This window comes from Calliphora vicina, chromosome 5, assembly GCF_958450345.1.
Source record: "Calliphora vicina chromosome 5, idCalVici1.1, whole genome shotgun sequence".
In the NCBI taxonomy this organism is placed as follows: Eukaryota; Metazoa; Arthropoda; class Insecta; order Diptera; family Calliphoridae; genus Calliphora; species Calliphora vicina.
The window spans coordinates 47,026,116-47,170,294 of NC_088784.1; the positions used below are offsets into that span (position 1 = coordinate 47,026,116).

Below are 144,179 nucleotides of genomic sequence, written 5' to 3' on the forward strand. Positions count from 1 at the left end.
TACCATGGTTAAAAATAAGTTAGTGAATCACAAAGTGGTTAGTGCAAACATCTGAATGTGTGGTTAAAGTTAACACCTGCTAAAGTGTTAAAAGTTAGTGAATCGCACTACTGGACACGACTAAGTTGCCTCAGCCAACGACAAAACCACGTGAAATAAATGTGGACTTTTTTTCAACAATTTTTTTTTGATTTGATGATACTCGACTTTCTTCTTATGGAAAACAAAACTTTCTATATGCATACATTTATACAAATCCTCTTCTATAGAAAATACGTTTAATACACAATTTTCTAATGAAAATACGGTTATATACAAAATCTTAAATGGAAAATACTTTTCTTCAAATAGTATTGCAAAATTAAATATACTGAAATTATACACCATCTTTGAACAATCAATGGGTTCAGATTTTTTGCAATGAGTAGTTCAGCGTTTGCATTACTCATTAGTCCACAAATTTTGAAGTATTTGGTATTTTGAATTTTAAAACAAATATACACGTGGCTGTTATGTTAATGGGTGAGGAATATAAAAATTACCATAATTATTATTCATTCTGACCCATAAAACTTTCCTTTCGTCTGATGACATTATTTTCTTATTTTTCTGAACTTAATATTTTAAGTTTATTTGACTAATACATATGTGAGTATAGTATAGTTTCATCTAAGTCTGATTTTAATAAATCTATCATTAGCTATATACTTCACGGGTTAGTTAGGAATATAGGAAAAGATAATATTTCTTAACACATATGGTACTGTTTGTTTGTGAATTAGGAATTTACATAAAAGTGAATGTACTTTCTGTAACATTCACCTAATCTTCAAATATGTTCATTAACCCGAATCGTCGCAGTGTGCCCATATGGATACATAAATAAAAAGTTTTTAAAAGTGCACATCAAATGCAAACAATTGTATTTAAAATATCGGTACATATGGTCACACCACTTTTTCCCTTATTTTGTATATCTGTATGTAATGTAAATAAGGTTTTTTTTACAATAAATTTAACTTAATTATTCTATTTTTGTCACACAAATCATAACAGTTCTGGAACAATTCGGGATAGTAAATTCAATATGAATGTTCTTACTTGCTTTAAACTTTGGTTGAATTGCTCCGCTAACGAACACAAAGTATACAGAGGCGTCACGAGACAGAAAATAATATAGTTTTATATTTGTTTCATTTTTAGTAACTGCCCTTTTCATTTTGTTTTAGTCTTATTTTTCTGCCGCAATAATTCAATTTCTTTGCGATTTAGTTGGATGCAATCATTTATTTTTGTAATATTTCACTTTTAATTGCCATTGTACATGTGGAGTTTTATTTTGCAAATGTAGAAAACAAATTTTGTTTCATTTAAATTTACACGTAAACAATACACACATTTTTATAATTTTCCATTTTCAAAAATTTTGTGCCACAAACTACGAAAAATTTGTCTTACAAATGTATTTGTTTGTTTTGTTCACATTTCTTTGTCTACCAAATTCTTGTTGTATATAGCGTTTTGCTTTAACACATCACTGATATTGTAGTACAAAATATATTGCTATCTCTTTTTATGAGAACTGTCCTAACATCTGATTTGGCGTTTTTTAAATGTCAAATTTGACACTTCTATATATTCTGTGCTAACGAAGTAGCGGGTTATAAGCTAGTTCCATATAAATATATAAATGTCTTTGTAAGTTTGTTCGTTGGTTTGTTTGAGCATCACGCCTAAATGGCTGAACCGATTTTATTGTAATTTGGAACGTAAATAGATCGTTACTTAGAAGCGCTATTTCACTTTTCAATACTTGGACCAGAAAGGGATAAACAGGGGGAAAACCGGTAAAATTGGTACTTTAGTTCTTAAACAATAAATACTAAACGGCTGAACCGATTTTATTGAAACTTCGATCATAGATAGATTGTTACATGGAAGCATCAATGGGCCATACTCTTTTTCCCAACTTGGACCATAAAGGGATACAAATTAGAAAAACGGGAAAAATAGGTACCTTTAGTTTTTAAATATTGAATAATTGTTTAAAAGGAAAACATGTTTAATTTAGCTCATATAGTCACAAAATATGTATTTATAAAGTACCTTTTCAAAAGTCTACCTGCAGGGGGGGGGGGTAAAAATGGTACCTTATAGGAGCCTAAACCACTGGTCCAACCTTCTTGACATTTTTACCCTATATTCCTATATATTTGAAACGATCAATAGACTATTTTTTATTTTGAAATTTTAAGTGGGCGTGGCACCTCCCATACAAAGTTAATAGTTATTATGGAATATCTGCTGCACTAACATTGTGAAAGTCACAAAACTTCGCGGGATTTACTTTGATACCATTGTGCATGGCTTTCCTTAAAATGGGCGGGATTGTGTAAATGGGCGTGGCACAACCCATATATAGCAAATAGTTATTTTCAAATATCTGCATAACTATAATTGTGACAATATTCAAACTTTATAGAAATCGATTTCTTATCACTGCATGAAGTTTAACCGAAAACGGGACGGATCGGAACAGGGGGTGTGACACCACCCATACAAATTAAATAATTATTTTCATATATCTGGAGAGCTATAATTGTGGAAGTCTTCAAACTTTGTCCGAAGAGCACCTTTAGCGTTTTACGTGGCTGTATTGAATTAGTGGGCGTGGCACCTCCCATACAATGTAAATTGTTTATTACCAACATCTGAAGAACTATAATTGCAAAAGTATTTAAACTTTGAACACATTAATTTCTTATCACTATACGGAATTTGGCTGATTGTATTAGTGGTCACAATCAAACAATTTAAATATGTAGTTATTTTCGAATATCTGGAGTACTATAATTGGGAATGTCTTCAAATTTCATACGAATCAATTTCTTATCACTGCATGAAGTTCAAAGAAAATTAGGATGGATCGGAACTGGGGGTAAGTCTCCTTCCATAAAAAGTAAATAGTTGTTTCTAAATATTTTGAGAACTACAATTACGATATACTTCAAACATTGTCCGAATATCTCACTTATAGTTTTACATAGTCTGGCTGAAAATTATTTTAGTGGCCTAGGCCCCTCCCATGCAAAGTATTTTCGAATATCTGCAGAACTATATTTGTGAGTCTTCAAACTATATACGAATATATTTCATATCAATGCATACGGTTTAACCAAACCAGGTAGGGATCGGAACTGGGGATGAGTGCTCTACAAAACAAAGTAAATAGTTATTTCTAAACAGCTTGAAAACCACAATTACAATATTCATCAAACTTTACATAAATTGTCTGAAAATGGACGGAATTCGACGATTTGAAAGTAACAGATTAATTTATTATATTTAGAGAACTGTAACCGTAAAAGTATTTAAACTTTGTGTGAATTAATTTCTCATCACTGTAAGGAGTTTAGTTAAATATGGCTGGGATAGGAACAGTGGGTATGGATACTTCCATACAAGATACTTAGTCAATTTTGAATATCTGAGTAACTAAAAATGCATGATTCTTCAAACTTTCTCCGAAACATTTTTTTTATAATTTTACGTAATGTGTCTGAAAACGAAAAAAAAACAAGAAATGAGAAATAGTTGTACTCTCATCTTCACTACAAAACAGGCATGGAAAACTGAACATGTTAACTAACCTATTTGTCTAGCAATTATTGTGTATTAAAAAATAATAATTTACAAGAAACTTCTAAAAACCCATTTAAGCATCTAAAGGTGAGAGAAAAAACAATAGTGTATATGTTATAGAGCAGGCATGTTGAATGGGGTTTTCAATTTTGTACCACCCTCCCAAAAAAATTGTATTTTTTGAATTTATTGAAACATCAATAAAAAATACATAAAAATTCAATTGTGCACAAAAAAACAAATATTAACATTCATTATATCGCACTGGTTCCTCTAAAGAGAGTAACTAAAAATTTTTCACTTTTTGCAAGAAATCTATGTACAGTGGTCATATCTGCCCGCTGTAAAAATCTTTACCCTTTCGCCAAAAAATACAGTTGTATTCATTTTCAAATTTAATTGTAATGTATTAAAAAAAATTCTGTTTGCCTCAACTCTCTTTAGAAGAACCAGTGCGATATGTATGAATAAAATAAGGCACAGTGCCGGACTTAAATATTCACACAGCATACAGATTTATCTTTAATCGTCCATATTTTTTAAACGAAGGCCCCAACATTCGTACGGATTTCAACAAAAATATTTATTTATGTACATACATATAACTTATGGAAATATATGGAAAAACTAAAAATAAGGTGGCACATTTCAGAAAAATTATTATCTAATGTTTCGAAGTTCGATTTTAAGGGGGACAAAAATAATCACACAGTTTCTAATTTTTAATAGGAAAATAGTTTTTTTTTAATAGTTTAATATTTTGTGGAGTAGCCTATCTTTTTAATGACTTCTTTTAATCGTCTTGGCATTGAATCGACCAATTTTTGGTGACGTCAGCTCCAATATTTTGTCATTTTTGTAACAGGACTTCTTTAAGTTGAGTCTTACTAATAATATGGTGCTTTCCTACACGTTCGGCCAATTTATCCTACAAATGTCCTATGGAATTCATGTCAGGTGATTGCGGAGGAGTCGAGAGAATGTGGGGAACATGATGCACTACCCATATTCAGATGTCATGGGCAGTGTGTTTGAGGTCATTGTACTGTTGATAACAGAAATATTCCCAAGCTTTAACTTTAGAGCACATTGTAGTAGGTTTTCTTTTAAAATATTAAGGTACACTGTTTTGTCCATTGAACCGACGATGAAAACTAAGTTTCCTACACCAGATGCAGCCATACAACCCCACAACATGATCCCTTATCCACCATGTTTGACAGTGTTTACTACTCAGCTGTCCGATAATTTTGTGCATATAAAACTTATTTGGAGCGGAATTTGTGGAGATACATGTATAAATTATACATTCATGACCGATAAAGTCCAATTTCGGGAGGACATTTGTATGGTGGCTAGGTGAAATAATGGACCGATTTCAGCCAGTTTCAATAGGCTTGGTCCTTGAACCGAAAAAAATAATATGTACCAAATTTCATCGAAATATCTTCAAAATTGCGACCTGAACTCTGCACACAAGGTTTACATGGCCAGCCGACCAGACGGACGGACATCGTTTAATCGACTCAGAAAGTGATTCTAATTCGATCGGTATACTTTAAGGTAGACTAATATTTTTGGACGTTACAAACATCTGCACAAACGCATAATACCCTCTCCACTATGGTGGTGTAGGGTATAAATACACACAAAAACCTATACAATTTTGCAATGATGCAAGACCATTCACACTTAATAGTGTATTCCGCTAATAATTTGTTTGGTATACTAAAAATTTAAAGAGGGGAAAACATTTTTAAATTGTACCAAATGAGTCGCGGTAGTACCACGGTACTTTTGTCGGTCAAAATGTACCAAAAAAAGTACAATTGTACCAACATTAACATCCCTGTTATAGAGTACAATCGTAGAGAAACATAGAGCGGAAACTAGGTAAAAACCAAGGCGAATTTATACAAGGTGGAGTCAGTCAAACAGCTGATAATTTTTTTTTTCGCTTTTTGGTTCTAACAGTTGTCAAAGCTTGTTTTTATATTTAAATATCTACATATTCCAATCGTATTAACAAAATATTTATTGTTTACATAAATAAGTAAAGCCCTCACTATTCAATTATCTACACTATATTAAGTTTAAATACTTATTTGTTTAATTTTTCATTTTGGTTTTTTGACATTTGTTAAGACCAATCGTTGTTTTTGTAGAACTGACACCACCTTGTATGAATTCGCCTTGGTAAAAACCAAGGCGTATTTAACAAGGTGACAGCAGTGGCGAATTGAAATAAATACAGGCGAATTCACTTATTTTTTATATATAGAGTTTGACATACGGACGTACGGGCGAATATTTTTTATATATGTAGTTTGACATTTGTGCGTGCTATTTCTATAATCAGCTGTGCTGCCGATGGCACCTTATTTTGTTTTCACATAGTTTTTTCTACTAATACATTCTCACCACTTAGGTTTCTGACAACTGAATTAGGTCTTTGACAGGAGAGTTTCCGCTCTATGTATATTCTCTATGTTATACAGTATTGTCCAAGGCGAATTCATACAAGGTGGTGTCAGTTCTACAAAAACAACGAATGGTCTTAACAAATGTCAAAAAACCAAAATGAAAAATTAAACAAATAAGTATTTAAACTTAATATAGTGTAGATAATTGAATAGTGAGGGCTCTACTTATTTATGTAAACAATAAATATTTTGTTAATAAGCTTAGAATATGTAGATATTTAAATATAAAAACAAGCTTTAACAGTTGTTAGAACCAAAAAGCGAAAAAAAAATTATCAGCTGTTTGACTGACTCCAACTTGTATAAATTCGCCTTGGTATTGTCGATAAGTGAACAGTGTTGCCAAAACGGCGGTTTTTCAGCTAGATCTGGAGGTATTTTTCTGAAAAAAACCGCTAACAAAATATTTTCAGTTGGTGGTTTTTAGCTCTTTTTTATATATTGTATTTACTTAAGCGAAACTAAAATAATACAATTTTTCAAACATTTTTTAAGTGTATACCGATTTTTCTTTGTAATGTTTTTATGGTTTATCGATAAATGGAGTTTTGCACATATCTAAAAAAAATCTAAGCGCCTTAATGACAACAGAAAGACAGTTCCAAATTCAATGTTTTGAAAATTACATTAATTACATTAATAGTTATTTAGGTTATCAGTTTGAAACTGCAAATATGTAATTTTTGTATGTATGTATATCGTTGTGAAGCAATTTATTCTAAGATATTTTTTTTTACTTTTTGCTTCTAAAAACCGAGACATTTTGTAAAAAAATAGGTAGTTTTTCAATAAATAATGTATTTCAATAAAAAAAGATGTTATTCCATATTTGGAATAATTTGGATGTTGTCCAGACAATTTTCAGTAACAATTATTAAGTGGACAAATCTTTCAAATACTACATCGTTTTAGTTTAAGCTTTTGCAGTACATGTCAGGATTCCGCAGAAAATAATATTTTCAAAGAACTAGCTGATTTTACTTTGGAAATTATTTGTATTCCATAGTGGAGCGAGTTTTTAGTCAGCTTAATATTGTAAAATCAAACTTAGGAACTTGTTGGCAATCTCAGATGGTTAATCGAATTTTGACAGTAAAGTATACATATGTATTTTAATTTAAGAAAATTAATTTTTATTAAAAATTGTCTTCATCGCCATGAAATGTGCTGCTACGATTATGAAGTCTCATGAAAGTTTTTAGATTTGGTTGGTACCTCAGAAATATACTCAAAATGATAATTTCTAATGGATTGATCTTAATTAATTTTAGTATATAACGTTTTTGGCACACATTTTAATTTAAAATTTAATTATTTTTGTTTTTAAAAAAGTTTAGCTTGATAACTCGTTAAATAAAAATTTAGCGGTTTTAATCAGTGGTTTTATTTAACGATTTAATGGTTTCTGGCGTTCTTTTAAGTGCAATCTGGTGGGATATGGTCTTAAAGTTTTGGCAACACTGGAAGTGAAGCAGGTCATTCATTGAAGACCAAAGTAAATTAATAAAGTGGACTCAGTAGAACAGCTGACTATTTTTTTTACTTTGGTCTGAACTGTCAATTCACTTGTGGTTGTTGTGGCGAAAAATACAACAAGCCCAAAAACAAAAACAACAACAGGCAACTTTGACAGCTCAGACCTTAAACCAAAAACAAAATTGCTTGTGGTTTTTGTAAATGTTGTATTTGTTGTAGTACTGTCGCTACTTTATTAATTTACTTTGTTGAAGACGACAAAATGAATGTGCTTGTGCAGCCCCAAGGCGAATTTATACAAGGTGCTATCAGTTCTACAAATACAACAATTGGTCTTAACAAATGTCAAAAAACAAAAATTAAAAAATAAACAAATATGTATTAAAACTTAATGTAGTGTAGATAATTGTATAGTGAGGGCTTTACTTATTTATGTAAAAAATAAATATTTTGTTAATACGATTAGCTTTGAGAACTGTTAAAACCAAAAAGCGAAAAAAAAAATTACCAGCTGTTTGACTGACTCCACCTTGTATAAATTCGCCTTGTGCAGCCCTCTACTTATTCAAATAACCAAAAATTTTTTCTTCTGTAAGTTGAATGTAATCATCAAAGTATAACAACCCTACAAGAACAGTAACAGTCATTTGATGTATCATCTGATGGGTATTGCTGATGGGTTTATACATCAGTAGTTCCCATCATTTTATTAAGGGCATCTCTTTCGAACTATTGGTTTCTCTTTTCAACTTGTGCCGTATTATGCATGTGTTGGTAAATAAATTGCTAGTGTGTTAGTTTCCATCAGCCATTTCTTGTAGGGAAGTAGTCCGACTCTCTATTTTTTAAAATTACTCTCTCACATATACGGATAACGTGTGAGCTCAACACCCTTGTGAGAGAATTAAATACATCAAAATACATGAAATTTTAACTACGATTTTAAATTCTCGTTTCTTTTTATTTTTTGTGATAATTGATGAAAAAGGACAAACCACGTCCTGTTCAGAGTATCGCCGGGACAGGGGACATTCGACTCTAAAACTGGTCTGTCCCGACGAAAAGTGCACGGTTGCAAGTCTAATTTGGAAGGACCAATAGGTTACTTTTTGTTTTGAAATTTGGGCGTGGTACCTCCCATACAAAGTAAATATTTATTATGGAATATCTGGTGAATTTTCATTGTGACAGCAACAAATCTTCGCGGAATTTACTTCGGTAACATTGTGTGCTGCTTCTCTAAAAATGGGTGTGACATACAAAGTAAATAGTTATTTTCGAATATATCGAGCCCTTAGCGAAATATCGTAAGCGACAAAACACAAATTTTACAGGAGAAGGTTTTTTTTGATTATTTTGAAATTTATACATAGAATTAAAAATGTTTTGATGAGATATATTATAATTTCGTTCAAGCTATTTATTGGCAGCAAAAAAATTATAGTTTGTTCACATTGTGCATTAATTATTACGTTTACGATATATTTTTTTATATTAGGCTACTTTTATGGAAAAAACTTGTCGCTTACGATTTTTATATTTTTCTTGTTTATTTTGATTTAAAGCGATAATAAGTTTAATTCTATATATATGTATTTATGTTTTGAATTTATTTAAATTAAATATTAATGAATTCAAAAAAATATAAATTATTAAGTTAAAAATAGTAACATGTAGTAAGTAGATACATTAGAAGAGTTAAAATACATTTATCAAATTTCAGTGTCTATCAGCATCTTTGTAGCTTTCTGCAAGCGTGTCCTCAATTTTATCATCACTTTTCATATTAATATGCTCCTGATAATATCTTTGAGGGATTACTTCTGTTTCACACAAATTCCTTAAGTCTCTAAATTTTTGAATATGAATGAAAATATCAGTGTAAATTCTCTGCGAGATATTAAGTTTTCCCTAATTAAATTGCCACGTAAAAACATAGGATAGACATGTTATTTATCAGTGGGTAGGGAATTTTTTCTATTTTTCAAAAATGTTTTTAGCTTTTGAAATTGAAAAATGCATGGAATACTTTTTTGAATAATATGACAAAAAACAACAAAGATACAAAATTTTAAAATTGAAATTAAATTAATTTTCTAACACTGCAGCCACACGATCAAGTTTTTCTTGATAGTCTTTTACATATACTGTTTGTTAAAATTTATAAAAATTGAAAGCTGTGACGTAGGCAGCACGCAACTTGAAAACAATTTTAGTACAAATTGGGCAAAAACCTGTAATCAGCTGTTTTCTTGAAAGAAAAATTGAAAACCAACTTGAATGAGAAATTGAATGCAAGTTCGTTTCAATTCTTAAAAGTGTGAGTGTATTAGTAAAAAAGTGTGAGTGTATTAAAACTTGAAAGGCAAAACTTGATCGTGTAACCCCCAAGTAAGCTATAATAAGTAATTGATAGGTACGACGAGGTTTTTTGTATTGATTGACGAGGAGATTCTACATGTGTAATTTTTTAGAAATCAGAACACAAACGAAGAAATGCGATCGTTTTAAAAATTTAACATACCCGAAGTGTGCTACTTTGGGGACCCCTGTCCGCGCCCCTGGTTGGCCTATGTGGACCTTATTCAAAATTTAAACTTGAATACACTTCCTCTTTGCGCATGTGAAATTTCATTCAAACCGGACTAACCATATAGAAGTTACAGATTTATTTCTCACTTTTTTTTATATACCACTGTGTGTCGCTTACGATAAAATTCGTTTACTGTAAAATGTAAATATTGACTTACGATAAAATCCTACCCCCTATATTTTTGAAGTTATTATCAATTTTGATATTCTGAGAACACTAAAACATCAGTCGGTCCATAAAATTTTAATTTCTGGAATAAAAAAAAATATTTAGAAAATGTCGCTTACGATAATTTGGCGCTAAGGGCTCTATGTGGAGAACTATAATAGTGGAAACTATAAACATTGTCCGAATATCATTTATATCATACCCTTATCATTTAACATAGTTTGGCTAAAAATGGACGGTATTGAATTAGTGGGCGTGGCACCTCCAATGCAATGTAAATATTTATTATCGAATATCTGGAAAACTATAATATTGCAATTTTCAATACTTTGCATGTGTTTTTTTGGGTGGTATCATAACATATAAAGTAAATAGTTATTTTTGAATATCTAAAAAACTGTTATAGCTAGAGTCTTTTAACTTTTTATGAGTAATTTGTCTATCATTATAAAGCAACGTATACATGGTTGTCAGGAACATGCTCAGAAAATGGTTAACACAACCATGAGAACTTATTGAAACCAGGGATGGTAAATGATTTTTCTTTCGGTATGAAAATATTTTACTGAGAGAACTGTTTGATCCCCAGGGTACTAAAACAATTTTTTTTAATATATATTAACAAAAAAAAAACAAGAAAAACGTATAACAATTCATTTAAAGCATAGAAATAATAATAACTTAAAATTTAATTCAGTTCTGTTTAATTATAATTATAACATTTTTGTTTATGAAATATTCTTTTATAATTCATATATACATATTTTATGAAAACAAAAATTATATAAGTAATATAAAACAAATTGAGATCATAAGTAGTTGTAAATGTTAAATACAAATATAAAATTTGTATGTATTTTTGGATAATAATTTGTTGCATACATTTAAATTGAAACAGCAAGTATTTGAAGATTTAAGTAGATCTTTGGTATGAATAAGATTAGACAATGTTTAGCAATGAAGTTTGTTTCTTTCTTTTGTTTTTATAATGTTTTGAATTGAAAATACTCTTTCGACATTAGCCGATGAATGAGGTATAGACAAAATTCCAGTCACAATTCTAGAAATGTCAGGAAACATTAATTTTAACCTTTTAACGATAAATTTGGAAGCGCCCGTGCATCAAGACTAAACTGGCAAGTCGCTTTATTTTGATTTTCTTGCGAATACAATAAAGCAAGTTGTTTTTGTTTTTTCTTTACTCACTTACCTGGCGTTTACACATGATTGCACTAACACAATCACTATGCATGTGTAAATTTACACAATGTGTTAGTGCAAAAGTATGAATGTGTTGAGTTTTTACAACTGTTACTTGCATGTGTAAACGCTAGGTTACACACTACAGTTTGTGTCGACAAGAAACCTACCAATTGTAGTAAGGAAATGTAAGAAAAGATAAAATCACTGTTTATTTTTGGTATATATATATATATATATTTGGTATTTTTGGATATTTTTACAAATAAAGCTTGAGTGTCAGTAATTCTCAATCACTCAATCACTCTATGATTTTATGTGTATAATATATTTAGTTTTTCTAAGCAACCAGTGAAATGCGCATAGGAATAAAATTGGGAATTTAGCATAAAAACAATTTTACTAAAGTATTAATTCATTTAATTTTTTTAGTTGGGATACCTTTAACCAAAAATTACATACATATATTTTCATTAGCTTAATGTTTAATTTCAATTATATCAGCCAATGCTCTATATTGAGTGTTAATTGTGTTTTTTTTTCGTTTGGAAACATTTTTATTAAAAACGGAATAATACTATTAGTTTTTCCACTCAAAACATTTTCTGGAGAAAATTTGTTAAACCAGACCAAAATATCTTCATCGAAATCTAAACGTTCTCTTAAATTTTGACAAAACTTTTTATATTTTTTTTTGCAATTTTCTCTGAAATTATTAACAATGTCGGTATCAATATGATTTGTGCGTATCAAATGAGTCTCGGGAGTACCACGGTACTTTTGAACATCAAATAGTATCAAAAAAGTAAGATGGTATCAATTTTGCCAACCCTGGTTGAAACATATGGGTCAAGGCGAATTTATATACAAGGTGGTGTCGGTGGCGAATTCAGGAAAATACAAGCGGATTCATTAATTTTTTATATATGTAGTTTGACATTCAAAACCACTCTCTCCAAAGTAAATTAATAAAGTAGACTTCAAGGCGTATTAACTAGGTGAGTGCATAAAATCAGCTGTTTCTTAATTCGCTGTGGTTTTATGTACACTATATGTCAAACATTGTTTATGTTTACATTTGTTATTGTAAATAACATAGTAATATTTTAATTCGCCTTGATTTTGACATTTAACGTACATTTTAACAAAAACAAATTGCCTGTTGTTTTTGCATTGTTGTATTTGTTGCCGGGACGCACTCACCTTGTTAATACGCCTTGGTAGACTTAGTAGAACAGCTGACTATTTTTTTATTCAGTCTGAACTGTCAATTCACTTGTGGTTGTTGTGGCGAAAAATACAACAAGCCCAAAAGCAAAAACAACAACAGGCAACTTTGACAGCTCAGACCTTAAACCAAAAACAAAATTGCTTGTGGTTTTTGTAAATGTTGTATTTGTTGTAGTACTGTCGCCAGTGCTGCCAACTTTTTTTTGGAGAAATCGTCAATTTACAACAAAAAAAATCGTCAAAATCGTCAAGTTACACTGCAGCCACACGATCAAGTTTTTCTTGATAGTCTTTTACATATACTGTTTGTCAAAATTTATAAAAATTGAAAGCTGTGACGTAGGCAGCACGCAACTTGAAAACAATTTTAGTACAAATTGGGCAAAAAACTGTAATCAGCTGTTTTCTTGAAAGAAAAATTGAACACCAACTTGAATGAGAAATTGAATGCAAGTTCGTTTCAATTCTTAAAAGTGTGAGTGTATTAGTAAAAAAGTGTGAGTGTATTAAAACTTGAAAGGCAAAACTTGATCGTGTAACCCCCAAGTTAAAAAGAAAAAATCGTCAAGAAATCGTCAAGACAAAAATATTAACTTTTTAAATATTTTTATTTTATTTACATGTAAATAAAGTTATTATTTAATAACAAAAAAATAATTAATTTAATTTTGGTATGATGTGACTTTACTCTGGTACATTTCTGTGTGACATTTTTTTAATAAGTAATTTTTAATTGCTATATTAAAACACTGAGAATTATTTAACTTAAGATAATCTTTTAAAAACAATATTCCTTGTAATGTTGAAGAATCCAAAGCATTTCTGATTTTTGTTTTATTTAAATTTACAATATTAAAAAGTCTTTCAGCATTGTCCGACGAATGTGGTAGTGCCATTAAACTCGAAACAAATTGTGTTAAAATTGGGAAGGCCTTTGCATTATAGGCTCTCTTTAAATTAGAAACATTTTTCCAATGTTTCGAGTTCGGTGAATTTCATATTACGTAATTCTCGAACTTCATTATCAAGTTCTTGATATTCTTTTCCATTTAATAAATTTGGAATAAGTTTGGCCAATTGTAAAATTTAACAATTTAGTTTGTTCAATGGATCCTTCTAAAAAAGTTTATCGCCAAAATCAAAATGTTTTAAAATTTGTGAAACCAATTCAATATAAAATTGGACGCTGTCTGCCTTTCAATTTGTACAAAAAATCGTCATTTTGTTCGCGGGAAAAATGAAAAATCGTCAATCGTCATTTTAATAAATTTGACTTAAAAAATCGTCAAAATGACGATAAATCGTCAAAGTTGGCAGCGCTGACCGTCGCTACTTTATTAATTTACTTTGACTCTCTCATTGTTTCGAATGTCAAACTCCATATATTTGTTTGTTTTAACGCACTGTCTGTATTAAACCGCAAATTTGTTTTCTCTTTCTATCGAAATTTCAAAAAAAGCTGATTTTAGTGTTTTTGAACTGTCAAATTTGACTAACTATATTTTCGGTTGAAAAGCTTGAGTGTAACATTTTTCTATAGGAAATAAAATATTTTTCTGTAGAAAATCTTGTCTATAACTATATTTTTTGGACATGTTGTGTATAACAGTATTTTCTATAGAAAATCGTATGAAAAACAGCATTTTCTTTAAAAATCTTTTCTATTATAACAGCATTTTCTATAGAAAATCTCGTATTCAACAGCACTTTGTATAGACAATTTTGTGATAACAGACGACTGTTTACAACATAAAGTTACTGTAATATGAAAATATTAAAATTTTAAGTACTCTGGTGATGAAGAAAGTAATTTTTTAATACTATTTTAATACGGAACAAAAATATAATTTTCCATCCCTGTATATAAGATTTAAAGAAAAGAAAATCTTAAAATAGGAGAACACATATGTAACCGTAACAGCAAATCCAATATAGAATCCAAGGCGTATTTAACAAGGTGACAGCAGTGGCGAATTGAAATAAATACAGGCGAATTCACTTATTTTTTATATATAGAGTTTGACATACGGGCGTACGGGCGAATATTTTTTATATATGTAGTTTGACATTTGTACGTGCTATTTCTATAATCAGCTGTGCTGCCGATGGCACCTTATTAAATGCACCTTGATAGAATCGTTTACATCAAGGCGTATTTAACAAGGTGACAGCAGTGGCGAATTGAAATAAATACAGGCGAATTCACTTATTTTTTATATATAGAGTTTGACATACGGACGTACGGGCGAAAATTTTTTATATATGTAGTTTGACATTTGTGCGTACTATTTCTATAATCAGCTGTGCTGCCGATGACACCTTATTAAATGCACCTTCGTTTACATAATCTGTTGAAATTTCATAAAATTTTATAGAAATTGCAAACGGAATGACAAACTTACATATACAGTGGTGGCCAGGAATTTAAGACAATAATTGTTTGCTAAATTCCACGTGATTGTCAATTATTTTTTCAAATATTTCCACAAATATGTATGCATGAGGACTGTTTTAACACACAAGTGTGTTTTATTCGACTGTGTCAATTCATACATATTCACCACAAACACATACAATTTTTCTACAACTTGACCAAAAAAAATTTTTTTTAAATAAACATATTTTCTCACATTTATATGATTATATTTTTATTATTATAAAATATTCGGACCAAATTTCGTATTTTTAGTTCCATTAGGTCAACGTATTTCCACATAGAGAATTATACATAGAGACGAGACACTCCGATTTGTCAAACAAAAATACAACAAATAATATTTCTGATACAACAACAAAATACATTGACTAGCATGTATTTTGTTGTTGCAAGAGATAGGTTTTTGACAACACACTTTGACAATTCCGTCTCGTCTCTATGTTACCCTATGTATTTCCACATATCTTTGTCCATATATGTTTTACCGATTTTTCCAAACATTTTTTATTAACTTTTTAAACATTTTTATTTTATTTACATGTACATAAAGTTATTATTTAATAAAAAAAATAATTAATTTAATTTTGGTATTTACTCTGGTACATTTCTGTTTGACATTATTTAATAAGTCATTTTTAATTGCTATATTAAAACTAGAGATGCTAATCGTGACTAGTTTTTGAAAATCCCGGGGTTCGGGATTTGATAAAGAATCCCGAAATCCCGACCCGAAACAAAGAAACGTACATAAACGTACGTCTTTACAATTGAATGTAAATTTTTTATTTAGCAATTAATTTTTTTAGGCACTAAAAAGCATAGAATACTTGCATAAGTACATTATATAAGAAGAAATAACAATAAAGTATGTACATTAGAGTTAATTTCAAAAATTTGATTTGCGGGTATCATCATTTTTCTGAAGGTTTTTGCGTAAATAAAAATAATGGCGCCTTTTTTTGTGTGCACCTAAAGACACACATTTTGAGCACATTTTTCTGTAAAGCAAAAACAGTTGAATATATTGCAAATATGATTTCAACAGTCGATTCTGCATGAAAAAATTAATAGAACTGATGTTTTTCGAATCCTTAAAAATATTTCCAAAAACACACACATCTTATAAAAAAAAATTTAGTTTTTTTAAACATGCACGATGAAAAGGCATTTTAAGCTCAAAATCTGCGTCTTTAGGTGCGTTTAACCACCACAATTTATTTTTATTTACGCAAAAACCTTCAAAATTATGATACCCGAAAAACAAATGAAGTGACCTGGTCACAAACGAACGCTAATGTACATACTGGTAAAAAACAGCACCTTATCTTTTAGCCTTTTAGCAATTGAAATATTTTCATTTTGTTCGAGCTCCTCATCTGAGATAAAATCAGTTTCATTTGAAGAGGATTTAAATTGAGTTTTGTTAGACAACTTACAAGAAAAGGTGAATAATTGATTTTCTAGAGCCCCACTCAAGGAAATCCAAAAATACCATTAACTATATTGTAGAAGAATTTGAGCTTAACAACTTTGCTGAACATCACTTTGCAATATTCGCGCATGTAGAATGTCAAAATACATGAAAAAGGTACACAAAAATCACAATTTCCCCTATTTATTTATGAAAAACGGGATTTGAAAAATTCCGAAAAGCCCGGGTTTTCGGGAACGGGATTCCCCGTTTAGCATCTCTAGTCACACCCATTTTTAGAGAAGCAGCACACAATGTTACCGAAGTATTTGTTGCTGTCACAATGAAAATTCACCAGATATTCCATAATAAATATTTACTTTGTATGGGAGGTACCACGCCCAAATTTCAAAACAAAAAGTAACCTATTGGTCCTTCCAAATTAGACTTGCAACCGTGCACTTTTCGTCGGGACAGACCAGTTTTAGAGTCGAATGTCCCCTGTCCCGGCGATACTCTGAACAGGACGTGATTTGTCCTTTTTCATCAATTATCACAAAAAATAAAAAGAAACGAGAATTTAAAATCGTAGTTAAAATTTCATGTATTTTGATGTATTTAATTCTCTCACAAGGGTGTTGAGCTCACACGTTATCCGTATATGTGAGAGAGTAATTTTAAAAAATAGAGAGTCGGACTACTTCCCTACAAGAAATGGCTGATGGAAACTAACACACTAGCAATTTATTTACCAACACATGCATAATACGGCACAAGTTGAAAAGAGAAACCAATAGTTCGAAAGAGATGCCCTTAATAAAATGATGGGAACTACTGATGTATAAACCCATCAGCAATACCCATCAGATGATACATCAAATGACTGTTACTGTTCTTGTTATACTTTGATGCAAGGCGTATTTAACAAGGTGACAGCAGTGGCGAATTGAAATAAATACAGGCGAATTCACTTATTTTTTATATATAGAGTTTGACATACGGACGTACGGGCGAATATTTTTTATATATGTAGTTTGACATTTGTGCGTGCTATTTCTATAATCAGCTGTGCTGCCGATGGCACCTTATTAAATGCACCTTGCTTTGATGATTACATTCAACTTACAGAAGAAAAATTCTTGATTATTTGAATAAGTAGAGGGCTGCACAAGGCGAATTTATACAAGGTGGAGTCTGTTTGACTGACTGGTATTTTTTTTTCGCTTTTTGGTTTTAACAGTTCTCAAAGCTTGTTTTTATATTTAAATATCTACATATTCTAATCGTATTAACAAAATATTTATTTTTTACATAAATAAGTAAAGCCCTCACTATACAATTATCTACACTACATTAAGTTTTAATACATATTTGTTTATTTTTTAATTTTTGTTTTTTGACATTTGTTAAGACCAATTGTTGTATTTGTAGAACTGATAGCACCTTGTATAAATTCGCCTTGGGGCTGCACAAGCACATTCATTTTGTCGTCTTCAATGAATGACCTGCTTCACTTCCAGTGTTGCCAAAACTTTAAGACCATATCCCACCAGATTGCACTTAAAAGAACGCCAGAAACCACTAAATCGTTAAATAAAACCACTGATTAAAACCGCTAAATTTTTATTTAACGAGTTATCAAGCTAAACTTTTTTAAAAACAAAAATAATTAAATTTTAAATTAAAATGTGTGCCAAAAACGTTATATACTAAAATTAATTAAGATCAATCCATTAGAAATTATCATTTTGAGTATATTTCTGAGGTACCAACCAAATCTAAAAACTTTCATGAGACTTCATAATCGTAGTTCTTTGAAAATATTATTTTCTGCGGAATCCTGACATGTACTGCAAAAGCTTAAACCAAAACGATGTAGTATTTGAAAGATTTGTCCACTTAATAATGTAGATGTTACTGAAAATTGTCTGGACAACATCCAAATTATTCCAAATATGGAATAACATCTTTTTTATTATTTTTTTACAAAATGTCTCGGTTTTTAGAAGCAAAAAGTAAAAAAAAATATCTTAGAATAAATTGCTTCACAACGATATACATACATACAAAAATTACATATTTGCAGTTTCAAACTGATAACCTAAATAACTATTAATGTAATTAATGTAATTTTCAAAACATTGAATTTGGAACTGTCTTTCTGTTGTCATTAAGGCGCTTAGATTTTTTTTAGATATGTGCAAAACTCCATTTATCGATAAACCATAAAAACATTACAAAGAAAAATCGGTATACACTTAAAAAATGTTTGAAAAATTGTATTATTTTAGTTTCGCTTAAGTAAATACAATATATAAAAAAGAGTTAAAAACCACCAACTGAAAATATTTTGTTAGCGGTTTTTTTCAGAAAAATACCCGCGAAAAAATACATCCAGATCTAGCTGAAAAACCGCCGTTTTGGCAACACTGTTCACTTATCGACAATACCAAGACGAATTTATACAAGGTGGAGTCAGTCAAACAGCTGATAATTTTTTTTTCGCTTTTTGGTTCTAACAACTGTCAAAGCTTGTTTTTATATTTAATTATCTACATATTCTAAGCTTATTAACAAAATATTTATTGTTTACATAAATAAGTAGAGCCCTCACTATTCAATTATCTACACTATATTAAGTTTAAATACTTATTTGTTTAATTTTTCATTTTGGTTTTTTGACATTTGTTAAGACCAATCGTTGTTTTTGTAGAAGTGACACCACCTTGTATGAATTCGCCTTGGACAATACTGTATAACATAGAGAATAGACATAGAGCGGAAACTCTCCTGTCAAAGACCTAATTCAGTTGTCAGAAACCTAAGTGGTGAGAATGTATTAGTAGAAAAAACTATGTGTGACAAAAACACGAGTATGTGTGATTATTTTGAGTAATTTTTTTGTTTAAGTTTTTTCCTAGTTTCCGCTCTATGTTTCTCTACGCTTGTACTCTATAACAGGGATGTTAATGTTGGTACAATTGTCCTTTTTTTGGTACATTTTGACCGACAATAGTACCGTGGTACTACCGCGACTCATTTGGTACAATTTAAAAATGTTTTCCCCTCTTTAAATTTTTAGTATACCAAACAAATTATTAGCGGAATACACTATTAAGTGTGAATGGTCGACTTAGAATCACTTTCTGAGTCGATTAAACGATGTCCGTCCGTCTGGTCGGCTGGCCATGTAAACCTTGTGTGCAGAGTTCAGGTCGCAATTTTGAAGATATTTCGATGAAATTTGGTACATATTATTTTTTTCGGTTCAAGGACCAAGCCTATTGAAACTGGCTGAAATCGGTCCATTATTTCACCTAGCCACCATACAAATGTCCTCCCGAAATTGGACTTTATCGGTCATGAATGTATAATTTATACATGTATCTCCACAAATTCCGCTACAAATAAGTTTTATATGCACAAAATTATCGGACAGCTGAGTAGTAAACACTGTCAAACATGGTGGATAAGGGATCATGTTGTGGGGTTGTATGGCTGCATCTGGTGTAGGAAACTTAGTTTTCATCGACGGTTCAATGGACAAAACAGTGTACCTTAATATTTTAAAAGAAAACCTACTACAATGTGCTCTAAAGTTAAAGCTTGGGAATACTTTTAATCAGTCTAGCTTGAGAACAGTGTAGCCAGATGTGGGGATTTGTCCCCAATTTGGGGATTTCAAGATTTTTTTGGGGACAGAATTTCGTGGGGAGGGATTTGGGGATTTTAACAAAATTTGGGGATTTACATCCATTTTTGGGGATTTTACATTTTTAGACATTAACGGTATTCACAATGTAGAGTACTTGGCCTAGTAATAAAGCAGAAGAGCTATTTATTGACAAACATTTCAATTTCTAATCTATTTGGTTTTATATTTTGTTTAAATAATCATATTTTATTTCTTTCATTTCTTCAGAATTTGATGAAAAACACAAAAATTTTAGATTTTTCGTTTCCAGGACACTATTTTGATAATAAAAAAATTAAAAAAGGATTTCATCAAAAGTTCACAGATATTAAATTGTTTTAAATTCTTGCTAAACACAGAAAGCTGAATCATTCTCTAGGAGCCAATTTTTGACTTCGTATTTAAATGTTAATTACACTGTGCGAAAGTGAAAAAAAATGTCAAAAAATTTCAAAAAACATCCTCAAATTCAGAATTTATTCAAAAAAAAAAGTTTTCAATGATGTTCTTCAACTTATCGTCGACCTGTAACTTAAGCTGTTCACACACGGTTGATTTGTGATTATGATTTGGTCGTGTTCGACATCTTGTTACTTGTTAATGGGGATGTGCGCGATAAAAATCACAAGTAATTGAAAATTTTCAATCACAAATCAGGCGAACAAATCATTCCGTGTGGGCCAGCTTTAGTCAGTTTTTGTCCGACTTTATATTTTTAAACGGGTTTGGAAAGAAAACTGATTACGTTTTAAAATACCGTGCATCTTTTGATACATTTGTAAGTTATAAGTATTGTTTTTGTTAAGAATATCTAAAAAAAAACAAAATTTGATTTTAATAGCATTTCAATACTTATTTTGATATGAAAGCTTATACCAATGCATTGATATACATTTTTATTGCAATGTATAAAGAAAATTTAGTTCTTAACATGTCTTCTGTATATGAAAACTATTTGTGTTGAATTTTATTTGAGTTTGAAATATTTTTAAGAAATCTATACTCATTAAAATAATTTTCGGATGTGGGCATTATATGGTAAATTTGGTGAGGCAGGTTCGGCATATATAAAACTTATTTTTGCTGAATTTGTTTTTTATATCTATATAACTAAGATATTTATGACAGCTTAACTATTTTCAGATAGGGCAATCGTATGGGGGCTATGAGAAATGATCTACCCATTCTAATCAAATTCAATAGGCTTCGTCCTTGGGGAAATACAAGAGCTTGTACCAAATTATCTTTGAAATTACGACCTGTAGTTTGATTACAAGGTTTACATGGACGGACGGACATTGCAAAATCGACTCAGAAAGTGATCCAGAACATATTGGTATACTTTAAGGTGGGTATTGGGACAATATTTTTGCATGTTGCAAACATCAGCTCTAACTCAATATACCCTTCTTTGGAACTTTTTTCGAAAAAGTTTAATAACTTTTGCAAATATAAACCGATTTCGACAAGTAATGTTTATTTCTATATATTCTATTGTCTTTAAAACACTGTGTAAAAAAATAGGTTTTCATAGAAAAAAATTAAAATAACTTTGTTGAATTTGAAAAACGACGAAAAAAATATGCAAAATGTGTGAGTTAGAGGTACTAAGTACTACTTAAAACAGTTTTTTTCAAAATAACTCAAAATTTTGAGGAAGTTTCAAAATCTTTGAAAACGGTTTTAGTATTCCCTCACCTAGGTCTACAACCACCATTGGGTCGCTTTTCAAGTTCTGACAAAAAGTTTTATTTTGCAGCAGAGTTTCTGCTTTAAGTTCTATTTTAATACGACAATGAGTTTTTCAATGCTTTTTTTAAATTATATTTAAATGGATTCCACTTCCGATGCGGTGAAATTATGGCTTATTTTGTCCATTTTTTACAAAATATACTTTCTTTTTCTGGAATAAAAAATCGAATATTATAAAGCTCTTGATTTCTCAATGAGTTATAAAAACTAATTCATACAAAAATCGGATAAGCATCAAGAATTCTTTGGCAGGTTTCAAAGTAAAATGACATCTTCCAAACAACTTGTTCCAAAATCGATGAATCAACATTTTGAAAACTGACAATGAGGTAAATAGATGTAAAAATGCTTGTCGTATGTTATTATGCCAGATTGCAACTTTAGTTTGTTAAACTCAACATAGTAAAATTTAGTATTAACAATATAATTTAATTTTTTTTATGGTGACAAAATTGGGGATTTCAAATGGGGATTTTTTGGGGACATCGACTTTCAGATTGGGGACATAAGGTAAACTTTGTCTGGCAACACTGCTTGAGAACTCAAGCAAGCAGGTTGTGTATCGTTTTTTATAGCACAATTTAAGAATCAGCGTTGCCAGTGAAAAAAAATATGTCCCAACATTTAAAGATGTATGATGAACAATATGAGATTTTACATTTTTAATTGGGGAAAAGCGACGAAAGTTTACTGGCAACACCGATTTGTGGTGAGAGCGGAGAGAGTGTATAACTAATACAATCGTAAAATGCAATAGTATAGGTTGCCTTTCCCTGCTTTAGACTCTAAAGCAGTGATGTTCAAAAATAAAAATGAAGATGTATTGGTGAGAGAGCTACCCAGCAAACATAATGTCAAACATTTAAAATAAGAACAAAATAATGAAAGTTTAGATTTAGAATTTTTGTCACATATAACCAATTTATTTAATGAATGTAATTTAAATTTTAAGGAAAAGAAAAAATATGCATTATACGGCCTAAATTCTATTTAATTTTGTATTTATTTTTGACTTTGTTATTATGTGTTCAATTGCAATTGAAACGCTTGTGTTTGCTATGCTTCGTCCAAAAACAACCAACAACAATGCTTAGTAAATGTCTGAAAAAAATGACGATAGTCCGTCACATGTGTTTTCATCGAGAGCTAAACGATGAATGAACAAAAGTTTTTAAAAGAGCGTAACAAATGTGTGTAAATTTTTCAAACAATTGTTGTATGGCGTGAACATTACTGCTCTAAAGCAGGGAAAGGCAACAGTGATGTTCATCCCATACAACAATTGTTTAAAAAATTTAAACACATTTGTTACGCTCTTTTAAAGAGCGTAATAAATGTCTCATTTTTTCAGAAATTCAATAAGCATTGTTGTTGGTTGGTTTTTGGATGAAGCATAGCAAACACACGCGTTTCAATTACAATTGAACACAAAAAAACAAAGTTAAAAATAAATAAAAAATTTGAGAGTATTTCGGCCGTATAATGTATATTCTTTCATTTCCTTAAAATTTAAATTATATTCATTTAATAAATTGGTTTTATTTGACAAAAATTCTAAATTTAAACTTTCTTCATTTTGTTATTATTTTAAGTGTTTGACATTATGTTTGCTGGGTAGCTCTCTCACCAAATATCTTCATTTTTATTTTTGAACATCACTGCTTTAGAGCAGCGAGCTGCAGTGAGCTCTCAAATGAGCTCTCTTGATTTTGTTTTCACATGTACGCAAGCACACACATTGTATAAAACAGTCAGTCTCGCATGAGCATTGATAGAAGCAGGTTGTGTTACGCGTTTATGCTTGTTTATTTCATTATTTCAGCTTTTTGTTTTTGTCGGAGAATAATACTCAACTCATACAACTACAATATCTAAAAACTGTAGTGGTGTGAGTTTGCATTTCGCTGCTTTAGAGCAGGGAAAGGCAACCTATACTATTGCATTTTACGACTGTATTAGTTATACACTCTCTCCGCTCTCACCTCGAATCGGTGTTGCCAGTAAACTTTCGTCTCTTTTCCCCAATTAAAAATGTAAAATCTCATATTGTTCATCATACATCTTCAAAAGTTGGGACATTTTTTTTTCACTGGCAACGCTGATTCTTAAATTGTGCGATAAAAAAACGATACACAACCTGCTTGTTTGAGTTCTCAAGCTAGACTGATTAAAAGTTGTTTATTTCTCTACAATGCGTGTGTACACGTACGTAAGAGAAGAGTAAATGAAAAACGCGGCGACCATGTTTTGCCTTTCCCTGCTTTAGAGCCATGGTAGGCGTCAAAGTAAATTAATAAAGTAGACTCAGTAGAACAGCTGACTATTTTTTGTACTTTGGTCTGAACTGTCAATTCACTTGTGGTTGTTGTGGCGAAAAATACAACAAGCCCAAAAGCAAAAACAACAACAGGCAACTTTGACAGCTCAGACCTTAAACCAAAAACAAAATTGCTTGTGGTTTTTGTAAATGTTGTATTTGTTGTAGTACTGTCGCTACTTTATTAATTTACTTTGTTAGGCGTTCATATTGTTGAGGTTACGATGATTTTCGTCAAACAACCCGAACAAGGCGAATTTATACAAGGTGGAGTCAGTCAATCAGCTGATTACTCTTTTTTCGCTTGTTTGGTTCTAACAACTGTCAAAGCTTGTTTTTATACTTCAATATCTATATATTCTAAGCTAATTAACAAAATATTTATATTTTGCATAAATAAGTAAAGCCCTCACTATTCAATTATCTACACTATATTTAGTTTTAATACATATTTGTTTAATTTTTAGTTTCTGTTTTTTGACATTTGTTAAGACCATTTGTTGTTTTTGTAGAACTACCACCACCTTGTATAAATTCGCCTTGAACCCGAATGTGAACAAAAGAGCGTAATAGAGCGTAAAAATACACACAATTCATTCAGTTTCTTGATGTTGTTGTGGATATTTTATTTTTTACCCAAAAGAGCACACAAATTAAATGCCTCTTTTTGCGTACCACTGCTTTAGAGGAACCAGTGCGATATAATGAATGCTAATATTTGTTTTTTTGTGCACAATTGAATTTTTATTGATGTTTCAATAAATTAAAAAAAATGGTACCGCGAAGGTCCAAAAAATACAATTTTTTTGGGAGGGTGGTACAAAATTGAAAACCCCATTTTCTCTCACCTTTAGATGCTTAAATGGATTTTTAGAAGTTTCTTGTAAATTATTATTTTTTAATACACAATAATTGTTAGAGAAATAGGTTAGTTAACATGTTCAGTTTTCCATGCCTGTTTTGTAGTGAAGATGAGAGTACAACTATTTCTCATTTTTTGTTTTTTCGCTCTTACACTTATACAAGTGCAAAATGTAGTAGTATATGTCTGCCGATCGCGGCACTAGAGTGTCCCTTAGATTTAATTTTTTTGAAATGTTGAAACGGTACCCGCTGAAAACTTTCGTAATGACCTAAAATACCACCAAATTTTTAACTAAAGAAATATTAAAACAAAAGTTTATTCTTACTTAAAATATATCCATATTTACTTGTTTATTATTATTATTTTATCTTCATAGGATACAGTTAACCTATTCGCTGGTATAACCAAAAAAAATATTTTTTTAACGGCCGTTTAAAACTCAAATTTCAGATTTTTAAAAATTTTGTTAAACAAATTTCAGAATTTTTTGATCATCGCATGGAGATTTATTGACACAGTCATTTTGACCCCATGTGCTCTTAAGGATTAATTTCCATTTTTGTGCTGTTATTGTAAATACTAGACTTCATTTTATATTTTTCTTAAGTTTCATAAAAATCGGCCCAAATATATATAATCACCAGGGAAACCGAAAATATGCTCTAAAAAAAGTGTTTTAAGCGCTTTAAATATGCAGTAAAAACTTTAAAATATGCTCTTAAAATTTAAAAAAATATGCTTTTAAAAAAACAAACTTTTACATAATTTTTAACCAAAAAATATACTTTTCATTAAAAAATAAACAAAATTAACATGAACTAAAACAAGTCTAACAAAAAATTTAATAACACATACATCAAGTAAATGAGTAAAAATATTTTTCTTTTAAAATATCAATAATTTATATTCGTGAGTGATTTTCGGAAGTGTTCCTTATATGGGAGCTATGACCAATTATGGACCGATCACCATGAAATTAGGTCGTGTGATTTATGTCTATATGTAAGTTATTTATGTTGAATTTTGTGTATATACCAACATTTTTAAGAGATTTATGCATGTTAAAGTGATTTTCGGAAGCGGGTCTATATGGGAGCTATGACTAATTATGGACCGATCGTAACAAAATTTGGTGACATGAATTTTGTACATATAAAACTTATTTGGAGCGAAATTTGTGTAGAAACATAGATAAATTAAACATTTATGACCGATAAAGTCCAATTTCGAGAGGACATTTGTATGAGAGCTAGGTGAAATAATGGACCGATTTTAGCCAGTTTCAATGGGCTTGGTCCTTGGGCCGAAAAAGTAATTGTACCAAACATGATCGAAATATCTTAAAATTGCGACCTATACTCTGCGCACAAGGTTTACATGGACAGCCAACCAGACGGACATCTTTTAATCGTCTCAGAAAGTGATTCTAAGTCGCTCGGTATACTTTAAGGTGGGTATTAGACTAATATTTTTGGGCGTTACAAACATCTGCACAAATGCATAATACCCTCCCCACTATGGTGGTGTAGGGTATAACAATAGGAACTTAAGCTATGAAAAGGCCTCGAAAGGTATTTTTTGATGATATTTTATATAAATATAAAGTCACATCTTCAATTAAGGTTACTATTGCAATAAATTACAAAATATTGACTTAAATTTTCAAATAAAAATCGCTGTCTATTGGATCTGAAAACATTTTTATACATAGAAAATGTTCTTTCGTCATCAACTGATGTTACAGGAGGAAATTTAAAAGACAATATTTCTTTAACACTTAGAACGGTTAAGTTTGAATTAGAACTAAAATTTGATATTTAGATGGCGCTATTATGAAAATAGTGCTTATTTTATATTAAAAAAAGCCATCTATTTTTCAATTTTGAATTTTAAACAAAGGAAGTAAAAACCTGTAACAGAACAGCGAAAAATAAGTAAGACAAAATTTGTTTTTAATAAAGTCAAAATATGCTATTAAACAGTAAAATATGCTCTAAAAACGCAAAATATGACATAAATATGCTCTTAAAACAAATATATGCAAAAATATGCATTTAAGGGTAAAATATGCAAAAATATGCACTAACAAATCGATGCCAAAATTCTTAAATATTTCTGAAACGTGTAAATATATTATCCATGTGCTCATTAGACTCACCAGAAAAGACATGCATTTGCATATTTTGGTTTCCCTGATAATCACCCTTATCGTGGTTGGCGTAAATGTCATACGCCTACGACAGTTTCGTACTAGATTAAAGAAACAGTTTGCATTTTATCTTTAATCTAGTACGAAACAGTCGTAGGCGTAAGACGTTTACGCCAACCACGATAAGGGTGAATATTTCGGTATCTCTCCATGAAAAATTCCAAATATTGAAAAATTTTACCTTTGACTAGGGGTGCTAGACGTACAGTTTTTAACAGCACATGTACTGATTTTTTCAATTGTACTGTTTTATTAATAACACCCAAATCATTACGAAAATGTACTGTTTTTCACACTTTGTACTGTATTTTTTTGTGAAATGGATACAAAAAAAATGCTTTTGTTGAGCTTAATCATTGTGTCATATCATTAATAAAGACTTCAAATCTAAAAGAAATGTTCGAGTTGTGTGAACTAGAATGTAGCAAAATGCTTCGTCAAGTGCCGCTTCGTCAACTCCATCAGTTGAACGATTTCTCAAGATTTATCTAGCCATCAAAACGTATTTGATTTCTCAAGATAATTGTTCAGCAGTTTTAAAACAATTTTTTGAACTGAAGCTTACTTGGGATTTGTCCACAATACAGGTATTGCATTATTGTCACCAATTAAGAAAATAAAACAGGACAATTTAATTATAACACTGTGCTACGATGGAAAAAAACTTTGAAAACGGCCTAGCGCGCTAGACCTATAACCCACGCTATAGCGTCTAAACATTTCAGAAACACCCTTGAATTCAGAAGTTATTCTGAAAAAACCGTTTTCAGTGATGTTCGTCGACTTATCGACCTGTAGCTTAGTCAGTTTTTGTCCGACTTTCAATTTTTTAACGGGTTTGGAAAGAAAACTGACTACGCTTTCAAAAGACGTGCATTTTTTGATACATTTTTAAGTTATATTGTTTTTGTTAAAAATATCTAAAAGAAAAACTAAATTTATCAACTTTTTTGATTTTAGTCGCTTTTCATTGCTTATTTTAATATATAAAAATAAACAAAAAACTGTAGAAATAAATATATTTGTAAAATTTTGAATTTACAAAGTAAATTTTTTCGAACTTTTTTCAAAAAAGTTTAATAACTTTTGCAAATATAAACCGATTTTAACAAGTAATATCTAATTTTTTTCACATATAAAGTTGTCTTTAAAACACTGTGCAAAAAAGAATAAGTTTTCATAGAAAAAAATTAAATTAACTATTGTTGAATATGAAAAATTACCAAAAAAATAAAAAATAAAGCGAAACTTTTTATAAAAACTTACGAAATTTTTTTTATATACATTTTGTGCATACATTTTATGAAAGCTTAATTCTTTGTCTATCCACAATTGTTTAAATGGGTCTAAAATGTGTGAGTTAGAGGTACTAAAGTACTACGACCTACTCTAAAACAGTTTTTTCAAAATATCTCAAATTTTTGAGGGTGTTTCAAAATTTTTGAAAACGGTTTTAGTATGTCCTAGGCCTCCAACCCCATTAGGACGCTGTTCAAGTTCTGACAAAAAGTGTCATTTTGTAGCAGAGTGTAATCGACGTTTACAAAAAATTAAATTATATACATATATGTAACAAAATACATTTAAGATTGATTTGATTTAAAAAACAAGTAAGAGTGCTGTATTCGGCTATGCCGAATCTTATATACCCTTCACCTTTGTTGTGGGTTCATAATTAATTTTTGTAATAATTAGTATATGTATATATATTGCCCACTTTCAGCGTACAGCATCCTAAATATATCAAGAACACTTTTAAAAATTGTAGAAGTTACAAACGAAACAAAACACCAAAAAACAAAATACACAAAGCAATAAAACCAACACACATCCAAACATACGTTTTGTTATATAAAAAACAACAACAACGCCAAACGAAACAAAACACCAAAAGAAAAAACAAAATACGCAAAGCAATGAAACTAACACACATCCAAACATACGTTTTGTTGTATAAAAACAACAACAACGCCAAACAAAACACCAAAAAAAAATAACAAAATACGCAAAGCAATGAAACCAACACACATCCAAACATACGTATTGTTGCTTTTTTTGTCAAAAAAAAACAAAAACAAAACACGCAAAACAATGAAATCAACACACATCCAAACATATGTAGGGTAAACGCTCCTATAGTCGGCATGACCCAGTAGTCGGCATTTTTGACTTAAAAGCTTAATAAATAAGAATAACGATAATTTTATACAAAAGTAAGATTTAACTTTAATTAAACATACACTCATTTATCTTTATGTAATGTTTAAATTTGGGTGAGATGAGTATTTTCATCTATTTTTGTCCTCATTAAGTGACCATCTTTCAACTGGTGCGGAAGTGCCTGTTTTTTAAGAAATTTTTTAGTGGCAAGGCCAACTAAAACAAGTTAGTAACCATATCAATTTAAGTAATATTTTTACCAGAGTGGTGTTAACAGATAAAACTTTGTTTAAATATTACCTACAATGTGAAAGTTTTCACAAAAAATATTTTTTTTGGTTATTTTAATTGATGCCGTCATTAGGAACAAAAATTTCTATGATTTTCAATAGTCGGCATAGTGATGCCGACTTCAGGAAAATTGCAAATTTTTTGTATTAAGCTCAAATTCTACAAATTTGTTTATTACTCATCTCTCTTGACAATAGATTTGAAGAAAATGAGTTTGAAATGAGTTTACCCAATAGTCGGCACAGTTTTAATTGAGCATTTTAAGAACTGCCGAGTATAGGAGACCAAGCATCCTGAACTCGGCAGCAGCTTTTTATTTGACTGGAGATCGTTAAACAGAGTAATATTTAGAGATTCAGTAGGTATTATTAATTCTAACATCTTAGAATTCCAAATATGGACACTCCAGAAAGAAAACCCATGCACCAATATCCTGAAAAAGCCTTAAAATATTTTCTATGCGAGAGAAGGCCCGATTTCTGTATTAGGTGCCAGTAAACAATATGGAGTTCCGCGTTCAAAAATATAGGACAAATTATACGGTTCCGAAGGTCCTATAAGAATGGGGCCGCAGTGTTATCTAATTCCAAAGAATGTGAGGATTAACTTAACACGGTTCAATCAATCGTGAAGGAAGAGCAGCAAACCACACCATTTGTATATGATCTACCCGGAAAGAAATGGTATAAAGGGGTTTTTAAACTGTTTTCTCTAAAATAATCATGTAAGGTACCTTAATAAACAGGCTCTTTACTAAATCAGTTGGAGTTATTAGTAGGTGATCGGCCTGAAAATGAGAAAAGAAACGGATTTGGATCTAGCTTTTGAAATAGTCAACCGACTAGCTCCTAATATGAGCGTATAATTGATTCCGATGACATTATCGAAGAGAACAATAACTTAAAAATAAATTATCAAACTATTGAAATTGTGAGTAATCTTACCATAGAGGCAGGCACGTTCATAATTAACAAGGAAAAGTTGAAAATATGGTAGTATCGCCAACTTTAGCTGCAGAAAATCACAATGAAACGTTGAAACCTGTTCACTACTCATCTCCAACTTTATCAAATAATTATTCAAATACTTAGTTTCAGCCTTTTAACTGTTCAAGTCCAATCCCAACAAGTTGTAGTTGTACATTTAAAATTTTTTAAGTTTTTTAATAATATTATGGTCACTGGGATATTGGATATGATTGCGGTAACCATAATATGTTTACGTTACCATTAACATGATTGTAAATAAATATATATTTATGGCAAACATTTTCATGATAATGATTTATCATAATATGTTGATCTCAGAATATGATAACCATAATCCTAGAACAACACAATATGTTGAAGTATTACATCATAAACATGGTTGCCACAAACACATAAATATTTACTACAATCATATGTATATATGATTGCTACAATGATGTGAATGGTAACTTGAACATAAAATAAACATAAATGGTTACCGCAAACATATACATAATTACAGTGGCCATAATAGAAAAATAAAATAAACCAAAACAAATTAAAAAAGGAAGATAAAACGAGTTAGGGGCACATGTGAAGAGGATTTGGACACAGATCCTGAGGATGATGGTCTAAAAACGTAGGATATGATATTTGCCCACAGTGGTTTCACCTCAAATGCACTAATTTATGTTTTTTATTAGTATTTATTTAAATGGCTGATATTTTAAATAAAAAATAACTTGAATTCTTTTAAGATTTTATTCTTTTCTTAATAAAAAATGCTATGCCGACTATTGGGTCACAAATTGCCGACATTAGGATCAAGGGTGCCAACTTCGGGCACAAATCGTGTTTTTTCAAAAAAACGTAAATTGCTCAAATTTAATAAAAACTGCTTGAAAAGAATTAATTGAGTCTAAAACTATACAAATTACTAAACAACAATAACCCATTTCCATCCCAATACCATGTTCGCACTCATAATGGTATCACTTTAAAAACTGAAAAAAAGTTAAACTGCCGACTACTGGTGCATTCACCCTATGTACGTTTTGTTGCTTTTTTGTCAAAGCATGCAATAAATTGTCTTTTTAGGATGAAATTTTTGGTCTCGGATTTTTGCTGATATCTCCGTTATTTATGGACGGATTTTGCTGATTTTAAATAGCAAACTTCTCGAAAGCATGTCTGACAGAATTATTGAAGATTTGGATCCCGAAGATATCTGTGGTCTTCAGAAAATTGATTTCAACAGACAGACGGACATAGCTTAATCGACTCCGCTATCTATAAGGATCCAGCTTATATATACTTTATAGGGTCGGAAAATTATATTGTGGAAATTACAAACGGAATGACAAACTTATATATGTATACCCTTCTCACGAAGGTGAAGGGCCATGGTAGGCGTTCATATTGTTCAGGTTACGATGATTTTCGTCAAACAACCCGAATGTGAACAAAAGAGCGTAAAAATACACACAATTCATTCAGTTTCTTGATGTTGTTGTGGATATTTTATTTTTTACCCAAAAGAGCACACAAATTAAATGCCTCTTTTTGCTTACCACACAGAAAAAAGAAATTCATAATTGGAATGAATTTTGTAATAAATATTATTAATCGAACTTGACTTTTTTTTCCCAAACTATTTTCATTCAGAATAACAACATGTTCATAAATATTATACAATTGTACATGACGGATTTTTTTTGCTTTTTTTACGTAAATTGTATGGTATTTTATAATAAATTGCATTATAATTGTATTATCTAATGAATTATTTTAAAAATGTTTGCATAATACCGTATATGGGCCAATATATTGAGATGAATTATAAATATCTGAAATTAAAAAAATATCATTAATCATAATAAAACATTAATAAACATTAAAGCATTTCATCCTTTTAACAAAATTTAGTGAATTTCGCGCATTTTTTCTCATTTTGTAGCTGTAAATCAGGGGTGCCCACAAGTTCCTTATGGAAGAGTAAACACCAATACAGTTAAAGAAAAGCTACTTTTTATTCAATATTTGTTGTTGCTAAAACCAATTCATACAAAGAAAAAAGAAAAAAAAAACTCACTTTCAACACACACATTTTTAAAATATCATACGATAAACAAAAACAAAATCTATATGGATGATCGCAGTCGTCAATGTTTACCAGCAAGCATACGAAAGTGTTGTTGCTTTCAACATGCGTGTATTCAGTGAAGAAAGACAAAAAAAATAATAAGACAAAGTTGTTTGTGTATTTTGTATTGCTAATGCTGAGTGCTCTAGTGAGTATACAAAACACACAGCCTATAGCTAAGAGCAATTACAATAACAAAAGAGTACCAAGAGTATAGGGCTTGGGCATGACTGCTGTAAATCATAAAAAAATAAAAAATTTCCAAAGGAAAATTTCTAACATTTTTGAACAACATAAATATATAAATGAAATTGAAATAATATTTTTCAAGCCTTCTAGATTTTTTTTTTTGAAAACATAAAATATGAACAAAATCATACTATTTAAGAAATTATTTATAAATGTTATGAATTGAAATCAATGAATTCGAATCATAATATTTATGTTAAAACTTTTTTCTGTGCAATGGTGAAGGGTATAACAAGTAAGAGAGCTATATTTGGCTGTGCCGAATCTTATTTACCCTTCACCAAATTATACTTCAAAATATGTACAAATTTTAAATATTTTTAGGTAAACAAAATTAATTTTTTTAGCGGAGCTAAAATCAAAAGGTTATTAGAAATGTTTGAAAAATTCGGTAATTCTTTTGAAAAAGCAATGGCAGAAGACAAAAAGTGCACGGAAGAACTGGTGGCTTTGGAAAAAGAAAAATTAAAATTATTTAAAGATATGAGACACAGACAGATTAACTAGTGTGATTTTGGATTTTTTAAAAAATAGTGATAAACAAAAACCATAAAAGATATTCCTAAAATAATGTAATAATAAAATAAATATAAAAACAAGTAAGAGTGCTATATTCGGCTATGCCGAATCTTATATACCCTTCACCTTTGTTGTGGATGCATTATTATTTTTTATAATTAGTATATAGGTATGTAATACATACCTACTATGTATGTGCATTGCCCACTTTCAGCGTACAGCATCCTAAATTTATCAAGAACACAAAAAAAACAACAACGCCAAACGAAACAGAACACCAAAAGAAAAAACAAAAACAAAATTCGCAAGGCAATGAAACCAACACACATCCAAACATACGTTTAATTGTATAAAAAACAACAACAACGCCAAAAGAAACAAAACACAAAAGAAAAGAAAAACAAAATACGCAAAGCAACACACAACCAAACAAACGTTTAGTTGTATAAAAAACAACAACAACACCAACACCACGCAAACCAACACACAACCAAACAAACGTTTAGTTGTATAAAAAACAACAACAACACCAAAAGAAACAAAACACAAAAAAAAACAAAATACGCAAAGCTTGCACATCCAACCATACGTTTTGTTGTTTTTTTGTCAAAGCATGCAATACATTGTGTTTTTTGATGAAATTTTCAGAGGTTGTCTCGGATTTTTGCTCATATCTCCGTTATTTATGGACGGATTTTGCTGATTTTAAATAGCAAAATTCTCGAAAGTATGTCTGACAGAATTGTTGAAGATTTGGATCCCGGAGATATCTGGGGCCTTCAGAAAATTGATTTCAACAGACAGACAGACAGACAGACAGACGGACAGACAGACAGACAGACAGACAGACAGACAGACAGACAGACAGACAGACAGACAGACAGACAGACAGACAGACAGACAGACAGACAGACAGACAGACAGACAGACAGACAGACAGACGGACATGGCTTAATCGACTCCGCTATCTATAAGGATCCAGAATATATATACTTTATAGGGTCGGAAATGAAAAATGTAGAAATTACAAACGGAATGACAAACTTATATATACCCTTCTCACGAAGCTGAAGGGTATAATAAAGTAACAACTCCAGCTTCAAATAATTTAAATTAAACTGTATATTGTAAGTTACAAAAGTGTAAGCAGAATGCTTTTCTTATGTCTTCACCTTCTGTATTGTTGTCATGAATGGGAAAATGTCTCCATTCTTGAAGATGAAATATCAATAATCCAATTATGATCTATTTCATCGTTTTCTTGTATTAGAAAATTATGCAGTATGCAACACGACTTAACAATTTTGTTGACATTTGTATTGTAGTTGTCAACGCCTTTTCCAATGCGTCGGAATCTATAAAATATTTTTTAAGGGCCATTATTACAACTTGCCTTTAAGTTCCTAATAGTAAAAGTTAACTTTAAGCAATAGAAAAAGGTACCCTTAAAGTTAACTTTTACTATTACGAACTTAAAGGCAAGTTGTAATAATGGCCCTTAAAAATGTTAAATACAATACCTGTCCTTTAAATGAGATTTCGATAAAGCATAATTAAATTGATTTTGACTTTCCGTTTTATCGGTACGAAAAGGATAAGGTTTGAATACTGAAGTCGACAATCGAAAAGCTGAGTCTGCCAAAATGACAACAGGAGCATTTACTGAGCCCATTGGTGACCTAAATTCTTTTAAAAGTGCTGTACTCTGCAGTTGTTGCTTTAAGGTCGAATTTTCGTAAATGTACATAAAATTATAACTAGAAAACACAAACTAATATTTTTATAAAGATACTCAAGTACATGCATGTATATAAATATAATAAACGGTAACATACTTTGCATCTACTAGTGCGAAAAGTACAAAGGAATACCAGCCTTTATAATTAAAATAAGCTGTGGCATCCATCTGTCGATAAAAATAAAGTTTAGTTCATAATAAATTATAATATTACCAATTGCTCCTAAGCAAGAAATCATTTACAGAACGTATAATCGTATTCCTGTCAAGAGGAAAATAATTCATATAAAGTGGACGAAGTACTCTCCAAGCCTCTTCACAAAACTCAAGCAAAATTTCACAAACTGTAGATATTCCAACACCAAAAATTGTTGCGATAGTACGATATTCGGCAGATGAGGCTAACGCAAACATGGCGTAAAGCGACTTTGGATGAAAAACTGGCACAAGAAAAGAAATGAATTTACTCACGAAAATTTACTTAATGAGCTTAAATTGAGTTCTCCAAGCGATTTTCGAAATTTTTTGCGCATGAGTGAAGAACGTATGAAGAACTTTTAACTTTGGTTGGCCCGAAAATTAAAAAACAGGATACTGCAATGCGTGAATACATTTCTCCGAATCAACACCTTTCCACAACCTTGCGTTTTCTGGCTACGAGTAATTCATTTGCTGATTTAAAATTTACCATTTAAATTGTTATGGAAACTTGTATAGAAATAAATAAGGCATTAAAAAATTACATAAAGGTGAATAAAATGCAATTTTTGATTTATTTATTAATTCATTTATTTAAATACTAAAAAAGAAAAAAGTATAACAGAAGTGACTCATTGAAAAGACGAAAAATATCGTGTCAGTGACCCTTCCGACGTTTCATCTTGTAAGGTACAGTTATTTTCCGGGTTTATTTGTGGCGATACGAGTGGTACTGGAACTTTCATAATAGGTGTGCTACTTCGAGTTAAAGTGCCATCGCTGTAATTGGAAGCTGGAGTTTGGGACGAATTGCATCCACTGAAATAAGTGGGTGGAGAAGGGGTTGCAATGTTTATATGCACAGCATTTCTATGCAATGTGCCCATTTGGCCTTCAAAAAGAATTTCGTTTATAAATTTTTCAGCGTATGCTCTTTGTGTGGCAGTCATTTTTTTAGCTTCAATGCCCAACCCTCAGCAACTTTGTCGCATTCGTCCGGAGCCTGGTTGAGGCGTTTAGCTGCCAAAATCATTAACTCTTCCGCCGCATCTGACTTTTTACGCTTCTTTTCGCATTTCTGCAAACAAAAATTAATATATTGATTGATATATGTATATATATATATGTGTTTCTATTTACAGATTCCTTCAAACTAAGATGAGTGGAAAAAAAATGCAACAGACTTCTATCGCCGTTGGAATTTTCCTAACTGCTTAGGAGCCATCGATGGCAAACACATTGCAATAAAAAAGCCACCAAACTCTGGGTCGTTCTACTATAATTACAAAAATTTTTTTAGCATTGTTTTATTGGCAGTAGTAGATGCGAACTACGAGTTTATTATGGTGGATGGTGGCACAAACGGAAGAGTATCGTATGGCGGAGTACTAAGCAACACCAAATTTGGAGAAGCATTTTGTGAAGGTGCATTGAAACTGCACAAACCATGCACATTGCCATCAACAAATACTAAATTGCCTTTTGTTTTTGTGGGAGATGATGCGTTTCAGCTGTCACCTAATTTAATGAAACCGTATTCCCAAACAGGAGCAACGCATTTTTAATTATCGCATTTCCCGATTTAGAGTGTTGCAAGGAGCAATTGGGCTTTCGCCAGAAAAAGTTCAAACAATTGTATTGACGTGCTGCTATTTGCACAATTTTTTGAGGAAAAAAAGACGAATGAGTACATATCTGAAGGCTCAGTTGATAGTGAGAATTTGCTGGTTGGAAAAATAGTTGATGATTTATGGAGGGAAGATTCCCATTCAACACCATTACAAAGCAGTCACTCAAGAAATTCGTCAAACACTGCTAAATTAATTAGGGACCAATTTTGTAATTATTTTAATAACGAAGGTCAAGTTTCTTGGCAAAAAAACAAAAGCACCAAACAAAATAAATAAATATAAATTATATCTAAAAAGCACTTACCATTTTATCATTTTCATCTATCATGGACGTTTGCGATGCACACGGCTTCTCATTGTCCCTGAGAAAATCAATAGCATCAAAATAGTACAAATTAGGTTCGCACTCCTCTTCTACACCGGCGCCACTTTTCTCGAGCTTCTCTATTCTCCTTAATTCTTTTCTGTAAGCGGTTCTTAATATATTACATTTTTGCGTTAAATCTTTTTTTTCCGCGTTTGGATACTTTTCTCTGTATTTTTGAAGAAGGACTTCATACTGAGAATTTTTCTCGTCCTTGTTGCTATATTCCTTGGATTTAACCTGCCATAAAGCAGGCAAACCTGGTATACTTCAATTAATTCTAAAATAAAAATTTTCCCATGGCCATAGAGGAGGTGTTGATAAGGTGATTTTTTTTTTAAATTTGAATGCACATAACTTTTGACTCAGTAGAGGTTTTTAAACAATTCTTTCCTACTATTACTACATGCCTTGTTAATTCAAAAAATTATATTTCAAGAAAATCGGGAAAGAATTGAATCCGTTATTAGCAAAAAAACCAGACCAAGGTAGGTAAATTAAATTAAATAAAATTGTACTTTTCAAATGCGAATAACTCGTAAACTATAAGAGATAATATATAGTAGATTCCATATATATAAAAATCTTTCAAATCGGATCGCCAACAAAAATTTGGCATCATTTTTAATTTTTGATATACCCGAGCTGCCCCACTTTGGGGCATTGTGGCTCGGCCCCCCTTGTTGTTATAAGCCCAAATTCAAAACTTAATCTTATCAACACCTCCTCTATGGCCATGGGAAATTTTATTAAAATCGGGCTATTCGTTTAGAAGTTACAGATTTATTTCCACTTTTTTTCAGATCCCCCACTGTGCGTTGTTGAAAGGCGATCGAACTGCTCATTCAGCACTCAAGTTGCCATTGAATATGCAAATCAATGAAAATCCAACATGCAACATTTACAAGAACAGTGCGATGGCCAAAGTTTTGCAGCAAGCAAACAGATCGTTTAGGATGACGATGCAATATTTACGAAACAATCAGGTGCTATGATTCTGTTTCTGCAGGTGATTTTCGGCAAACATTGCCAGTGATTCCACAGTCAACGCAAACCGATGAACTTAATGCATGTTTGAAGTCGTCCATTTTGTGGAAACACATCAAGAAACTCAAATTGACTGTGAACATGTGTCGAGCTGCAGAACGATCAATCTGGAGAAGTATTTTCCAAAGAATTGCTGGACATTGGCAACGGAAAAATCCCGATTGACATTTCGAACGGCTTCATTTAATTTTCCATCGTTTTCTGCCAGTTCACTGAATCAAAATCCGAACTCATCCGAAAGGTGTTTTCAAACATTGCACATAATCATGATTGGTTGAGCTAACGTGTTATATTGGCTGCGAAAAACATTGATGTCGACGAATTGAATTTTAAGATTCAAAGTGATATTGCTGTCGAATATGTCGAATGATGACATACAATACTTAAAGTACACGACGTTTTGCTACCACGGCTCCCTATGGCTCCATATGTCGCCTAGACATGCCCTTAAAAAATAGATTCGCTTTGGATGGGTCTTATTTTGTTCATTAGTAGATAAAACTAACTACTGCAAAATTTAAGTGCAATCAGATAACTAGAACATGTGCCGGAAATCGATTGAAAGTTGTAAAATTTGGTAAATAATGGTACTTTTTCCGATATCTTAAAAAATTCCCTATTAGAATACTGTTTTTTAAACATTTGAAATAAACCTAAGCTCATAGGGTAACATAGAGACGAGACGGAATTGTCAAAAACCTAAGTCTGTTGTCAAAAACCTATCTCTTGCAACAACAAAATACATGCTAGACAATGTATTTTGTTGTTGTATCAGAAATATTATTTGTTGTATTTTTGTTTGACAAATCGGAGTGTCTCATCTCTATGTATAATTCTCTATTCCTAAGCTTCTAGAGAAAATTATCTTTCTAACAAGGTATAAAACAATAATTTCGAATGAAAAATAACCAAGTTTTCCAACTTTTTTCTAATTTGGACAGGACAACGTCTGTCGGGTCAGCTAGTATGTAATATGTATTCCTATTAGTATAAATTTGTATCCAGTTTTTCTTTCACTAAATTCAGTAAATGTAAAAATTAAAATTTAAAAGTTTTGGGGGAATCTTTGGTTTCGTTTTACCTTCTTAATAAAAAATATATTAAAATATTTGTATTATTCTGCATTCTCAAATTCATCACAAATATCCCAATCATCATTATTATAATCTTCTTCATCATTGGGTGTGTTCGTAAATTCAGTATGATTGCATCACTGCAGCAAATCAAAAGTTTAGCGTTCGAAAAAGCATATTTGCGATTATTGCTTTACGTCAAACGTTTTTTAATGCAAATTGTTGGCAGTGATGTCGCAAATTTGTGCAACCAATGCATCATTAAGTTATATGTTGCAAAAGTTTGCAGGTCGTGGCATCAGTGATGCACAAATTTACTGCATTTACGAACACACCCATTATCATCATCACTATCTTAATCGTTGTTATCATTTACTTGTGTTGTTAAATAAATAACAACCAGAGTTTTTACACAAAAATTAAAATAAAAAAAAGGTCGGGCATTGTCTGGACTTTTTTTTCTTAAATATAAGCTGATATCCTATACTATTCTAAAATCTATAAAACTAATTTCAACTATTACTAACTTAATACTTGTGGCCCATTAAATGCGGAAATTATCCCAATGTGGACCTTTTTTAAAAAAAGTATTAAAAATATATACACATAATTTTTATAAAAAAAATTAACTATATACTTTACTACATATATGTATATACTTTTAATAGATTTAATACTAACAATAATCGTTTGAATTGTAAAAATTTCCAATTTTTTCACTTTTTTTAAAAACAGTAATAATTTGCTAACTTTGACCGCTCACTGAAAATAAATAATTTTATCTACTTTTACCCTATACCAAAATTTATTATAAAAACTGTATTTCTAAATTTCAATTAGAAATGTTAGAAATGTTACAAATAATAAATGTGCCAACAAGTAAAAGAATTAATTTTAAGGCAGATACAGTTAATGTTGCTCAAAACTACAGACATATAACACCGTGATACAATTTTACATTTTTTTTGTTGGACTTGAACGACACTATACACATATGAAACCTGAAATCATATATAGTAGAACTGCGTTTTCAGTTTTTCATTTCGTGATCTTTTCTCCCTTTTAAAGGACTTCAAAGTTTTAAGGATATAGAAATTTCTTAAAATTTATTTAAATAGTTCTGCTCATTAGTTTTTCTTTATATGGATATCAAATGAAAGGGGCCAATTTCTAGAAGTAGATAATTTTTTTTATTTTTAAGTTCTGATCTAGAGCCGATACTCAGTAATTCTATATCATCACATGGAATTGTGCGAACCTCTTCCGATGGAATCTTTGGATTTGATGTTGAACGTAGTACCGCGGGCTGCACTGAATCACATTTATGGTAAATGATTTTCTCCCTATCTTGATTCTTCAGCCTGATGGTATTCGGCTGATTTCGCGCGAATGCTCACTCCGCTTCAACCAACTTACTGGGTACACATATATTATTGGGAACTGCTTAGATCGTAGTAACCCCTTGTAACAATAATTACACACAACTTCTGGTATATACCATGCCTTCGGAACCATGTTTATTAAAAAATATTGTTTATACTTATCCACAAAAGCCTTTGTTACATTTTTTCCTTTATTAAAAGGTACAAATAAACCACAAACAACACAAAATTTGTTTTTATTAGGACATTCCATATTACTTTTTAAAAATGACACTTATTAAAAATTATTTATAAGAAAAAAATTATTTATAAGAACGTGTCAATTCAAAACTACTAGATGCTTGATGTTACATAAGATATTTAACTGATAAATAAAAACGAATTAACTTTTAATAGACTCAACCCTTTTTTAAAATTAGTAGGAAAATTATCTGGGACATGAAAGAAAAAATGTTTAAAGGATTTTCCTTGAAATTTGTTGTCCTGAAAAATTAAAAAAATATTGTTTCCATTTCTGGTGACCGTCTTCTTTTATTTGACAAACATTTATAAAAATATTTATTTAATTTTTTATAAATTTGTACATCCTTGAAACTTTGAAGTCCTTTAAAAAGAAGAAAGGATCAGAAAATGAAAAACTGAGAACGCAGATTTACTATATACGATCTCCAGTTTCATGTGTATGTGGACTTGTTCAAGTCCAAAAAGTACTATCTAATATTTTTGTAATCTTAATTGCTGTATCGATAAAAGTATTTTTTTTTTAATGAACTTAATAATATGTTTTTTTCTGTTTAGGCTTAACTTATAAAGCTATAAGAACGAAATTTAAGCATGTGTAAAAGTATATGCATGGTTTCAACATATATTTTTTTTAGAAAAATATATTGGAAATTCTCAAGGATATAAAAGGATACATTTTTCAAAGGACATTTTTTACAACTTTTCGTCCTGAAAAGTAAAAATAAAAAAAATTATCTACTTCTAGAAATTGGCCCCTTTCATTTGATATCCATATAAAGAAAAACTAATGAGCAGAACTATTTAAATAAATTTTAAGAAATTTCTATATCCTTAAAACTTTGAAGTCCTTTAAAAAGAAGAAAATATCACAAAATGAAAAACTAAAAACGCAGTTCTACTATATATGACATAAGGTTTCATATGTATATGGTCCCGTTCAAGTCCAATAATTGCTGTCGCACGGTGTAATATTATAAATTAATCTTTTTTTGTAATATTCATGATACTATAATTGTAGAAGCTAGAATCACTAGGGAGAGTTTTCAATACTTTGATTTGGATTTTTTTTTAAAAACCCTCAAGAAGCGTCTCGTTACTTACAAAACCACATATTTGAATTAGAAAAATGGTTAAAACAATGGAAAATTAAAGTCAACGAGCAAAAATGTACACACATTACATTTACATTGCGTAGAGAATCATGCCCCCCTATTCATATCAATAACCAAACAATAATTCAACAATCGGAAGTGAAATACCTCGGAATACCTCGGTCGCCTTACATGGAAAAGTCATATAGATGCAAAGTTGACTCAAATGAAATTGAAATCAATTCAAATTAATTGGCTTATTGGCAGAAACTCCACGCTTAGTTTAGATTGTAAACTTCTACTTTATAACATGATCATAAAACCGATATGGTGTTATGGCATACAGTTATGGGGCACGGCCTCAGCGTCAAATGTAGAAAAGATCCAAAGACGCCAAATAAGTTTCTAAGAATGATCACAGTTGCCCCCGGTATATCGGTATATCAAAAACGCGAATATACACAAAGATCTTAACGTGCCCATTGTAAAAACTGATCTCGAAAAATGTACAAAAATATTTTAAAAAAACTTGAAGTTCACCCAAACCCGCTGGCTCGCAACATATTAGATAACCGTGGCCACACTCGATTAAGAAGGAGGGACACAGCAGACCTAATCTAGAAGGAAGAACTCCAATTTAACCAAAACAACCATGAACACAAAATTTTTTCGTCCGGCACTGGCTGGACTAATTAAATAATAATATTAGATATAAGATTTGAACCACTTATTGTTAGTTCATTAAATAATGAAGATACAATAAATAAATGATGAAAAAAAAATATATATTCTTTTGTTTGACGTTACAAGAATTGTATAATTGAGAATTTATTTTCTACTGAGTGTATTGTATTGTTGTATCATGGTAATATTTAAAAATTTTCATTTTGACAAATTTTGTTATTGTTTTATTTCAAACTTTTTATATATATTGTTAATTGATAAATATTGTTTCAATGAAGTAGCGAAATATCGGAAGTAAAATAAACATTATTTTTTAAAGTGGCCTAAAGCTCAATAAATTATAATAATTAAACATAAATAATAAAATCTATGAAACTAATTATAAATAAAAGCATTTATTTTTATTGGTCAATAATATTAATATTTACGGTTTTTATCACGATCACAACTACAAGTTTGTATTCTATAAATATGTTGTTAGTGATCGAAATATTCGGCAATTACAACCAAATTATATGATAGTACATGCAACCGACCAAAGTCGGTTATGACAACGAATCTCTTTTATCTGTGTACATTCTATTCGTTTGTTCCATTAATTAATGGAGAATATATATTTACATATATAATACATATTATATATCAACGTGTAGGAAATTCTCTCTTCTTTTTAAAAATATATACAATTTTTATGAATTAAGAAATTTGAAGTAGACTTTTTCAAAAATATGGCATGATATGTTAAATTTGTATTAGGGGATATTTGATTTTTCTTTTGTGTATAAAATCACAAGTTGTTGACAGATTTTAGTCATTTGAAGCTTGTTTTCTATGCGCTGCATTTTTCAATTTTTGATGCCGTCATAATAATGTCAAGCAAATCGAGTCAAAAGTTAAATGAACACATTTTTGCCGTTGAGTGATAATCATGATATATATTATCAAGATAATCAAATGTATATGAATGGGCTATTAAAAATAAAAGTTGAGAAAAAGTCAACAAATTTACTTTTTCCTACAAAAAAAACCTTAAAAATAAAAGTTAATTTTTTTACTTTTTCTGAAATTTGGGCGCCTCGACTATGATTTTTTTGATATGTCGTAGTGGAAATTGTTTTCATCATGCCAAAAGCTATCGAAAAATCGATGGCACAATATCGATTGCTAAATCGACCCTCCCTAATGTTTATACACAGACACCAAGAATTGTTAAAATATAATTTGTTTTTAACTAAAAATGGGAATAGTTTGATTACAAAGGTCTAAAATAGGGTTCCTAATTTCCCGGACTTTTTTCTTTCCCGGGAGGAAATTAAAAAATCGTTTCGTTCCCGGGAATTCCCGGGAATTTTTTAACACTAAATTAAACCAAAAACCAGAAAATTTTTTTCAAATTAATTGATTTATAATTTCACCAGGGTTTTAAATGAAGTATAAAATAACTATATTTGGTTGTACGATGTTGGTCCAGCCTTTATAAGGGTTTCTAGTAGTTTTAATCAATATAAAATTAATATATTCTTTGTTTAATTAAAAAACATAAGAATTTAAATCTCTAAAACATGCGTAGTTAGAGAAATTATTAAATCTGATTGTAGATAAACAAATTTGAACCACTATTATTGTTATTATTTTCTCTAAATATGAATAATAATCATTGAATATCCCTAAAAGTTGTTATGTTAGGCATCTTAATAATTTCTTTAAGAACAAAAAACTTTAAATTTGTTTCATTCTTAACAACCAAATTTTTCTGCTGTGGCTTGAGTTGAGTGAACAAAAAATTCGGTTATTTCAACAGTAATACTTCTTAGCCAACAGACTATCTGTTGCTAGAACCGAAAAAATCTATGGATATAATAGAATTATTCAATTCGCAACAAATTTGGCCATCGAAACGTATCTGAATATTGTAACTTTTAGATGAAAACTTATGAAGAAATTCCCGAAAATTCCCGACAAACATTTCCCGAAAATTAACAAAAAAATATTCCCGGGAATTCCCGGGAAATTTTTCCCGTTTAGGAACCCTAGTCTAAAAGTTAATAAAAATATTCCGAAATTTTGTTTTAATCCTAAAATCAAACCACACAAAATCCTGTCACCAAACCGGACAGAATTATAGAATTATTTTCTAGAATGTGACGTAATAGTACGAAACTGAAGACATTACTGAAAGGAGTATTTTATCAGAACATGACGAAACTAATAAAGTATTCAAAATCTAAAAAAAAAACTCCAATGGTATGATGGATGATTTTATATGTTTAGAGAAAACTAAAAAAAGAACTGAGAAATTGGATATTCTTTATCATGCATTATTTTCGATTTCCACAACCAGTGAGCCAAGTTGTATTAAAAAGTAAAAAATCGTAAAAATAAAAGGGAAGCATTTAAATTATATTCTTTTTTTAAAAGATTATTTCAGAAGATTCCCTATTTATTGTTTTGTTGAATTGTTGTTTTGTTTGGTTTTTATGTTTTTTTTTATTAACAAAATGCTTATAAAAGTACACAAAATTCATGTTTTTTCTTTCAATATAAAATTAAAATAAATTTTAATCGGTTAATCGAATAATTTAAAATTAACCTATTATTAACCGATTAAATCTATACCCCGATTAATTATTTGCTCGATTAACCGATTAAACCAGGAACCCGATTCATTGAATACCCCAGTATATACTGTGATATGAATGTGATAATTGTTTAACCTTTTTTATATAAAATAAAGAATTCTATTTTGCTCTATGCCAGTTTTATATAAAAAATAATAATATACATATATTGAAATTTTTTATTTAATACAGCCACAACGTACATGATGTACCCACTAAACATTTTTTTTGGCGAATTCGTATCGACACTACACAAGTCGCCGTTTTTATATTTGATGTTGGTACAAAAATATACCAACATTTTTATGTCCAAACATCAAAAGATAAAATATGTAGGTACATGCTTAAATTCTGTTTATTTTATTAACAATTTAAATTAATTATTGCTCCTTTAAGACATTATAAATAAAAACAAGGGCGAATGGATTTTATTAAAGTATTTTTATAAATAATTTTATTTAATTATAAATGTATGTATAGGGTACAAAATACTTAAAATATAATTGAATTTTGGAATTTTTATTATGATCCCAAATTTACTTTTGAAGTAACATTTACTTCATTTACGAAAATTAAAAGTATACTCTAATTTTGGATATAAAAATAAACGCTACTTACTCATTTGAAATTTTTTATATAAAACTCTTAAATATTTAAGAACACAACTGCATTGTAAAATGCATATTTAAGAATCAACAAAACTTATAAGAATTCAAATCATAAAAAAATTCAATTCCGCATGTAGGCAAAAGTTTGCGTACATAAAAAAAATTAAAATTTACTGACTTTTATAAATTAAACTGTATTTTAATAATTAGTTGGAAAACCCCGACGACCAAGAACATCATGAAGGCGTTTTGTCATTGATGAAACCAGTTTTTCGGTGTATTTGGAACTAATATTTCTCCATTCCTCAGTTAATGCTGTTTGAAGCTTTTCCTTTAATGTTATTACATGGTTTCGTATTTTTCACTCCCATAAATGTTCTATGGGATTTAGGTCTGGTGACTGCGGAGAAGTTTCCAATTGTTTTTGTTTTATTAAACAACTTCCAAAGCCTTGGGTTGTGTGTAGTATGCTTTGGGTCATTGTCTTGCAGGAATATATAATCATCTTCAATGCCCAATTTGCTAACACTTTCGGTAAGATTTTTCATTAGAATGTCTAAATAGATCTTATGATCCATTGTCGATGGAATAAATTCTAAATTTCCCACGCCTTCACTTGTCATGTACCCCCATACCATCACTGCACCACCACCATGCTTAACTGTTAGTATTAAATTTTCGGGACTAATCACTGTACAAGGCTTTCTCCAAACAAACTGACGGTTTTTTATGCCAATGATGCAGTACTTGCATTCATCCGTGAACAGAACATTTTTCCAGAACTCTGGAGGCATATTTATGTGTTCTTTAGTGAAATCAATTCGTTTTTGTCTATTAACTATCAAAACTGGCGGCTTTTTTCGTGCTACATGGCTTCTATAGTTGGCCTTTTTCAAAATTCTGAGCAGTGTCTTTGGACACATGTTTATTAAATTGTGAATTTAAGTTTTCAGCCATTTTCGATACAGTAAATTTTGGGGGTTTCCTTCACAGATTGCATTATAACCCTTTTTTCGCGTTCAGTTAATTTTGGTGGACGACCAGAACGAGGCTTTGGGACAAAAATTCCAGTATTTTTAAAATTGTTTATCACTCTCTGGATGGAGGAGTGAGTACGTTTAACTACTTGATCGATTTCGCGCAAAGTTTTCCCTTGTTTCCGTAAATGTATAATAATATTACGTTCAGCTACATTAATTAATTTTCTGTTTACCATTTCTTGAAATTATAATAAATTTCAAAAATCTCTTTTATGATGAGTTTGAAACAAAAACTGCAGTATTGTAGTATCCTACAATAACAAAAACAGTTACAAATTACCTTTAAATTTTATGTACGCATACTTTTGCATACACGAAAAGTTAGCATACCATTGTTTTTAAGCTGTCAATTATTACCCAACTTTGCAAATGCAAAAAGAAAATACCTATCGTAATTTTCAAATGTTTATCGGTCCAGAACTCTCTGAGTTAGAGGGGGTCAAAATTTTACACTTTGGCCAAACATGTGATTTTTCTCATCCATGTAACTTATTACCTATTGTTCTTAGCAAAATGTGTTCAAAAGAAAGCTTGGATATTTTCCTTTCAGACCTATTTGGTGGCTTAGTGGGATGCGAGTGGGATATCTTTCAAAATAAATGTTTTGTAACTCACTTTTTTCCAAAATCGAATTTTTTTCCAAAATTTGCCCTTTTTTAAAATTTTTTTTTGCTCAAAAGAAAGCTTGGGTCTAGTCCTTTAAGATTTATTTGGTCTATCTATCAAAATAAATATTTTGTAAGTCAAGACATACAATTTTTGTGTTAGAACATTTATTTTGATACTATCCCACTCGCATCCCACTACGAGACCAAAAAGCTCTTAAAGGAATAGACTTAAAAAAAAAATTAAAAAAGGGCCCCTTTTGAAAAAAGTTCGATTTTGCCAAAAAAAATCAAAAATTGTATATCTTGAGTTACAAAACATTTATTTTGCTATATATCCCACTCGCATCCCACTAAGCGACCAAATAGATCTTAAAGGACTAGAACCCAGCATTCTTTTGAGTAAAAAAAAATTAAAAAAAGAGCCCCTTTTGGAAAAAAAGTTTGATTTTGAAAAAAAAAAATTGCATGTTTTGAGTTACAAAACATTTATTTTGAAAGATATCCCACTCGCATCCCACTAAGCCACAAAATAGGGCTGAAAGGAAAATATCCAAGCTTTCTTTTGAAAAAAAAGTAAACAAAGGTTTTGATTTTGCAAAAAAAAAGTCAAAAATTTTTTATTTTTTTTTTAAATATTTTTTTTCGAAAGATTGAAGAAATAGCTATCTAAACTATTCGGAACACATTTTGCTAAGAACAATAGGTAATAAGTTACATGGATGAGAAAAATCACATGTTTGGCCAAAATGTCAAATTTTGACCCCTCTAACGCAGAGAGTTCTGGACCGATCTTGTTGAAAAATTGTGTCTATCCAATAGGTCTAACCTTGGTGTAAATTTTATCCCGATCGGAAGACATCGATTTTAAAAGTTGGTTCACTTGACGTGAAATCCCCCATATATAAAGTAGTTTGTACGCAAACTTATGCGACCAAGTGTATATGTTAAGAACAGGGACTGTAAGAGTTACGTTTTTGTTTTTATTTTTTCGAGCTGAAATAAAAGTTAAAAAAAAATAAAAATCTAAATTGTTCTGCAATATTCTTTAGCACCTGTTTAAGAATTGTGTACTAAATCCTCGTAAATTTGTCGTTTTGGAATATTTAAGTCTCTAATTTAATGCATTACATTTATCTTTTGGTCAAATTGTACAATATTATATAAAATAAATCAATTGGCCCTATTCGAGAGCATCGAGTTTGCGAATCCATAAATATCTTAATGTTTATTTAATAAAGTTTCTAAAATTAAGGTTAAACAAATTACGTATAAACATTTATAATTACATAATATTGTTGTAATTAGCTTCCAAAAATACGGCAAAATGGTGAAAGTGAGAATGTTGTCAAAAATATGTTAAGATTAACAGTCTTAAAAATCGGTTTTGTCAAAAAACCGGAATGTTAATGAAAACCAAAACCAGTCGAGTTTACAATGATGACCTGTTTTGGGTTTCGGATTTGGATACTCTGGCCAAACACTGTCCAGCATTGGTATCGGTATCTCGAAGTAATTTTGTCTTTCAATTCATGAATTTTTGCTGGCTTATTGACGAAGACTTTTGACTTCACATAACCCTAAAAAATCTTGAGGTGTTATCACACGATCAACACATGTTGACAAGTCCATGATATGTAAAAAAATTGTATGGTTAATTGGTTGACATTAACTTAATTAAATGTACATATTTGTATTAAAATAATAGTTCATAGGTATTACGCTATACACAATTAGTTTTCAAACATCTTTAAAATCGCAATATGGTAATAATAATTGTGGGATTCAAACGGTCTGCTATTAAGTCATATTATCATAATGTCCTGATATATTATGATAGTTTAAAGTTTAAAGCACAACAATAATTGGTTTAAACTTTAAACAAAAATGCTTAACAAAAAAGATTTTACATTCTTGTACTACTAAGACTGACAAAGCAAAATAAAAACAAAAAATATGTACAGAAAAAGTATTTCAGCGAAGCTTATAGTACATTTACACTTACGCCATAAACATGTTATAAGTTGTTTATGGTGATAAACTAATTTAAGAAACTTGTTTATCCATACAAAACAAAAACAGGTTTGTAACTAGCTTTTGAGATAAACTAGTTACAAACAACGAGTTTTTGCTAATGCAACTCTGTTTTTCAACATTTTTCTGGCAACGCTGGTAACATTTGACATTTGCTCATAAATAAAAAAAACTGTTTTCTTTTAAAAAAGCCAAACTGTAAGAAAAAGTTTAAAAAATTTATTTAAAAGTGTTTTTTATATAATATGGACAACGAAAATAAAAGGTATGTTTATATGTACATACAGTAGCCCAATAAAACCAACATACAGGAATTCAAATTAAATTTATTTCGTTGAAAGCTGTATTTGTAAGTTAAAAGTAATGAAATATATTTGTTAAAAAAATAAATTCACCCAAAAAAAAATTAAAAACAACATCACTTAAGTCGGGTTTAGTAACCTTTCCTATCACATCCAAAATTTCACCGTTATTAGAATTTTTGATTCTGAGTCAAATAACGATTTTTTTTTTTTGGTTTTTTGGGCTTTTATGTTCAAAATATTATGAAACTTAATAGCCCCGCCCACCCTAAAGTTTTCGTTATTTTACTCAGAATCAATAACTCTAATAACGGTGAACTTTTGGGCGTTATTTGAATTTTTTTTTTGCTAAAATCAACATAAGACATGTATTATTATATATCTCATAAAAAAAACTAAAAAAAACTGTATGTAGACTTTCTTTTTATTAATTTTTTTTAAATTGAAGTCAGCTGTTTTATGACTTGTCAAAAATAAACCACTTAACTGACCAAAATGCTGATGTAAACGGTATGGTTTATGAAAGTAGCTTATGATCATAAACTAGTTTGAAAATTACAAGTGTAAATGCACTATTATATTCACAGAAAAAAGTATGATTTGATTTCAATTCATAACATTTATAAATAATTTCTTAAATATTAAGATTTTGTTCATATTTTATATTTTCAAATTAAATCATTTATATTTTTTTATATTTTTATGTTGTTGAAAAATGTTTGAAATTTTCTTTGGAAATGTTTGTATTTATTTTTATGATTTTCAGCTACAAAATGATTCAGATATTGTTGATTCATCTTAAAATATTGGCCAATTTATGGCTATTATGCAAATAGTTTTGAATTAATTCATTAGATTATGCAATTATAATGCAATTTATTATAAAATATTATTAAATTTATACAAAAAAAAGCAAAAAATTCCGTCATGAACAATCTATCTATATATATAAAATACAAAAAATGTTTCTATCTATGTCCGTTATAGCTCCAAACTGGTATCATTGGAAAGGAAATTTTCTGAATATGGTTTTAGACACCTAAAATACTACATTTGGTTCATTCATCATATACATTAGAGTTCGTTTGTGACCAGGTCACTTCATTTGATTTGCGGGTATCATAATTTTTCTGAAGGTTTTTGCGTAATTTTTTTTGGAAAATTGTCACTCCTTGTGGTGGTTCAACGCACCTAAAGACGAGGATTTTGAGCACATTTTTCTATAGAGCAAAAACGGTTGAATATATTGCAAATCTGATTTCACCAGTCGATGCTGCATCTAAAATTAATACAATTGATGTTTTTTGAATCCTTAAAAATAGTTGCAAAAACCCATAAAAAAGATAAGAACATGAATTTTAGATTTTTTAAACATGCACGATGAAAAGGTATTTTAAGCTTAGCAAAACTGCACCAATATTTCCTTTCCGCATGTTTAAATAAACTAAAATTATTTTATTATTTTTTTTATGAGATTTGCGCCCCCTGTTGTGGGTTTTTGGAACTATTTTTAAAAATTTATAAAACATCAATTGTATTAATTTTTGATGCAGAATCGACTGGTGAAATCATTTTTGCAATATCTTAAACCGTTCTTGCTCTACAGAAAAATGTGCTCAAAATCAGCGTTTTTAGGTGCGTTGAACCACCACAAAATTTTCAAAAAAAAAGGACGCCATTATTTTTATTTACGCAAAATCCTTCAGAAAAATTATGATACCCGCTAATCAAATTTTTTAAATTAAAAATGGATGTATGTTCCGAATGAACTAAAAAACGGCTGGACGGATTTTAATGAAATTCTCAGAGAATCTTCAGAATAGCCTAGCGGGTAACACTCTAAAGTCAGATTTTTGATTTTCGGTCTGTGGGTGGAGGTGAGTGGCAAAATCACATTTTTACATTATACCGCTAATGCCATCTATATATATATAAAACCTCTGAACCGATTTTGATGAAATTTTCAGGGAATCTTCAGAATAGAATAACACTGTATAGTCAGATTTTTAATATTCGATCTGTGGGCGGAGGGGCGTGCAAAAATCCAATTTTTACTTTATACCGCTAATGCCATAGGTATATTTCATAAAAATGGATGTGTGTATGTACAGTTCCGTAAGGACTCAAAAATGGCTGGACCGATTTTGATAAAATTTTCACGAAATCTTCAGAAAAGCCTTTTGGGTAACAGTGTATAGTCAGATTTTTGATTTTCCGTCTGTGATAAACAATTTTGTTTGCTCTTGTATACTAGGTGCATGAATAAGAAATTTCCATATGAAATCTACTTTTAATCAAAAAATTATGATGTTAACAAGCTCAATGAACAAATACAATTGAAAGTGTCCGGCGAAACAATAAAATACAAATCGATTGACACAGTATTGAACGAAGAACAAGTCGTTAATTGTCCTACTGAATTTCTGAATTAATTGGAACTAGTCGAAATGCCACCACATGTATTAACATTGAAGGTTGGATTACCGACTTTTTTCCGATACTGTATATTAAAATCGAGATGCAATATAAAACAGATGTTTTCTAAAGGCCAGCAACGCGGACCGAGTTCAGCTAGTTATATATAAATTTAATAATATAAAGTTTGGGAAAAAAAGTCAAGTTCGATTAATAATATTTATTACAAAATTCATTCCAATTACGAATTTCTTTTTTCTGTGTTCGGCACATCCAGTGTACAAAAGCCCTGAGGTTACGATGTTAAAGTATGATGTCGGAATTTTATAAGAAATCGATTGTTAGATTCAGTCATAAAATTCTTTGTTGGCTAAAAATGTTTACTGGGTGTATATATACATAGTTATGTACAATGCATATACATAGTTATGTAAATACATATGTCAGTATGAATTTATGTAGAAATAAATGTATATTACTGGGCCTCTACTAAAACCAATCAACGATCTTTAAATTTAACTTATGCATATCGATGATGTAAATAAAGTTGCTTTATTCCACTACTCTCATCAGCAATTAAGAGAATAAAAATAAAAAAGAGAAAGTAAAGACTAACAGTGAGCATCTCTTATTAGTTAAGAGAGACTTAAGATTTAAGTTTTATTCTCTTTTTTACATATGAATATTTCTTTGTTTTGTGTTTATGAACTTGTCTGGGGTTTCATTTGTTTTAAAACGTGTAGTATTCGTATTCGGCATTCTGCTTCCATCTAAAGAACACATAAGGCAAAAGCAGCCGCATTAACTTCCATATATTATTAAATATTATCAACCCACGTCTATTATCTTGTACTTTTTTGGAACAATATAGCAGTTTTTGCTAATACAATACACAACCCATTAACTTTAAAGAGGAAATACATATAAATAAATAATAACATTGTGCGTTCTGCCTTTCTAACTACATTAAACTGTAATTGAAAAATGCAACTCTAGAAAAAAAAAATTAAATCATTTTGCAACACTACAGTTTTGACATATTTGAGCGGCCTGACAGTATACCATACGTTGTAGTTGTCTGTCAAAATGTTCGTGGTACTGTGCAAAAGTAATATAAATAATGATGAAAATGTAAATATTGAATAAAATATTATTTGCAAATTATATGAAATTGAAATATTTAAGTGCATAATATAACGTTAAAAGTGAAATTTCATAAATATTGCTTTTGTACTTCGTATTAATTTAAAAAGTTATTAACATCTGCCGAAATAATAGCGGTCGTAATGTGTGTTCTAATATCTGTGAGTTAACGTAAAAGTGCGTGTGTGTGTTTTATGTTTATTTTTGGATGTAAATGTACATCAAGCAAGCCAAATACCTACATATATCGATACAATTTATTCAATGAAATAATCTTTGAAAGTGTTGTTACCATACCTCGGAACCATTATTAGGAAAAGCTTACATTGCATCAATAAATTACAATAATAAACATATTTTAATTAAACAGCTTCGAGGTGGATAATTTCTACTTAAGAATGGATCCTTCTCGCGGAGATTCGCGTTATAATTTAAATTACTCGATGAGTAGTATTGGACTATCATTAGCCGATCAAGCTGATATGTACGGCAATCCAGCTGCTTTAGGTGGTGGTAGACCACCTAGTGCTGGTATCTTACAAGGCATGAGTGGCGTCGGAGGTGGTCCTGGTGGAGGACTTTTGCCGCGTACGGCGGGAAATCTTATGCCAAATACACAATGCCAGTCTTTGGGTAATAATAATGCAAGTGGCCACAGCAGCAACCAACAGAGAGGTTTAAAAAGAGCCGGCTCGGATTGTTATGACGATTCTCATCACCGTGTTGGTGCCGGTAGTATTACTTCCCTTCAAGGTCTTGACACATGTGGGAGTTCATCTAATGTCCAACATAGTAGCCAGCAGCAGCCACAATCAAGTAGTGGTAGTGTGCAAGATATTGTGGACGATAGCTATAACAATTTACAGAGCAAAAAGTCACCTCCGGCCAATGGTAAAAAAACAAAAGGTCGAGTCAAAATTAAAATGGAATATATTGATAACAAATTGCGACGTTACACAACATTTTCAAAGCGTAAAACTGGAATTATGAAAAAGGTAAGTGGCTATTTGGAGTATGTTTGGAAAACAGATTCAACTAAAATTTAGAATTTTTATCTACCATCAATACATACTTATGGTAATTTGTAAAATGTACAAACAATTGCGGTAACTTTTAAGTATGTATGTCGGCATCTTCTGATAGATTCATTGCTATTATTTAAGGATAAACAATCAAAAACTAACTTGGGTACTTGTATATTTTTTACCTATCTTTTCCTTTCAACGATAATATAAAAGTCCTTCCCGCCAATAAGTAATTGTGCACGCATCTCGATAAGTTTAGTATTGCCTTTTTCTTGCTATTCTTGTTTATTGTTATTTTGTAATTCCAATAGAATACCAGTAGTTACTAGTCTGCAGTTCCGTTTGTCTTTGTAAAAGCATAGTTAATTGTACGATTTGGAAGATTTTGTGTGTCTTCTAAAGCGTGGGTATTAATGTGCATATGCCAATAAGAAAAATAAAACAAATAACAATTGCGGTTCCAATGACAATGACTGTGATAATATGTATTTTCGTGAGGATCTGTGCATTGCCATGACAATAGTAGGTAATATTGAAATGTGTAAACAACAATGGATACGAAATACACACGACAAATGTACAGTGACGGCAACTTAAATAGCACATTTTGTGAAAAACTAAACATATTTTGGTAAGAATTAGTCTTCTGAATTCCCAATTATTAGCGGTATTCACAATGTACTTGGCCTGGTTATGTAGTAAAAGAGCACAATATCAAAAAACTAAAAACAAAATACATTAGAAATTGAAATGTTTGTCAATAAATAGCTCTGATGCTTTTTTTTATTAGGCCAAGTACTCTACGCTATTGATAAATTCACTGAAGTTTATTGTTTGGGGAAAAGGTAATTCCTATGCGCATTTCATCTCAACACATTACGGACGCTGTCACTTTTGTTTATTAAAAATTATTGCATTATTGTTAGTTAATAATTAACAACACTGTATGCATTCCTGAAAATATCTCAATGTTATTAAGGGTAATCATTTAAACGCTTAAGTTTCCCATTTGTTCAAATTTGTTCAAATTTGAGCAAAGTGTTTCAAAATTTTTGTGCAATTTTATACATAAAATTCTAAATTTTTATAATTTTAATTCGATTCGATTTTCACACAAATATTCACAAATAGAAAATATCAGAGACAGAAAATAATTGTTATTTATGCAATTTTAAATTCTAAAAATCGGTATGAACAATTTTTTTTTGATTTAAATAGAAATAAGATCCCTTTCACACCAGGCAATTTATTTGCGTCTGTTTTTCATTTTCAAAAACATGAATGAAAAAATAAACCAACTTGCTGTGTATCAGCAAGTCTGTACTCAAATTTTAAAAAAATATGTTCTTTACCCGAACTTATCTCTGACATCGACAAACACAAAAAATGCACAGAAGACTTGCGCAGTTAGCTTTTAAATGCTTTCAAAAATGTAGAATATTTAATACTGGTAAGCGATGTTTAGTTATTTCTAAAAATAGATGATGATTATATGATTATGTAACTTCAATGTTGTGGGTGTGATATTATATGCCCAGAGGTAAGCAGAACTGGAGCTGTGGGATGAACTAAACGTACATGAACATGACGTGTTGTTGTTGTTGTAGCAGCAGTGATTACTGAGTTGACAGCCCTTGGCCGAGTGAACTCGGGCCATTACGGTGCGTAGAACCGGCTGTCGTGTGAATGACAAACATGACGTAATGTTCGTTGCCTAAATTATCTTCATGTGGCGTAGAAGTGTTTTTACTTGAATTTGATTATCAGACAAATCTATGCAAATTTTTCATTTTTGCCATATATTTCTAGGTATTTTAGACTTTTTACATTATTGAACACAAATTTTGTTAAGATGTACTCTACACAGGAGTAATTGTAAAAGTTTTCGTTGAATAATTCCTATAATGCCTCAATCATTTGTATCATAATACTTTTTATTAAATTTGATTCAAAAATAAAAATAATATGATGATTTTTATATGATTTTTGTTTATAAACGAAATTGTTATGAACGAAACCTAAAATAAAAATCATAAATAATACTAGAAATAATTTATATTTTCAAATGCGAATAATTCCTAAGCTATAAGAGATAGTTGATAGCCACGACCAGGTATTTTGTAGTGATCGATGAGGAGATTCTATATGTGTAATTTTTTTGAAATCGGAACACAAACGAAGAAATAGGATCGTTTTAAAATCGAGACCTACTTTGGGGACCCCTGGACGCACCTCTGGTGACTCATGCGGTCAAATTCAAACCTTAAACTCGACAACACTTCTTCTTTGCACATGTTAAATTTAATTCAAATCGGACTAAGGGTTTAGATTTATATCCCCCTTTTTTTTCTATACCACCGTGCACTGAACGATGTAGCCAATTACTGCCAGTTATGTATTTTGATAAAATATTAGGGGATATTTGTATTATTTTTTGTGAATAAAATAAAAAGTTGTGGACCAATTTCAATTATTTAGAGCTTGTTTTCTGAAACTTCGTTTTCTAAATCTATAATAAAAATTAAGAGCGTATATGCAAAATGGAGCAAATCGGGAAATATTTCAATTATTTAGAGCTTGTTTTCTGGAACTTCGTTTTCTAAATGTATAAAAAAAATTAAGAGTTTAGAAAACCAAAAATTTCGAAATTTTTCTAAAAAATTATTTTTTTTTGCCAAAAATAAATTATATTTCTAAAACGACTGCGAAGACTATAAACATGTTAAGCTTTACTTGAAGATAATTTCGTTGCGGAATTTCGTTTTTTTTCAGTTTATTCAATAAACTAAATCGTTTTTTGAGTTACGCGATATATGTTGTGCAACCTCCTCCATTTTCGAAATAACGGTATATCTCGAAAATACGATCTAACCTAAAAAAATGGTTAGCACCACTGAATTCAGCGTACCCGAATTAGTTTAAGCCGCTGGGTGCCTCTCTTAACAGAAAAAATTTGACAATTTCGTGCATAGTGTTATTATTAAAACTAAAAAACTATTCATTTGAAAAAAAATATATAAATAAAACATTACACAAATGTACTAATTTGTAACAAATTAAAAACATCAATTTTAAACAAAATAAAATAACAAAGTACATTTCAAAATAGCTACGTTAGGGTATGGCAATAATAAGTACAGTATTTGGAATATTTTTATAATGTAACATTAAACATTAAAATGTTACACAAAAATACTAATATTTAAAAAATGCATTTTACATTTAAATTTTAGCTATTATATTTTACCAAAATGTTTAGTGTTTCAGGTAAAAAATAATGGGTCGATTATGGATGGCAATCGAATTTCAGTTGCGTTGTCAGTTGCCTAAATTGTATTACAGATGGCAACTGGCAGCATCATTTTCTGTGGTCAAATGGCAAACAGAAATTTGTGGTTGCCTTCTGGCAACGCAAATGTTGTTCGGTTGCCATCCATAATCGACACATACAAGTTTTGGTAGTAAAAAGCATTCAGAATAAAATTTGGCAGATAACTAGTTTACTATCGTTTTTTTTACAGGAGAAGGTTTTTATTATTTATTTCTATTATTTATGAAGAGTCTTCATTTAAGACATATTTTGTAATTTTCTTATGACGAAGGGTTTTTTCATTTAATAAACAATATTTTTTGTAATATATATCTTTTTAAGTCATTATTATATAGTCCCGAAGAAAATTTTTTTCTAAAAATGGAAAAATATAGGTACTTTTTTGGGAAAAAACTTAAAAAATACTTTTAATGTATGTAACTTTTTGTACGTACAAGATAACTGTCAGCAAGATGTTTTGATTTTATTCAGAATTTTATAGCAAAAATAGCTTATATGTTTAAAAAAAATTCGACCCTCCATAGGCTCCCAATATCTTAAAAAAAATAAATAAATATACCTTAATATCTCTTTAACTAAAAGAGATAATGTTTTTTGTAGATCTGCTTAAGGACTATTTATATGTATTTTAAATTTCAGCTCAATCGGATCATACTTGGATTTTTGGCGATTTTTTTTTTAAAAATGTGAGCGTAAAGATCATTATTTACAACTTTGGTATCTTTTTGAAATTTTCCGATAAAAATTTTCTTAGAATATTTTAATCCTTAAATGTCCATTTTGAAAGGACTTTTTTGATTTTCTCTAAAAAGTGTCAAAGAGGTGATAGATAAAATTCCACAATATAAATCTGACAATAAGAATTCTCTCAGACATTAACTTACAACATTTTTTTCAGTTAATATAATGCACCCTTCGATCAAAAAACTAAAACTTTGACCCAGTGTAAAAAAAATTCAGACCAGCTGGACTATAAGTTTATTCTACAAAAATAATATACTCAACATTGCCTTTCAGAATTATAGTGTCGCTATTCTGTTCCCATCAAAAACTCTCAATTTGTTGGACAGTGTTATTAGACTTGGGTAGTTCATGAACGATTCCATTATTCGAACTAAATGAACTAGTTCAAATCGTTTGCTCACTTAAGTACATATTGAACTATTAACTAAAATATTTCAAATGTACTCTCTTAACTAAATGCGTGTTTTCGTTTTTCCTGCTTCTTTTTATACGAATTGTCACATAATGCCGAAAAAATAAGGGTCATAATGGATAGAATCTGTTCTCAGAATTATACGGAAACTGACAGCAAATTAAAAACCCAAGGAGCATTTTAGCTCCAGTATCATATCTGTTGTTTTAGTTCAGTTAGGCAATTTTAATATAAGAAATGTATCACTCGTTTCTTTTTTTTATAAATAGGTAGTTCAAAAGTCAAAAAGAGCGATTGAAATAGAATAGCTACCTAGTTAACTTTTGAACTATGAACTAAAATGAGCGGTCATTGAAATGAACTATTAAGCACAAGTCTAATAATTATATTATAACTTTTAAAAACAATATATTTTTCAGTTTTTTTTAAAGAAATTTTAGCATAAGCGACAAACCCCTGTCACAAAAATAACAAAAAAAATTTCAAGTGCACTAAGCTAAAATTTTTTTTGTAGCGTGACCATCAAATTTTCATAAATGATGCAAATGATGCCAATGAATTCATTTATTAAAAAAAACGCTGTATGAAAAATGTTTCGCTGGAGTTTTTTTTAGCGGGAGTGGCTCGATATTACACCTATACTTCTTGATAAGCTCATCACTGGGCATCCAGTCTTCCAAATCTGCATTCAACAAATTTTGTGCTAAAAGCATGGACTCTAGGGTGGCCCTTAATAAACGAAAGTTGGATTTTGGCCATTCTCACCCTCCTGTTTGGTGAACATTAGTAAAAAAATCATCCTGAAAAAATTTTAGGTAAATCGGTTGGGGATAAGACGTGCCGCAAGCCCTCTGAAGTTTTGAGATGCATTTACAAGGGGAAAAAATTCATTTTTTTCAGTTTTCGTAAAAATTTTGCCATTAAAAAATTACCGAAATTGGTCAAAAAATGTTAAAGTTATTAAAAATTCGCCAGGCCATTAACGTGTCTCAGGCAACTAGAATAAGAAAGGTAGGAACAAAATTAACATATTTTGATAAATATTAAAATTAAATCTAATTTTTACTTAAAATATGTATATGAGTTTTTGTCTTCGTAGGATACCGCTAACCTATTCTTAGGTATGAACAAAAAAATAAATTTTTTTTAACGGCAGTTTCAAAACTCCATTTTCAAATTTTTAAAAATTTTGTTAAACAAATTACAGAATTTGTTGATCATCTCATTGGGATTTATTAAGAATATAATAGGGAATAAAAATGTGAAAAAATTATGAAAATATCTCTTATAGTTTTTCCGTACCTGCGATTTAAATTTTGAAATTTTCTATATACTATAATATTCTGAAAAACTTATTCAGAATATTATAGTCCAGATAATTTTAAATATACTCTGGAACTTTTAATAAAATCGGAAAACGTTAACCCTTAAATCGTGAAGGTCAAAGGTCAAATGTTTCAATATTTGGAATTTCTCTTGGAAAGATTTCGAAATGTTGTATATTTTTGGGCAGATTTTGATGAAATTTAACAAAAATATAACACAAAGCCTAGTATTTACAAAACCCTATATAGCACTTGGGGTTAAAATGACCCCAAACTTCTAAAACCATAAAAAATTATGATTTTAAAAGTTTGGGGTCATTTTAATCCCAAGTGCCATTAAGCGTTAATTTCCATTCTTGTGCTGTTATTATAAACCCTAGAGTTTATGTTATTGTTTAAGTTTCATCAAAATCGGAAAAACTATAATATTCTTAATAAATCCCAATGAGATGATCAAAAAATTCTGAAATTTGTTTAACAAAATTTTTAAAAATTTGAAAATGGAGTTTTGAAACTGACATTAAAAAAAATTTATTTTTTTGTTCATACCTAAGAATAGGTTAGCGGTATCCTACGAAGACAAAAACTCATATACAAGTAAATATGGACATATTTTAAGTACAAATGAGCTTTAATTTTAATATTTATCAAAAAATGTTAATTTTGTTCCTACCTTTCTTGTTATAGTTGCCTGAGGCACGTTAATGGCCTGGCGAATTTTTAATAACTTTAAAATTTTTTATCCAATATGTGTTTTTTATGTCTCATTAGAACGACAATTGCGTACACATTTCTATTCTTTTAAATTAAATTGCAAAAGTAATTTTTTAATGGCAACATTTTTATAAAAACTGAACTGAAATGCATTTTTCCCCTTGTAAATGCATCTCAAAACTTCAGAGGGCTTGCGGCACGTCTTAACCCCAACCGATTTACCTAAAATTTTTTCACGATGATTTTTTACTAATGTTCACCAAACTGGGGGGTGAGAATGGCCAAAATCCAACTTTCGTTTATTAAGGGCCACCCTAATGGACTCACATGCATATAATCTATTTAAAATATTATTGACCCTATTTGTTGAATTTCCTATTCTGTGACAAAATTCATCCAAATTAGAAATTCTAAATGTTATTCTTATGTTTTATCATTAATTTATTTTATAACATTTTTAGTTTATATATTAAAGTATCTGGGTCAATTTTTATATCATTGTATTCCGAAATCAATTCAAAATAGTTTATTTCCTTATAGGAATTAAAATAAACTTTAAAACTGAAATCTTTTTATTAATTATTGAAGGGCCTGGCTCATTAAATGCGAACGAACATTTTCTTTCTTATTTTATATTGAAAACAATAAAAAAAATTAAAATTTATTTGTTGTTTTCAACATAAAATGAGAAAGAAAATGTTCGTTCGCATTTAGTGAGCCAGGCCCTAAATTCTTGAAATTATTTCTTTACAGAGTTTTTGATAAAAATTTAATATATTGGTTTTTAATTTAATAATACAAGTTTTTGAAAGCTTTTCAGAACATATCTCGGGTCCAATATATATATATATATGTATATATTTAATATTTCTTTAACATGTGGAACATCAAAATAATTACAAAATTTGTAAATATTTTTAATGAAATACTAGAAACAAGATATATTATTTGCGATGATTCACTTAGAAATTTGTCATAGTTTTTAGTACGTATACTAAAAATTTTAAATAAATGTTTGTTTTAGTGAACAAACCAAAAAGGGAACAAAATGGGTCAAAAATTTTAAAAATTGACAGATTTAGTGTCACGGTAGTTGAAAAAGGGTCAAATTGCGACTTTTGTCGCACAACCGTAATGCATTTAACGAGCATAAATCTCTTAAAAATGTTGGTAGCTACTAATAATTTAGTCATAGCTCCAATATAAGGTCCTCTTCCGAAAATCACTTTAATGAGCATATATCTCTTAAAAATGTTGATATAAACAAAAATTTCAACACAAATAACTTTAATATAGACCAGTGCACACTGGGCCAGAGATCCCATTTTTTGGCCATAATTAGAGCAGTGGATGTATGAAATAAATAAATATCAGATATAAGGTTTTCGGTGACGCTGATTACGATTCTGCAAAAAAAAAAGTCAAAATTCAAAATGGCGGTCAAAATTTTTAAAAATTCAATTAATTAAATTTTTATTGAACACGTTTTGTAGACCTATGGTCACTGATTACAAATATGAAGTCAGATTTTGAAAATTGAATAAACTGAATCCAAAATGGCGGATCAAACATAAGAAAAAATTAAATATTTCATTTCTTAGAATTATTTAAGATGAAGTTATTATGAAATCATTGGCTTATGTATTACAGGCATAAAACAATGCCATACCTTAATTAAATTTGAAATACTTGAAATATTAAAAATGGCGGATCAAATATGGCGGTCATCAATTATTATTTATTGTTATTATATATAACTATTACTGAAAATATATAATTAAGATAACTGGATAATTATGAATCTTAATTCTTATTGCTAAAAACTAAAAATGAGAATCCAATATCCAAATTAGTAATATGAAAATTATTCAGCCAAGTATGTTTTCTAACTAAGTGGTAGTAAATTAATTTTTTTTTGTTTTTTATTAGAAAAGTAATAATTAATAATATTAAAAAGTAATATACATATAGTAAGTAAAAATGCGAAATAATATTAATAACAATAAATAAAAATAATAAAAAAAATTATAGAAATTCATTAGGGAAATTAATTTTTAATAAATTAATCCTTTTCGGTCATAAGTTCCAAGTTACTTAATCCGTTAAATTGTTCTAGTAGATCCCAATCATTCTCTTCATTTTCTATAAAATTATTTGCTTTTGAAATTTCGGGTATAGCTAGTAGATTAATGGCAGCTTCTGGGAGTGGTATATGTTTGTTTCGGCCTATTCTAAAACATAAGCTTTCCGTAGATATTTTGGGATATATCTAACGGTAATAAAATACTATTTTACTCAAGATTTTTTTTTCAGAATAACTATAAATATCGGACATTCGACAGTAGTTAATATAACTTATCTTATATATAAATAGGCCACACGTTTTTTTGTGGTACACTTTTAAGTATGTTATTGTCCACCAATATTGATGAAACATATATGGTTTAAAAGGTTTTTTCTCTAGATGTGCACAATATAAAAAAATATTTAAAAAATCTTTCCATAAAAGTGGTAAAAAGCGTTTTAAAAGTGGTCGAATTTCGGCCACCGGTCGATCCTAGTATATATAAATAGGCCACACATTTTTTTGTGGTACACTTTTAAGTATGTTATTGTCCACCAATATTGATGAAACATATGTATATGATCTAATAGGTTATTTTCTCTAGATATGCACAATATAAAATTTTTTTTTAAAAATTCTTTCAATAATATTGTTAAGAAGCATTTTAAAAGTGGTCGAATTTCGGCCACGGGACGATACTAGTAAATATAAAAAGACGTTAAACAGATATTGAATTTGTCATTTTTTTTAAGTGTGAGACTAATATCTGCCAATTTTATCATCAAAATGTTATATTACTAAAAATTAATTTTAATTTTTTCATTAAATTTTTACATGGTAAAAATATCCTGAGTTTCAACGACTATTTTTATATTATCGGCAATAACTCTTAAGTTTATGAACGGTCGCAGACGGTCGCAAAATTCTGGACAGCGAACATATCAATGCGTCGATTGGTGCTATAACCATTAAAATATCCTCTGGCACTGCTTGGCACTTGGTTTTGAAACTTAAAGTTTTTGGAAAAAATCATATTTATAAGGTTAAATAAAAAATTTTTAATAATTATCTTCAAATTACAAATAATTTTCATTTTTATTTTAAGCACCAGTTCCATCTGTTTAATTAACTATCATTTCATGTAACTTTTTTTGACTCATGTGAATATTATATAATATTTTTGAAATATAAATTATATTCACAAAAATATGAAAATCTGAATTTGACCTCATGTCATTTGTAAACGGTGACCCACAATGATACAAAATTTTACTGGTGTAAAGCTCAAAGTCCCCAGACTTGAAATATATAACTTTTTTTCTTCTCTACCTGAAATGGACTTTTTGCCAAAAAATGGCATCTCTGGCCCAGTGTTGCCAATTCATGGTGAACAAAAAAGGCTAAATTTAGAAAAAAAGGCTAAAAAGTGGCTAAAAAAGGGCTAACATTTTTAACTAAAAAAATACATACATTTGATACAAAAAACAACTTAGAATGTTGCATTTGGCTATGCCGAATAGAAAAACAAAAATGTATGAATATAACACACGTTCAAATGCAAGAAAATAAGAATATTTATTCCTGTATGTTGATCTTTAACTTTAAAAATAACGTAATATCATATGCCGATGTTTTTAAAGCCTCGTATTTGTCACCTGGCCTGCAAAATGCTCCTAGACAATTTTTTTATATGAAAGACAAATTATGTATAAAGTAATCCTTTGTGATAACTTCGATGGAGAATATTTTGATAAGTGAATATGGCAAATATGTCCGTCGCCGGACAGAATTGATTTTCATTGGCAAAAACATAAATTTTGCCATTAGTTAGTAAACATATCAAAACTAAGATACACAAAATATTTAAACATAAATATTTAATTTAATTTTTGAAAAAAGTTAATTTTCTATATTTGATCAGATAAAATTATCATAGCTAAATTATTATCGATAATGAACTGAATTTTTCTTTCTAAATTGGTTGGATTGTAGTCTTTGAAAACGGTATACTACATGGCATGTGTTATAAAATATTTGTTAAAGTACTATATTTACGTCAATACATCGCCCAGATAAAGTTAAAAGTATTCTCTTTAACCCTATATATGATTTTATATACGGCCTGATCCGAGCGTAAAACATTAACATATTTATTCACAATTTTTATTCAAATAACGTCAATTTTCTCTATATTAGTTATGGCATTTTTTTAATGTATGGAAGGCCCAACAATTTGTATGTGTTAAATAGTTTACTGGTTCAACATTTTTAGTTAATTTTTGTCATAATATACCTGCCAAATTTTTTGAACTGATTTTATTAATTTTCAACAGCAAAAATTTCAGATCATTAGAGTAAATATATAATTTTCATTAGAGTAAATATATATGGCTAAATGAAAATAAAAAAGGCTAAAAAAATGGCTAAAGGCTAAATTAATTTTTTTGTGGCTAAACAAGATTGAAAAGGGCTAAATTTAGCCCAAAAAAGGGCTAAATTGGCAACACTGATATAGACATACATCGAATGTCCTAATTTCATGGCGATGGGTCCATAATTGGTCATAGCTCCCATATAAGGCCCTCTTCACGAAAATAAATTATTGAAATTTTAAAGAAAAATGATTTTGCTCATTTTCTTAGTTTGGGGTATTATATGGTTGTGCTTGACCGACTATATTTTCATACTTGTTATTATTATAACTCTTTACTACTATTATCATTATTTATTAAATTTTATTGAAAAATAAAATGTTTCTAATAATAAAATTTTCTAAAAAAATCAACATTTTATTTAAATTGTTTTTTAATTATTCGACAAAAACATGGACTCAGAAAGGCTTTTATGTTATACAATACAATAAAAACTCAGTTATTTGTTATAAATTTTATATGCAAATTGCAAAAAAAAAGTTATAGAGTTTTGGCCGCTATTTTTAAATTTGCCACACTGTGCGGCGCACTGTAACTCAGGCTTGTTTTTCCTCGGCAAAAACTCTGTAACTTTTGAACATATAGAGATATTTTTGATGGAGAGATATTTTCTTAAATTTTTTTGTTTTTTTAAATTTGCTTATAAAAAAGTTATTAGCTGAAGAAAATAAGTATGAAAGTATGGTCGGTCAAGCTACACTATAATTTATTTTGTAGAATGATTTTCGGAAGAGGGCCGTATATATTATAGACCTATCGCCATAAAATTAGGTCATGTGATTTCATTTCATGTGATTTGGCCACAATAATGGCCAAAATAACAATATTACATAGTAAAACAATAATACCTGAGAATATAATTAATCATATAAAAATAATTCGAAAAGTTACTTAAAATATATATGTACAATGTACATATATATTTTAAGTAACTTTTCTTTTAAATTAAATTGCAAAAGTAATTATTTAATGCCAAAATTTTTACAAAAACTGAAAAAATTGCATTTTTTCCCCTTGTAAACAGTGTTTAAAAAAAACTAGACTACAAGTAGCAGTAGCAACGCAAAAACACAAGTAGACTAGTTAAAAAATTAATAAAAACTCGGAGTCAATAATTACTACTACTACTGCTACCTTCACATTTTGGTAGCAGTAGTTGTAGTAGTACTAATAAAAGAAAAATTTAAAAGTAGCAGAGTAATTTATTTTCTATTGCTACCTTAAAAAAAGAAAAAGTTTTGATGTAGCAGTCATTAGTTTTTTATTAATTCTGCTACTTTTAAAATTTAGTAGTAATAGAAGTAGCAGTTGAGGTAGTAGAAGAAGTAGCAGTTAAGTAGCAGTTAAGTAGCAGTTGAAGTAGCAGTTAAGTAGCAGTTGAGGTAGCAATAAAATAAGTCAAAAATCAAAATCTTCAGCCAAAAAATTATATTATGTGTTGTTGTTGTGAATGTATATTTGTGTATGTTGGTCGTGTTGTAAACAAAAGTTCGGCTTTTTTGTTATACACACAGAAAACACGATCTTTCTGTTAGCAACACGAACATCTGAGACGAATAAAATCGAATAATTCTTTCAAACTCTCTCAAAACAAAAACAACACACAGTGTTTAATTCTGTCAATTTTGGTGTTATGACTGAAGATTTTCTTTTTTGACTACTTTTATTGCTACCTTAACTGCTGCATCAACTGCTACTTTACTGCTACCTTAAAAATTAAAACTCGATATAGAGCAGTAGCAATGATTTGTATTTTTATGCTACTACTCCATTTACAATTCATGTTTTATTACTACTGCTCTGTTAAGAGTTTTATATTTTGAAGGTAGCAGTAGTTTTAAAAAAAACAAGAAAACGAAAAAAGACAAATGCTACTGCTCCGCTACATACACTTTTTTGAAGCAGTAGTTGTAGCAACAGTTAAAAATTTGTAAGTTATCGTAGCTTTTTAAACACTGCTTGTAAATGCACCTCAAAACTTCAGCGTCGTTGCGGCACCAGTTAACGTTATCATATCATCCTAATATTTTTCACAACGAGTTTTCACAATACATAGAAACATTCTAGAGGGGGGACGGTCAAAATTCGCAATTTTATTTTTTTTGGAGCACTCTAGTGTACACAGTGCACACACATCGTAGCACTAGAATACGAAACAAATTTATTGTTGTCAGAGTTTTGTTAACAATGAATTAGACCGTAGATATTTGAACTATATGTATAGGAAAACGCGTGATTTTGGGCGTTTTTCAAAAACATGCGACTTTTGGGTAGTTAAAAAGCGCCAACTATAGCGCGAAAAGCGCTAAATTGGCAACGCTGCCCAAAGTATATTTATACAAGTAGATGCAACTCTACAACAATTAAATAAGTATCGTGAGGACTTTGATGACAGGCGGGGCAACGGTTTAAAGTGCTAGGAACGATACGTTCTCGGTAGTAGTTGAGGAAACTGCACCAACCGGCTCTTAATTGTGCTAATATAGTTCTTGTATGCCTTGGTAATTGTCTCTCACAATCCGATATCGCAGGGGGTGTTCGCTTAGGACTCTGTTGCATCTGTAGTCATTAATGGCTTCAGTAACCACCGTTTGATGCAACAATTTCCGAGAACTTGCAATAGACAATCTTTCGACGTCCAATGGTATGACGTCTTGGATGTCGCTGCGAAAGCATCGAAAGTCCATCCGGATGTGTCGGGGAAGGGGATCCTGCATCAGAATCTGATGGTTGGGGTGAAAAGTGAAGGAGGCTGTCGAAGACTACCCCTAAAATTTTCAGGTTTTGAACCGTGGGGATAGTTCGACCTTCGACTGAGATGTTGAGCGCTGTCCTTACTTCTTTAGTCCACGAGGTGAAAAGGGACACCGAGGATTTCGGAGCAGATAACCTGAGTTTGCGTTCCTGAAAAAAGTCTGTTATGGTGGCCAGTAGCTCGTTTCTGTATTTCTCGCATCGGAAAACTTCTCACATAAAGCGTGAAACAAAAAATTCCATCGTTTCTCGATGTGCGAGAAAAAAGTGTTTCTGTATTTGAATGCGAAAACAGGCAACACAGATTCTTTTCTTACTGGAATATTTCCAGTAATTAAGTGTCAAATGCAAGACAAACGTCAACGAAAGAAAGAAATTATAATAAAACCAAAACAGTGAAAGGCTAAAAAAAATTAAAATGCCAAAATATAACAATTGTGTTTTATTGATTACCATCATTTAAATATAAAACAAAAAGTATAGTGGGGCGCTTATAACTGCTAAATTTTAAAAAATAATTTTGAAACACATTTTTGTGTACTTACATGTGTATACATAATTATTTTATTCAAACTCTGTGCTATTTACATTTTCGGCTGATTTGGGTTCCATATTTATACATACGAAGTTAAAAATATCTATATTTTTCAAAATTTAGTTTTTCTAATACCAATTTCAAATGTGACTTGTTTTGACAGTTCTTGTGAGAAACTTTTCGCAACATATTGTTACAGAAACACTTTTGCTCACATCCTTCCAATAATTGCTGGAAAATTATTGAAATGACAGATAATTCTCGCAAACTCAAGATACAGAAATACTTGTGCGAGAAAAAATATATTTTGTTTCATTTTACACTGTTTTTGTTGCAATTCAATCGTTTTATGCGGAAAGTTATTCGATTCGAGAAATACAGAAACGGGCTACAGGTATCGGGTGATTTTGGCACTTATGTCGTCGATGTTGACACCTGATGAAATTATAGTGCAATCATCTGAATACTACGCCATAGAGACATTTGGGGGGGGGGGTTCACGAAGCTTGGCAAGATATATGTTGAAGAGCATCGGCGATAGTACTCCTCCTTGTGGCGCGCCCATCTTTATCTTGCGGTATTTTGATTTCTGGCCTCTGAACTCCACAAACGCATGTCTTCCACATAGATAGTTGGCTATCCAGCGTTTGACATCATTTGGGAGTGTGGAGTTCACGATTTCATTAATCAGCATCGAGTGGTCGACCGTATCGAATGCCTTGGATAAATCCAGTGCGGCGACGATGGTGCGTTGACACGGTAGTTGCTGATTGAGGCCATTGGCGATCTATGAGGTTATCTGAGTTAGAGCCGTTGTTGTGCTATACGCTTCCCTGAATCCATGTTGATGTGTGGCCGGCGGGAAATGCTCTTTCAGGTGGGTAATAGTTGGGATTCTAAAATCTTTGCTATTGGTGACAATAAGGAGATGGGGCGGTATGATTCTCCTAGGGTAGGTGATTTTTCCGGTTTTAGAATTGGGATAACTCGAGCCACTTTCCAGATATCTCGAATCACCAAATGGTGAATCGGGAGATTCAGAAGGTGGGTGAGATATTCCAGACCTACTATACCGAGCTTCTTTAGCATTATCATTGAGATACCATCCGGACCTAGAGCATTGGAAGGTTTCGATTTGGAGATAATGAACTCGACTTCACGGGAGGTGAAGGAGCATGGCTGAGGATCTCGAGTAAGATTCTTAGTTCTCCGAAATATAGTCCGGTTCTGCGTGGCGGGGTGTTCTATAAATTGCCTGCAGAATTGTGTTGCGCATTTCTTGGCATCTGTATGTTGCAAGTTATTAAACGCAATAGCAGCGAGGTTTTGATTTCGATTATTGTTTCCAGATAGACTTTTAATAGTAGACCATAGCGATTTAGAGTCAGTTGAGCAATGATTCAGGTGGTCTAACCATTTGTTGCGTCGATGTTCGTCGACGATAAAGTCAATTTCAGCCGTCAACTGCTCAATTTGCTCATTAGCTGGATTGCTAGCACGTAGGAGATTGCGTTCTTGAGCCAATCGTGCTGTCTGAGATGGAAAATTTGGTCTAATATTGGGTATTCTTCCTGCGGGGATAAAGCGCCTTGCCGCCTGAAGGACTATCTTTCTAAAGATTGCTTCACCCCTTCTGGCGGCAATTGACGTAGTGAATCCTCTATGTAGTTCGTAAAGCTGTGCCAGTCAGCTTTGTTGTAGTTAATGAACATGCGCTTATCTGGCTCCACAAAGTCGCTAGACTTCTCTACTGTGATCAAGATAGGGATGTGATCGGAGTTTAATGCCGTTTGGGCTTGCCAGGTGGTATGGGCAAAAGGCGACATGCAGACGATGGAAATGTCTGGGGAGCTTGAACGTCGAGCAGTTATTCTCGTAGAGAAGTCTTCGTTGATTGCAGCGATGTCCGAGTCGTCTATCTGGTCTGATAATGAAATACCGCGTGGATCGTTTGGTAGCTGGGAGTACCAACCTTCGTGGTAAGCATTGAAATCGCCAAGTATTATTCTGTTATCTCCTTGCAAAAGGTGGGCTATGCTGGGATAATAACTAGTCCCAATGCTGTTGACGGGTGGAATATAAACATTGACAATTTCTAACTCAATATCTCCAGTTTTTATTGAGATGCTCATTGCTTTCAGGTAGGGGTCAGGAGAGGAGGAGGGGGTGGTACTGTCAATGTATAATTGACGCTTCGCTTTATGATAAAAGCAAGACCACCGCCATGATCACATTCCCTGTCTTTCCGAATGATGTTGTAATCGCTGGAAGCCGAGAGTCTACAATCCCTGGTTAGCTTCGTTTCTTGAATGGCGGCAATGAGGATGTTATTAACATGCATAAAAATTTATCAGGAATAGACAGGGGGTAAGGATTTTGAAGTTTTCATAAAAATAATAATGCCACATTAATTTAAAATTTTCCCTTACATTCTTCTTTGCGAATACATAATTTTTAATAATATGAAAGGTAAGATCTTATTTTTTAAAAATTACAAAGCTAATTTGTGAACATTTTTTTTAGAATTAGCAAGCATGAGTTTCTTTTTCTCCAACTGCAAAACTACCAAATAAGCAATCACTGAACAAGGATGAAAATCGGTATACGGGGGTTTTTAAGGTTGCTTATTTCGAATCTGATGTAAAATTTTTCAAATTCAAAATGGCGGATCTAATATGGCAGCGTAAATTTTAAAATGTCTTTTGATTTAGATGAAAATCCAGATTTCTGATTTCGAATCTGTCTTCTGATTTACATGAAAATCGGGGGTATTTAAGATTGCTGATTTCGAATCTGAAGTAAAATTTTACAGATTCAAAATGGCGGATCCAATATGGCGGGAAATCTCCCATCTAGCACCAATGAATTCAGTCTACCCGAATTAGTTTAACCCACCGGGTGCCCCGCTTGACAGTTTTTTCAACTAGCACAGTGTTATTATAAGACAATTATGAATGTTCGAGTCATTTTCTGAGGGGGACCTTGTATTATGCTGCCCGATTTAGAACTAATTTGTGCAAATTTTTATAAAAATTGCCACATAATCAAAATATTTATGACTGCTCAAAGTATTCCGAGGGGACATTTGTATTGATCGATATTGCCCATTTTCAATACCAAACAAACCCTATCAACAGAGAGTATTTATGGAAAATTTCACCCTGTCAGCTCCTTTTATTTGGGCCCTGTATCCTGTTTTCAACAAACAGACAGACGTACGGACATATCTAGATCGCCTTAGAATCTTTTGACCCAGAGTATACAGTCACAGTCAAAATTTAGTATACAGCACGTATTTTCATCTATGAAGCTAAATATTTTAATTAGAGAAAGAAATATATGTTCGTGGAAAATTTATGCGCAAAAAGAAAAAGTATCCAAAAACAAGAGTCAAAAATTAGTACATATACAGTTGATGGATAAAGCTCTATTTTATATTACCAAAATCCGAAAATAAATAAATAGTTAATTTAAAAATTTTTGGTGCTCCATTCAGCTTAATTACGCCTTCTAGTTGCCTTTTCATGGAGTTTACAAGATGTTCTGTTAAATCTTTAGTAATTTCGGCCTCCATCTTCCGTTAAGAGGGTTCGGAGGTCGTCCTTAGATGAAATGCTTTGTTTTCCAATATTACAATGGTCTTGCTGACAAATGATGTTCAGTTAAACCTAGATTATAATCTAAATGAACAATATTATAATATATATGGGGGATTTCATGTCAAGTGAACCAACTTTTGAAATCGATGTCTTCCGATCGGGATGAAATTTGCACCAAGGTTAGCTCTATTGGATAGTAACTCAGACACAATTTTTCAACAACATCGGTCGAGAACTCTCTGAGTTATAGGGGGTAAAATTTTGACAATTTGGTCAAACAGGGGTTTTTTCTTATCCATGTAACTTATTACCTATTGTTCTTAGCAAAATGTGTTCCAAATAGTATAGAGAGCTATTTCTTCGATCTTTCGAAAAAAAATATTTAAAAAAAAAAATAAAAAATTTTTAATATTTTTTTTCCGAAATCAAAAACTTTTTTGACTTTTTTTTAAAATACGCTATTTTTTTATTTTTTTTTTTTCTTAAAATAAAGTTTAGATATTTTCCTTGAACACCTACTTGGTCGCTTAGTGGGATGCGAGTGGGATATCTATCAAAATAAATATTTTGTAACTCAAAACATAAAATTTTTGACTTTTTTTGCAAAATCAAAAACTTTGTTGACTTTTTTTTTTTAAAATGGACCCTTTTTTAATCTTCTTTTTTAGGTCAAACAAAAGCTTAGATATTATCCTTGAAGACCCTTTTGGTCGCTTAGTGGGATGCGAGTGGGATATCTATCAAAATAAATATTTTTTAACTCAAGACTTACAATTTTTGACTTTTTTTTTTGCAAATACGATTTTTTTCCAAATGGGCCCTTTTTTTAAAATTTTTTTTGTAGTCAGAAGAAAGCTTAGGTCCATTCCTTTAAGATATTTTTAGTCCCTTAGTGGGATGCGAGTAGGATATCTATCAAAATAAATATTTTGTAACGCAAGACATACAATTTTTTAATTTTTTTTTGCAAAATCAAAATTTTTTTCCAATATGGGCCCTTTTTTAATTTTTTTTTTTGCTCAAAAGAAAGCCTAGGTCCATTCCTTTAAGATATTTTTAGTCCCTTAGTGGGATGCGAGTGGGATATCTATCAAAATAAATGTTTTAACACAAAAATTGTATGTCTTGAGTTACAAAACATTTATTTTGATATATATCCCACTCGCATCCCACTAAGCGATCAAAACCATCTTAAAGGAATAGGCCTAAGCTTTCTTTATAGCAAAAAAAAAATTACAAAAAGGGCCCATTTTAAAAAAAAGTCAAAAAAGTTTTTGATTTTGCCAAAAAATCAAAAATTGTATATCTTGAGTTACAAAATATTTATTTTGATAGATATCCCACTCGTATCCCACTAAGGGACCTAAAATATCTTAAAGGAATGGACCTAAGCTTTCTTTTGACTAAAAAAAAATTTTTAAAAAAGGGCCCATTTTGAAAAAAAATTCGAATTTGCAAAAAAAAAGTCAATAATTGAATGTCTTGAGTTACAACATTTTTATTTTAATAGATATCCTACTCACATCTTCCTAAGTGACAAAATAGGTCTTAAAGGAAAAGACCTAAGCTTTCTTTTGAGCAAAAAAAATTTTTAAAAAAAAGTCCCATATTGGAAAAAAATTTCGATTTTGCAAAAAAAAATTAAAAAATTGTATGTCTTGCGTTACAAAATATTTATTTTGATAGATATCCCACTCGCATCCCACTAAGGGACTAAAAATATCTTAAAGGAATGGACCTAGGCTTTCTTTTGAGCAAAAAAAAAAATTAAAAAAGGGCCCATATTGGAAAAAAATTTTGATTTTGCAAAAAAAAATTAAAAAATTGTATGTCTTGCGTTACAAAATATTTATTTTGATAGATATCCTACTCGCATCCCACTAAGGGACTAAAAATATCTTAAAGGAATGGACCTAAGCTTTCTTCTGACTACAAAAAAAATTTTAAAAAAAGGGCCCATTTGGAAAAAAATCGTATTTGCAAAAAAAAAAGTCAAAAATTGTAAGTCTTGAGTTAAAAAATATTTATTTTGATAGATATCCCACTCGCATCCCACTAAGCGACCAAAAGGGTCTTCAAGGATAATATCTAAGCTTTTGTTTGACCTAAAAAAGAAGATTAAAAAAGGGTCCATTTTTAAAAAAAAAAGTCAACAAAGTTTTTGATTTTGCAAAAAAAGTCAAAAATTTTATGTTTTGAGTTACAAAATATTTATTTTGATAGATATCCCACTCGCATCCCACTAAGCGACCAAGTAGGTGTTCAAGGAAAATATCTAAACTTTATTTTAAGAAAAAAAAAAAAATAAAAAAAATAGCGTATTTTAAAAAAAAGTCAAAAAAGTTTTTGATTTCGGAAAAAAAATATTAAAAATTTTTTATTTTTTTTTTTAAATATTTTTTTTCGAAAGATCGAAGAAATAGCTATCTATACTATTTGGAACACATTTTGCTAAGAACAATAGGTAATAAGTTACATGGATAAGAAAAAACCCCTGTTTGACCAAATTGTCAAAATTTTACCCCCTATAACTCAGAGAGTTCTCGACCGATGTTGTTGAAAAATTGTGTCTGAGTTACTATCCAATAGAGCTAACCTTGGTGCAAATTTCATCCCGATCGGAAGACATCGATTTCAAAAGTTGGTTCACTTGACATGAAATCCCCCATATACTAAAATCAACCACTTAAAGCTTAAGCTAAGTTTAACTAAAGGATATATTGGTTCATTGATCCAAAAAGTTTTTAAAATGTATGTTATCACAAAACCGAAATTTTCAAATGAAGCCTAATATGTACAGTAGAGTGCTCCAAAAAAATAAAATTGCGAATTTTGACCGTCCCCCCTCTAAAATGGTTCTATGTATTGTAGAAACACGTTGTGTAAAATATTAGGATGATAGGATAACGTTAACTGGTGCCGCAACGACGCTGAAGTTTTGAGGTGCATTTACAAGGGGAAAAAATTCAATTTTTTCAGTTTTTGTAAAAATGTTGCCATTAAATAATTACTTTTTCAATTTAATTTAAAAAAATCGAAATGTACACGTAATTGTCGTTCTTATAAGATATAAAAGACAAAAATTGGTTAAAAAATTTTAAAGTTATTAAAAAATCGCCAGGCCACTAGAACAAGAAATGTAGAAACAAAATTAACATATTTTGAGAAATATTAAAATAAAAGCACATTTTTACTTAAAATATATCCATATTTACTTGTATAAGAGTTTTTGTCTTCGTAGGATATCGTTAACATATTCGCAGGTATGACCAAAAAAATTAATTTTTTTAACGGCAGTTTCAAAACTCCAATTTTAAATTTTTAAAAATTTGGTTAAACAAATTTCAAAATTTTTTGATCATCACATTGGGATTTATTGAGAACATAATAGGGAATAAAAATATGAAAAAAGTATGGAAATACCTCATATAGTTTTTCCGTACCTGCGATTTAAATTTTGAGATTTTCGAGAAAAACTATTTTTTGCCATATTTTGGTGAATGAGCCGAATTTCTTTACTGTTATGATTTTTAAGCAAAAGCTATTCAAAATATTATATTCCAGGTAATTCTAAATATATTCTGAAAGTTTTACTAAAATCGGAAAACGTTAACCCTTAAATCGTGAAGGTCAAAGGTAAATTTTTTCAATATTTGGAATTTCTCATGGAAAGATAGCGAATTGTTATATTATTTGATGAAATCTAAGAAAAATATAACACAAATTTTAGTATTTACAAAAACAGCAGGAAAATTAAAATTAACCATTAATAGCACTTGGGTTAAAATGACCCCAAACTCCTAAAACCATAAAAAATTGTCAATTTCAATAGTTCTGATCAAAAATAGCTTTTTATTGGAAACAAACTTAAAAATATTGTATTGTGTATTAGAAAAGAGTATTACTAAGCCATTTTTAAAAATGTTCACATTTGTGTTCAATATTTTTTTTTTTAACGTTTATTTATCGAATCTGCCTTACTTAGGCCTGACAATAAGTAATAAAATCTTATAACTAAAATTAAAACTAAATGCTCTCTGACGGGAGCGTTGATGTTCATATGGGCCACATCTTAGCGGGGTGGTAGATCGGCTCTACGAAGCCTTGATCTTGTTTGGGTCTGTGTGAGATGTCTTGCAAGCGGGTTCGGGTGGTTCCACAATTTCATGATGTATTTCTCACGGACATTCTTGAATTCATCTTTAACTAACGGTACTTGTAGGTCTCTATGGATGTTCTCATTTCTTATGTACCAAGGTGCACCTGTCATTATCCTAAGAATTCTCGATTGGGCCCTCTGAATAAGTTCAATACTGGAATTACTGGCCGTTCCCCACAATTGGATTCCATATGTCCAGATTGGTTTTAAAACACATTTATACAGGATGACTTTGTAGTCAAGGCTTAATTTTGATTGGTGATTGAGTAACCAGTGAAGGCTAGAGGCTCTTAACTTCATGTGAAGTCTCTTGGCTTCTATATGACGACGCCAAGTAAGTCGTTTATCCAAGTAAATACCAAGGTATGTAACACTATCTGTCTGTGGAATGTTTATGTTATTTAGTGTGATAGGTGGACAATCACCCCTTCTGAGAGTAAAAGTGATGTGTTTACTTTTGAGTTCATTTACTTGTATTCTCCAGTTATTCAACCATATCTCCACGAGTCTCAGATAATTGGCCAATTTCGTAGAAGCTACCTGCGGATCTGCATGTGAGCTAAGTATTGCCGTATCATCAGCGAATGTTGATATGGTAAGTCTATCACACACATGCAAGTCAGAAGTATATATCAAATAAAGTGTTGGTCCGAGAACACTTCCCTGTGGAACACCAGCTTTAATTTCATAATTTCCTGTTACATAATCGCAATATTTCACTCTAAAAACTCGGTCTGATATGTATGACTCCAGCAATCCATGCGTACTTGGTGGCAGTAGACACTTAATTTTGTGAATTAACCCCTTATGCCACACCTTGTCGAAGGCCTGGGCGATGTCCAAAAAGATAGCACAGCAGTATTTTTTATTTTCAAAAGATTTTCTGATCTCTCCAGTCAATCGATTAACTTGTTCAATGGTTCCATGTTGTTCACGAAAACCAAATTGATGAACTGGGATAATATTTTGGTTATTTAAGTATGGAATAATTTTACATTGCAATACTTTCTCAAATAACTTTGATATGCATGACAGTAGACTTATAGGTCTGTATGAAGACGGCATTGTTAAATCTTTTGATATGCATGACAGTAGACTTATAGGTCTGTATGAAGACGGCATTGTTAAATCTTTTCCTGGTTTAGCTATCATTATGATCTGAGCAATTTTCCAATTAGTTGGGAAAACGTCTAGTCTAATGATCGCATAAAACAATACAGATAGCACGATTATAGCTATATTCGGTAGGTTTTTAATCATGGATGGCGTAATTTTGTCATATCCTGGAGATTTTTTTGTATTTGTGTTATTTTTGATAACTTTTCGAACGTCCTCGGGACTTACTCTGATATGATCATCCGCTGTCTCGTGAACAGGAGGATTTTCCAGTACAAAATCATTGTTGGGTGGATTTGGCTTAAATACATTACGTAGGTGCTCGGCAAAAATTATTGCTTTGTCCTTATCATTTCTTGCCCAATTACCGTCAGATTTTCTCAACGGAGTTTTTCCCTCTACCGGTGGTTTGATGTTACGTGTGGCTTTCCAAAGAAAAAAGTTCGTATGTTTAGTATTCGTCAAACTCTCAATGTATCTTTCGTTTCTGCGATCCTCTTCTAAACAAAGGGCTCTCTTCAGTCTTCTAGTAGCGATGGACAGCCTCTGCTTTGCAGCAGGTGATCTATTTTGTTGCCATTCTCTTCTAAGCTTTCTCTTTTCGAGAAGCAATCGTTCAATATCTGAATTGGAAATATGCATTTTTGGCTTTCTAGAGATCTCGATCCTTGAATGATCCAGACCCGAAATAATTAATGACGTGAAGTCATTGACGCATTCGTTTATCTCTCCCTCACACTGTATATTTGGATTTGTGTGGATATGGCTACTGACAAACTTTTTGTATTTAAGCCAATTTGTTTTGTAAAACGGAATATTTTCAGGAGATTTTGGTATATTTTTCCCATAATAGGTGACTATTACGGGTGAATGGTCGGAAGATAAATCAAAAGATATTTCCGTAGATATTGAATTTCGATCTACATTTCTGGATATGGCAAAGTCTATAAGGTCAGGAATTTTCCTAGGATCAGTAGGCCAGTATGTTGGTTGGCCAGGGGATATGACATCCAGGCAATTCTTACTGTCAACTAGGGCTTTGTAGAGCTGTCTTCCTCTAGGGTTAACTCACTGTAAGATTTCCAAATGAACATTCCAGTAGTATGGAAGTTGCTTGCATATATTCTTATGAATATTCATCTAGGGCATAATGTTTTAAACGGCTTTTAATCAAGATACCAGTACCACCATGAGCTTTTCCGTCGGGATGATTTGTGTTATGGAATGAAAATCTGGAATATTAAAGTTGTATCTATTTGTAAGGTGTGTCTCAGAAATTAACATCACATCGACGTCTTTACTTATCATAAAATTATAAACCTCAGATTTCAGTTCAATTTTGACCACACATTTTTCAAACGGAAAAATATTGTTTTTATACCTGATTTTTGCTTTAGTAACGTATTTAATATTTTATTGAGGATTTTTTAATAATAAAATTGATTTTAACCCTTTAGTGTATTTTTGATTCATTAGATTTAAAAAATAACTCGATTGATTCAGTTTATTTAATTCTGAAAACATCAAAGTTAGCACCATCCATATTGAATGTGTTTTTCGTGATTTTAAAAGTTGAGGGTCATTTTAACCCCAAGTGCTATTATGGGTTAATTTTAATTTTTGTGATGTTATTATACATACTAGACCTCATTTTATATTTTTCTTAAGTTTCATCAAAATCGGCCGGAAAATATATAACATTTCGCTATCTTTCCATGAGAAATTCCAAATATTTACATTTGACCTTCACGATTTAAGGGTTAACGTCTTCCGATTTTAGTAAAACTTTCAGACTATATTTAGATTTACCTGGAATATAATATTCTGAATAGCCTTTGCTTAAAAATCATAACAGTAAAGAAATTCGGTTCATTCGCCAAAATATGGCCAAAAAATAATTTTTCTCGAAAATCTCAAAATTTAAGGAAAAACTATATAAGGTAATTTCATACTTTTTTCATATTTTTATTCCCTACTATGTTCTCAATAAATCCCAATGTGATGATCAAAAAATTTTGAAATTTGTTTATCAAAATTTTTAAAAATTTAAAATTGGAATTTTGAAACTGCCGTTAAAAAAATTAAATTTTTTTGGTCATACCTGCGAATAGGTTAACGATATCCTACGAAGACAAAAACTCATATACAAGTAAATATGGATATATTTTAAGTAAAAATGTGCTTTTATTTTAATATTTCTCAAAATATGTTAATTTTGTTTCTACATTTCTTGTTCTAGTGGCCTGAGACACGTTAATGGCCTGGCGATTTTTTAATAACTTTAACATTTTTTAACCAATTTTTGTCTTTTATATCTTATTAGAACGACAATTACGTGTACATTTCGATTCTTTTAAATGAAATTGCAAAAGTAATTATTTAATGCCAAAATTTGTACAAAAACTGAAAAAATTGCATTTTTTCCCCTTGTAAATGCACCTCAAAACTTCAGCATCGCATAGAGGGATTTTGGTGTCAAAAAGTAGATTTTTCAAACACTAAATTTTAAAAATCAAATGATGCAGTTTTGTAGAGAAATGTTTAAAAATGAAATGTACACTTATTGTTTTAAGAAAAATTTTATTTTATTTTTAAAAAATTGAAGGAAAGTCCATGCAAGGGTGTTATACAAAAATCTACATATATTTTCACGCAATTTAGTGGTTTATATATGTACTAGCTGACCCGGTGCGCTTCGAAATAGTACTATTAGGTCTCCCTTTGTGAATCTAATTGTAAATGTCTAATTTCATATTTCTCGGTCCATTATTATAGAAAATGCAAAAGAAAGTTACCACTAAAGTCACCTTTTGTGAATTCAAATTCATTCAGAATCATGGTGCCTAATTTAAAATTTTTAGGTTTATTATTATAAATTATTCAAAATGTACCATTGCAATAAACAAATGTTACCATTGATTATCACTTTTGAATTCGCATTCACTAAACCATAACCCGTCAAGTTTGAATTTTAAATTTGTATAGCATTTCCTATATTATCAACTAATATTGTTTCTATAACAATTAATATTTAATAAATTATCACAAAACCGAAAAAAACGAAACCGCGCTTTTGAAATTCTTCGGTTTTTTTGGAAACTCTAGGTCCATTAAAGTAAATTCAAAAAAGTACCTATGAGAACAAAGAAAAAGTACCAAGAAGTATGGCCTTGAATTTTCACTCACAAATTCAAAAAGTACCATTAGAATATATAAAAAGTACAAAAAAGCCCCAATTTGTAGTTTCCCACTCACTCCCATATAAGCTTAAAACAAAGTACCAAAAAGTCTATCTCTAGAATTCTAACTCACTTAGGACCGTATACGCTTATATAAATACGTATATTTCATATTTTTATGTCCATTATTACAGAAAATTCAAAAAGTACCGCTACAATATATAAAAAGTACCAAAAATCAGGCACTTGTGGATTCCCACTCACTCCGGTCTATATAAGCTTTACTTCATGTTTCTAGGTTCATTGGTGAAGAAATTACAAAATTCGAATAAAGAAAAAGTACCAAAAAGTCTCCCTCTAGAATTCTCACTGACTTAGGACCGTGTATGCTTAATTTCATGTTTCTAAGTCCATTGTTATACAAAATTAAAAAAAGTACCATTATAATAAAGAAAAAGTACCATGAAGTATCCGCTTGAATTTTCACTCACATAGGACTATATACGCTTAATTTCCTATGTCTAGGTCCATTATTATAGAAAATTCAAAAAGTACCATTATAATATGGAAAAAGTACCAAAAAGCAGTCACTTGTGAATTCTCACCCACTCTGGCCCATGTAAGATTTATTTCATGTTTCTAGGTTCATTGGTGAAAAAATTACAAAAAGTACCATTCGATAAAGAAAAAGTACCAAAAAGTCTCCCCCTAGAATTCACACTGACTTAGGACCGTGTATGCTTAATTTCATGTGTCTAAGTCCATTGTTATAGAAAATTAAAAAAAGTACCATTATAATAAAAAAAAGTACCATGAAGTATCCGCTTGAATTTTCACTCACATAGGACCATATACGCTTAATTTCATGTTTCTAGGTCCATTATTATAGAAAATTCAAAAAGTACCATTACAATATAGAAAAAGTACAAAAAGTCAGCCACTTGTGGATTCCCACCCACTCGGGCCCATGTAAGCTTTATTTCATGTTTCTATGTTCATTGGTGAAGAAATTACAAAAAGTACCATTCGATTAAAGAAAAAGTACCAAAAAGTCTCCCCCTAAAATTTACACTCAATTAGGACCATATATGCTTAATTTCATGTTTCTAAGTTCATTGTCATATAAAATACAAAAAGGACCATTAGATGAATAAAAAAGTACCTATAGTTCAGTTCTCACATTTTGGTACCTAAATATTGTACCCTATTCCTAACACAAACTTCACTCAGATACATATCAGCTAACTTTAATGTCGATAAGTGAAATAATTTAAAATATTAAAAAAGTACCATTAGGAGAAAAGTACCAATTTCCATTTTCTTCCTTGAACACCCCCCTCAAGTTCGAATTTTAAAAATATTCCATTTTGCCAAAATTGTTTATGTCTCAAAATATTAAAATCTGTGTTAATGTGCCCAAGAAAAAATATGTTTTAAAAAAAGTAAAAAACTGTTTACCCGGATTTGGCCCAATATACACCTTGGCACTCGGTTCCAAATAACACCCTGTTAGTTAATTTTTGTATGAATCCAGGAACCAATGTTAAAAAAATTATCAAAATTGGCTTAATAATTTCAAATAAAAGGTATTTTTTTCGATTTTATCCCCTTTTTGGTACCTTTTTTATCCCCATTGCTTTGGTAAAATTTTATTCAAATAAATTTCTGTATCGTGTTGGGAGTTCATAATAAAATATTCGTATGTCTATGTCAAATTATAGAAAAATATGTTTTATGAAAAAGTACCTAAAAATAAACACAATTTTTATCCCTTAAGGGTTCGAATTTCCAAAAAGTACCAAACTTATATTTTTTATTTTTTGTAAAGTAAAGAATACGATTTAAGATTTGTTTCTATATTTAATGGTTTAAAAGATACGTGGGTTGCCAAAAAGTACCAAAATACAGTTTTTACCCGTTTTCTCCCTAAAAGATTCGAATTTCGAAAAAGTACCAGACACCTGTCAGCTTATTTTTTAAATGGAGTAACATGCTAATTTAAGTTTTTTGTATCTTTATTAATTTTGAAGATATAAGGTTACCGAATTATTGTGAATTATTAAATATGTAATGTAAAAAACGAAAAGAAGTATTATCTCGAGCAACCCCCAAACCCGAAGGTACGTTTTTTAATAAACCGCCAAATAAATATAAACAAAATATCATTTCTCCATAAATAGAAAATTAAATAGAAATTATGGGGATATCATAAACCGTTAAGAAGATATGGCCATATTTATAAGCCTCTAAAAATTATTTTATTTTTGATTTTCCATGGAGAAAAAAAATGTTGCCTCGCTTTCCCCAAAGCTGTGGGAAAGGTGGGATTGTCTTGTTTCGATTAAAAGAAAAAATAGTTTTCGGAAGTTTTCGGAACAGGATGAAAACTTAAAATTTTTTGTCGAATAATAAACGAAATATCAAAAAAATTCGTATCTATGTATGGGTTTCGTGGGCGGTTCCTTTTTTGTACCAATAAATGTATGTACAAAATTTCTAGACTTTTGCTTGGATATAAACAATTTTTAAATAATATTTATTTTCTGTATCTGTATGAAGACCTTTTGGTATGAATTTTTAAAGTTTTTGTTATTATTATATATATTGTGTAAATGAATTACTTTTTTATTTTATTAATAAATAAACTTATCCCAATAAGCATTTTTACTGGAATGCAAGTTGAAAGCAAGTGTAATTCAAGCCTTGAAATATAGTCAAGTAATTGAATTACATTTGTATTACACTTTATTTCAATAGCATTCTCCAGTAAAAAGGAAACATAAATTGAAGCCATATGTTTTTGTTTGAAAATATTTTTCAAGTTTAAAACATAATTACATTTGCATTCAAGTCAAATTCCAACAAAATTTTCAAGTGCTTTAATTTTTGGGGCTTTTTTTTAATTAAAAAAACTCTAAAACCCCTAAATGTATGTAGACTCACTTCCTTGACTGTATATTATAGTGCTCCAAGATAGTATGGACGAAAAAAATTTTCAAGGTAGAGACCTTTCCCACTTGAATTGTTTTATATATTGTAAAATCACGTCAAAAAAATAAGCTTTTATTATAATATTTATCAAAATATGTTAATTTTGTTTCTACATTTTGTTTCTACAAACAGATGAAAAATAAAATAAACAATTCATCACAGCAGGTCTTTTTTTTTATTTGCTTCATTAACATTAATATAATTTTTAATATACATTTTATATACTTTTATGTCACTTTTTCTTTTACAAAGTTAAAATTTAAAAAAAAAAATATGAACGCGGTTGTTTTTTCTTATAAAATTTGAAGTATTGCCATATGTTCATGAAAAATTTCGAGAAATGTACATGTGATTTGACTGAAAAGTTGGCAATGCTATCAATATTAATCCTTAAGCCTAGTACTCTGTTCATATTTTCGAAAAATTATGTTTTTTTCATGCGAAAAATTTTACATGCTGTTTGACAGCTAGCTGTTGGTTTTAATTTCGTAGAAGTGCTGCGTATGTTATTTCGTGTGGAAAAATAATGATGTTTTTCACAATAAAAACAGAGTACTGCTTTTGCGAATTAATTTCGCATATATTTCATTCCAAATATTTTATATGTAGTTTGACAGCATTTCTCACGAAATTTTGAACAGAGTACCTACCTAGCTTTAGTGAGAAACACAATAATAAGTTAAATCCCGGCTAAATATGTTTCAGGTTAAATATGACAGCGTGTTAAACTACGTTTAACTGACAAGTAGATCTAAGGCAGCGAAATGCAAACTCACACCACTACAGGTTTTAGATATTGTAGTTGTATGAGTATTATTCTCTGGCAAAAACAATGTGTGTGAAGTTAGCTCCGTCAGTTAGCTCCGTTTTTTAACATTACCTATGTTAATGTGTAAACTAACATACTTCGTACTCAAAGACTGTTAGGTTAACAGAGCTGCATTATTTTCAGCTCATTTAACATTTTATGATATAAAATCAAAATAAAATGGTTTTAATTCAGTTTAATTATATAATAACAATTTGTTTAAAAATTAGATAAAAAAAAATTAAATATTTATTTATGAACTATCGTTGATTTCTTTACTTTTAGCGTATTTTTATACCAGATACATGAGAGACACATGGACATGAAAAAAAATTAAAAAATTCTAAACTGTGGTAAAACTAGTCATAATAGGGTGGAAAGGATTGATTTCAGAAATGTACTGTTTATATTCAGAATTTATTTCATATTAATTTAATAATAGTGAAATTTCACATTTTGTTAAAAGGGCAGATGGAAATTTGGAAAAAATTTTAAATTTTGGAATTGTGCTCGATCTTGCCGTCATACGGTGGAATGCCATTGCTTCAGAGAGTTCAGAACTGTTTAGCATATATCCAGAATTTATTTCAGATCGGAGTAATTTGACTTTTAAAATAGTGAAATTTCACATTTTGTTGAAAGGGGCACATTGAAATTTTGAAAAAATGGTTAAATTTTGAAATTGTGCTCGATCTAGTCCTAATGGGTTGCAAAGCCATTACTTCAGAGAGTTCAGAACTGTTCACCGTATATCCAGAATTTACTTCAGATCGGAGTAATTTGACTTTTAAAATAGTGAAATTTAAAATTTTGTTAAAAGGGGCACATGGAAATTTGGAAAAAATGGTTAAATTTTTAAATTGTGCTCGATCTAGTCCTAATGGGTTGGAAAGCCATTGCTTCAGAGAGTTCAGAACTGTTTAACATATATTCAGAATTTATTTCAGATCGGAGATATATAATTATCCAAATATTGAAATTTAGAGTTTTGTTAAAAGGGGCACATGGAAATTTGGAATAAATGGTTAAATTTTGGAATTGTGCTCGATCTAGTCCTAATGGGTTGCAAAGCCATTACTACAGATTATTATATATCTCCGATCTGAAATAAATTCCGATTATACGGTGAACAGTTCTGAACTCTCTGAAGTAATGGCTTTCCAACCCATTAGGACTAGATCGAGCACAATTTCAAAATTTAACAATTTTTTCAAAATTTCAATGTGCCCCTTTCAACAAAATGTGAAATTTCACTATTTGAAAAGTCAAATTACTCCGATCTGAAATAAATTCTGGATATATGCTAAACAGTTCTGAACTCTCTGAAGCAATGGCTTTCCAACCCATTAGGACTAGATCGAGCACAATTTCAAAATTTAACCATTTTTTCCAAATTTCCATGTGCCCTTTTAAAAAAATGTGAAATTTCACTATTTGGAAAATTATATATCTCCGATCTGAAATAAATTCTGGATATACGGTGAACAGTTCTGAACTCTCTGAAGCAATGGCTTTGCAACCAATTAGGACTAGATGGAGCACAATTCCAAAATTTAACCATTTTTTCCAAATTTCCATGTGCCCCTTTTTAAAAAAATGTGAAATTTTACTATATGGAAAATTATATATCTCCGATCTGAAATAAATTCTGAATATAAACTAAACAGTTCTGAACTCTCTGAAGTGATGGCTTTGCAACCCATTAGGACTAGATCGAGCACAATTTCAAAATTTAACCATTTTTTCAAAATTTCAATGTGCCCCTTTTAACAAAATGTGAAATTTCACTATTTGAAAAGTCAAATTACTGCGATCTGAAATAAATTCTGAATATAAACTAAACAGTTCTGAACTCTCTGAAGTAATGGCATTCCACAGCATTAGGGCAAGATCGAGCACAATTCCAAAATTTAAACATTTTTTCCATCTGCCCTTTTAACAAAATGTGAAATTTCACTATTTTTAAATTAATATGAAATAAATTCTAAATATAAACTGTACATTTCTGAAATCAAGCCTTTCCACCCTATTATGACTAGTTTTACCAGAATTTAGAATTTTTTTATTTTTTTTCATGTCCATGTGTCTCTCATGTATCTGGTATAAAAATACGCTAAAAGCAAAGAAATCAACGATAGTTCATAAATAAATATTTAATTTTTTTTTATCTAATTTTTAAAAAAAATGTTATTATATATTTAAACTGAATGATCTGATCTGTAAAACCATTTTATTTTGATTTTATATCATCAAATGTTAAATGAGCTGAAAATAATGCAGCTCTGTTAACCTAACAGTCTTTGAGTACGAAGTATGTTAGTTTACACATTAACATAGGTAATGTTAAAAAACGGAGCTAACTGACGGAGCTAACTTCACACACATATCTAAAGCGACTTGTGGTGTTTTATTTTCTGGCATAAATGCTGCATTTATTCTGCCTTTTACCTTTCTTGGTGTTCTTTTCTGAAAAAATGTAGTTTGGTCGTGTTCTTTTCTAATAATGTTACCCTAAAACCCTGAAGATATGCTACATGTTTCACCCTCAATTTTATCAAAGGGTTAGAAATGCACCACTTTTTTTGTAAGCAAAAAGTATAGTTTTTTAATATTTAGTAGCTACATAAAAGAAAATTGCATAAATGGTAATGATTTTGTTCTATTGTGATCGTTAAAAATGCAACACATTATGAGGGTATGGGTAACATTTAATAAATGGTACACAATATATGGCAACATTTTGTGTCAGAAAAGAAAACACCATTAGAGTATAAAAATCAGAAATTTTTTTGTGAATACGCATGTGCCTATAAATAATATCCGCAATTTAAATTAAAAAAATATTAACTTAACTTTATTGTCTGTAAAATCCCATTGGGGAATTTGAAGGCATTTTTACATTATTAAAGTAGTACGAAATAAGCTAAACATATGAAATTGTCTAGGGTATTCAAATTATTCGAGTTTTCTCTTGTTCAAATAAAACGAATAATTCGAATAAGATTTTAACTTGTTCGAATAATTCGATCACACATTTAAAATTAATCGATTTATTCGAATAATTTATTTTTTTTTAAAAAAAGTAAAGAATGAAGTTTTGATGCTGGTTTTTTAATATTTTATTGTTAAAGAAAAACAAAGTCCATCATTAAATTTTCATCAGAAATATTTTGATCATATTCACTCCCGAACAATACCAAAACAATTAACTAGCAAACTCTTTAGTTTCCGTTTTGGAGCTAGGCTTTAAAAAATTTTAGATAGCATTTTTACATGAATTTCATTGAAATTTTTAAAAAATATTTATATTTTGAGATTGTGCTCTATACAGTCCAAATGGGATGGAAAGCCATTGGTTCATAAAGTTCAGAACTGTTTAGCTTATATTCAGAATTTATTTCAGATCGGAGTAATTTGACTCTCTGAAGTAATGGCTTTCCACCGTATTAGGACTAGATCGAGCACAATTCCAAAATGTAACCATTTTTTCAAATTTTCCATGTGACTCTTTTAACAAAATCTGAAATTTCACTATTTTTAAATTAATATGAAATAAATTCTGAATATAAACTATACATTTCTGAAAACTAGTACCACATTTTAGAATTTTTTAATGTTCATGTGTCTCTCATGTATCTGGTCCAAAAATATGCTAAAAGCAAATACATCAACGATAGTTCATAAATAATTATTTAATTTGTAAAAAATTTATTATTATATATTTAAACTGAATGATCGGTAAAACAATTTTTTTTTTGGTTTTAAATCATAAAATGTTAAATGAGCTGAAAATAATGCAGCTCTGTTAACCTAACAGTCTTTGAGTACGAGGTATGTTAGTGTATGTTTCAGTGTTGCCACTTCATGTTCTGGTTTTACAATCAGAACGAAAGTGAAAATTTTCGAAATTTTTCGTGTTCTTGCGATCAAATCAGAACGTTTTTTCCTTTTTTTATTCGTTTTATTCCGTGTAAAAAAATCTTATCGAATGTAAATAGAACATCATTTTTTTCTAACAAATATCCATTATATTATACATTTAGTGCCTATTATTTAAAATTCATTCTTTTTTTATTTATTTCTGGTTATATTTTCATTTTTGGTATAATGTTTATACATTAAAAAATTATTTAAAAAAACTAATTCATTTCATTCGTTTTTTCTTGAAAATGAGCAAACTAAATCGGTAACGCATATTTAAATGCTTTTTTTAAAGATATTTTGCTTTCACCATAAAATAAATATGAAAAACCATTAATATGAAATGTATTTCATATTTTGAAATGTTAAGATTAACATATTTTGTAATAACTATCAATAAATTAGGGTTTTAAATAAATATTGATTAAAATTTACAAAATTTTGTCAAATCAGAATTATGTTTATTAAAGTTCGAAAAACCAGCGCTGCCAATATAAATAAACATTGATAAAAATAGTGGTGCCAGCGTAATTCAGTTAACATTTGTTGCAATTGCTTGGTTATAATTAAATTTTGAAACAAGTAAATTAAGTGTAAAATAACATTCTAATAAAGTTAAAAAACGTTGTAAATCTGTTTTACAACATTTTTGTACCAAAACAAAATTACCTTATTTGAGGAACTTACATGTGACATCTCTATCAGAACATATGACATTTAAACATATGTTCGATCATATGGTGATAAAATACGCGGTAACAGAATTTAAAAAAAAGAAAATTTGTTTAAAAAATAGTTTTGGTGATAAAAAACAAAATGTAAGTTACATATTTGTGAGAATTTAATTCGTATATTTTATAAAAAATATCATCTTTGTAGGGGCAAACATAGAAATGCCAAACAAGATGAGATAATCCTCAAATTTATGTCTGAGAATTCAGGAGTGACTAGAGGTTTTTTTAAAGGAGACAAAATTGTGCTTGAGGAAATGTGGTCCAGGCATCGACATATATTAAAACTCCTCTCAAAAGAAAACGACAAGATGAGTACGAGCATTTAATGGAGAACGAAACTAAACAAATAGAAAACGTTGGGATCGAAATGGTAAAATTACGTGAAATTAATGAACAATTGGTTGGTTGCCTTGAAAGTATTGGACAATAGTTGGACAATATTGGAAATCTATGACAAATATGACAAAATAATAGAAATAAAACAAGCAAAGCTAGAAGAATCTATGAAACAACGTTATCAAGAATATACTCACTTCATTCAAAATCAAAAACATAAGGTGCAGAAACTGGAGATCCAACTTCAACAAATTGAAAAGAAGAAGTTAGATAGAACTATTACAAACAATAAACTTAACTATTTTTTTAAACGTTTAAGAATTAATCCCCTTATTTTGGAAATTACCTCAACTACATTTTAAAATATTTCCATACATATTTTTAAACATTAAAAAAGTATCTAAAAATATTCCCAAAAGTTGGTAAATTGATTTGCTAAATAAGAGGGATAGTTTCATTCTCTTATATTTAAAGATTATTTTATATAAAAATATACAAAAATGTATACTGTATGTATTTGAATTAATATTTTAAGTTGTTATGACCTGAATTCAGTACAAAAAATGTTGTTATTTTTTTTAATAAAAGTGATTTTATATAATAAAACAAATTTAATTTGATCTTAAACTGTTGGCAATGTTGTTGCGTATTGTTACTGCATCTTCTATTATGGTTGGTTCTAACACAATGTTTTCAGGAATGCCATCATCTTCCATTGCATATTCTCCATGATCTGTGTCTTGAACTATGAAGTCATCCATTGGAATGTTGTAGCTTTTGCAAATATTGTGCATTTCACAACATACATTAATTATTTTCACCACCTTCTGCGGTGTTGTGCTTAGTAAGAAACGAAAGCGGCTTTTTAAATTACCAATTGTCCTTTCAATTATACTACGGCCAGAACAGTGTTTTTGATTAAATAAATGTTCATTGGTACCAAATTCTGGGTTTCTGTACGGCGTCATAAGATATGGTTCCAATCCATATCCATAGTCCCCAAGGACAATTATATTTTCACTATTTTCGACGATAAAATTTTTTGGCCTCACTCATCCGCCAGATAAAGGCATCGTGACATGAACCAGGGTGACAAGCATCCACTGCTCTAATCCGCATTTCATAATCACAAACCTAAACAAATATGTTAAAAAATTAACAAATTATCTATGCATATACACTTACGATCATGGCGTTGATACTAAAGTACCATTTACGATTATAAAAAAGGGATTCGTCTGATGATGGTCGAATTATCCTGACATGGGTGCCATCAACGCACCCAATTACGTTTGGTATACCAAATTTTTCCAAAAAATGTAATTTTGACGTCCTTGTTTGAGTTTCTGTCATCTTTAGTGTTATCCAAGTCGAACATAGTGTGCTTTCCATCAAATCAATGACCTTCCACATGATCTTTGACATAGTGCTTCTTTACAAATGAATTATTATGAAGCAATAGTATTGACAAGAAAATCAGATGTTTTTATATTTTGCCACTTCGAAAACTAATTTCGAATATTCGAAGTTTATACGATTTGAGAACACCAAATTTCAATTTCGTGTGATTTTACAAAATCGTTCTAATGGCAACTAGTTCTGAAATGAGAACAGGGGTGATTGTGTGTAATTTTAACTTGGATGTGTAGCCCATGTGTAATTGAGTGAATGTGTAATCCATGTGTAATTTTAATTCATGTGTAATTTTAAATTGCAATTATATCCAAAATATATTGTCAATGTATGTCTTTTATCTACATTTTGGATTTTAATTGAATGAATGAATTATGGATTGTTCAGATTTTAAAACCGACTGAAATAAATATGTACGTTTATATGAGGGAAAGTAGCTACATATATCCTCTATTTTAGTTGATAAATAAAAAATCCAGTATTTCTAAATGTATTCATATTTATTATTACTCGTTTGTTACTCAGTATAATGGAATTATTATATGAGGATATGACTCAAGTTTTAACAAAATTAACATTAAGGTTTGCAGAAAAATACGATAAGTAATTTGGAGATTGCTATGTTTGGTTTTCCAAGTGGTCATTTCGCCATTAGTGATAGTTTTGCTTGCGTAATATTGGTAATAGAAACTAAATTTTAGTTTATATTAAAGACTTTTAATTCCAACATGAAAAAATATAAAACAACAAATAGTATTCAATAACTTATACATTTTTACAAGTTATTACAAATTTTTATTGGAAAAACGTTAATTTTCAATTATAATTTTAAATTGTTTATAGTATAAGGGTACCGGTATTTACAGATAACGGTATAAACTATTATATCGGTAACGGTAATTGCAGTTATTTCGGGGTAACGTTAGCCAATCTTAAGAGAAAACAAGTAAGAGTGCTATATTCGCTATGCCGAATCTTATATACCCTTTACCTTTGTTGTGGATGCATTATTATATTTTATAATAATTAGTATATATGTATGTATATTGCCCACTTTCAGTACAGCATCCTAAATATACCAAGAACACTTTTAAAAATTGTAGAAGTTACAAACGAAACAAAACACCAAAAAACAAAATACGCAAAGCAATGAAACCAACACACATCCAAACATACGTATTAAAGGCCTGCACAAGACAACATTTTGTAGAAAAATGTCTTACTTCAAAATTTGATGCTTTGTTTTGTTGTGTGGACGCGCACATCATGTTGTTCAATGTCATCGCGCCGCAAAAACCATGTTGTACCATGTCATTGCGCCGCGAAAACCTTGTTGTGCCATGTCATGTCTATAACTATTGATGATGCTGTTGTTATGTGTGGTAGCTTGAATTGAATTGATGTTAACAAGTGTCGCATTGTTAGGCAGAATAAAATTGCATAGCAGAATGAAATTGTACATAACTGCTGAACTGTGAAAATCTGAGAACTATTATTATTTAGCATTATATATTTTTTTTTAAATATTTAGAACAAATAATATAAGGATTTTTAAAAATATAAATAATAAAGTGTAACACAGGAAAAAGAAATTCATAATTGGAATGAATTTTTTAATAAATATTATTAATCGAACATGAATTTTTTCCAAACTTTTTTCATTCAGAATAAGAACATGTTCATAAATATTATTAATTTGTACATGAAGGAAATTTTTAATTTTTTTACACAAATTTGTTGCTATTTTATAATAAATTGCATTATGTAGTTCAAATATTTTTGTATAATATCCCAATATTGGCCAATATTTCTAAATGTATAGAAAAGTCTGAAACGTATACATATTTTCTCATTGTATAGCTGAAAATCATAAAAAAATTAAATATTTTCCAAGAAAAATTTCAAACATTTTTGAATAACATAAAAATATACTAGAAAATTTAAATAATTTTGTTCAAGCCTTCTAGATTTTATTTGAAAACAAAAAATAGGGAAAAAAATTCTGTGAAGTTACGCAATAAATGCCCTACACTTTTTCTTCAAATCGTTGGGCAGTTGCTTTTGTTCCATTGGATCATTTTAGTAGATTTATATTTTTGTAGCAATTATGCCGCGAACGATTCAGAGACACTTCATTAAATTTAAACATTAAATATATTATAAACTTCACCGTTAAGGATTTATACATTAATTTAATTTTCTTTAATTAAACACCGTCTAATAGGCCAATTGGCTTTGTTCATGAAGTTTTATTTTATTTAGCAATGTAATTATTAAATGTCCCGTTAATAATATTCGAGCGGTTGTACCTAAGTCAGGTAGTATTTAAAATATGTATGTGAAACACATTACATTTTTAATTCCATGAAAATTATTGGCATTTTATGGCTTATATTCCACGTATTCCTTTTAAAGTAATAATATAACAGGTAATATTACTAAATATTGTAAAATTTTCCAAAACAACATTGAAAAAACCCATTGGTGTACTTTCGTATTTTTATTTTGACCTACTATATAATATAAATTTCAGTTGTATTTTTATAGTCAACTAGCTTGACTCGGTGCGCTTCGCTAGCCCTGTCGTAGTACAAAAATATATAGCCTATTGACGCTTCCCAGTAAGGATCTATCTACGTTCCAAATTTCAATAAAATCGGTTCAGCCGTTTAGGCGTGATGCTCAAACAAATAAACAAACCAACAAACTTACAAAGACATTTATATATTAATATAGATTTTTTCTTATTGCACACAATAAATACTACAAGTGAATTGAAATCATCTCATACAAAAAAGGCCTCATACATGATTTAAATGACTTGAAATTATTTTCCATGTCATCCATGCATCTGTTAATTTTTTTAATGTTGTGTGTGTTATGATGTTGTTAAAATGATGCTGCGTTTGTTTTTTGTTTTGATATACATTGCCTTTGCGTGTTGCTGTTAAGTAGGTAAAAGAACATAACATGACATGACAAAAGCATCATGTGGCAATTGTCTTCGTGTTAAACAATGCAGCTTGTGCAGGTCTTTAATACGTATTGTTGCTTTTTTGTCAAAACAAAACACGCAAAGCAATGAAACCAACACACATCCAAACATACGTTTTGTTGCTTTTTTGTCAAAGCATGCAGTGTTGGCAACTTTTGCATTTTAGAATGTACTGCGCATCAGATGCAGCGCAGTGATGCATTTCCGAAAAGGCCCGTCTTTTTTTTATGAAATTTTCAGAGGTTGTCTCAGATTTTTGCTCATATCTCCGTTATTTATGGATGGATTTTAAATATTTAACTTCTCGAAAGCATGTCTGACAGAATTATTCAAGATTTGGATCCCGAATATATCTGGGGTTTTCAACAGAAAGACGGACATGGCTTAACCGTCTCCACTATCTATAAGGATCCAGAATATTCACGAAGGTGAAAGGTATAAACACAATAACGTAGGAATTTGTGTGAGAAAAATTTATTTACAAATTGTTACTAGTTATTTTTTGTACCCGTTAGAACTGTTTTGTGTTTATGCTATTGTCTGTCTGGTTTCTGGTGTGTGTTTTAAATAACAAACAATAAAATTAGGGTTGCCAGACCGGCTTGATTTGTCTTGATTGTCAAGCTTTTTCAATGCATGTCAAGAATCAAGAAAAAATTTAATTTGTCAAGCTAAAAAGGAATTTTAGAATTTTTTTCATCAAAAACATAGGCGATGTTGAAGTTGAATAAGCTCCAGGTCTCCACTATAGATTGTAAACACAGAGTTTTTAGGTTTTAGAAAATATTTAATTTTATTTATTAATCTTTTAATCGCTGTTGTTAAAAAACTCTTATGTTAAAATTCTTTTTGGTATGGTGGCCAAGAACAGTTTTTGGGTTATTGTTTCTAATTGCGAACTCACCAAAAATGGACACCATTACTCTATTTATAGTAGAAATCTTTAGGTAATTTTTAACCGTGTGGAATTTTAAATAGTTACAATATATAAAAAACAGTATGTCACAAATTTACAGATTTCACTCAACAAATACATATGTATATAAATTTGACGTTTACAAAATTCTTACAATGTGAAGTTAACAATAATACAAAAGAGGTTAACGATTACTTTTAAAAATATAAATAGACAGTGGCGGTAACACCCCTCCCCAGTAAGACGAAAAGTATGTTGACGACTTACTCCATTTGCTGAGCCACGTCCAAAACTGCCAGTTTAGCTGCAGGTCTCTCTAAAATACCAGACGTCGTCATGACTTTAGCTTTACGTACTTGACCATCTGCAGACTTGTATACTTCTATGATTCGTCCTTTGGGCCACACATTCCTTGGATTTGCAGGGTCAACCACTACCACCAATTCGCCAATAGCTAATGGTTTAGCTTTCTCGAACCACTTCGATCTGCAAGTTAATGTTGGCAAATATTCGGTCACCCATCTTCTCCAAAATATATCTGCATACTGCTGACAACGTAACCAACATTCTCGCAAAACAACACCGTCATCATCATATGTAGCAAGAGGCTTAATGCCATTTGAACTTCCCAAAAGAAAGTGATTAGGTGTTATGGCTTCTCCATTTTCGCTTTCAACTGGAACATAAGTTAATGGTCGGGAGTTAATAATGGTTTCCTCCTCAGCCATCATACTTTTTAACGTTTCATCACATGGGCACCTTTCATGTTTTATTTTGTAAAGGACCGTTTTTACGGAACGGACCAAACGTTCCCAGGCCCCGCCCATATGGGGGCAGATGGTGGGTTAAAATTCCACTTTGTAATTGAATTGGTAAAGTTACGAACCAATTAATTTTTGTTCACCTCCTTCAAAGCTTCCTGTAATTCACGATCAGCCCCCACAAAGTTTGTCCCATTATCGCTGAAAAATTCTCTTGGTTGTCCTCGACGTGCAGTAAAATTACGGATCGCCATAATACATGAGCTTGTGTTGAGAGTATGGACAATTTCAATGTGGACAGCTCTAATTGTCAGGCATGTAAATAAAGCGCCATATCTTTTTTCCTTATGGCGATTCACTGTAACATATAGGGGACCAAAAAAATCCAGACCCGTAAAAGTGAAAGGCGACTGAAAGGCACCAAGGCGAGCTCTGAGCAACTTAGCCATTTGAGGAAACACTGGCAAAACATTTTTCACTATACACATCTGGCATTGTCGTACAACAAGTTTACAAACAACTCTTAGTTTTGGGATATAATATCTTTGCAGTATTTCATTTACGACGGTCTCGTGGTTAATATGATGGTACATATTATGGTAGTGCAATATTAGTAGTTTTGTAATGCGACAATATTTTGGTAAAATAGCTGGATGCTTAAATTCTTCAGGTATGTCTGCATTTTCAATCCTTCCAGCCACACGAAGTACACCAGTATTATCAATAAATGGAGATAGTTTAAATAAAAAGCTAGTTTTTGGTAAATTTTTGTTCTGTTGAATACACTTTATTTCATTACAAAACGTTTGTTGTTGAGCTTGTTTCAATAAAATTAATTCGGCCTTGAATAATTCATCTTGTGTTAACTCCATCTATTTGTTTGGTTTTCAGACGATTACAAAAGCGAATTACAAATGCAGTCGTTCGTAAAACTCTACACCAGCGAGAAAAGCGTTCAGCGTTAATAAATAGTTCTACACTTTGTATAAGCAGACTATGTTGTTTCAATTCCAGTTATGTTTGTAATAAATTTGTAATTTTAACTTGCCATTTATTTTCAGGAAATTTAAGAAATTCTGGACCAGAACTAGAATCTGATATATCTGGTTTCTTCGCCCACTTAGTTGCTTCGTCAGCCACATTATTTTTCCCAGATATCCATAACCATTCGTTTATCTCAGAATTGTCTAAAATCTCGCTTATTCGTACGGCAACAAACTGATGTTATTTTCGGTGGTCTGAGCGTATCCAACTCAAGACAGTTTGCGAATCTAACCAAAATACCTTTCTATTAATATTGACAGAATGATTTTGAATAATGGTATTGGCTAATCGGGCACCAATTACAGCCGCCATCAGTTCTAATCGTGGTATTGAAACTACTTTCAATGGTGCGACTCTAGTTTTCGACCCAATTAATGATACGACAACTTTATTACCATTAAAGATTCTAAAATACGACACAGCAGCATAGCCATTTTCGCTGGCATCAACGAATGTGTGTAACTGAACGTCAATGTTGTTGTAATTTGGTAATTCTTGAAGATAGCAACGGGGTATATTAATTTTGTTTAATTGTGGTAAAAATGTTATCCAGTTTTTCCATTTAATGTGTTGCTCTTCTAAAATGGGTTCATCCCATTCTACACCACTTCTCCATACTTCCTGTAGAACTATCTTTAAGTACATAAGAACATTTCCAATTAGACCTAGGGGGTCGTATATACTCATTAAAATTCTTAAAACATCTCGTTTTGTTGGCTGTTTTTTCCCGAGGAAAATGTCACTATTAAGAATTGATAATGAAAGTTTAAATGTTATCATATCGTCAACGGGAACCCAGAATACGCCAAGCCCTTTTTCTGTATCAAGGCCATCGCTAATATTTAGGCAAATATTATTGGTGGATTTCTTTGAATTTAAATCTTGTAATACAATGTTGCTATTAGAACACCAATTTCTAATGTTAAAACCGGCTTGACTATGGATGTATCTAACATCTTTTGCTAGTCTTCTGTACTATCCGTCGAAGCTAAAAAATCATCTACATAGTGATTATCTTTTATGGCAGCAGCGGCTTCAGGATATTTATTTTCAAATTTTGACGCATTTAGGTTTTTTACGTATTGTGATATACAAGGTGCACATGATGCTCCAAAAATCAACACATTCATAATGTACACATCTGGTTCCTTATTTCCATCACAACTGCGCCACAAAAACCGCTGTACATTACGATCTTCTTTGCGAATAAAAATCTGATGAAACATTTGTTCTATATCGCCGCATACAGCTACTTTTCTTTGACGGAATCGAAATAGAATAGATGGAAGCGACGCCAACATGTCAGGACCTTTGAGCAGAAAATTATTTAAAGAAACACCATTCGATTTTGCAGCTGCGTCCCATATTATTCTGGTTTTATTCGGTTTATTTTTATTGAACACGGGAAATATTGGCAAATACCACACATTTTGATCTATTTTTTCATCATTATAGTTTTGCTTGACATTTGTTATATATCCTTTATTTAAATATTCTGTAATTGTTTTTTCAAATATATCAAATAATTCTCTATTGTTTTTCAAAGATTTCTCAAGGCACAGTAATCTTTTCTTAGCCATATCAAAGCTTTGGGGTAATTTGACATTATTATATCGCCACAGTAGGTTAGGTTAGGTTTTCCAGGCAGCCACGAAATAAGGAAGAGAGAAAGAGCAGCTCACATGGGTCCATCAATGGTCCTTTTGTGTTACCTGAAAGTAGAAGAAAGAAGAAGAAAGAGGGACAGATATAAGTGAAAAAGGGAGAAGAAGAAGATTGAAGAAGTTAAGGAGGAGATGTAAGAAGAAAAAGAGAGGGAGGAGATCTTGGAGAATTTACGTGCCAATGAGTCGGCGATCATTGGGTCACTCTAAAGTGATCCCCGTGTCTGGTCTTTTCAACCAATTACTTCTACCTATAAAGGCACTAATGCCCTCAAACCTCATATTCGAGAGCTCAGAGAGACTATCAAGGGAACGATGCCCCAGAAACCTTAGGCGTAGATCTCCTAATGCCGGACAATGACAAAGAAGATGAAAAATAGTTTCATCCTCCTCCTCATTTTGACAACTTCTGCAGAAGTCGTGGTACGGCAAACCAAGTCTCCTAGCGTGGTTACCAAAGGTGCAGTGTCCAGTTATGACCGCCACTACACCACTCAATTGTGAGCGTGTAAAGCCAAGAAGATGAATTGTCCGTCCCCGATTTAGTCGGGGCCATATCGTCCTGGTCATAGTGCATGTGGGTTCACAGTCCCATCTTGCCTGAGCGAGCTCATAGTAGAAGTTACAAATTTGTAGCTTGCATTTGGATAACGGAATCCCACATAGGAAATCTATGTCTCCGTCAGGTAACATGGCGCCTTTTCTCGCCAGATCATCGGCAACACAGTTGCCCGTAATAGTAATATCCCCGTGTCCCCGTACCCACTTGAGTACGACTATTGAATGTCTCGCCATCCTGTTTAAGGATGCCCGGCATTCCTGGACTAAGTTAGATGTTGTGTATACACCTGTCAGGGATTTTATAGCTGCCTGACTGTCAGTATATATACAAATATCCCTGTCAGATATCTTGTTATAACTAAGCCAGTTAGCCGCCCTTTTGATGGCCGATAATTCAGCCTGAATAATGCTACATTCATTCGGAAGTCTGAAAGATAACCTAATATCGAGTTCCCGAATATAGACACCTACGCCAACTCGATCTCCCTTCACAGAACCGTCCGTATAGACTGAGAGACCCGTTGTGTCATGTAAGGGCCCGTTCATTGCTTCCGTACCACACGGAATTGAGAAATCGAAATTCCTCGCTATGAAGGGCCTAGAAATGCAGTAATCGATATTCTCCGGAAGAGTCTGAATACTACCTATTATGCTGGCGTGACCATATGGATCGTGTTTCCACGCACCAATCGCGTTTAGCCTAAAGGCAGAAGTAAATGCCATTTTTCTTGCCATAAGATCCACAGGGATCCAGTTCAATATAGTAAAGAGCGACTTTGTTGCGGTCGTTCTTAAAGCTCCTGTTATCAGGATTGCCATTCTCCTTAACACTCTCTCGAATAGCATACACGTCGAGCCACTGTCTATAGTGTTAGTTCAACACCATTTAATCGGGGAAGCGAGAAATGAGGAATCTTGTACCTCCTTGTGAACAGTACAAGTTCAGTTTTGCCTGGGTTTACACTCAATCCACTGTCCGTACTCCACCGACTCAGTATACTGAGTGCATGTTCCAGGCGTTGTGATATCGTGTCCAAGTGGATCCCAGAGACTGCCACCGCGACGTCATCCGCGTAGGCGACACTTTTATAACCTAAGAGATCCAATTTCCTGAGCAGACAATTTATGGCCAGATTCCACAGAAGTGGTGATAAGACACCTCCCTGAGGTGTACCCCTATTGGCCATTCTCGTGATCACTGCCGTTCCCTTTTCGGAGCGAATGATCCTGTATCGTAGAAGGTTTGTGATGAACCTTACAGTTGATTGGTCTAAACCAAGATCCTGTAGAGCTGAAACGATAGTTGCAGATTCTACGTTATTGAAGGCTCCTTCTATATCCAGAAAGGCCACTAACGAGAAATTACCAAATTCAAGGGATTTCTCAATATATCCCACTAAGGAGTGAAGTGCTGTCTCAACGGATTTGCCTTTCATGTAGGCGTGTTGAGAGGGCGATACTGATCCTTGTTTCAAAGACACTCGTATGTGGATGTCGATGATTCTTTCAAGGGTTTTCAGCAAGAATGATGATAGACTTATCGGTCTGAAATCTTTTGCTTTGGTGTGTGACGCTTTCCCCCCTTTCGGAATGAATGTCACAGTGCATTCGGTCCACAGTTTTGGTATGTAGGACCATGCAAGACAGGCATGATAGATAGTTATCAGCCAAGGAGTGACTAGATCTATATTATTCTGTAGATCAGCGGGTATTATACCATCTGGGCCCGGAGACTTGTAAGAGTCAAAACTCCGTATGGCCCATTTTATCAAATGTTCGTCAAGTATAATTGACGAAGTTGTCCGATTGTTCGGTTGGGATGCACTAGCAATATCTGGAGGCAAGTTCCCCGGAAAATGAGTGTCCATGAGTACTTCTAGTGTCTCACGTCCATCAGTAGTCCACCTACCATCCTGTTTCTGAATATAACCTTGAACAGTTGGTGTTTTCGATAAGATCTTGCGCAGACGATTTGTCTCAGAGGAACTTTCGACGCCGCTGCAGAAATTCCTCCAGGACTTACGTTTCGCGCTCCTGACCATATTCTTAAATTTGTTCAACATAGACTTATACATTGACCAGTTGCCTGATCTTTTCGCCTCGTTGAATAGTTTACGACAATTACGCCTAGTGTTCGCTATGTCTAAAGACCACCATGGAGGTCTTACCTCGCCACAGTAAAGCTGTTTCATAATGGCGATTGGATATCTGTTTAGTATGTTTTTCTAATAAATCGATTGCTTTTTGGTCATCTTTACCAATCATAGAAGTTGTATTAGTAATACCAGCCATCTCAAGAGAATAAAACTGTTTTATTAAATAATTAAGTTTATTATCATTTTGGCAATCGCATTCACACGTATGAAAATTATATTCAATTTGTTTTGTTTGGTCAATATTCGAGTTACCACATAAAAGCCACCCGAGGCTTGTACGAATAGCAATGGGCTCATTATTTTTACCTTCTTTTACTCGTGTTGGTATACAAAACTTCAAATTATTTATACCTAATAAAACACTTGGTTCAGCATTTGTAAAATCATTTATAGGTAAACCTTTAAGATGTGGATATTGGTTACACAAATGTTTATAATTAATGCTTTGGCTGGGCAAAGATAGTTGTTTCACCGTGCGAACTGGTAAAGTATATTTGATTTTATTTGGGCCAGAAATGTGCAAATTTACTCGCTGAGAATTATTTTCATTGCGCCCCATATTACCTGTCCATTTCAAACATAATGGATCAGGATCACCTTTTAAATTTAAGTTTTTCATTATATTTTCATTAATTAGGCTGATTGATGAACCCTCATCCATAAATGCAAATGTTTTTAAGCAATTATTATTTGCACCATAAATAGTTATGGGTAGAATTTTAAACGAATTTGGTCACTTATGTTACCACTGTGTGAAGCGTGTAAATTGACGTTAACATTTTTGTTTTGATTTTCGACTTCTTGTACTACATTTGCTTCATTGTGATCAGCTGATATTTTGTGCAGCAGCGAATTGTGTTTTATTTGACAGTCTTTATGTCCACACACAATGTTACTATTACATATACCTAAGTCTGCTTTTACACAGGGCAATTTTTCTTGCGCAAGTCTAGAGTTTATAGGAGAGAGAGGCAAGAAGAAAGAAGAGGGGTACACACTTGCTTGTACTGGCAAGTCTCTTCAAATTTCTTTTGTTTTCTCATTTTCAATATGGCGTCTATTAGGTTTTGACATACAAAATTGCTCACAGACTTGCTGTGTGTAAACAGACGAGCAAGTTTAAAAGGGAATCGACGAGACTTGCTTCAAGTAAACTTGCTGTGTTTAAAAGCAGACATAGTGACGACGTAAACAAAGTTTACAGAGGTTGAGCTTCCTCACTAAATTCCATCTCTCATTTCTGTCTGCGGCTAAGAACTTTTTACACTTTTCAATACTGTTGCACTGTTCATAGCAGACTACACAATTTTTTTGTTCTGTACTTCGTGTGTATTAACATGTACATTTCTTATTTTGTTTGAGTGAAGCTCTGCTGACGTCGTTGTACTGCTGTTACTCTCAATATTAACGCTGCTTGCTGAAATACCAACATCATAAATCCAATTTGCAAATTCTGTTAAATTTACTTTCTTATTATTTTTTATCAATTCTGTTTTGTGTGAACCCCAGTTCAATTGAAAATAAGATGGCATTTTGATAATTAATTCCTGCAATAGGGAAGAGTTATTAAGTTCATCTAATAAACCACAAGCTTTAATTGTAGTTTCCAAACCCTTTACTTCAACGGCGAAAGATGTAATTGTGTGTAATTTTCTTGTGTTTACAACAGGCATTAATTTGATTTTGTTTTTTAGTGAACTTAATATTTTTTCTGGTTGGCCGTAAAGCAGTTTTAAAGTGGACATAGCAGCTGGTACACAAGTGGGGTTGATTAAAATGTGCTGGACTGATCGCATAGCTTCTCCACGTAATGCTCTTTGTAGGCGGACCAAGTTTTCTGCAACAGTTAAGCCACAAATATTGGTGGACCAGTCGTATGTTGAACTAAAAAGTGGCCATTCTTCAGGCATACCCGTAAACGTGCGTTTATTTGTTGGTGCGTGAGGTTATTTTGAACATTGCATACATTTAAAACGTAGGTTCATTATAACGAAAATCAAGCGGCGGAGCTGGTTTTGTTTGTGGATTTGTTGTAGTGTACCGTGATGTGTCCATGCTTGGTCGAAAGGTATACGATGGCAGCATGGGAAACACTGGGCCAGTATATGGAATATTTGGCGGTTGTGGTACTTGAGTTTGTGTGTTAATTTCTGCATTTGCATTATTGTTTATAATGTCACTTACGATTTGTTTTGTTGAATATATCGAGACGCATGTGATGAGTTTGAAAAGCAGCTATGTACGGAACGAGGTGAATCTATGGTTGTTGGTTGCTGTGTAGAACAGTCCTGGCAAAGCCATGTTCGCTGAAGTTGGTTACTGTCGACGCTAGCGCATTTTAAATGAAAAGCAAACATACATTTGTCGCAGAATATGGCGTTACTGTTGTCTGATGGTTCATTACAAATTTTGCAGTTGGTGGAAGATTCTTTGTTTGAGTTTTGAAGATTTGGTGGTTGACCCTGTAAGGAAGATGAAGAATCCATGATATTAGGACTTACGGTATATCAGCCAGTTGGTGTTCTTCGAGATAAACCAAATCCAGATTAAGGGTTGTTTTAACACGTAACAAAAATAATTTTAAAGTTGTTGAAGTTGAATAAGCTCCTGGTCTCCACTATAGATTGTAAACACAGAGTTTTTAGGTTTTAGAAAATATTTAATTTTATTTATTAATCTTTTAATCGCTGTTGTTAAAAAACTCTTATGTTAAAATTATTTTTGGTATGGTGGCCAAGAACAGTTTTTTGGTTATTGTTTCTAATTGCGAACTCACCAAAAATGGACACCATTACTCTATTTATAGTAGAAATCTTTAGGTAATTTTTAACCGCGTGGAATTTTAAATAGTTACAATATATAAAAAACAGTATGTCACAAATTTACAGATTTCACTCAACAAATACATATGTATATAAATTTGACGTTTACAAAATTCTTACAATGTGAAGTTAACAATAATACAAAAGAGGTTAACGATTACTTTTAAAAATATAAATAGACAGTGGCGGTAACAGGCGAGTTTTGTTTATTTTTCAAAAATATACAGTGACTCAAACTCAAAATCAGACAGGAGTTTGTCTGATATAAATGTTCAAAAAAAGTTTATGTATGTAGCAAAAAAAATATTTTTTTCGCTTCTATTCAAACTCCACATACCTATATATCTAAAAAATAACAAAAACTAAAATTTGCATAATTAAAACTGTAAACTTTTGTATAAAAACCAAAATAAATCAATTTCTTGCGCCAAACACAAAATCGGACAGGGTAAAATAGGTATTCAAAAGTGGGCGATAAGTATTTAGTTGCATATCCTTTGTTGTCTCAAATGACCTGTAATCGCTTTTGAATCGGTTTTACCATGTTTTGGCTTACTTCCGGCCATGCATCCAGTAAGGACTCTTTTATCTGAACTAACGTGATAAATTTTATTTGATGCACTCTCCTAGCTAATTCCTCCCAAAGATGCTAAATTGCATTAAAGTCTGGGCTCTGTGTAGGAGTTTCTATAAGCTTGGGACAGTTATGGATCAACCAAATATTTGCAAAACCTGATGTGGGCTTGGGGTCGTAGTGTTGATAAATGGAAAAGATGTTTTTTGTACTCACTTTTTCGCACTTTGCTCTAAATTTTGCTTCATAATGTTGAGATAGACAAATTTGTCCATTTTGCCATCGATAAAATGCATATTGCATACTCCGGCACTCGATATGCATCCCCAAACATACAATTTTACATACAAATTTTTCAAATAATTTTTCATTTTAAATATTTTACGTAGAGTTAGCTTTTCAAAGAGCATAAATTCCTTATACAAAATTTTTATGAAATTTTCAGCAGTATTTACTTACTCCAGATGCTACGAGTTTGATTAATTGCTCATTAATTTAGTAATGAAAAGTCTGAATTAAATGTAATTTTATTACTTGTTTTTGTTAATAAATAATTGTTTACGTATTAACATAGTTGTATTTTTAACGGTTTTATTTGAAATACCCTTTATATATCTTCAAACACTGTAAAATATTCAAAAACGTACCAAATTTGTTTAAATTAAATCAAATAAAAAATAATATAATTTTTCTTTTGTTAATTTAACTGCATTTTAAATTGTCAAGAAAAATCAAGTTTTTTTCTTTAACGTCAAGAAAAATCAAGCTTTTTCTTCTGAATGTCAAGCTTTTTACCGAATTCGATTTGGCAAGTCTAAATAAAATTGACTTACTTTACTATTTACTATTTTGGAAGCTTTATTTCAAATTTATAACTACAAATTTTAAAAATATAAACGTTACAGATTTTACTGGGAAGGAAAATGATCAGAGCTATAATTTTTAAACAAGTAGTAAAAAATATTTATTTAATATTTATTGAAACGGAAAACAAAACTGATTTCAAAGTACTTAATATAAATTAGGAATAAATTCAAATTCGAAAGCAAACAGTGTGCTATTTTTAAAATATTGTTAAATTTTAATAGAAATGTAACAATTTCCAATCGAACAATCTCCGAATGAACATTGATTAATATTTGTTAAAAGCGTATTTGGGATTGATATATTTGACTGATCTCAAGAATTCATTAAATTAGAAAAGTTCACTAAAAAAAAGAGATTGCTGATATCCCTCATATATCCAATTCCTGGATAAATTAAAATCACCGCAAGTGCAAATTGTACATTGACAATAAAGTGATCGTATTTGGTCCAAACATCCCAGGGTCCACTGTGACAAACCTTTTATATTCATGACAATTTTAGACAATTTCTCCTATTGAAATCACGAACATTTATTTACATTAGAGTGACAGCCGATTTTTTTTTTTAGATTTCAAAGAGTGCCGGGTGGAATATTGTGACACTAGGCCTAAATGTTAAGTGCTGAAAATTTGAGCCAAATCGGGCAACGATTTCTGGACGCGCATGGAGGTCAAAGTTCAGATATATGCAAAATTATACTATTTATATGGGATAAATAGGTGAAACTCGTTAAATTTCTGCATTGTTTTCCAGAAATGTATAGATTTATTTATATTAATGAATATTACATTAAAAATTTTTTTTTGGAAGTTAACCCTGCATCTCCTTTGTGTCAAAATGACCCAAAAACTGTATTATCGCCAAAATTCGGAAAAAATGCAAATTTTTCAGATATTTTAAAAATTTTGCTACTAAATAAATACTTTTGCAATTGAATGCAAAATAATTGAAATGTGTGCGTAATTATCGTTGTAATGAGATATAAGTGACAAAATTTGGTTAAAAAATGTTAAAGTTATTACAAATTCGCCAGACCATTAACGTGTTTCAGGCCACTTGAACAAAAAATTTAGGAAAAAAAATTAATATATTTCGAGAAAAATTAAAATAAAAGCTCATTTTTACTTAAAATATGTCCATATTTACTTGTATATAAGTTTTTGTCTTCGTAGGATACCGTTAACCTATTCGCAGGTATGGCCAAAAAAAATAATTTTTTTAACGGCTGTTTTAAAACTCCATTTTCAAATTTTTAAAAATTTTGTTAAACAAATTTCAGATTTTTTCGATCATCACATTGGGGTTTATTGAGATCAAAATAGGGAATAAAAATATGAAAAAATTATGTCAATACCTCTTACAGTTTTTCCGTACCTACGATTTAAATTTTGCGATTTTCAAGAAAAACAAATTTTTTGTCCATATTTAGGCGAATGAGTCCAATTTCCTTACTGTTAAAAATTTTAAGTAAAACTTACTTCCACCCGGCAAATTTTTTTCCATACAACTGATTGTCACTCTAATTTACATGTGTTATTTTTTCTTGTATGTGTAATTTAGGTATGAGACATGTGTAGTTTATAATTTTCATGGTGGCAACACTGGTATGTTTACACATTAACATAGTTAATGTTAAAAAACGGAGCTAACTGTCGGAGCTAACTTCACACACATTTTATATACATTTCGACGACAATTTCAAAATTATATTCGCAATTACTTTCAACACATCTTTAATCTAAGTTAATATTTTGATTATTAATTCTGCTAATATTTCGCCCTAAAATTTCTGTTTCAAAATCAATTCTAAAATCATTCAGCCTTTTTTTTTACTAAATAACAAATATATTATTCCGTACCTTTTATTTTTATTGGTTCAAGTCCTAAATTAAACATTTTGAAAGACTTGTTTTTAGAATTTTAACTTCTTGCAGTAATATTTATACATATATTTATAGGTGGACCTATCGGACCACTCATCTATTTCTCGAATTTCAGAAACAATAAAATTATTTTAAGTCATTACCAGGGAAACCGGAAATATGCTCTAAAAAAGCGTTTTAAGCGCTTAAATTTAAAAAATATGATCTTAAAAAACAAACTTTTACATAATTTTTAACCAAAAAATATACTTTTATTTAAAAAAATCAATACAATTCATTTCTAAAAAGGTAAATTAACATAAAATAAACAAAAATAACATGAACTAAAACAAGTATAACAAAAAATAAATACAAGATAAAAACTATAGGAACTTAAGCTATGTAAAGGTCTCGAGAGGTATTTTTTGATGATATTTTATATAAATATATAGTCACTTCTTCAATTAAGGTTATTATTGCAATAAATTACAAAATATTGACTTAAATTTTCAAATAAAAATCGTTGTCTATTGGATCTGAAAACATTTTTATACATAGAAAATGTTCTTTCGACATCAACTGATGTTATAGGAGCAAATTTAAAAGATGATATTTCTTTAACACTTAGAATGTTTAATTTTTAATTAGAACTAAAATTAGATATTTAGATGGCCATTTATTTTTCAATTTTGAATTTTAAACAAAGGAAGTAAAAACCTGTAACACAACAGCGAAAAATAAATAATACAAAATTTGTTTTTGATAAAGTCAAACAGTAAAATATGCTCTAAAAACGCAAAAATATGACATAAATATACTCTTAAAACAAACATATGCAAAAATATGCATTTAAGGGTAAAATATGAAAAAATATGCACTAACAAATCGATGCCAATATTCTTAAATAGTTCTGAAACTTGTAAATATCTTATCCATGTGCTCATTAGACTTACCAGAAAAAACATGCATTTGCTTATTTTGGTTTCCCTGGTCATTACATACTTATTTAAATTTGGAATAAAAAAAATGTTATGCAATTTAATAAATTTAAATATATATGTATATTTATTTATTCGTTTTATTCGATTATTCAACATAAAATTGTTCGAATTATTCTTTATTCGAAAATGGTCATTTTTAAATTGTTCGAATAATTATTCGATTAATCGAACGATCATTACTCGAATGAATACCCTAATATTATATATTTTTTTTTTAATAAAAGCTTTTTTAATTATGAAACTTTTATTCGAATGTAAGTAAAATAAAAAATTTGTTTATTCACTATGTCTTTAACCATTCACTAGTTCGTACACGGTATATGAATACTGCTGCAAATTTATTCATAATACTGTATATAGACATTTTCTGAAAGCTAATAAATGAAAAAAATCGTGGGTGAATACTTTGAATTAAAAACACGAAAAGATTTCCAAAATTGGAAACAAATATTTTGGCGGTAAAGCCAAATGTTATTTTTCAAATATAATCTTTGTTGTAAAAATGAGCTCATTTTTATAAATGTGTAATGTCATCATTTAACTAAAAGTAAAAATTTTCATAAATATATAATTTTTAGATACATTATATGTTTGTAATTATTTTCTTAATATAAATATGTATGTATTAAATTAGTATTAATTACACTGTCCAACAAATTGAGACTTTTTGATTGGAACAGAATAGCGACCCTATAATTCTGAAAGGGCATGTTGAGTAGATTATTTTTGTAGAATAAACTTATAGTCCAGCTGGTCTGAATTTTGTTTTACACTGGGTCAAAGTTTTAGTTTTTTGATCGAAGGGTGCATTATATTAACTGAAAAAAATGTTGTAAGTTAATGTCTGAGAGAATTCTTATTGTCAGAGTTATATTGTGGAATTTTATGGGGATAATTTTTGTGGAAGATCTTAACCCTCTAGCTCCTCTCCTTAGGGGTCAATTTGACCCTTTTTTCGAGAAAATGAAAAAAAGTCCTTTCAAAAAGGACATTTAAGGATTAAAATTTTTGCCGGAAAATTTCAGTGGGGGTCACCAAAGATACCAAAGACGTAGATAAAGCACTTTACTCTTAATTACCAAAATTGCACGCCACGTTGGATCTCACATTTTTTAAAAAATGTGAGAGAACCGTAGAAAGTAAAACTTGGCTCACTTAAGTGGATCTAGTCGCCTCCAGAGTTATCCAAACTTTGCCAATTAAAAAACAAAATGGTTTGAGCAAAAAATTCTAAAGGCAAAAAAGGCAAGGCACCGATCCTCGAAAAAGCTCCATGCATGTATAGCCCTATATCTTATTTAAACACGTACAAAGTTATTTTACTATCACACAGTAAATAACGTCGCCGTAGGGTGTTTTCTAAAAAACTCCGAAAAATTCATAAAATTATTTCATTTCACTAAACTGTTAATCTTCAAGTCCTAAGCTTTTCACCAATACCAACTACTTATACAAAAAGCTTATATTTGTTCATCAGGAGCTCCACAAACCTTGCTCCCTTTTGAAAAATTTTAACGTTTTTTTATATATTCCATGCAAAATGTGTTTTTTGAAAAAACGTAAAAAATACGGCATACATTTTTACATGTTCCAACTTTGGATGCTTTTTTGGAACTTTTTATAGGGACGACATAACTGTTAACAAGTTATTTTTATAGTATTCGAAATTTTATCGCAAATATTGGTGATATTTTAAAAAACAATTTCGAACCACCGTAGGCCCGACATATCTAAAAAACTAAAAAAATATGGACCAAATTTAAAATAAATAAATAAATAAACATAAATAACTCTTGGCCTAAAAGTGATAATTTACATATGTATATATATTTATATTTTAAATATCAGCTCATTCGGATCATAAATAGATTTTTTGTGATTTTTTTAAAAAATGTGAGACCCAAGGTGGTGTGTAATCTTGCGAATTAAGCGTAAAGAGCTGTATTTACAACTTTGGTATCTTTGGTGACCCCCACTTAAATTTTTCCGGCAAAAATTTTCGTAGAATATTTGAATCCTAAATGTCCTTTTTGAAAGGACTTTATTTGATTTTCTCAAAAAAGGGTCAAATTGGCCCCTAAAGAGAGGAGCTAAAGGGTTAAGATCTTCCACAAAAAAGATCCCCATAAAATTCCATAATATAACTCTGACCATAAGAATTCTCTCAGATATTAACTTACAACATTTTTTTCAGTTAGTATACTACTCCCTTCGATCAAAAATGAAAACTTTGACCCACGGTAAAAAAAAGTTCAGACCAGCTGGACTATAAATTTATTCTACAAAATGCTCTACTCAACATGCCCTTTCAGAATTATAGCTATTCTGTTCCAAAAATGCTGTTGGACAGTGTTATTAAAATGCGTCTCTTTGTCGGTTGAGAAAAATTATTAAAAAATTATTTAAAATTGATCACGATACGGACTTCATTCATTTGCTCATAATTTGTCTATAACAAATAAAAGGATTCATAAAAAATTAAGAAACACTGATCATAATAAGTATATAACAAAAAATAGGCACACTCAATATTTTATCACTTGCTTATTTAAAATTATTACAAGTTATAGCGTAGATCAGGGGTGCCCACAAATTCCTTATGGAAGAGCAAACACCAATACATTTAAAGATAAACTAAAATACAGAAAAAAGAAGAAAAAAAACACACTTTCAAAACAAACTTTTTTAAACAATATCATACGATATACAAAAACAAAATCTACATTGATGATCGCTGTCGTCAATGTTTACCAGCAAAGCATACGAAAGTGTTGTTGCCTTGCACATGCGTGTATTCACTAAAGAACGACAAAAAAAATAATTAGACAAAGTTGTTTGTGTATTTTATATTGCTAGTGCTGAGTGCTCTAGTGAGTATATAAAACACACATCCTATAGCTAAAAGCTTTTACAAAAACAAATGAGCACCAAGAGTATACTGCTTGGGCATTCCTGGCGTAGACAGACGACAGCGTTAATTTACATTAGCACAAAATCAGAGTGAATTTAAACTGAATTTAGCTATTTCAATATGATAATACCGTCGACAAACAATCAGCTCTTGGCAAATTGTTTATAAAAGAAAACGTAACAATGATGTTGTCGAGTTTATGTTTTCGACACCTCGGGTATGTTAAATTTTTAAAACGATCCTATTTCTTCGGTTGTGTTCCAATTTAAAAAATCCCATTTTTGGGAATTGCGGGATTCCTGATAACAAATTTCAAAATTTGTTTTTATTTTTGCATTTTCAATAGAAATATGTAAAATTTCACTGTAAACTGTAAAATTTCATTAAAAAATATTCATAAATATTGTTTGACTTTAATTCCATAAGTAATTTCATTCCTATCATAAAAGTCATTAGTTTTTCAAAAATATATTTAATAAATCCGGTTAATCGTCTTACAAAAATCGGTTTGCATCATTTATGCCAGGAAATAAAACGACATTATATACTGTTTTTTGTTTAATGTAGCGTTTACACATGCAAGTAACAGTTCAAAAAACTCAATATATTCACACTTTTCACTCATAGCCGTACAGTGATTTTCGACACTTTTTTACAAGTGAAGACAGAGTTGCTTAATAGGTTTAGACAAATTTAATAGATTGTGGTAAAATAATAATTTTAGTTTTAACTTATTTTGTTGTATACTTTTAAAAGAAAATATTACAAAAGGCCATTAATGCGTATCGATTTCGTAAAAATACCAATTTCATAGGTTTTTATAAATAAAATTGTTAACACTAACATTTTCCCCAGAAATTTGAAATTTATGGTAACACTTTAAAAGCTTTATTATTTAATTCGCTGTAATTTGCTTATATTTGTGGCCTTTTTGGTGACATAATTTTTCTGCATTTTCGATAATAACGATTAAATTGATATAGCTGTCGCTGGCAGTGCTGTTTTTTTTAGAAATAATCGTCACAACTTAAAACTCTGGGTGTATCGAACTCCGGCTTCGCTAAAAGCACATTTTCTGTATATAAAAATTGTCTGAAGTACTGTCATATAAATATTTACTATTATATATAAGTATATTGACTTTAAATTCCTATAACCCCTAAACTAACAAAGAGCAGGCAAAACCATTAAAATTAGTTTGTGCTTATCAACACGACGATCTTGATTTATGCTTTAAAATAATCTTTTTATTTATAAAAACATTATTTATTTAAATGGAAACAATTTATCAGACTTTATTAAAACAATAAATACATCGAATGGTATAATTTTTAATTAATTTAAAAGTATTTGTTTAAGTACATTAATATTATTTAGTACGTTTTAAGTAAATTTTTGGAAGACCGTCGAAACAACTTGCATTTTACATAAGTCTTGTTATCTCGAAAACGAACCAATATAATGCCCAATTATGAAAAAAATCTGCGGGAGTTTTTTCCCTTTCCCCTATTGAAATTCAATGTTATTACGATAATGATTCGTACTGTTGGTCGTTCACTGTATTGATTACAAAAATATTTAATTTCTAGTACAAATAAAAAGCCTTATATACATTTACGTATAAAATGTTATAATAATGACCTAAAAAAAATATGGTTTAGTAAATGAAAAAACCCTTCGTCATAAGAATATTTTATCTCAACCGACACAATTTATCCCAGTAGTTCATCAGAATGGCAGCAAAAAAAGCTCAGGCGCCAAAAAAATTGCTGTTATTCTACTGAAATGAGAAAGCAATTGGATTCATTTTATGCATTGGAACAAAATTTTGTTGCTCTAACTTAATTTAAACAAGAAATAAATAACAAAAACCTTCTCCTGTAAAATTTAGTTTTGGTCGCTTGAGCTTTCTTTGCGGTTATGACTCGATATAAAGCGTCTTTGTTTTTAAAATCTAAAATATAAAGCATCTTTCATAAAAGTCATATACGTTTACAATTCGTTAAATCTTTGAAGTAGTTTTTTTTAAATTTTGATTGTGTGGCTTATCGAATTACTGCAGCAAGCCCAAATTATTTATTTGTAAAAAAATTTTAAAATTGTATATATGTATTTTATACTACATAATTTCTATTTATTTTTTTTTATTTTTTCAGGCATATGAACTTTCAACACTTACTGGAACCCAAGTTATGTTGTTAGTTGCTTCAGAAACAGGTCACGTGTATACGTTTGCAACACGTAAATTACAACCAATGATAACTTCAGAAGCTGGCAAACAGTTAATACAGACATGCTTGAACTCTCCAGACCCACCAAGTGTAGGAGGTGGCGACCAAAGAATGTCAGCTACAGGATTTGAAGAAACAGAACTCAGCTACAACATTGCGGATGAGGACTCAAAAGTAAGACAATTAATTTATGGTCATCATGGTCACGCTCATCTCGGACATCCGCAAACTGCAGCTTCACATTATGCTCTTGACCAAAGTATAATGCAGTCGCCATATAGCGGTGGACAGCCCTCCCCTCTTTCTCATTCCCAAGCATACACGCATGGTCATGCTCATCATTCGCATGTGCCACATGTCCCACACTCCACACATTCTCACATGTCACATACACACCCACAACGGTAAAAATCCCTCCAATAAACGTATTAAATTACACAAGTGAATGAATGATGAATTCATTTCTAAAATATGAAATATATTCTTCTACCGGTATAAGTAATTTAATTTCAAATCAAAATTAGCAACTCAAAGATATGAGTGAGATTTAATATTTCGTATAAACCTTTACAATACTGTATACAATATGATGTGGTTTTCACTATTTTATTAGTCATTTATAACACAACATCAATTATAATATTCCAAGATCTCGTTCTCTTATAAATATTGCATATACTTATTATTCTTATTTTTTTTTACAAGTATTTACTAAAAATTGAATGAGTCTTCATTCTCATGCTCCTTTACACTTGCAAATAGGTATGTGTATTGAACTAGTCATTTCTGATGCTATTTTATACCCAATTCTGAATTAAGCTAATCTGATTCTGCAACTCACTACATACTATGTACTATATTAAAAAGAATTCAAAAAACAAATACTTACATATAATATTATATATCAAATATGTTTACAAATGTGTACATAATGTTAATCCTTACAAGGAAGGCTATAAATATAATGTCATTAAATATTTTAAATCGCATACACAACATAAACACACACGTATCTTATCTTATATATATTTATATTTATATATATATTTATATTATATATTTAGTATACCCCAAACAAATCACTGATTGTAACGAAGTGCCATTAACGCAGACTCAATTAATTCTGAAATAAAAAGTTTTAATCTTTTAGAATTAAATCTGCGATTTTTTCTACAGCTTTTATAATATTTTTTAATTCAACAAAATACAAACTATATAGTGCCATGATAAATATATACTTACATATACATTGATATTTGAAAATAATAATATTGTGCAATAATAAAAATTATTATTAAACGTTTTTGATTTGTACGAGCAAGTAAATTTCGTACAATATTAGTCTAATTTTAATAAAAACGGATCGAGAGCGAGCGTGATCAGTTTTTTTTATTTAGTAATAAATATATACATATAACATATTTTTGTGCATGCTTGTGTTCTTTAAAAATATATATTTCTATTAGATTTTTATTTTAATTACATATCGTACCATATAGAATTCTGACGATAAACTTAATTGTTTACTGTGAATTATTCAAATATGTATATATGGAACAAATAACTTTTTTTATTATTTGTTCTATATTTTATCTACATTAAGCATGCGTAGTTAGTAAATTTTTTTTTTTAAATTATATAACAAATTGTAATTACATTAAATTTCTGTCAAACAGAATATTTTGATCTTAAATAAATATTAAAAAATAGTTTTAAGAAAGTGTGTATTTATTACCAGAAAGTCTACACTTTATGAGACAATTCGTATTAATATGACATTATATGCATTATGTATATATTGTCATTAATACTAAACACTTTGTTTCATTGTGCTGAATTTTTCGATTCTATTATGTACTAATTCCTATAGTAGGAATAATACAAAATTAGTTCATATTTTATATAAAGTAAGTACATACATCAAATTGACTATCAAATTATAAACCGATCATATTACAATAAAATAAGAACTAGCCATATTCGTCCAGTTTGTACATTTAAATATGGCGACATTTATATGTTAATTTAAAGTCATGGATTTTTTTTGTATCACTTTTAAACCCCTCACGAAAATCCCCTTGCATTTATACGATACCGTTTTTTGTCAACAGTCATGACAGTACCAAAAAACCCCATGTCTTTAAGTCATGACTTAAAGTCGTAATCTAAATGCCCCCTAACTACCGTGTCGTAGCAACTTACTGGGTAATTATTGAAACCCATGAGATGATATACACACTTATGAATGTATGTATATTGGAGTATCCCGAGGAACTTATTTGTGGAAATATCATTGCAACGAGGTATATTGATGTGTTGAATAAGGGAAATATTTGAAATAAAGACCTCAATGCAATTTTCCAAAAAAGAAGTTTGGCAAACTAATTTCAAATATTTTTCTCACATTCCTATTGCATAGAAATAAAGAATTTGTCTGTTCCATTTATGAATAAGTTTTGTATGCTAAACAAATTATAAATCATGTCACAGATGAATAAAAGAAAAGTCTCTTGCAGATTATTTATTCACGAATACAAATAAAACACTCTAGGCGTAGTTTTAATATAAAAATAAAAGTTTACGTTGTTTATTCCATTTACGTATACATAAATTAAAAGATTAAAGAAAAATATAAAATTAAGACGTGTTTTGTCAGGACGTGTTTTGTAAGTATCAAACAAAAGACTAAACAATACTATTAACCGCTGACGATTCAAAATTATATACAAACAAAGCAAAAATAATAAAAACAGGATTTTCAGGGATGTCCTCGATAAGATAACGGGCCTTACCAAGCACACGGGTTATTAATGCCCACAATATCTTGGCTCCAATTTTCAGTATTCTCCTATCGTTTACTTCGTATATCGTTGTCTAATCGCCTTTTCCATTTTCTCGATATTATGGGCAGTATGTTCACGTTTCTCATCAATCGGTGTATCGTTCTTGGCAACACATTCGTCTTGAACAGCGACAATAATTCGGTTTTGGTCCAAATCAATTATTCTGTAGTCTTTATGTGTTGGATATTGGTTTCCTGGAATATTTTGGAAGTAAACGCAGTTCCTGGTAATTCGTTCAGTACATTTATAACGGTGCAGTGAAATAAGGCCATAGGCAATAAGACCATATGGCTCTATTGCTCAACTAGTTGGGAAATAAGACCATTGGCCTTATTTCCCATGGTAGAAGTGAAATAAAGCCATTATGGCATTATTGCATCTTAGAAAATTTTTTGTTTGCTTAAATGATTTATTTAATTTGACAAAAAAAGAAAGTTCAATAAAAAATTAAAGATCACTCCAAAAAAAAAGTATTTTTTAATAATTTATTTACAAGAAAGGCTTTATTTAGCGAAGCCGCCTGCCGCGTTCCATGGAGGAGAAAGTCCCTAAGGCCGCTATGCAGAAAAGCGTTATTTGCGAAGACAAGTTTTTTGCACTCAGTAGTATGGCTTGCAACTATTCGGTTTCGCAGGAAAGGGTTTTTTGTATTGGCGGCCTGCGGCCGCTCTTTGGGGCTTTCTCCTACATGGAACGCGGCAGGCGGCTTCGCTAAATGAAGCCTGTCACTATAATAACTATACATATGTATGTATGTAATTATAACAAGCTATTTTGCACTGATATGGCTTTATTTCCACTTTGACCAATAATTGAATATGACTTTATTTCACTCCATCGGTGGTAATAAAGTCATATGGTCTTATTTCTCAACACAATATGTAATAAGGCCATATGAATTTGGTAAAACCATCACATATAGCTAGTATATGTGATCACTATGATCACATATACTATATAGCCAGTATATCTATGAATTTGATGAAACGGTAACGGCTCTAACCGTAGGACGCCTTCTGGTTTACCACTTTTCGATTTGCTCTAACAGCATTTAGTACAAGCCGCAATGTACTCCTTAACGTATTTCCGCATAAAATCAAACCAAACAGTTTTCTTTATTCTCTTCAATCTCTTTTCGAGGCCATAGTGTCTAACATCGTCGTGGCAGTGTTTATCGATTCGCCATCTCGTTGATTAGGGTACAACAAATTTAAGCCCATTGTCCGTCTTCTTGTAGAGACGTTGGTTTGGAGCACATAGTCAGTCCTTATCTGCTTGACCTGGTCTGATACCAAGGTGACGTTTAAGACATCGATTATATTATGTAAATTAGCATCTTGTAGTGGCATAGTAGTAATCAATCATTATTGTTGACTTCGATCTTCATAAGGAACCCAGCAGGCTCAGGTTCCATCGGCGGCTGGTCTGGAGATCTGCTGAGAGCATCTACGTGGGACATACGTGACCCTTCTCGGTGAACGAACTACAATCATATTCTAATAGTTTCATAAACTAACGTGCGATCTTGGTGATCAGCTCCTTGTGAGTTTTAGCTTTCGTTATAGCGGCGCAATCGGTTAATCTTCGAAACGGCTTTTCAATAAATTCGGAATCGATCCAAAGTTTCCACTACACGTATATACCTCTAGCTCGTAACTATGGTATTTGCCTTAAGCTTCGGTTGTGTGACGACCGTAGTAGAACACGGGATGCCAATTTTCGCCATCAGTCGACTGTAACAGCACGCTAGGCCCACGCTGCTGGGTCGGTGTGGACTTCATGATAAAATCAAAAATTGCTAGTACGGGTTTACTGCAGAGTATATCGATGAGTTTCTCAAAAGTTTTCTGTTACGTACTATACAAAATTTGACTCTTCCGACTTTCGTAATAAATCAGTTTGCGGACGTGATATATTAGAATAATTTTCTAATTTGCTCATCAATTACACTATGCAACAAATGAAGAATTTTGGAAAAACACAAGATCATGACAGTATAGGTACGACTCTACTACCAAAGGGTAGTAAAACACTATACTCAGTTTGTCCATTTTGGTGACCGAAAGTTTCTGAAAATCAGTGGCGCCTCTAAAAACGGTGTCATCAAGAGTCCGCCAAATAAATTTTGTTAATTTTTTTTTTTCCAAAAATAGCTTTTTCGTGCACTTTTGTTGAAAAAATATAGGAAGAAAAAATTTTTTTTTTACTTTTTTTAGAATAACTTCCAGGGACTCCTAATTTTTCACTAACAATATTTAGCAAAGTTGTAGCTACGGTAAATCTGTATAACTCTTGTGAACATATCAATGCAATCTGAATATATCTAGGCACTCTAAATAGCTGTCAAAAATCACTTTGTAGCTTAAAAATTTTAGTTTTTTACATTATCGGTATTGTTACGTTTTAACCTTTTCAAAACGTTTGGTTTATTTCCTTTAAATAAACCGGATACTTTTGATTGCAAATAAAAGCCGTTTAGTAGTTTGAAAATTGTAACAACCACAGAATTAAATAGCCACTCAATGTTTTTTATACACACGCTGCATCTGATGCGCAGTACATTCTAAAATGCAAAAGTTGGCAACACTGCAAATGTCTTGAGTTCTAAAAAGCAACAGTGAAACAGATGATGCGCAAAACCCCATCAAACAAGCATAACCAAAATAGCTGATGCATGGTATGTGCATCAGCATCAACTAATTTGTATCAGCATCGCAAACTAATCACAGATGCGCATCAAATGCTGCGCAGTGATGCATTCCGAAAAGGCTCACACTTTAAGGCACTCAGTTGATATTTATTCGAAAAGCGTCTCTGATAAACTCACTCACGACTGCAACATCTGCCACTATTTATAACACTGCATAACCATATAGAAAGCTCTATTTCTACAATGTTCTTTAACTGAATATTCGAATTCGAATACAGCGTTTCGAATACAACTTATAGTGCATTTACACTTGTAATTTTCCAACTAGTTTATGATAATAAGCTACTTTCATAAACTATACCGTTTACATCAGCATTTTAGACAGTTACCTAGCGTTTACACATGCAAGTAACAGTTCGAAAAACACAATACATTCACACTTTTGCACTAACACAAGCACACATGCAGCCACTTACAGCTCACTGCCTAGTGAATTTCGATGGACAGTGATTTTTTGACACTTACTGCAATAAAGTGTCAAAAACACAAACAGAGTTGCCTAACTAAAAAAATTTAAAAAAAATTACTGGATTGTGATAAAATAATTATTATATTTTTAACTTATTTTATGTATATTTGTAAAAAAAATTGTTTTTTCTCTTCAAATATGAATAAAGAACGCTATTAAATTAATTTAAGAGCACTAATCTCATTAAAGTAATAATAATAATTATTTATAACAATTATTTCCCTACAAATATATGTATGTGGTATCCTAGGCAACTCTTAATAATAATGTGTTTACGTTTTGACGACATTTTTAAAATGAACTTTTACTTGCATGTGTAAACGCTCAAGCAACTTGTAGACATTTCGATGTATTTTCGACATTTTCGATAATAATACGTATTCTCAACTTTCCTCAATCTACTTGCATGTGTAAACGCACCGTTAAGTGGTTTATTTTTGACAAGTCATAAAACAACTGACTTCAATATAAAAAATTTTAATAAAAATATGGACGTTGTTACGAAAAACCGTTGCTGCACGTATATATATATGTACATATAAACATACCTTTTATTTTCGTTGTCCATATTATATAAAAAAAACACATTTTAATAAATTTTTAAAACTTTTTCTTACAGTTTGGCTTTTTTAAAAGAAAACTGTGTTTTAATTTTTAGCTAGGTACTCTGTTCAAAATTTCGTGCGAAATGCTGTCAAACTACATATAAAATATTTGGAATGAAATATATGCGAAATAATTTCGCAAAAGCAGTACTCTATTTTTATTGTGGAAAACATGTGAAATAAATCTGGCAACCTTATTTTTCCACACGAAATAACATACGCAGCACTTCTTTCGCACGAAATTAAAACCAACAGCTAGCTGTCAAACAGCATGTAAAATTTTTCGCATGAAAAAACCATAATTTTTCGCATATATGAACAGAATACTAGGCTTTTGAGCAAATATCAAATGTTACCAGCGTTGCCAGAAAAATGTTGAAAAACAGAGTTGTATTAGCAAAAACTCGTTGTTTGTAACTAGTTTATCTCAAAAGCTAGTTACAAACCTGTTTTTGTTTTGTATGGATAAACAAGTTTCTCAAACTAGTTTATCACCATAAACAACTTATAACAAGTTTATGGCGTAGGTGTAAATGCACTATTACGATCAAATCAATTGAAAGCTTTTATTTAATAATGCCAACAGATATGTTACAGTTTGCTATTACAGCACTGTTATTTGAAAGCATTATGCTACTTTTAAATCAGCCCTTAAAATCGTTATATTTGAATTCAAGTACAATTTCGTAACAGTATGATCCGGGTGCATCACTTTATCCAATCTTGATCACGCAAGACCGGGTTGATGCAAGATATGAAAAAACTTTAAAATTTTTGAAAGTTGGCAAGGTTAGTGGAACTTGTGAAGAGTAAATATAAGTATTTTATATAAGTTTTTGATATCGGTGGAAACTTTATGACTTGAAGATTGACATTTTAGTGAAATGAATTAATTTTGTGTTTTTTCGGACGTAATTTACCTTAAAAACTAACAATATTTTAAAATGGTGATTTTCCATCAAGAAAAATAAAAACTTTGAATTAATGTAAAATTTGAACAGTTACCGACATCACAATAAAATTTGGAAGTAATATAGATCTAAATGTTCTTAAGTCAATGGCATCACTAATGTTGCCATTCTTTGTTTTCAAACATCGAAATTCCTAAAACGGGGACAATGTGTTCCAAAAACTGAGTTTTTTTTAGAAAATAGTTTGACGTTATTTACAGTATGATAGTAAAAACGTTTTGTATGTATATAAACAACATTTAGGGCTATACAAATATGTCGAATTTTTGAGGATCGGTGTTTGCGTTTTTCAAAATTGGCCAAGTTTGGGTAGGGCTGGGGGGTACAATGTCCGCTTAAGTTAGTCAAACTTTACTTTATACGTTTTTGCATTAAGTTCTCTTTCCAGATCATAAAAAAATGTATATAGCCCCGAAGAAAATAAGTCTATATAAGGAGTGAGATCGAAAAATTCTTAACATACATATATGTTTATAAAAAAGAAACCACTAAACTTACAGCTTTAATTTTTTTTTTATTTGATTGAAATTATTATTACAATTTACAAAAAAAATTATTTTTATAGTTTTAATCACTAGTGATGAAATTTTGAACCTTTTTCGGAAACCCTTCCATTAACGTTTTTATAGTGCTTTCTGTCACTTTGCTCGAACATGTAGTCCATCTCCGTTTAAAATCTACCACACTTTTGGACACCTTTTTTGTACTCTTCAATTCTCTTTTAACAAGAGCCCAATATCTCTCCACTGGCCTTAGCTCCGGGCAGTTTGGAGGATTTGCCTCTCTTGGTACAAATACCACATTATTGTTCTTGTACCACTCAAGGGCTTGTTTGCCATAGTGACAGGATGCCAAGTCAGGCCAAAAATAAGTGGACACATTATGAAGTCTTATGAATGGAAGCAGCCTTTTTTGTAAACATTCCTTGATGTAAATTTCGGTATTTATAGAGCCCGTTGTAACAAATGAGTGGCTTCTTTTGCCGCAACTGCATATTGCTTGCCATACCAAGAACTTTCTGGGAAATTTTGTCTGCTTTTGGGTCCTAAACTTTTCTTCAACATTCCCTCGAGCATCAGCAACATAAAATTTTTGACCTGGAAGTTGCGAAAAATCTGCCAGAACATACGTTTCGTCATCCATTATGCAGCAAGAATATTTTTTTATAAAACTTGACTTCAATTTCCGTGCTCTGTTTTTGGCCTCTAAATTTTTAGTAGCGTTCCTGTCAGGAACTTTTTGAGCCTTGTATGTTTTTAAACCTGCATTAGCTTTAACTTTTCGTACCAAATAGTCCGAGCACTGAGCTAACCGGGCTGCTTTCCTACCGGATGTGTTGGGAGCTCTTTTGAAAATGCGTTCTATTTTTTTGGCTTTAGAAACATCATGTGGACCATTCCTTCTACCTGAACCAGGTTTTCTATCAACTGACAAGTTCTCCCGGTACTGTTTAATAACATTGGAAACAGTTTGACGGCAGACCTTTGTATGCTTGGCCAACTTTTTGTAAGACCAAGTTGGGTTTTGTTGAAAATATTTAATAATTTCAGTACGCACTTTTTTCTGGTCACTCATTTTAATCAGATTAACAAAAAAATTAATATAATTGACATTACACATAATAACTGACATGTTTTTCAAAGGTAACTTGATCAAAAAAAAATTCAAATAATACTTGGGTTAAAAAATGTAATGAAAAACGTGTGTTAAGAATTTTTCGATCTCACTCCTTATATAAAAGAGTAACGTTACTGACTGACTGATTCATCATCGCACAGCCCAAACGGCTGAAGCTAGAATCACGAAATTTTAACTGTGGGTTCCTCCCTCCCCAAAACGATCCGATAAGAAGGGATTTTTGGAAATTCGACCGTTTAGGGGGTAAAAACGGGTAAATCCGGTAACCTTATATCTTCAAAACTAATAAAGATACAAAACTTAAAATTGCATGTTACTCCATTTAAAAAATAAGCTGACAGGTGTTTCGTACTTTTTCGAAATTCGAAACATTTAGGGGAGAAAACGGGTAAAAACTGTATTTTGGTACTTTTTTTTGTATCTTTTAAACCAATAAACATAGAAACAAATTTTAAATCGTATTCTTTAATTATCAAAAAATAAAAAATATAAGTTTGGTAGTTTTTGGAAATTCGAAGCCTTAAGGGATAAAAATTGTGTTTATTATTGGTACTTTTTCATAAAATATGTTTTTCTATAATCTGACATAGACATACGAATATTTTATTATGATCTCCCACCACGATACAGAAATTTATTTGAATAAAATTTTACCAAAGCAATGGGGATAAAAAAGGTACCAAAAAGGGCATAAAATCGGGAAAATACATTTTATTTGAAATTATTAAGCCAATTTTGATAATTTTTTTAACACTGGTTCCTGGATTCATACAAAAATTAACTAACAGGGTGTTATTTGGAACTCGAGTGCCAAGGTGCCAAGGTATATTGGACCAAATCCGGTAAACAGTTTGGTACTTTTTTTAAAACATATTTTTTCTTGGGCACATTAACACAGATTTTAATATTTTGAGACATGTCTGTAGCATAAACAATTTTGGCAAAATGGAATATTTTTAAAGTTCGTACTTGAGGGGTGTTCGAGGAAGAAAAGGGAAATTTGTACTTTTATCCAAATGGTACTTTTTTAATATTTTAAATTATTTCACTTATCGACATTAAAGTAATCAGATTTGTATCTGAGTTTGTGTTAGGCATAGTGTACAATATTTAGGTACCAAAATGTGAGAACTGAACTATAGGTACTTTTATATTCATCTAATGGTACTTTTTGAATTTTATATGACAATGGACTTAGAAACATGAAATTAATCATATATGATCCTAAGTGAGTGTGAATTTTAGGGGTAGTCTTTTTGGTACTTTTTCTTTAATCGAATGGTACTTTTTGTAATTTCTTCACCAATGAACCTAGAAACATGAAATAAAGATTACATGGGCCCGAGTGGGTGGGAATCCACACGTGGCTGCTTTTTGGTACTTTTTCTATATTATAATGGTACTTTTTTAATTTTCTATAATAATGTACCTAGAAACATGAAATTAAGAATATATGGTCCTATGTGAGTGAAAATTCAAGCGGTTACTTCGTGGTACTTTGTCTTTATTATAATGGTACTTTTTTAATTTTCTATAACAATGGACTTAGAAACATGAAATTAAGCATATATGGTCCTAAGTCAGTGATAATTCTAGGGGGAGACATTTTGGTACTTTTTCTTTATTCTCATGGTACTTTTTGTAATTTCTTCACCAATGAACCTAGAAACATGAAATAAAGCTTACATGGGCCAGAGTGGGTGGCCATCTACAAGTGACTGTTTTTTGGTACTTTTTCTATATTATAATGGTACTTTTTGAATTTTCTGTATTAATGAACATAAAAATATGAAATTACTCGTATATGTTCTAAAGTGAGTGAGAATTCTAGGGGGAGACTTTTTGGTACTTTTTCTTTATTCTAATGGTACTTTTTTATAATTTTCTATAACAATGAACTTAGAAAAATGATATTAAGCATATATGGTCCTAAGTGAGTGTGAATTCTAGGGTTAGACTTTTTGGTACTTTTTCTTTATTCGAATGGTACTTTTTGTAATTTCTTCACCAATTAACCTATAACCATAAAATTAACCTTATATGGGAGCGAGTGGGAAACCACAAGTCGGGGCTTTTTGGTACTTTTTATATATTCTAATGGTACTTTTTGAATTTTCTGTAATAATGGACATAGAAATATGAAATTAGGCGTCTATGGTCCCAAGTGAGTGAAAATTCAAGGCCATACTTCTTGGTACTTTTTCTTTGTTCTCATATGTACTTTTGTGAATTTACTATAATAATGGACCTAGGGTTTCCAAAAAACCGAAGAATTTCAAAACCGCGGTTTCGTTTTTTTTGAGTTTTGTGATAATTTTTAAATATTAATTGTTATAGAAACAAAATTAGTTGATAATATAGGAAAGGCTATACAAATTTAAAATTCAAACTTGACGAGTTATGGTTTAGTGAATGTGTATTCAAAAGTGATAATCAATGGTACAATTTGTTTATTGCAATGGTACTTTTTGAATATTTTATAATAATAAACCTAAAAATTTAAAATTAGACACACATTATTCTGAATGAATTTGAATTCATAAAAGGTGACTTTAGTGGTAACTTTCTTTCATTCTTCTAATTGGGGTGGCGAAGCGCACCGGGTCAGCTAGTTTTTTATAAAAAAAAAATATGGAGACTTTTTTGGGAAAAAAATAAAAAATCACACGCATACAAAGTTGAAATATGTATATAAAAAGAAGCTTCAACTTTGGATGCGTGGAACTTTTTATAGGGACGAAATAATTGTTATCAGGTTTGTTTTATTTTCTTTAGAATTTATATAACGTCATATATAAAAAACAAATTTCGACCTTTCGTAGGCCCATAAAATACGAAAAAAGGATCGAGCAAAATTTAAAAAAAAAATTAAACCTAAATATCTCTTGAACTAAAAGAATTAACCACAGATAAAAGCATATTTTTTGTAGACCTTCTCAAGGACTATCTATATTTTAAATTTCTGCTCATTCTGATCACAAATGGCTTTTTCGCGATTTTTTTTTTAAATGTGGGACATTGAGGAACACCTCAGCCGAGTTAATAATACAGCACAACAGGTGTGGACTTGATCATACTATTTTAACAAAAAAAATTTGTTTTAGCGTCAAAAAATAGTAAAAACGAAAATTGTTAAAGTACAAAGTGATCTTTATGTGCTATTTAGAGTTCTCAAGAGTTGTTCAACTTTACCGTAGCTACAACTTTGCTAAATATTGTTAGTGAAAAATTAGGAGACCCTGGAAGTTATTCTAAAAAAAGAAAAAAAAATTCTAAAAAAGCTATTTTTTAGAAAAAAAATGTTAACAAAATTTATTTGGCAGAGTATTAGCTATATTATTGCCATATAAAGTTAAGCCGTATCACAAAATCTAAATTAGCTGTTAACCAAAAACTGATGAAACCTTTTTTAGAGGCCCCACTGATTTTCAGAAACTTTGGGGGCTCATAAAAAAAAATCGGTCACCAAAATGGACAAACTGTGTATAGGGGTTTACTACCCTTTGGTAGTAGTCATGATCGTGTGTTTTTTTCACTGTTGCACTATGTTATTGGTATTGGATAATGTATTTTCACGTTTGCCAATATGTAATAACATTTTGTATAGAAGACAATAGATATTTTCAATATAATAAGAATATATATGGGGCATTTCACGTCAAGTGAACCAACTTTTGAAATCGATGTCTTCCGATCGCGATGAAATTTGCACCAATGTTAGTTCTATTGGATAGTAAGTATTGGATAGTTCGGACACCATTTTTCAACAAGATCGGTCAAGAACTGTCTGAGTTATAGGAGGTCAAAATTTGACATTTTGGCCAAACAGGTGTTTTTTTTATCCATATAACTTATTACTAGGGTATTCATTCGACTAATGATCGTTCGATTAATCGAATAATTTCTTACGAATAATTATTCGAACAATTTAAAAATGAGCATTTTCGAATAACGAATAATTCGAACAATTTTATGTAGAATAATCGAATAAAACGAATAAAAATTCATATATATTTAAATTTCTTAAAATTTTTCACAATTCCAAAAATAATGACTCACAAAAATTGTATTGTTTCTGAAATTCGACAAATAACTAAAGACAAAGGGACTTTCGATCACTGTAGATGAGTGTTAGGATAGCTCCTTCTATAAATATATAAATATTAGTGCAAGAGTTACAATTCTAAAAAAAAAATCTTTCAAAATTTTAAACGTGATAGCAACCGAATTTGTTGCCAATCGAATGATTCGGTTGTAAACATAGAATTTTTCGATTCTATCAACAGAAAGTCAGTTGACAAAGAAGAGTTTCGGTTAAAGCAACCAAACTTTTGTTACCCCTTTTAAAATTTTGTATTTACAACTGTAAAATTCGGTCACTAATGTAGAATCATTCGATTGGCAACAAATTCGGTTGCTATCACGAATCTGTTTTCTATGTGTAGGACTTGAACCAATGAAAATAAAAGGTACGGAATAAAATATTTGTTATTTAGCTGGCGAAATATTAGAAGAATCGCAAATAATAATAAAAATATTAACTTAGATTAAAGTGGAGTTGAATATAATGGATAATGTGATTTTGAAAAGGTCGCGAAAGTGATATTAAGGATGACATTTATAATGATTACATTGAAATAGATGAAGGCCATGATCTTAAAATACATATATGGGGCATTTCATGTCAAGTGAACCAACTTTTGAAATCGATGTCTTCCGATCGGGATGAAATTTGCACCAAGGTTAGCTCTATTGGATAGTAACTCAGACACAATTTTTCAACAACATCGGTCGAGAACTCTCTGAGTTATAGGGGGTAACATTTTGACAATTTGGTCAAACAGGGGTTTTTTCTTATCCATGTAACTTATTACCTATTGTTCTTAGCAAAATGTGTCCCAAATAGTATAGATAGCTATTTCTTCGATCTTTCGAAAAAAAATATTTAAAAAAAAAAATAAAAATTTTTAATATTTTTTTTCCGAAATCAAAAACTTTTTTGACTTTTTTTTAAAATACGTCCTTTTTTTTTTTTTTTTTTTTTTTTTTTCTTAAAATAAAGTTTAGATATTTTCCTTGAACACCTACTTGGTCGCTTAGTGGGATGCGAGTGGGATATCTATCAAAATAAATATTTTTTAACTCAAGACTTACAATTTTTGACTTTTTTTTTCCAATATGGGACTTTTTTTAAAAATTTTTTTTTGCTCAAAAGAAAGCTTAGGTCTTTTCCTTTAAGACCTATTTTGTCACTTAGGAAGATGTGAGTAGGATATCTATTAAAATAAAAATGTTGTAACTCAAGACATTCAATTATTGATTTTTTTTTTGCAAATTCGAATTTTTTTTCAAAATGGGCCCTTTTTTAAAAATTTTTTTTTAGTCAAAAGAAAGCTTAGGTCCATTCCTTTAAGATATTTTAGGTCCCTTAGTGGGATACGAGTGGGATATCTATCAAAATAAATATTTTGTAACTCAAGATATACAATTTTTGATTTTTTGGCAAAATCAAAAACTTTTTTGACTTTTTTTTAAAATGGGCCCTTTTTTTATTATTTTTTTGCTATAAAGAAAGCTTAGGCCTATTCCTTTAAGATGGTTTTGATCGCTTAGTGGGATGCGAGTGGGATATATATCAAAATAAATGTTTTGTAACTCAAGACATACAATTTTTGTGTTAAAACATTTATTTTGATAGATATCCCACTCGCATCCCACTAAGGGACTAAAAATATCTTAAAGGAATGGACCTAAGCTTTCTTTTGACTACAAAAAAAATTTTAAAAAAGGGCCCATTTGGAAAAAAAATCGTATTTGCAAAAAAAAAGTCAAAAATTGTAAGTCTTGAGTTAAAAAATATTTATTTTTTTATTTTATATCCCACTCGCATCCCACTAAGCGACCAAAAGGGTCTTCAAGGATAATATCTAAGCTTTTGTTTGACCTAAAAAAAAAATTAAAAAAGGGTCCATTTTGAAAAAAAAAAGTCAACAAAGTTTTTGATTTTGCAAAAAAAGTCAAAAATTTGATGTTTTGAGTTACAAAATATTTATTTTGATAGATATCCCACTCGCATCCCACTAAGCGACCAAGTAGGTGTTCAAGGAAAATATCTAAAATTTATTTTAAGAAAAAAAAAAAAAAAAAAAAAAAGGACGTATTTTAAAAAAAAGTTTTTGATTTCGGAAAAAAAAATATTAAAAATTTTTTATTTTTTTTTTTAAATATTTTTTTTCGAAAGATCGAAGAAATAGCTATCTATACTATTTGGGACACATTTTGCTAAGAACAATAGGTAATAAGTTACATGGATAAGAAAAAACCCCTGTTTGACCAAATTGTCAAAATTTTACCCCCTATAACTCAGAGAGTTCTCGACCGATGTTGTTGAAAAATTGTGTCTGAGTTACTATCCAATAGAGCTAACCTTGGTGCAAATTTCATCCCGATCGGAAGACATCGATTTCAAAAGTTGGTTCACTTGACATGAAATGCCCCATATGTATATAAGTGATGTTATTAACCGCATACGTAAGTGTTGCAAAATATTTAATAAATCGAATGATAAACACAAACATTGCAAACTAACGTTTAGTTGCAAGAAAAGCATGGAGTTCGTCTCATATAGGATTTTGAACATCGTTGAACATATTTGTCTAACCTGGTAAGAAACTTTTTGCCTGACATAGCCACGTTCACTGACAATGATATCAACCATTGGACAGATTCCCTTTATTGTGTAATTCCCGAAGACCACTTTATTAAGCAAATACTCGACAACGTTGATTGAGCTTGATGTATAATACAATTTGTTATAAATAATTTAGAAATAGTGAATAATTAATTTACTAAATAATTAGTTGCTCAATTTAAAACACGAATTAATGAACGACATAAAAAAGTTCTTAATACGTTTATATTGTTCTTGAATTCTGGATCATGACCAACTAGCTCAAAATTTTTAAAATTCCAAAACGGAAACTAAAGGTTTTGCTAGTCAATTCTTTTGTAGATTGTTCGGGAGTTAATCTGATCAGAATATATCTGTTGAAAATTTAATGATGGACTTTGTTTTCGAATGTTTTTTAACATTAGCAATACTTGAATTTTTAACCTTAACGTTTTTTTTGCTTTTCTTTAACCGACATCAAAACTTCATTCTTTACTTTTTTAAAAAAAATTTAAATTATTCGAATAATTCGATTAATTTTAAAAGCGTGATCGAATTATTCGAACAAGTTAAAATCTCTTATTCGAATTATTCGTTTTATTCGAACAAGAGAAAAATCGAATAATTCGAATACCCTACTTATTACCTATTGTTCTTAGCAAAATGTGTCCCAAATACTTTAGATAGCTATTTATGCAATCTTTCGAAAAAAAAATTAAAAAAATTTAATAAAATATTTTTGATTTTTTTTTTTAAATCAAAAACTTTGTTGACTTTTTTTTCAAAATGGGCCCTTTTTATTTTTTTTTAAGAAAGCTTAGGTCTTTTCCTAAGCGACCTATATGGTCGCTTAGTGGGATGCGAGTGGGATATCTATCAAAAAAAATATTTTGTAACTCAAGATTTAAAATTTTTGAATTTGTTTGCAAAATCAAAAACTTTGTTGACTTTTTTTAAAAAAATGGACCCATTTTTTAATTTATTTTTTTGCTCAGAAGAAAGCTTATGTGTTTTCCTTTAACACCCTTTTTGTCGCTTATTGGGATGCGAGTGGGATATCTATAAAAAAAATGTTTTGTAACTCAAGACATACAATTTTTTACTTTTTTTTGAAAAATCAAAAACCTTTTTGACTTTTTTTTCCAAAATGGACTCTTTTTTTATTAATTTTTTTTTCTCAAAAGAAAGCTTAGGTCTTTTCCTTTAAAACCTTTTTGGTCGCTTAGTGGGATGCGAGTGGGATATCTATCAAAATAAATGTTTTGTAACTCATGACAAAGGTTTTTAAATTTGCACTATTTTAATTTTTTTCATATTTGTGTGTAAACCTTAAAAATTAAACTTACGCAGAGAAACTAGACACATTAGCCTTTCCGATGGTATGTAACATACCCAACTAAAATTTCATAGCCTCGATACTGTAATACCCATAATATGTTAACCTCAGGAATAAAAATCACTTTTTTTCTATGGAAATGTTGAATAATTTAATTTTGTTATTTATTTGTAATAATAATTAATTTAATATATAATAATAATAATAATAAAAAGATGAATAATTTAGTAAAATTTAATCTTAATCACAATAGATCAATTTATATAATAACTATTTTTACACTTAATTTATGAAGTTTTTAAATTTTCAAATATCCATACTTTTATCCTCCTTATTTGTCACCTTTATTAGCTGCTTTTTTTTTGTCAATCCTTTCTTGGCGTTATTAGATTCAGCTACTGATTTCGCTGCTGGCTTCTTTTTTGGCTTTGGAAAGAAATCGCATTGAGTAGATGCAGAAAACTTTTTTAATTTGAGTCTTCCATCGACAAGCGGTATGAAAGCATGGTATTGAGCAGTGCCATCGATTGTTACCGCAGCATCGAATCTGCTCTTTAGTGTTTTCAATGTTTCCTCATGATCCTCTTTGCTACTAAATACTATTTTAGTTTCTTTACAATAATTCTTTGCCCAATGGAATAAAGCAGTCGCATCTAAGATGCGATCTTGATGAGAGCACTGGAGGCTATACTTCGCTGCATTTCTTTTGAGGTTTGCTCCAATACCATCACATGCTCCTTTACCATGAGCAGTAGGATGAAAATGCCACTCAGCTGGCATTCCAAAATCTTTTTCATGAGCTGTAAGATTTGCGAAGCTACTTTTGTTTTTAAAATGTTGACGAGCTCCGTCCGAAACGTAGTATACCTTTTCTACTGTAAATTTTGATTTTAGATAATTTAGTATTATCTTCTGGTACTCATAAACTGCAACGGTGTCATGTTTTAAATCGTCGGATATGATTGCCATACTTTTGTGTTCCAGGTTTTCTTCTTTCATGTAGTAAATAACTACTGTGAATATAGTTGCTTGGTCGTTATTGAAGTGGAATGCTTGTATGGAATCCTGAAGAACATATTTATAGTTCTCTGCGAAATCAAATGAAATAATGAATTCACCAGACTTCAAATGTGTTTTCAAGTCCTTGAAGAATGACCACTGCTCTTTGACTAAAAAGTCATGGGTTCTCAAATTTAGCAATCCTCTACACAGTTCTTCCACAAAATCATCCACATTTAAAATTATGGTTTTCAGTGTGCGTCTTTCAGTCTGAAGCCAAGATTCAAATTTTAACTCCTCAATACATTCTCGATCAAAAGAGTTGATTAAATTTTCTTTGATGGATGTGGTTTCCGGGCAATTCGAGCATTCACCTAAGTGGCAAGAAGTTGTAGCATTAGGGCACATAGTCAATTTAAGGCAATCGCGGTAATGGTGTAAATCTTCTGATGAATCATCTTTTAAGTAATTTAAGTTGATTTCCTTCAACATCAATTTAACATTTTCATGGTAAATACAAACACATACTGTGTGAGTTCCGCTGCTTCCTGCCAAAACGCAATGTTTTGGCCTCAGTTGTGTAAATTTTGTGAATCCAATTTTGACATCCTCGTATTCAGATTGAAATGTTGCGAATAATTCATTCAGATTACAGAGAACCATTCTCTTCTGCATTTGAACTTTCTTGCCATCGATTCGTACAGACATCCAGTCTTTCATCCCTGGCATCAGGCGACTCATATCATCTCGCTGATAAAACTGAGTTATTAGAGATTTAGTATCGCACTCCAAAGTTTTTCCCTTCTTTTTGTTTGGGAGTGTGAGAATCCCATGCTCAGCAACCAATTGTTTAGCAATTCTTGCTTTTCGTTGAGACGTTCCAAACTCAGTCATTGTTTTTGCAGAACTCCATGTTCTTGGAGCAAGCGTGAGAAGTTGAATTCTTTCAGCTTCGCTCTGTGACGTTTTGTATTTCTCTTTTATTTGTTCAAGAACTTCTACTGCATCCTTATGGTATTGGTTTCGACACTCATTCGTTGAATTTGAAAAGTTAGAATAACCATCATCATCAACAGTTCTGTCTTCATTCTCGGAATTACTTTTGTCTTCATCTGGAATAACTTCAACGCAAGGCTCATTACTATTCAAATTCGGTAATTCGTTCAACTTTCCGAGCTCTTTCCTGCATGATCCACAAATTTTCAATCGTTTTGACAGCGTAGGGAATTTTTTTAATAAGCCGTCGGAAATATTTCGCATATCTGATGATCTGTGCCTCATTTTGTTAAAGGCATTAAAACAAAAAGACGAATAAATTTCATTTTCAACCTTAGCCTTTTTAGAAGTCGTAGACATTTTGAATTTTGTAAGTATTTATGTTTCTAAAAAACTGATTTCCGTATGTCTTCAGAATGACAATAAATAGTTTTTTTAAGATCATATAGGTAGTACGTTTTAATGAATGAGTCTAAAATCTTTTATTAGGGTCAAGAAGGGCTTACATACTAAAGTACCTAGTTTAACCAAATGTTACAAATAATAATAAAAATAAACCACCATATAAATAACCTACCTGTCAACTTCGACCTCTCCACCCACTTCTTAAAGTCAAATGTCATAAAATAATAAATAAACTGGTACTTCGGAGAAGGGCCATAAAATATTTACACTTGATTCCAAAAATTTGTTTCTGGGGCACCTGATATTTTAACAATGAAAATCACGTGCGCTGAAAACTACCTCTAGGATTGACTAAAAAAGCCGCAAGATACAAAACTCAGACAAATTTTGGGGGTGGAAAATTAATAGCGGTCGGCCTCATATTGCACCCCTCCAGTGGCTATTATCGGTCAGCTGTTGTGGTTTTTATTTTTAAGGTTTTAGAAACACTTAAATATGAAAAAATCAATTTAAAAACATTTGTCTTGAGTTACAAAACATTTATTTTGATAGATATCCCACTCGCATCCCACTAAGCGACCAAAAAGGTTTTAAAGGAAAAGACTTAAGCTTTCTTTTGAGAAAAAAAAATAATAAAAAAACAGTCCATTTTGGAAAAAAAAAGTCAAAAAGGTTTTCGATTTTTCAAAAAAAGTAAAAAATTGTATGTCTTGAGTTACAAAACATTTTTTTTATAGATATCCCACTCGCATCCCACTAAGCGAAAAAGGGTGTTAAAGGAAAACACATAAGCTTTCTTCTGAGCAAAAAAAAAAATTAAAAAATGGGTCCATTTTTTTAAAAAAAGTCAACAAAGTTTTTGATTTTGCAAAAAAATTCAAAAATTTTAAATCTTGAGTTACAAAATATTTTTTTTGATAGATATCCCACTCGCATCCCACTAAGCGACCATATAGGTCGCTTAGGAAAAGTCCTAAGCTTTCTTAAAAAAAATAAAAAGGGCCCATTTTGAAAAAAAAAGTCAAAAATATTTTTGATTTAAAAAAAAAAATCAAAAATATTTTATTAAATTTTTTTAATTTTTTTTTTCGAAAGATTGCATAAATAGCTATCTAAACTATTTGGGACACATTTTGCTAAGAACAATAGGTAATAAGTTATATGGATAAAAAAAACACCTGTTTGGCCAAAATGTCAAATCGGTCCTATAACTCAGAGAGTTCTTGACCGATCTTGTTGAAAAATGGTGTCCGAATTACTATCCAATAGAACTAACATTGGTGCAAATTTCATCGCGATCGGAAGACATCGATTTCAAAAGTTGGTTCACTTGACGTGAAATGCCCCATATGTATATTAGAGTTAATTTAAAAAATTTGATTTGATTTCATTTTTCTGAAGGTTTTTGCGTAAATAAAAATAATGGCGTCCTTTTTTTTTGGAAAGTTTTCACTCCTTGTGGTGGTTCAACGCACCTAAACACGCGCATTTTGAGCATATTTTTGTAGAGCAAAAACGGTTTAATATATTGCAAATCTGATTTCACCAATGGATTCTGCATTAAAAATTAATACAATTGATGTTTTTTGAATTCCTAAAAATAGTTCCACTAACTCACAACAGGGGGCGCAAATCTCTTTAAAAAAATAAATAAAGGATTTTTGATTTTTTAAAAATGTATGATGAAAAGACATTTTAAGCTTATTAAAACGGTACCAATATTTCCTTTCTATGACAACCCGTTAAAAAGTTAATTGTAGCAGATATTCACCCTTATCGTGGTTGGCGTAAACGTCTTACGCCTACAACTATTTCGTACTAGATTAAAGATAAAATGCAAACTGTGTCTTTAATCTAGTACGAAACTGTCGTAGGCGTATGACGTTTACGTCAACCACGATAAGGGTGATTATTTTGGAGAAATTATTAAAAAATTAAGTATCAAACTAAAAATAATAAAAAAGTATGTAGATTATTTGTTTTGTCTCATTGCATGTTCAGGGCAATTGATGAAATGTTAACAACATTGAATGATTTCGACCAATATTAAATTTTCAATAGAAAAATAGTGTGATTATAAACTTCCATATTTAGCTGCCTTATTGATAAGGAGGGGAAATAATTTAATAATGGATTGGTATCAAAAACCACCACTTTTGGAAGAATCATTAACTACTACTCTAAGCTAAATAAACGAATCATTATAAATACAGGTAAACATTTAATAAAAAAAAAATATTAACGATAAGTGACCATATCGTCCCCTCAATAAAACAATAGTATATACACCATTATTTTTTTATTGCATAATAAGAATCTACATAACTGATTCTAAATGTGATCAAAATTTGGTGAAATTCCATTTCCACAAAGTGTGTCAAAAGATCATTTGAAATATTATCGTATAATTGAGTGTTTGAAATGTTTCATTAATAATTGTGTAAGGGATGGTGTTTTAATTAGTTGTTACTCTGAATATAATTTCAATGAAAAATAGTGTATAAAAAGCATACACAATTTTATTATTAGCTATTTTTATTATTTCATCACAAAATAAAATCGAAAAATGACGTATGTTGATATACACAATTTTTTAAAAATATAAGATTCAAATAAAATAGTGTTACCATACAAAATAAGAGAGTGTATACATATTTTAAAACAAATAAAATAGCCTAATTAAAGCATTCTATTAGTAGCCTAATTATTCCACCACATACTTAAATGACCACAACTTAAAAACATCGACTATTTTCTGAAATATTACTGTTTTCCCAGATGTCTAATAACACAAAAACTTTAAACTCCATTATCTCGAAATGGGAACAAAATTATACACTATTGTTTTACTAAGTGGACGATATATCATATACATAATTACAGTAACCATAATATTGTTAAAAAACTTGTAAAAATTTTGAAATGGTTATGGTAAACATGTACAACTATATTTTATCTCTGGGTATAGTATTAGATGATTTTAATTGAGTTTTGTAAGATAACTAACGAAAAAAATGGTGAAAAACTGATTTTCAATGAAAATCAAGAATAACTATTCTTTATTGACTGTGTTGTAGCCGGCGCACAGTGTTGCTGATTTTGAAATAGCGGCCAAAAGTCTTTTTATTTTTTGCCGCCAACTTTTAATTTTAAATACTCATATTAAAGTTAACACCTGAGAATCTCAGAAACCAAAAATTCAAGTCTCTATGTAAAAATTTTCCCTATAAACAGGGTGATTCAATATGCACCTTTTTATTATCTGACTGAAAAGTAGGATTTTGTAATAAATTTTGGAAATTCAATCGCTTATAACTTTTTATTTTCAAAAGGGATTTGTATGAAATAAACGGTATTCGTTAAAATGGTTTCATAGCTTTAATTTCAATGAAGATGTATGTTTCCACCACTTTTGAAATCGCTTTCATATTATTTTTAAAAATGTATTAAATTTTACATGAATTTAAGGTTTGATGGAATAGAACCTTAAGGAATTCCTAATATTTCGTAAAAAACGTAGTACCATTTTTCTCTCCTTTATTCTTTATTTACATACACATTTTGTTTTGGGCTTTTTTGCTCCTATATAAGTCCCGCTTAAAAATGTTGGTAGATATACAAAATTTAACATAAATAACTCTCATATAGACATAAATCGGATGATTTAATTTCATGGCGATCGGTAAACAATTAGTTATAGCTTCCACATAAGGCCCTCTTCCGAAAATCACTTTTATGTGCATAAATCTCTTAAAAATGTTGGTAGCTACACAAATTTAAACACAAATAACTTTCATATAGACATAAATCAGACGACCTAATTTCATGGTGATCGATCCATAATTAGTCATAGCTCCCATGACTCCCATCTTCCGAAAATCACTTTAATGAGCATGTATCTCTTAAAAATGTTGATATACACAAACAATTCAACACAAATAACTTTCATATAGACATAAATCAAATGACCTAATTTCATGGCGATCGGTCCATAATTAGCCATAGCTCCCATATGAGGCCTTTTTCGGAAAATTATTCACGAAAATAAATTATTGAAATTTTAAAGAAAAATTATTTTGCTCAGTGTATAATTCTTTATTACTATTAGCATTATTTATTAAATTTTATTGGAAAATAAAATATTTCTAATAATAAACATTTCGAAAAAAATTCAACATTTTATTTAAATTTTTTAATTATTCGACAAAAAGATGGACTCAGTAAGGCTTTTATGTTATACAATACAATAAATACTAAATTTTTTGTTTTAAATTTCATATACAAATTGCTAAAAAAAAATCTTAATAAATTATGGCTAATTATTCTTAAGAAAATAACTATCAATTTTCTAGACATCATAACTACATTCCGCCACAACCTAATATACCAAAATAAGGTTAAAAAAGTCACCTATCAAACAAAAAAACCGCATTAAAAAATTCCGCCTGTGTCAAAAGTTATAGACTTTTGGCCGATATTTTTAAATTTGCCACACTGTGCGGCGTTGAGCTTAACAACTTTACTAAACATAACTTTGCGATATTCGGAAATTTAGATGGTCAAAATGCATGAAAAAGGCAAAAATTTCCCCTATACGATACTTACTAACTTCAAATCGATATATCTCGATTCCTAGACCTGACCCAGCAAAATGCCGGGACACGTATAACTTTTTTTTACCGATCTAACTTTTCCCGGTGGTCAGATCCACCGCCGATTTGAGCTGTCGCACAGTGTTATAATACTAATAAATATAGAATGACATACACAACATATAATACATTAAATAGATTATGTTAAAATAAACTAAAAACTAGATTTGCAGGACATAAATCAGACCAAAAATACAGAGACAATATTTCTTCACAAAAAACTGCATTATCTTCTCATCGTTATATGTTAGAAATATGTAATATTCAATTGAAAAAAAAAAATACGTTAATATTTTTTGTTTATTATGTTAAAAATTTTCATTTCACAAATATTTTTAAACTAGCTGGCCCAAATTAGAAAAATGGTTTGTGTTCGATTTGTGAGAAGCTGTTTGAAATGTGTAAAAAGAGGAAAAACAAGTAAGAGAGCTATAATCTTATATACCCTTCACCAAATTATACTTCAAAATAAAAAATTTAAATATTTTTACGTAAACAAAATTTTTTTTTTCCAAATTTGTTTTTTTGATTTTTTTTAAAAAAAAAAAATTCGAATTGTTTTTATAAATTATTTTTTTTTTATATATTTAGCGAAAAAAAACTTTTGGTGAAAAAAAAATTCGGGTTAAAAAATATTTTTTTCGAATTTAATTTTTTTTTTTTAAATTTTATTAATATTTAGCGAAACAAAATCTTTGGTGAAAAAAATTCTGGTTAAAAATATTATTTCCGATTTTGATCCATTGTAGGTCCAACTTGCCAGGTAATTAAGACAAAATTTTTTTTGCTAAATTCCATGTGATTCTCAATTATTTTTTCAAATATTTCCACAAATATGTATGCAGGAGGACTATTTTAACACACAAGTGTGTTTTATTCACCTGTGTCAATTCATACATACACACCCCGAAATATTTATAAGGCCAAAATAAAAATTTTTTTACACTAATTTGCAACCATGTGTGTAAGGCACATAAAAAATAGTAGTACAGGCAAATCCCGGAATAACGAATCTCACTTTAACGAAAATCCGATTTAACGCACGCACTATGGTTCAAATCCAGTTTTTATGGCATAAATTAAAATAATCATGTCAGAGCTTTTAATTTCAGCACATTTAATGTCCATGGCATATAAATAAATTTAAACAAAAAATATTCAATTGGACCACGCCCACACTCTACGCCCACTAAATGGGAGGTATCCAAACTGAACTCTTTTTTTATATGTAAAAGAAAATTATATATATTAGTTTTATTTGATTTTTTTGTTAATATTGAGATTTTTATTGATTTTTTTAAAGAACCCACTCTATTAGTACATCATATTTGCGCCCGTTAGTTGTCCAATCCGAAAGCATTTCGGTACGGGTAATCAAAAATTGTGCTATAATAAAATGGCAATTGTGGGTGTTTGCTGAAAAATTCTGGCGAGATATACACACTTTGGCGAACACTTCCACATTTAAACTTCCATGCAAGTTCGTGCCCAAACACAACTTTTGGTCCACGGAACTTATAAAACTACACAATCACAATAATTACGACAAGGACTCAACAAAAATTAAATTCAAAAATATGCCATAAAACTACTTAACTTGGGCAACATTTGCCATTTTTGAAATACTTTATAACATTATTTTTTAAGGTTTGCTCGTTATACAATTGTAATACTGTTTTAACACTTATTTAAGAATACGTGTTTAAAGTTTCAACTTTGAAAGCCTAGCAGACCAGCTGTGTTGTCAACTGTTTTTTTTTTAAATATATTTTCTTGATTGCTTGGAGTATTGTCTTTAGGAAAATAAATTAATTTTTAACAATTTTTAAAAAAAAATTTAGAATTTTTGCAAAAAAAAAAATCGATTTGGGACCATAGTGGCACGGTCAAATTCTTTACATTGACTACCTCATATAACGAACGTTTCAAAAATTGTATGCTCGATATAACGAATGGTGAGAAAAAACAAACAAAATCAAACAAACTACCAAATTTTTAACATTGACAAACTTATATAGCGAACATTTCGAAATTTGTACGCTCAATATAACGAACAGAAAGTATAAAAAACAAAAGTAGTAAATAATGTAAAAATAAGAAAATAAGTCGTTATAGTACCGCTTTCAATAGTTACTCTCCTTAATAATAGGTGCTGTCATTTCTTCTATAGTGAATGAAAGATTTCGTTCGCATTCGAAGCGAAAGAAAACTGATTCGATCACGTAAACATGAAGTTAAGGAATCCAAAATCAACTTAGAATGCGAACGAAATCTTTCATTCGATTTTGCGAAGCAGGCTATAATTGTACACGTGTTCACATGAATTAAATATGGAAAAAGTATAATATGGAATAACAAAATTCTCAACATGTATTTTGAGGAAAATAAAAACAAACATTTTATTTATTTGACTAAGTATTTCCTGTTAATTATCTTCACACAAATTAAGTGGAATCTGAAATCTTCAAAATCTGTTTTTTTTTTTGAAATGTTTGTCCCTGAGTTTAATTTTCTACAGGTTGAATCATTTTCAGAATCGAAATCCCTTACAATGAAGGCTTTATTAATCGTGGATAATGCGCTAAGCCACCCTCCAGAAGAACAATTAGTAAAAACTACTAAAGATATACAAATTTGGACGATATTCATGCCTCCTAATGTCACACTGCTCATCCAACCTAGGGATTAGTTAAATTCCAATATAGAAAAAGTAGTCCAAAATTAAAAAAAAAACATCTCGATATAACGAATTTTTCAATTTTACGAATGGGCCTGACATAGAGTATCCAAAACCGAAAACCGGTCAACCGGTTCTTTCATCTTTATAAACTCCACCGGTTTCGGTATTTTGACAAACCGGTTTTTGTAAGACGGTTAACCGGTTTTAATGAAATATATTTTCTAAAGCTCATTCAAACATATTTATGAAAAACTTTGGTACCATTTTTAAAAATATTGATTTATTTTATAGAAAATTGTAGCATTTGACAATATTTCGTAAAAGATATAAAATAATTCCATAAGAATCAAAAAAGTTAAATTTCCGACGATTTCCTAACATATTTCTTATTAGCGTCCACAAATAAAAATAAATTTAAGGAGACCTTATTCATATTAAATAAAAACCGAAACCGTTTAACCAGTTTTTTTAAAAGACAATAATCAAAACCGGTTTTTTTTAAAAACACACTTTTTCGGTTAAACCGGAAAGTGGTTTTTCAAATTTGCCGGTTTTTTGGACACTCTAGCCTGACAACATATCGTTCGTTATACTGGAATTTGCCTGTAGTTTAAATTTTTGCCAGCTTGACTTTATGTTGTGCCGTTTTTTGCAACAGTTCGGTGCGAAATAAATATAAGACCGCTGTGCAATTTTGTTTTTTAAAAATATTACAATCATATTTATAAAATATATTTACTTTTTTTAACATATGTATTTAAAGTGCCACTAAACTATGCCACGAGGAAGGCAGTTGGACTTAAAAGACAAGTCCGATATAATAAATTATAGAAGTATGGGAATGACAACACGACAAATGGCTTGTCGTTTAAAAAGAAGTAAAACAGTAGTGATAAACTTTCTAAATAATATAGAAAACTATGGAAAGCAGAAGAGAACTGGAAGGAGTATGGGAATGACAACACGACAAATGGCTTGTCGTTTAAAAAGAAGTAAAACAGTAGTGATAAACTTTCTAAATAATATAGAAAACTATGGAAAGCAAAAGATAGCCCACGCTATCTGAACGAGATATTCGCAATATAAAGCGATTAGAAGCAAACAGCTCGATATCTCCATCAGAAATAATACGTTTGTTGGATCTAAACATAACAGTAAGCCGAATACAACAAATTCTACATTTATATCCTCATTTAAAATACTGCAAAACAGCCTCTAAGCCTAGCTAAATAAAAATCATAAAAGATGCAGACTGGACTTTGCAGAAAAATACCAATATTGTGAAGAAGAATGGACTTCAGTTATTTTTTCTGATGAAAAAAAAAATATTGAATGGATTCACGTAAAAAAAGACTCAACGAATGTCGCGAAATTTCGGTGGTGGCACCGTAATGGTTTGGGCTGGGATTTCAACTTCGGGAAGGACTCCTATTTGTTTTATATCAACTAAAATGAATAGCGAGAAGTATATTGAATTATTAGATGACGTTTTAATTCATTTTGGGGAATATTCGTTAGGCAATAACTGGATATTTCAGCAGGATAACGCCGCAATCCATAAATCAAAAGCAACAAAATCATTTCTGTCGTATAGAAACATACCAGTTTTGGATTGTCCGGCATGTAGTCCAGATCTAAATCCGATAGAAAATTTATGGGCAATACTATCGAACCAAGTTTTTAAAAATAACACCCAGTATAAGGATGTTAAATCTTTAAAAAGTGCCATTATAAAGGAATGGAATCAGATTGATCAAAATTGCATTGAAAATTTAATAAATTCTATGCCCCATCGACTTCAGGAAATCATTATTAATCGCGGTGGGCACACTCATTACTAATAAATACAAAAATTATTCAGTAGTTGTTTTTTTATCATTTTTATTTTAGTTACAGGTGAATATTATTTAATTTTGGCCTTATAATTTTTTCGTTTGAAAATGAAATTCATTTTGTGTTATCCTTTTATTAAATAAAGAAAAAAATATTTTTTTTACATAAAAACATTTATTTTATTGTTAGTTATATTTAATACAAAAATGGTACGAATTGATCTAAAACATTTTAAATTTTTCGAGAAGTATGTGTGGATAAATATTTCGGGAAGTGTTTTCTCCACGAACACATAAGATTTTTCTACAACTTGACCAAAAATTTTTTTTTTAAATAAACATATTTTCTAACATTTATATCATTATATTTTTATTATTATAAAATATTCGGACCAAATTTCGTATTTTTAGTTCCATTAGTTTCGGTCATATCATGTTATTAACAGCAGATGTTCGCTGAGGTGGATCAACGTATTTCCACATATCTTTGTCCATATATGTTGTACAGATTTTTCCAAACATTTTTGAGAAACTAGAAATACTAATAATAAATTTCATACCCTTAGGTCCTTTTTTTTGACTCTATCGCACTTAAAATTCAGTTGATGAAAAAAATTCAAGTATTTGTCTTAAATAGCTGGCCACCACTGTACGTAGTTGCAAAGGTCTTTGATATATCTATCAATAGATATCAATATTGTCTATATTAGTTTTTTTTTTTGTTTTTAAACGTTTATTATAATATTATTCCTGCCTTTAATTTCTAGGCCTTACAATATGTAATTAAATCTTAAAACTAAACAATTATTGTTCTCTCAGTGGAGAATCATATTTGGAAAATTAGATGAGTGGTAAATCAGATCTACGCAGCTTTGAGCTGTCTTGAGTTACTGTAAGTAGCCTTGCGAGCGTGTTCGGATGATGATGTAATTTTGATAAATAAGCTTCACGAGTTTTTCTGAATTCATCTTTGACCAAGGGTACATCTAAGTCTCTGTGGATGTATTCGTTTCAAATGTACCATGGAGCTCCCGTCATGGTTCTAAGAATTCTGGATTGTGCCCTCTGTATAGGATCTATACTGGTATTGCTTGCTGTTCCCCATAATTGGATTCCGTATGTCCAAATTGGTTTTAAGACTGTCTTATACGTGATGACTTTGCAGTTGAGGCTTAATTTCGATTGGTGGTGGATTAGCCAGTGTAAATTAGAAGCTTTTAGTTTCATGTGGAGCTGCTTGGCTTCTATGTGCCGACTCCAAGTAAGACATCTATCTAAATGAATGCCAAGGTATGTAACGTGGTCAGACTGTGGGATGTTCACACTGTTTAGTGTCACTGGTGGACAATTTCCTCTCCTAAGTGAAAACGTTATGTGCTTGCTTTCGTTCAC

The 144,179-nt window shown here is 30.6% G+C and overlaps 1 protein-coding gene and 1 pseudogene across 1 annotated transcript; one reads left to right on the forward strand and one right to left on the reverse strand.

Annotated features, from left to right (window-relative positions):
• The first annotated feature begins 53,655 nt into the window (after nucleotides 1-53,655).
• bs (blistered) lies at nucleotides 53,656-115,701 on the forward strand. The gene is made up of 2 exons (XM_065513064.1): nucleotides 53,656-55,018; nucleotides 113,907-115,701. The coding sequence occupies exons 1-2, from the start codon at nucleotides 54,422-54,424 to the stop codon at nucleotides 114,387-114,389; spliced, it is 1,080 nt and encodes a 359-aa protein (XP_065369136.1). The 5' UTR covers nucleotides 53,656-54,421; the 3' UTR covers nucleotides 114,390-115,701.
• LOC135961559 (putative nuclease HARBI1) lies at nucleotides 90,774-91,628 on the reverse strand (annotated as a pseudogene).
• Nucleotides 115,702-144,179: the final 28,478 nt, after the last annotated feature.

Coding starts and splice junctions, on each gene's coding strand:
- bs (XM_065513064.1), top strand. CDS start 54,422: ATGGATCCTTCTCGCGGAGATTCGCGTTATAATTTAAATTACTCGATG. Junction 55,019..113,906: donor AAACTGGAATTATGAAAAAG/GTAAGTGGCTAT, acceptor TTATTTTTTCAG/GCATATGAACTTTCAACACT.